Genomic DNA, 144179 nt, shown 5'->3' with positions numbered 1-144179 from the left:
CAGATCTACAGAGACACAGGTGGAGATCTATATACAGATGTACAGAGAGTCAGGAGGAGATCTATATACAGATGAACAGAGAGACAGGAGGAGATCTATATACAGATCTACAGAGAGTCAAGAGGAGATCTATATACAGATCTACAGAGAGTCTAGTGGAGATCTAAATACAGATCTAGAGAGTCAGGAGGAGATCTATATACAGATCTACAGAGAGTGAGGAATAGATCTATATACAGATCTACAGAGAGTCAGGAGGAGATCTATATACAGATCTACAGAGAGTCATGAGATCGATTTACAGATCGACAGAGTCAGGAGGAGATCTATATACAGATCTACAGAGAGTCAGGAGGATATCTATATACAGATCTACAGAGACACAGGAGGAGATCTATATACAGATGTACAGAGAGTCAGGAGGAGATCTATGTACAGATGAACAGAGAGACAGGAGGAGATCTATATACAGATCTACAGAGAGTCAGGAGGAGATCTATATACAGAGAGTCAGGAGGAGATCTATATAAAGATCTACAGAGAGTCAGGAGGAGATCTATATACAGAGAGTCAGGAGGAGATCTATATACAGATCTACAGAGAGTCAGGAGGAGATCTATAGACAGATCTACAGAGAGTCAGGAGGAGATCTATATACAGATCTACAGAGAGTGAGGAATAGATCTATATACAGATCTACAGAGAGTCAGGAGGAGATCTATATACAGATCTACAGAGAGTCATGAGATCGATTTACAGATCGACAGAGTCAGGAGGAGATCTATATACAGATCTACAGAGAGTCAGGAGGATATCTATATACAGATCTACAGAGACACAGGTGGAGATCTATATACAGATGTACAGAGAGTCAGGAGGAGATCTATATACAGATGAACAGAGAGACAGGAGGAGATCTATATACAGATCTACAGAGAGTCAAGAGGAGATCTATATACAGAGAGTCACTAGGAGATCTATATACAGATCTACAGAGAGTCAGGAGGAGATCTATATACACATCTACAGCGAGTCATGAGATCTATTTACAGATCTACAGAGAGTCAGGAGGAGATCTATATACAGATCTACAGAGTCAGGAGGAGATCTATATACAGATCTACAGAGTCAGGAGGAGATCTATATACAGATCTACAGAGAGTGAGGAGGAGATCTATATACAGATCTTCAGAGAGTCAGGAGGAGATCTATATACAGATCAACAGAGAGTCAAGAGGAGATCTATATACAGATCTACAGAGAGTCAGGAGGAGATCTATATACAGATCTACAGAGTCAAGAGGAGATCTATATACAGATCTACAGATAGTGAGGAATAGATCTATATACAGATCTACAGAGAGTCAGGAGGAGATCTATATACAGATCTACAGAGATTCATGAGATCGATTTACAGATCGACAGAGTCAGGAGGAGATCTATATACAGATCTACAGAGAGTCAGGAGGATAACTATATACAGATCTACAGAGACACAGGTGGAGATCTATATACAGATGTACAGAGAGTCAGGAGGAGATCTATATACAGATGAACAGAGAGACAGGAGGAGATCTATATACAGATCTACAGAGAGTCAAGAGGAGATCTATATACAGATCTACAGAGAGTCTAGTGGAGATCTAAATACAGATCTAGAGAGTCAGGAGGAGATCTATATACAGATCTACAGAGAGTGAGGAATAGATCTATATACAGATCTACAGAGAGTCAGGAGGAGATCTATATACAGATCTACAGAGAGTCATGAGATCGATTTACAGATCGACAGAGTCAGGAGGAGATCTATATACAGATCTACAGTGAGTCAGGAGGATATCTATATACAGATCTACAGAGACACAGGAGGAGATCTATATACAGATGTACAGAGAGTCAGGAGGAGATCTATGTACAGATGAACAGAGAGACAGGAGGAGATCTATATACAGATCTACAGAGAGTCAGGAGGAGATCTATATACAGATCTACAGAGAGTCAGGAGGAGATCTATATACACATCTACAGAGAGTCATGAGATCTATTTACAGATCTACAGAGAGTCAGGAGGAGATCTGTATACAGATCTACAGAGAGTCAGGAGGAGATATATATACAGATGTACAGAGAGTCAGGAGGAGATCTATATACAGATCTACAGAGAGTCAGGAGGAGATCTATATACAGATCTACAGAGAGTCAGGAGGAGATCAATATACAGATCAACAGAGAGTCAAGAGGAGATCTATATACAGATCTACAGAGAATCAGGAGATCTATGTACAGATCTACAGAGAGTCAGGAGGAGATATATATACAGATCTACAGAGAGTCAGGAGGAGATCTATATACAGATCTACAGAGAGTCAGGAGGATATCTATATACAGATCAACAGAGAGTCAGGAGGAGATCTATATACAGATCTACAGAGAGTCAAGAGGAGATCTATATACAGATCTACAGATTCAAAAGGAGATCTATATACAGATCTACAGAGAGTCATGAGATCTATTTACAGATCTACAGAGTCAGGAGGAGATCTATATACAGATCAACAGAGAGTCAGGAGGAGATCTATATACAGATCTACTTAGTCAGGAGGAGATCTATATACAGATCTACAGAGAGTGAGGAGGAGATCTATATACAGATCTTCAGAGAGTCAGGAGGAGATCTATATACAGATCAACAGAGAGTCAAGAGGAGATCTATATACAGATCTACAGAGAGTCAGGAGGAGACCTATATACAGATCTACAGAGTCAAGAGGAGATCTATATACAGATCTACAGAGAGTCTAGAGGAGATCTAAATACAGATCTACAGAGAGTCAGGAGGAGATCTATATACAGATCTACAGATAGTGAGGAATAGATCTATATACAGATCTACAGAGAGTCAGGAGGAGATCTATATACAGATCTACAGAGATTCATGAGATCGATTTACAGATCGACAGAGTCAGGAGGAGATCTATATACAGATCTACAGAGAGTCAGGAGGATAACTATATACAGATCTACAGAGACACAGGTGGAGATCTATATACAGATGTACAGAGAGTCAGGAGGAGATCTATATACAGATGAACAGAGAGACAGGAGGAGATCTATATACAGATCTACAGAGAGTCAAGAGGAGATCTATATACAGATCTACAGAGAGTCTAGTGGAGATCTAAATACAGATCTAGAGAGTCAGGAGGAGATCTATATACAGATCTACAGAGAGTGAGGAATAGATCTATATACAGATCTACAGAGAGTCAGGAGGAGATCTATATACAGATCTACAGAGAGTCATGAGATCGATTTACAGATCGACAGAGTCAGGAGGAGATCTATATACAGATCTACAGAGAGTCAGGAGGATATCTATATACAGATCTACAGAGACACAGGAGGAGATCTATATACAGATGTACAGAGAGTCAGGAGGAGATCTATGTACAGATGAACAGAGAGACAGGAGGAGATCTATATACAGATCTACAGAGAGTCAGGAGGAGATCTATATACAGAGAGTCAGGAGGAGATCTATATAAAGATCTACAGAGAGTCAGGAGGAGATCTATATACAGAGAGTCAGGAGGAGATCTATATACAGATCTACAGAGAGTCAGGAGGAGATCTATAGACAGATCTACAGAGAGTCAGGAGGAGATCTATATACAGATCTACAGAGAGTGAGGAATAGATCTATATACAGATCTACAGAGAGTCAGGAGGAGATCTATATACAGATCTACAGAGAGTCATGAGATCGATTTACAGATCGACAGAGTCAGGAGGAGATCTATATACAGATCTACAGAGAGTCAGGAGGATATCTATATACAGATCTACAGAGACACAGGTGGAGATCTATATACAGATGTACAGAGAGTCAGGAGGAGATCTATATACAGATGAACAGAGAGACAGGAGGAGATCTATATACAGATCTACAGAGAGTCAAGAGGAGATCTATATACAGAGAGTCACTAGGAGATCTATATACAGATCTACAGAGAGTCAGGAGGAGATCTATATACACATCTACAGCGAGTCATGAGATCTATTTACAGATCTACAGAGAGTCAGGAGGAGATCTATATACAGATCTACAGAGTCAGGAGGAGATCTATATACAGATCTACAGAGTCAGGAGGAGATCTATATACAGATCTACAGAGAGTGAGGAGGAGATCTATATACAGATCTTCAGAGAGTCAGGAGGAGATCTATATACAGATCAACAGAGAGTCAAGAGGAGATCTATATACAGATCTACAGAGAGTCAGGAGGAGATCTATATACAGATCTACAGAGTCAAGAGGAGATCTATATACAGATCTACAGATAGTGAGGAATAGATCTATATACAGATCTACAGAGAGTCAGGAGGAGATCTATATACAGATCTACAGAGATTCATGAGATCGATTTACAGATCGACAGAGTCAGGAGGAGATCTATATACAGATCTACAGAGAGTCAGGAGGATAACTATATACAGATCTACAGAGACACAGGTGGAGATCTATATACAGATGTACAGAGAGTCAGGAGGAGATCTATATACAGATGAACAGAGAGACAGGAGGAGATCTATATACAGATCTACAGAGAGTCAAGAGGAGATCTATATACAGATCTACAGAGAGTCTAGTGGAGATCTAAATACAGATCTAGAGAGTCAGGAGGAGATCTATATACAGATCTACAGAGAGTGAGGAATAGATCTATATACAGATCTACAGAGAGTCAGGAGGAGATCTATATACAGATCTACAGAGAGTCATGAGATCGATTTACAGATCGACAGAGTCAGGAGGAGATCTATATACAGATCTACAGTGAGTCAGGAGGATATCTATATACAGATCTACAGAGACACAGGAGGAGATCTATATACAGATGTACAGAGAGTCAGGAGGAGATCTATGTACAGATGAACAGAGAGACAGGAGGAGATCTATATACAGATCTACAGAGAGTCAGGAGGAGATCTATATACAGAGAGTCAGGAGGAGATCTATATAAAGATCTACAGAGAGTCAGGAGGAGATCTATATACAGAGAGTCAGGAGGAGATCTATATACAGATCTACAGAGAGTCAGGAGGAGATCTATAGACAGATCTACAGAGAGTCAGGAGGAGATCTATATACAGATCTACAGAGAGTGAGGAATAGATCTATATACAGATCTACAGAGAGTCAGGAGGAGATCTATATACAGATCTACAGAGAGTCATGAGATCGATTTACAGATCGACAGAGTCAGGAGGAGATCTATATACAGATCTACAGAGAGTCAGGAGGATATCTATATACAGATCTACAGAGAGACAGGTGGAGATCTATATACAGATGTACAGAGAGTCAGGAGGAGATCTATATACAGATGAACAGAGAGACAGGAGGAGATCTATATACAGATCTACAGAGAGTCAAGAGGAGATCTATATACAGAGAGTCAGGAGGAGATCTATATACAGATCTACAGAGAGTCAGGAGGAGATCTATATACACATCTACAGCGAGTCATGAGATCTATTTACAGATCTACAGAGAGTCAGGAGGAGATCTATATACAGATCTACAGAGTCAGGAGGAGATCTATATACAGATCTACAGAGAGTCATGAGATCTATTTACAGATCTAGAGAGAGTTAGGAGGAGATCTATATACAGATCTACAGAGAGTCAGGAGGAGATCTATATACAGATCTACAGAGAGTCAGGAGGAGCTCTATATACAGATCTACAGAGAGTCACGAGGAGATCTATATACACATCTACAGAGAGTCATGAGATCTATTTACAGATCTACAGAGAGTCAGGAGGAGATCTATATACAGATCTACAGAGAGTCAGGAGGAGATCTATATACAGATCTACAGAGAGTCAGGAGGAGATCTATATACAGATCGACAGAGAGACAGGAGGAGATCTATATACAGATCTACAGAGAGTCAGGAGGAGATCTATATACAGAGAGTCAGGAGGAGATCTATATACAGATCTACAGAGAGTCAGGAGGAGATCTATATACAGCTCTACAGACAGTCAGGAGGAGATCTATATACAGATCTACAGAGAGTCAAGAGGAGATCTATATACAGATCTACAGAGAGTCAGAAGGAGATCTATATACAGATCTACAGAGTCAAGAGGAGATCTATATACAGACCTACAGAGTCTTGAGGAGATCTAAATACAGATCTACAGAGTCAGGAGGAGATCTATATACAGATCTACAGAGAGTGAGGAATAGATCTATATACAGTTCTACAGAGAGTCAGGAGGAGATCTATATACAGATCTACAGAGAGTCATGAGATCGATTTACAGATCGACAGAGTCAGGAGGAGATCTATATACAGATCTACAGAGAGTCAGGAGGATATCTATATACAGATCTACAGAGAGTCAGGAGGATAACTATATACAGATCTACAGAGACACAGGTGGAGATCTATATACAGATGTACAGAGAGTCAGGAGGAGATCTATATACAGATGAACAGAGAGACAGGAGGAGATCTATATACAGATCTACAGAGAGTCAAGAGGAGATCTATATACAGATCTACAGAGAGTCTAGTGGAGATCTAAATACAGATCTAGAGAGTCAGGAGGAGATCTATATACAGATCTACAGAGAGTGAGGAATAGATCTATATACAGATCTACAGAGAGTCAGGAGGAGATCTATATACAGATCTACAGAGAGTCATGAGATCGATTTACAGATCGACAGAGTCAGGAGGAGATCTATATACAGATCTACAGAGAGTCAGGAGGATATCTATATACAGATCTACAGAGACACAGGAGGAGATCTATATACAGATGTACAGAGAGTCAGGAGGAGATCTATGTACAGATGAACAGAGAGACAGGAGGAGATCTATATACAGATCTACAGAGAGTCAGGAAGAGATCTATATACAGAGAGTCAGGAGGAGATCTATATACAGATCTACAGAGAGTCAGGAGGAGATCTATATACAGATCTACAGAGAGTCAGGAGGAGATCTATATACAGATCTACAGAGAGTCAGGATGAGATCTATATACAGATCTACAGAGAGTCAGGAGGAGATCTATATACAGAGAGTCAGGAGGAGATCTATATACAGATCTACAGAGAGTCATGAGATCTATTTACAGATCTACAGAGTCAGGAGGAGATCTATATACAGATCAACAGAGAGTCAGGAGGAGATCTATATACAGATCTACAGAGTCAGGAGGAGATCTATATACAGATCTACAGAGAGTGAGGAGGAGATCTATATACAGATCTTCAGAGAGTCAGGAGGAGATCTATATACAGATCAACAGAGAGTCAAGAGGAGATCTATATACAGATCTACAGAGAGTCAGGAGGAGATCTATATACAGATCTACAGAGTCAAGAGGAGATCTATATACAGATCTACAGAGTCAAGAGGAGATCTATATACAGATCTACAGAGAGTCTAGAGGAGATCTAAATACAGATCTACAGAGAGTCAGGAGGAGATCTATATACAGATCTACAGAGAGTGAGGAATAGATCTATATACAGATCTACAGAGAGTCAGGAGGAGATCTATATACAGATCTACAGAGATTCATGAGATCGATTTACAGATCGACAGAGTCAGGAGGAGATCTATATACAGATCTACAGAGAGTCAGGAGGAGATCTATATACAGATCTACAGAGACACAGGTGGAGATCTATATACAGATGTACAGAGAGTCAGGAGATCTATATACAGATGAACAGAGAGACAGGAGGAGATCTATATACAGATCTACAGAGAGTCAAGAGGAGATCTATATACAGAGAGTCAGGAGGAGATCTATATACAGATCTACAGAGAGTCAAGAGGAGATCTATATACAGATCTACAGAGAGTCAAGAGGAGATCTATATACAGATCTACAGAGAGTCAAGAGGAGATCTATATACAGATCTACAGAGAATCAGGAGATCTATATACAGATCTACAGAGAGTCAGGAGGAGATCTATATACAGATCTACAGAGAGTCAGGAGGAGATATATATACAGATCTACAGAGAGTCAGGAGGAGATCTATATACAGATCTACAGAGAGTCAGGAGGAGATCTATATACAGATCTACAGAGTCAGGAGGAGATCTATATACAGATCTACAGAGAGTCATGAGATCTATTTACAGATCTAGAGAGAGTTAGGAGGAGATCTATATACAGATCTACAGAGAGTCAGGAGGACATCTATATACAGATCTACAGAGAGTCAGGAGGAGCTCTATATACAGATCTACAGAGAGTCACGAGGAGATCTATATACACATCTACAGAGAGTCATGAGATCTATTTACAGATCTACAGAGAGTCAGGAGGAGATCTATATACAGATCTACAGAGAGTCAGGAGGAGATCTATATACAGATCTACAGAGAGTCAGGAGGAGATCTATATACAGATCTACAGAGAGTCAGGAGGAGATCTATATACACATCTACAGAGAGTCATGAGATCTATTTACAGATCTACAGAGAGTCAGGAGGAGATCTGTATACAGATCTACAGAGAGTCAGGAGGAGATCTATATACAAATCTACAGAGAGTCATGAGATCTATTTACAGATCTACAGAGAGTCAGGAGGAGATCTGTATACAGATCTACAGAGAGTCAGGAGGAGATCTATATACAGATCTACAGAGAGTCAGGAGGAGATCTATATACAGATCTACAGAGAGTCAGGAGGAGATCTATATACAGATCTACAGAGAGTCAGGAGGAGATCAATATACAGATCAACAGAGAGTCAAGAGGAGATCTATATACAGATCTACAGAGAATCAGGAGATCTATGTACAGATCTACAGAGAGTCAGGAGGAGATATATATACAGATCTACAGAGAGTCAGGAGGAGATATGTATACAGATCTACAGAGAGTCAGGAGGATATCTATATACAGATCAACAGAGAGTCAGGAGATCTATATACAGATCTACAGATTCAAAAGGAGATCTATATACAGATCTACAGAGAGTCATGAGATCTATTTACAGATCTACAGAGTCAGGAGGAGATCTATATACAGATCAACAGAGAGTCAGGAGGAGATCTATATACAGATCTACAGAGTCAGGAGGAGATCTATATACAGATCTACAGAGAGTGAGGAGGAGATCTATATACAGATCTACAGAGAGTCAAGAGGAGATCTATATACAGATCTACAGAGAGTCAAGAGGAGATCTATATACAGATCTACAGAGAGTCAAGAGGAGATCTATATACAGATCTACAGAGAATCAGGAGATCTATATACAGATCTACAGAGAGTCAGGAGGAGATCTATATACAGATCTACAGAGAGTCAGGAGGAGATATATATACAGATCTACAGAGAGTCAGGAGGAGATCTATATACACATCTACAGAGATTCATGAGATCTATTTACAGATCTACAGAGAGTCAGGAGGAGATCTATATACAGATCTACAGAGAGTCAGGAGGAGATCTATATACAGATCTACAGAGACACAGGTGGAGATCTATATACAGATGTACAGAGAGTCAGGAGATCTATATACAGATGAACAGAGAGACAGGAGGAGATCTATATACAGATCTACAGAGAGTCAAGAGGAGATCTATATACAGAGAGTCAGGAGGAGATCTATATACAGATCTACAGAGAGTCAGGAGGAGATCTATATACACATCTGCAGCGAGTCATGAGATCTATTTACAGATCTACAGAGAGTCAGGAGGAGATCTATATACAGATCTACAGAGTCAGGAGGAGATCTATATACAGATCTACAGAGAGTCATGAGATCTATTTACAGATCTAGAGAGAGTTAGGAGGAGATCTATATACAGATCTACAGAGAGTCAGGAGGACATCTATATACAGATCTACAGAGAGTCAGGAGGAGCTCTATATACAGATCTACAGAGAGTCACGAGGAGATCTATATACAGATCTACAGAGAGTCAAGAGGAGATCTATATACAGATCTACAGAGAGTCAAAAGGAGATCTATATACAGATCTACAGAGAGTCTGGAGGAGATCTACATACACATCTACAGAGAGTCATAAGCTCTATTTACAGATCTACAGAGTCAGGAGGAGATCTATATACAGATCTACAGAGTCAGGAGATCTATATACAGATCTACAGAGTCATGAGTCATGAGAGTCTTCTTGAGCCACTCCTTTGTTGCTTTGGCCGTGTGTCTTGGGTCATTGTCATGCTGGAATACCCATCCACGACCCATTTTCAATGCCCTGGCTGAGGGAAGGAGGTTCTCAACCAAGATTTGACGGTACATGGCCCCGTCCATCGTCCCTTTTATGCGGTGAAGTTGTCCTGTCCCCTTAGCAGAAAAACACCCCCAAAGCATAATGTTTCCACCTCCATGTTTGACAGTGGGAATGGTGTTCTTGGGGTCATACGCAGCATTCCTCCTCCTCCAAACATGTTGAGTTGAGTTGATGCCAAAGACCTCCATTTTGGTCTCATCTGACCACAACACTTTCACCCAGTTGTCCTCTGAATCATTCAGATGTTCATTGGCAAACTTCAGACGGGCATGTATATGTGCTTTCTTGAGCAGGGGGACCTCGAGTATTGTGTTTTGTCTGCTATAATAGCTATAGTATTGTGTTAAGTCTGTAATAATAGCTAGAGTATTGTTTTCTCTGTAAAATTGGCTATAGCATTGTGTTTGCCTGTAATAATAGCTATAGCATTGTGATATATCTGTAATAATAGCTATAGTATTGTGTTTTGTCTGTAATAACAGCTATAGCATTGTGTTTTGATTGTTATAATATTTATAGTATTGTGTTTTGTTTGTTATGTTACCTATTGTATATTGTTTTGTCTGTAAAAATAGCTATAGTATTGTGTTCTGTCTGTAATAAAAGTTATAGAATTGTGTTTTTTCTGTTATAATAGCTACAGTATTGTGTTTAGTCTTTAGAAATAGCTATGGTAATGTTTTTTGACTGTAATAATAGCTATAGTATTGTGTTTTTTCTGTAATAATAGCTATAGTATTGTGTTTTTTCTGTAATAATATCTATAGTATTGTGTTTTTTTCTATAATAATAGCTATAGTATTGTGTTTTGTCTTTAATAATGGATATATTATTTGGTTTTGTCTGTAATAATAGCTATAGCATTGTGTTTTGTCTGTTTTAACACTTATAGTGTTGTGTTTTGTCTGTAATAACAGCTATACAATTTTGTTTTGTCTGTAACAATAGCTATAGTATTGTGTTTTGCCTTTAATAATAACTAAAGCATTGTGATTTGTCTGTAAAAATAGCGATAGTATTGTGTTGTGTATGTAAAAATATCTATAGTATTGTGTTTTGTCTGTAATAATAGCTTGAGTACTGTGATTTGTCTGTAATAATAGCTAAGTAATGTGTTTTGTCTGTAAAATTTGATATTTTATTGTGTTTTGTCTGTAAAAATAGCTCATTATTGGGTTTGTCAGTGATAATAACAATAGTGTTGTGTTTTGTCTGTAAAAATCGCAATGGTACTGTGTTTTGTCTGTAATAGTAGATATTGTATTGTGTTTTGTCTGTAATAATAGCTATAGTATTGTGTTTTGTCTGTAATAATAGCATTTGTATTGTGATTTGTCTGTATTAATAGCTATAGTATTGTGTTTTGTCTGTAATAATAGCCAAAGCATTGTGTTTTGTCTGTCATAATAGCTGTTGTAATGTGTTTTGTCTGTAGTAATAGCTATAGTATTTTGAATGGTCTGTAATAATAGCTATAGTATTGTGTTTTGTCTGTAATAATAGCTATGGTATTTTGATTGGTTTGTAATAATATAGGTTATTGTGTTTTGTCTGTTATTATTGCTATAGTATTGTGTTTTTGATATAAAAATAGCTTAGTATTGGATTTTGTCTGTAATAATAGCTATAGTACTGTGTTTTGTCTGTTATAATAGCTATAGTTTTGTGTAAAGTCTTTAATAATAGCTATAGTATTGTGTTTTGTCTGTAAAAATAGTCATAGTATTGCGTTTTTTATGTAATAATAGCTAGAGTTTTGTGTTTTGTCTGTAATAATTGCTATAGTATTGTGTTTTGTCTGTAATAATAGCTATAGTATTGTGTTTAGTAGCTATAGTATTATGTTTTGTCTGTAATAATAGCGACAACATTGTGTTTCGTCTGTATTAAAAGCTATAATATTGTGTTTTGTCTGTAATAATAGCGTTAGTATTGTGTTTTGTCTCACAGCTATAGTATTGTGTGCTGTCTGTAGTAGTAGATATGGTATTGTGTTTTGTCTATTAGCTAAAGTATTGTGTTTTGTCTGTAATAATAGCTATAGTTTTGTGTTTTGTCTGTAATAGCTATATTGTTGTGTTTTGTCTAATAGCTGTAGTATTGTGTTTTGTCTGCAAAAAATAGCTATAGTACTGTGTTTTGTCTAGTAGCGATAGTATTGTGATTTTTCTGTAATAATAGCTATAGTTTTCTTTTCGTAATAATAGAAATGTATTATGTTTTTTTCTGTAATAATAACAATAGTATTGTGTTTTGTCTGTAATAATAGCTATAGTATTGTGTTTTGTCTAGTAGCTATAATATTGTGTTTTGTTGGTAATAATAGCTATAGTATTGTGTTTTGTCTATAGGTAAAGCTATAGTAGTGTGTTTTGTCTGTAATAACAGCTATAGTATTGTGTTTTGTCTCATAGCTATGGTATTGTGTTTTGTGTGTAATAATAGATATGGTATTGTGTCTTGTCTGTAGTTAAAGCTATAGTAGTGTGTTTTGTCTGTAATAATAGCTATAGTATTGTGTTTAGTCCAGTAGCTATAGTATTGTGTTTTGTCTGCAATAATAGCTATAGTATTGTGTTTTGTCTGTAATAGTAGCTATCATATTGTATTTAGTCTTTAGTAATAGCTAAAGTATTGTGTTTTGTCTGTAATATTAGCTACAGTATTGTGATTTGTGTGGTAGCTTTAATATTGTGTTTTGTCTGTAATAATAGTTATAGTATTGTGTTTTGTCTCATAGCTACAGGATTGTGTTTTGCCTATAAGCCATAATATTGTGTTTTGTCTGTAATAAGAGCTATAGTATTGTGTTTTGTCTGTAACAATAGCTATAGTATTATGTTTTGTCTGGAATTATAGCTATAGTGTTCTGTTTTGTCTGTAACTGTAACGCGGGTCATATAAAGGAGTGCTCATAATATACTGTAATGGAAACACTAACAAAACAACAAAACGACTGACAACAGTTCCGTCAGGTGACATACACTAAACAGAAAGCAACTACCCACAAAAACCCAGGAAGAAAACCCCCTACTTAAATATGATCTCCAATCTGAGGCAACGGGGATCAGCTGCCTCCAATTGGAGATCAACCCAAACAACCCCAACATAGAAATAGAAAAACTAGAACTAAAACATAGAAATAGAAAACATAGATAAACCCAAAACACCCCCTGTCACGCCCTGAACTACTCTACTATAGAAAATGACATCTTACAAGGGTCAGGACGTGACAGTAACAATAACTATAGTATTGAGTTTTGTCTGTATAAACAGCTAGAGTATTATGTTTTGTCTCATAGCTATAGTATTGTTTTTGTCTGCAATAATACGCTGTATTATTGTGTTTAGTATTGGGGCTAAAGAATTGTGTTTTGTCTGTAAAAACAGCTATAGCATTGTGTGTTGTCTGCAATAATAGCTATATTATTGTGCTTTGACTGTAATAATAGAGACAGTATTGTGTTTTGTCTGTAATAATCGCTATAGTATTGCGTTTTGTTTGTAATAATATTTATAGAATTGTGTTTTGTCTATAAAAATAGCTGTAGTTTAGTGTTTTGTCTGAAATTATATCTATAGTATTGTGTTTTGTCTGTAATAATATTTATAGTAATGTGATTTGTCAGTAATAATTGCTATAGTATTGTTTTTTGTCTGTAATAATAGCTGTACTATTGTGTTTTGTCTGTTGTAATATGTATAGTATTGTGTTTTTGTCTTTAGTAATAGATATAGTATTGTGTTTTGTTTGTAATAATAGCTATTGTATTGTCACGTCCTGACCATAGTAAGTTGTTATTTTCTATGGTAGAGTAGGTCAAGGCGTGACGGGAGTTTTCGAGTTTAGTTTTTCTATGATGTTATGTTCTAGTTTTGTACTTCTATGTTGGGTTGTTCAAGTTTTTGTATTACTATGTTGGGCTTTGTTTGAGATGATCTCCAATTAGAGGCAGCTGGTCATCGTTGTCTCTAATTGGAGGTCATATTTAAGTTGGTGTTTGACCCACCTGGGTTTGTGTGAGATTTATTTTGAGTAGTGTATGTTTCACCTCTGTGTCACGGTTTGTTGTTTCTTGTCATTCAGTTTTGCATAGTTTCACAGTATAAATAAAATGTGGAATGACACACATGCTGCACTTTGGTCCGCTCATTCCTATGACAACCGTAACATGTATTTTGTTTAAAAGCTATTGTATTGTGTTTTGTCTGCAATAATAGCTATATTTTTTAGTTTGGTCTAGTAGCTATATTAATGTGTTTTTATCTGTATTAATAGCTATAGTGTTTTGTCTGTAATAGTAGCAATAGTATTATTATTTTTGTAGTAATAGCTATGGTATTGTGTTCAGTCTTTAAAAAAAGCTATATTATTATGTTTTGTCTGTATTAATAGCTATTGTGATTTGTCTTGTAGCTATAATATTGTGTTTTGTCTGTACTAATAGCTTTGTGTTTTGTCTGTAAAAATAGCTATAGGATTGTGTTTTGCCTATAAGCTGTAATATTGTCTTTTGTATGTAATAATAGCTATAGTGTTGTGTTTTGTCTGTAACAGTAGCTATTGAATTATGTTTTTTCTGTAAAAATAGCTATAGTATTGGGATTTGTCTAGTAGCTATACAATTGTGTTTTGTCTGTAATAAATGCTATACTATTGTGTTTTGTATGAAATAATAGTTATAGTATTGTGTTTTGTCTCATAGCTATATAATTGTGCTTTGTCTGTAATAGTAGCTATCGTATGGTCTTTAGTAATAGCTATAGTATTGTGTTTTGACTGTACTAATAGCTATATTATTGTGTTTTGTTTGTAATAATAGCTATAGTATTGTGAATTGACTAGTAGCTATAGTAGTGTTTTGTCTGGAATAATAGCTATAGTATTGTGTTTTGTCTCATAGATATAGTATTGTGTTTTGTCTAGTAGCTATAGTATTGTGTTTTGTCTGGGATAGTAGCTATTGTATTGTTTTTCTGTAATAATAGCAATAGCATTATATTTAGTCTTTAGTAATAGCTAAGGTATTGTGTTTTGACTGTAAAAACAGCTTTAGTATTGTGCTTTGCCTCTAATAATAGCGACAATATTGTCACGTCCTGGCCAGTATAAGGTTAATTGGTATTGTAGTTTGGTCAGGACGTGGCAGAGGGTATTCGTTTTATGTGGTTCGGGGTGGTGTGTTTGTTGTAGGGGCATTTGATTTAAGTATTCTGGGGTTTTTGGGCACTGTTTGGTTTTCATGTATTTCTATGTGAGTCTAGTGAGTATGGTTCTATGTTGAGTTAATTGGGGTTGGACTTTGGCAGCTGTTTGGTGTTGCCTTTGATTGGAAGTCCTATATTAGTTGGGTGTGTTTGTCTTGTATTTTGTGGGAGATTGTTCTGTGTTGAGCTTTATGCTTTGCAGACTGTCAGTTTATCGTTCGTTTTCTTGTTTGTTGTTTTTGTATTCGTGTTGATTTAATTAAATGTTCAAAATGAACAACCACACACCTGCTGCGTATTGGTCCTCCTTCACCGACGACAACCGTGACAAATATTGTGTTTTGTCTGTAATAATAGCTATAGTTTGTGTTTTGTCTGTAATAAAAGCTACAGTATTGTGTTTTGTCTGTAATAATAGCTATAGTATTGTGTCTTGTCTGCAATAATAGCTATATTATTGTGTTTTTGCCTGTAATAATAGCGACAGTATTGTGTTTTGTTGTCACGGTTGTCGTAGGAATGAGTGGACCAAAGTGCAGCGTGTGTCGTTCCACATTTTATTTATACTGTGAAACTATGCAATACAGAAATTACAAAAAGTACAAAACAAAAATTTTAAAAAATATATAAGAAAAAAAAATGCATGAAATGAAATGAAATTATATGTATGAAATGTATACATTCACTACTGTAAGTCGCTCTGGATAAGAGCGTCTGCTAAATGACTAAAATGTAAATGTAAAATGTAAACTTGAATGACAAAACAACAAACTGTGACGCAGAGGTGAAACAGACACTACTCAAAATGAATCTCCCACAAACCCAGGTTGAAAAAAGCCCTACTTAAGTATGATCTCCATTAGAGACAACGAGGACCAGCTGCCTCTAATTGGAGATCATAACAAACAAAACCAACATAGAAATACAAAACTAAAACATGAACATAGAAATACAAAACATAGAAAAACACCCCCTGTCATGCCCTGACCTACTCTACCATAGAAAATAACATCTATGGTCAGGACGTGACATTTGTCTGTAATAATCACTATAGTTTTTTGTGTTTTGTCTATAATAATAGCTATAGTAATGTCACGCCCTGACCAGTATAAGGGTTATTTGTTATTGTAGTTTGGTCAGGACGTGGCAGAGGATATTTTGTTTATGTGGTTCGGGGTGGTGATTTATGTATTAGGGTGTTTGATTTATTTTTTCTTGTTTTGCCTGTGTGAGCATGACAAGACTGTTTTGCTGTTCGTGCATTGTTCGTTTTTTGTTATTTTGGTGTTCTCTTTATTTTAAATAAATAACAAGATGAGCATCCACATTCCTGCTGCGTTTTGGTCCTCTGTTCCCAACGACAGCCGTTACAGAATCTCCCACCACAATAGGACCAAGCAGCGGAGAAGGGAGCGATGGGAATATGATATGGACTGTCAGGAAAAGGAGACATGGGCAGAGTTGAGGATAGGCATTTCCAGGGCTGTGGAGGATTTAAGGGAACCCGAGAGGCAGCCCCAAGATTTGTTTTGGGGGGGCACACGGGTAGTTTGGCTGGTCGAGGAGTGAGCCCCAGGCCAAATCCCCGTACCTTTTTTGGGCATCCAGTGACTGGACAGGTCCCGTGCTTCGGGGTAATGGGTACTGTGGCGAGGCCAAGTATTTTTAGGCCGGTACGCGCAGTATCAGCGCCCCGCATTTGCCAGGGGGAAGTGGGCATCCAGCCAGTAAGAGCGATGCCAGTTCTGCGCTTGAGACCGCCAGTATGCCGCTACGGTCCAGTGCGTCAGCCCAGTCCGACTCGTCCAGTTCCCGCTCCCCGCACTAGCCCTGAGGTGCATGTTCCCAGGCTGATACCTCCAGTACCAGCACCACGCATCAGGCTTCCAGTGCGTCAACCCAGTCCGACTCGGCCTGTTCCCGCTCCCCGCACTAGCCCTGAGGTGCGTGTTCCCAGGCTGATACCTCCAGTACCAGCACCACGCATCAGGCTTCCAGTGCGTCAACCCAGTCCGACTCGGCCTGTTCCCGCTCCCCGCACTAGCCCTGAGGTGCGTGTTCCCAGGCTGATACCTCCAGTACCAGCACCACGCATCAGGCTTCTAGTGCGCCAACCCAGTCCGACTCGGCCTGTTCCCGCTCCCCGCACTAGCCCTGAGGTGCGTGTCCCCAGACTGGCACATCCAGTACCATTACCACGCATCAGGCTTCCAGTGCGTCAGCCCAGCCTCGAGAATTCGGCAATAGTGTGCAGTCCAGAGTATCCGGCAACAGTGTGCAGTCCAGAGTATCCGGCAACAGTGTGCAGTCCAGAGTATCCGGCACCAGTGTTCAGTCCAGAGTATCCGGCACCAGTGTGCAGTCCAGAGTATCCGGCAACAGTGTCTAGTCCGGAACCGAGGGAGACTGCCTGCGACCCGGAACCGAGGGAGACTGCCTGCGACCCGGAACCGAGGGAGTCTGCCTGCGACCCGGAACCGAGGGAGTCTGCCTGCGACCCGGGACCGAGGGGGTCTGCCTGCGACCCGGGACCGAGGGGGTCTGCCTGCGACCCGGGACCGAGGGGGTCGGCCTGCGACCCGGGACCGAGGGAGTCTATCAGCAACCCGGAACTGAGTAAGTCTGTTGACGATCCGGAACTAAATATGATTAACTGTGTATCAAATGAGTCTGCCTACAGTGTGGAACGGAAGAGGTCTGCCTACGATCCGGAACGATGGGAGTCTGCCTACGGCCCGAAACTGAGCAAGTCTGTCTGCATTCTGGAGGACAGTAGGCCGGAGCCAGAACCACCTCCTGTATAGGTGGGTTGGGGAGGGGGGGTGTAGCACAAGTGCAGTCGGTGACGGCAGCCACCCTCCCTTCGTTCCCTTTAGTTTAGGGGGATTTTTTGTTGCTGTTGTTTTTTTAAATTTATTTTATTTATGAGGTGCATCCGGGGTCTGCACCTTTGGGGGGGGGGGGGGGGGGTACTGTCACGTCCTGACCAGTATAAGGGTTATTTGTTATTGTAGTTTGGTCAGGACGTGGCAGAGGGTATTTTGTTTATGTGGTTCGGGGTGGTGATTTATGTAGTAGGGTGTTTGATTTATTATTTCCGGGTTTTGGTCTATGTTCAATGTTTTGTATTTCTATGTTTTTTCTGGTTTGTTGTATGTATGTTTGTTCTATGTTTAGGTTGATGGGGGTTGGACTCTCAATTGGAGGCAGGTGCTTTCTCGTTGCCTCTGATTGAGAGTCCTATATATGGGTAATTGTTTGGTTTGGTGTTGTGGGAGATTGTTTCTTGTTTTGCCTTTGTGAGCCTGACAAGACTGTTTTGCTGTTCGTGCGTTCTTATTTTTTTTGTTATTTTGGTGTTCACTTTATTTTAAATAAATAACAAGATGAGCATCCACATTCCTGCTGCATTTTGGTCCTCTATTCCCGACGACAGCCGTTACAAGTAATGTGTTTTGTCTGTTCTCTCTCCTCTGCACAGGCCATACAAACGCTCCACACCGCGTGGCCGCTGCCACTCTAACCTGGTGGTCCCAGCGCGCACGACCCACGTGGAGTTCCAGGTCTCCGGCAGCCTCTGGAACTGCCGGTCTGCGGCCAACAAGGCTGAGTTCATCTCAGCCTATGCTACCCTCCAGTCCCTAGACTTCCTGGCGCTGACGGAAACATGGATCACCACAGATAACACTGCTACTCCTACTGCTCTCTCCTCGTCTGACTACGTGTTCTCGCATACCCCTAGAGCATCGAGCCAGCGGGGTGGTGGCACTGGAATCCTCATCTCTCCCAAGTGGACATTCTCTCTTTCTCCCCTGACCCATCTGTCTATCTCCTCATTTGAATTCCATGCTGTCACAGTTACCAGCCCTTTCAAGCTTAACATCCTTATCATTTATCGCCCTCCAGGTTCCCTTGGAGAGTTCATCAATGAGCTTGACGCCTTGATAAGTTCCTTTCCTGAGGATGGCTCACCTCTCACAGTTCTGGGTGACTTTAACCTCCCCTCGTCTACCTTTGACTCATTCCTCTCTGCCTCCTTCTTTCCACTCCTCTCCTCTTTTGACCTCACCCTCTCACCTTCCCCCCCTACTCACAAGGCAGGCAATACGCTTGACCTCATCTTTACTAGATGCTGTTCTTCCACTAATCTCATTGCAACTCCCCTCCAAGTCTCCGACCACTACCTTGTATCCTTTTCCCTCTCGCTCTCATCCAACACTTCTCACTCTCCCCCTACTCGGATGGTATTGCGCCGTCCCAACCTTCGCTCTCTCTCTCCCGCTACCCTCTCCTCTTCCATCCTATCATCTCTTCCCTCTGCTCAAACCTTCTCCAACCTATCTCCTGATTCTGCCTCCTCAACCCTCCTCTCCTCCCTCTCTGCATCCTTTGATCTCCTCTGTCCCCTATCCTCCAGGCCGGCTCGGTCCTCCCCTCCTGCTCCGTGGCTCGACGACTCACTGCGAGCTCACAGAACAGGGCTCCGGGCAGCCGAGCGGAAATGGAGGAAAACTCGCCTCCCTGCGGACCTGGCATCCTTTCACTCCCTCCTCTCTACATTTTCCTCTTCTGTCTCTGCTGCTAAAGCCACTTTCTACCACTCTAAACTCCAAGCATCTGCCTCTAACCCTAGGAAGCTCTTTGCTACCTTCTCCTCCCTCCTGAATCCTCCTCCCCCTCCCCCCCCCCCTCCTCCCTCTCTGCGGATGACTTCGTCAACCATTTTGAAAAGAAGGTTGACGACATCCGATCCTCGTTTGCTAAGTCAAACGACACTGCTGGTCCTGCTCACACTGCCCTACCCTGTGCTTTGACCTCTTTCTCCCCTCTCTCTCCAGATGAAATCTCGCGTCTTGTGACGGCCGGCCGCCCAACAACCTGCCCACTTGACCCTATCCCCTCCTCTCTTCTCCAGACCATTTCCGGAGACCTTCTCCCCTACCTCACCTCGCTCATCAACGCATCCTTGACCGCTGGCTACGTCCCTTCCGTCTTCAAGAGAGCGAGAGTTGCACCCCTTCTGAAAAAACCTACACTCGATCCCTCCGATGTCAACAACTACAGGCCAGTATCCCTTCTTTCCTTTCTCTCCAAAACTCTTGAACGCGCCGTGCTTGGCCAGCTCTCTTGCTATCTCTCTCAGAATGACCTTCTTGATCCTAATCAGTCAGGTTTCAAGACTGGGCATTCAACTGAGACTGCTCTTCTCTGTGTCACGGAGGCTCTCCGCACTGCTAAAGCTAACTCTCTCTCCTCTGCTCTCATCCTTCTAGACCTATCTGCTGCCTTTGATACCGTGAACCATCAGATCCTCCTCTCCACCCTCTCCGAGCTGGGCATCTCTGGCACCGCGCACGCTTGGATTGCGTCCTACCTGACAGGTCGCTCCTACCAGGTGGCGTGGCGAGAATCTGTCTCCGCACCACGTGCTCTCACCACTGGTGTCCCCCAGGGCTCTGTTCTTGGCCCACTCCTATTCTCGCTATACACCAAGTCACTTGGCTCTGTCATATCCTCACATGGTCTCTCATATCATTGCTATGCAGATGACACACAATTAATCTTCTCCTTTCCCCCTTCTGACAACCAGGTGGCGAATCGCATCTCTGCATGTCTGGCAGACATATCAGTGTGGATGACGGATCACCACCTCAAGCTGAACCTCGGCAAGACGGAGCTGCTCTTCCTCCCGGGGAAGGACTGCCCGTTCCATGATCTCGCCATCACGGTTGACAACTCCCTTGTGTCCTCCTCCCAGAGTGCTAAGAACCTTGGCGTGACCCTGGACAACACCCTGTCGTTCTCCACCAACATCAAGGCGGTGACCCGATCCTGTAGGTTCATGCTCTACAACATTCGCAGAGTACGACCCTGCCTCACACAGGAAGCGGCGCAGGTCCTAATCCAGGCACTTGTCATCTCCCGTCTGGATTACTGCAACTCGCTGTTGGCTGGGCTCCCTGCCTGTGCCATTAAACCCCTACAACTCATCCAGAACGCCGCAGCCCGTCTGGTGTTCAACCTTCCCAAGTTCTCTCACGTCACCCCGCTCCTCCGCTCTCTCCACTGGCTTCCAGTCGAAGCTCGCATCCGCTACAAGACCATGGTGCTTGCCTACGGAGCTGTGAGGGGAACGGCACCTCCGTACCTTCAGGCTCTGATCAGGCCCTACACCCAAACAAGGGCACTCCGTTCATCCACCTCTGGCCTGCTCGCCTCCCTACCTCTGAGGAAGCACAGTTCCCGCTCAGCCCAGTCAAAACTGTTCGCTGCTCTGGCACCCCAATGGTGGAACAAGCTCCCTCACGACGCCAGGACAGCGGAGTCAATCACCACCTTCCGGAGACACCTGAAACCCCACCTCTTCAAGGAATACCTGGGATAGGATAAGGTAATCCTTCTAACCCCCCCCCCCTTAAAAGATTTAGATGCACTATTGTAAAGTGGTTGTTCCACTGGATATTATAGGTGAATGCACCAATTTGTAAGTCGCCCTGGATAAGAGCGTCTGCTAAATGACTAAAATGTAAAAATGTAAATGTAAATGTCTGTAATTGTAGCTATAGTATTGTGTTTTGTCTGTAATAATAGCTATTGTACTGTGTTTTGTTTGTAATAATATTTATAGAATTGTGTTTTTGTCTATAACATTAGCTGGAGTTTAGTGTTTTGTCTGAAATTATATCTGTTTTTAGACTGTACTAATAGCTATAATATTGTGTTTTGTGTGTAATATTAGCTATAGTATTGTGATTTGCCTGAGAAAATAGCTATAGTATTGTGTTTTGTCTGTAATAATAGTTATAGTATTGTGTTGTCTTATTGCTACAGTATTGTGTTTTGTTTGCAATAATAGCTATAGTTTTGTGGTTAGTCTATAACAATTATTACAGACACAACACAATACTATAGCTATTTTTACAGAAAAAACATCATACGATTTCAACTATTACAGACAAAACACAATACTATAGCTATTATTACAGACAAAACACAATACTATAGCTACTAGACTAAACACAATGCTTTAGCTATTTTTGCAGGCAATACACAATACTATAGCTATTAGACAAAACACAATACTACAGCGATGATTACACAATACTATAGCTATTACTACAGACAAAATACCATGCATATTAATACAGACAACACACAATAGTACAGCTATTATTAGATAATATACATTACTATAGCTGTAATTACAGACAGAACACAATACTATAGCAATTATTACAGACAAAACACATTGCAAATGATATAATTTCAGACAAAACGCTCAATAACAGCTATTATTACAGGCTAAACACAATACTATAGCTATTATTACAGCCAAAATACTTTATTATAGCTACAAGACAAAACACAATACTATAGCTATTATGGCAGACAAAACACAATACTAAAGCTATTTTTGAAGACAAAACACATCAGTACAGACAAAACACTATTGAACAGCTATTATTACGGACAAGATACTTTATTATAGCTACAAGACAAAACACATTACTCAAGCTATTATTACAGACAAAACACAATACTATAGCTATTACAGTAAAAAACATAATATGACTGCTACTATTACAGACAAAGCACAATACTATAGCTATTATTACTGACTAAACACAATACTGTAGTTTCTAGAGACTAAACACAATACTTTAGCTATTACTGCAGAAAAAAAACACAATACTATAGCTATTACTAGAGACAAAACACAGTAGTACAGCTGTTATTACAGACAAGATACATTACTATAGACATTATTACAGACAAAACACAATAAAGCAGCTATTATTACAGACTAATCCCATTACTATTAATATTAATACAGACAAAACACAATACTATAGATATAATTTCAGACAAAACACTAAACTACAGCCATTTTTATAGATGAAACAGAATTCTATGAATATTATTACAGACAAAACACAATATTATTACTGACAAAACACAATACTTTAGCTATTATTAAGTAAAAAACATATTAGGATAGCTACTACTACACACAAATCACATTACTATGAATATTTTTTCAGACAAAACACAATACTAATACAATTATTACAATACTATAGCTACTCGACTAAACACAATACAATAGCTATTATTACAGACAAAACACAATACCATAGCTATAGTTTCAGAAAAAACACAATACTATAGCTATGATTACAGACAAAACACAATACAGTAGCTATTATTTCAGACAAAACACAAAACTATAGCTATTATAGACAAAACACAATTATACCAATAGTATTACAGACAAAACACAATACTATAGCTATTATTACAGATAAAACACAATAGCTATTATTAAAGACTAAACACAATACCATAGCTATTATTACAGAAAAAAACATAATACGATTGCAACTACTACAGACAAAACACAATACTATAGCTATTATTGCAGACAAAACACAATACTATAGCTATTATTACAGACAAAACATAATACCATAGCTATTACTTCAGTTAAAACACAATACTATACATATTACTACAGACAAAACACAATAGCACAGCTATTATAGTAGACTATATACACATTACTATAGCTACTTTTAAAGACAAAACACAAAACTTTTGCCTTTACTACAGACAAAACACAATAATATACATTTTACCGTAGACAAAACACAATAGTAAAGCTATTATTACAGACAAGGTACATAACTAAAACTAATATTACAGACAAAACAATATCCTATAGATATAATTTCAGAAAATACAATAAACTACAGCTATTTGTATAGAGGAAACACAAGTCAATAAATATTATTACTTACAAAACACAATACTATAGCTATTATTACAGACAAAAAATATTACATAAAATATTTTTACAGACAAAACACAACACCTTAGCTATTATTTCAGACAAAACTCAAAACTATAGCTATTATTACCGACAAAACACAATACTGTAGTCATTTTACAGGCAAAACACAGTGCTATAGCTATTATTACACACTAAACACAATGCTACAGCTATTACTACACACAAATCACAATAGTATAGCTGCTAGACTAAAAACTATACTATAGATTTGAGATAAAAAACACAATACTATAGCTATTTTCACAGACGAAACACAATAAAATAGCTAATATTAAATACAAAACACAATACTATAGCTATTATTACAGAGGAAACACAATACTAAAGCTATTATTGCAGACAAAACACAATACTATTCCTATTAGATAAACACAAAACAATAGCTATTATTACAGACAAAACACTATTCTATAAATATTACTATAGACAAAACACAATACTGTGGTTATCATTACAGACAAAACACAACACTATAGCTATTTTTACATACAAAAACAATATTATATTTATTTTTACAGACAAAACACAATTCTGTAGCTATTACTAAAGACAAACACACAATACTATTGTCATTTTACAGACAAACACAATACAATAGCTACTATTAAAGACTAAACAAAATGCTATAGCTACTATTACAGACAAAACACAATACTATAGCTATTATTACAGACGAAACACAAAACTATAGCTATTATTACAGACAAAACACAATAATATAGCTATTATTAGAGATGAAACACAATACTAAAGCTATTGTTATTGACAAAACACAAAACTGTAGCTTTGTCACGTCCTGACCCTTGTAAGATGTCATTTTTTATAGTAGAGTAGGTCAGGGCATGACAAGGGATGTTTTGTGTTTTTCTATGTTTTCTATTTCTATGTTTGTGTTCTAGGTTTTCTATTTCTGTGTTGTTTTTTGCATTGATCTCCAATTGGAGGCAGCTGGTCCTCGTTGCCTCTGATTGGAGATCATATTTAAGTAGGGGTTTTTCTTCCTAGGTTTTTGTGGTTAGTTGTTTTCTGTTTCGTTAATGTAACCTTACAGAACTGTTGGCTGTCGTTTTGTTGTTTTTGGTTAAGTGTTTCATTAAAGAAAAAAGTATGAGCACTCTACAAGCTGCGCCTTCGTCCCCTTTATACGACCCGCGTTACAGAACTACCCACCATGATTGGATCAAGCGGCGTGCCCAGGCAGAAATGGACACCTGGTCACATAAGGAGTGGACGGAGAGGAGAAAGTGGACTTGGGGCCAGGTAATCGAGCGATATCAGAGCCTACCTGGGAAGAACGAGAGGCAGCCCCCCCAAAAAATTGGTGGGGGGGCACACGGGTAGTTTGGCTGGGCCAGGGGTGAGGCCTGACTCAACTCCCCGTGCTTTTTGTGGTGAGCATGTGCCTGCCTCTCGCACTCTCTCTCCAGTGCGCCTCCATAGCCCAGTATGTCCTGTGCCTGCTCCTCGCGCTCTCCCTCCAATGCGCCTCCATAATCCAGTACTGCCTGTGCCTGTTCTTCGCACTCTCCCTCCAGTTCGCATCCATAGCCCAGTACGGCCGGTGCCTGGTTTGAGCACTCGGTCCTCAGTGCGTCTCCCCAGTCCGGTAAGACCAGTTCCAGCTCCACGTACAAAGCCTCCAGTGATAATCGATGGTCCGACGCCTGTAGAGATGATCCATGGCACTAAGCCTCTAGTGATGATCCATGGCCGGGAGCCTGTAGGGATATTCCATGGCACGAAGCCTGCAGAGATAATCCTGGGCAAAAAGCCTGGAAGGATTATAAATGGTCCAGAGCCTGTAGGGATAAACCAGGGCACGAAGCCTGTAGGAATAATCCATGGCCCGGCACCTGTAGAGATCATCCATGGTAAGAAGCCTCCAGTGATGATCCATGGCGCGGAACCTGTAGAGATGATCCATGGCATGGAGCCAGGAGCAACGGTCACTAGTCCGGAACCTATTATGACGCCTCCCAGTCCGGAGCCTCCCAGTCCGGAGCCTCCTGCGACGCTTCTCAGTCCGGAACCTCCAACGACGCTCCCCAGTCCGGAGCCTCTAGCGACGCTCCCAGGTCCGGAGCCTCCAGCGGCGGCCTGCAGCCCGGAGTCGTCAGCGGCGGCCTGCAACCCAGATCCTCCAGCGGCGGCCTGCAGCCCAGAACCTCCAGCAATGATCTACAGTCCGGTTCCTTTGACGACGATCCACGGTCAGGTGGTAATAAAGCAGAAGGATCAGCGGGTGGAGCGGGGAGTACGCTCCGAAACGGAGCCACCTCCTATGCTGGAGGTTATGTGGACTGCATTTGAGCCGCCATAGACAATTATCACCCTCCCTACCCTCCCTTTTCTTTTGTGTTTTTTTTGGTTTGTTGCATTTGGAGTCTGCACCTTTGGGGGGGGGGGGGGGGGGGGTACTGTCATGTCCTGACCCTAGTAAGATGTCATTTTCTATAGTAGAGTAGGTCAGGGCGTGACGGGGTGTTTTGTGTTTTTCTGTTTTCAATTTCTATGTTTAGTTCTAGTTTTTCTATTTCTATGTTGGGGTTGTTTGGGGTTGATCTCCGATTGGAGGCAGCTGGTCCTCATTGCCTCTGATTGGAGATCATATTTAAGTAGGGGTTTTTCTTCCTGGGTTTTTGTGGGTAGTTGTTTTCCGTTTTGTATGTGTTACCTTGACGGAACTGTTGGTGGTCGTTTTTTTGTTTAAGTGTTTCCATTAAAGTATATTATGAGCACTCTACACGCCGAGCCTTGGTCCCCTTTAGACGACCCAAGTTACAGATGGCTAGGTGATAAGGGAACTATATGAATGGTCTGATGAGGTGGTAAGGGAACTATATGAATGGTCTGAAGAGGTGGTAAGGGAACTATATGAATGGTCTGATGGCTAGGTGATAAGGGAACTATATGAGGGATTTTATAACTTCAGGCATTTTTGTTTCTCGGGTAGATTTGTGTGATTTAAAAAAAAAAGATTAATATATTACATACATTATTTTAGTGTCTACTTAATATAACTTTGTTTTCAGCTTTCACATGTTTTATATATATATATATATATATATATATAACCACCTTTATATAGGAGTTGTCTCGAGATGGCTATGCATATTCATGGTATATGAGGCTAGTACCATAGCATCTCTCTCCATTTACAGTTTTTCTCCATTGGTTTGGCTCATTTCTTGAAACAGAAATTACATTCTCAAAACTCTTAAGATCATTTGGCAAAACAGTCTTACAGTTCAGCACAACACTATAGTTCACTTGCAAAAGCTCATATCTCTCCTAAAACTGTTCACTCATGCTTCAAAACTAAATTCCTTTCCCATATAAAGAGTCAGTGCCACGAAAATGGCAAAGATCCTTCTCAATTGCTTTGGCTCATTTCTTGAAACAGACCGGACATTCTCAACACTCTTGGTGCTTTAACCAAAACTAAATTTCCTTCTCATTTAAACAGTCAGTGCCCCCAAAATGCTTCGTCCCTTTGGCATTGTGTAAGCACTGCAAGTCAAAATGTTTAGATGTTTTGTCACTATGGCAGAGGACCATTCAGTCTTAGCCCAGTCCTTCATTGACAATGGTTACTGTACTGTTTTTTGTCCAGCTAACAGAATACAATTGTGTATAAAACTGAAAAAAAGAAATAGGATTTTAGGGTAAGAGTAGCCTCCAAGGTTTGACATCACACATTGCACTCATACTGCCAAGGAAATTGTAACCATTATCATTCACACACATAAAGTAACTTCCATACATCAGAGTAAAAAGAAAATGTATACAGCATAATATACTGTAATATAAACACACAAATAAAAAACAATGAAAATTATATGCAGCCTACAGTGCTGTAAATGAAGCTGGAGTTTCACAACTAACAGTTCTTCACTGGTCGCTGTCCTCACCCTCCCTCTCCTGGCCACCATCCTCACCCTCCTGGCCATCCACACACTGCTGTCTGTCTGGCCACAGATTCTCGTTCACATCACAGCGTATATTCTCCCTTGCGATGCAACGAGGGAAGAAACGGCGTGCATGTCGCCACCATCCCCTACACTGATCTCCTGTAATATCCTCACACGCAGCGTCCATTGCATGGAGCAGGGACCTCTGATCTTGAGCCCGATGCTCATACACTCTCCACCTCCAAGCGAAGAAATACTCCTCAATAGGATTGAGGAAAGGAGAGTAAGGTGGTAGGAACACCATGACCATCCTTGGATGAGTAGTGAACCAGGCCCTGATGAGCGGGCCATGGTGGAAATTCACATTGTCCCATACAATGACATATTGTGGTAGGTGAGGCCCTACAAGACCGCTCTCATTTTCAGGTATCAAATCAAAATGAAGGCGGTCCAAGAAGATGAGGAGCTTCTGTGTATTGTATGGGCCAAGACTGGAGATGTGAGTGGCCACACCATTCTCAGATATGGCAGCACACATAGTTATATTGCCCCCTCGCTGGCCTGGGACATCCGCCGTGGCCCGGTGGCCAATAATATTATGGCCACGTCTTCGGCCCTTGGCCAGGTTGAAGCCAGCTTCATCCACAAACACGAGGATGTGATGGGTCTCGTTTCCTTCCAATGCCATTATTCTCTACAATAGCGTAAAAAAAGAAAACATAAAATCAGTCATACAGAAGAGTCATACACTACAGTTACAGACAATTACATAGCAATGTTCTATGTTCTCCACAAGTTCAATATACTACTGGCCACTACTCCAGTGGTTCCAAACCTGGGGTACATGTACCCCTATGCAATGGTACTACAGGGGGTATTTCACAGAAAGGGGAGGGGGGAAATCATCAATGACTAGACTTACTGAAATGTTACAGTAAAACCCACAGTATTAGATAGATTTACATGGGAGGCACTAATTGCAGCTCTTTGACCCCTTTTCTTATTGTATGTTATATTCTTCAAAATAAGGATTATAATGATAATTGCATCATACAGTAAGCTGCAGTTTTTAGGCGAAATGTTGAAGTCAGATAAATCAAATACTTCCATACCTGGATTACCTGGATACACAAATCAGGTAAAGTGGGTACTGAAGCTGGGTACTGAAGCTGTCATACCGCTCAGGAAGGAGACTTGTTCTGTCTCCTAGAGATGAATGTACTTTTTTTCTCCGATGTTTTTCTTGTCATATTTATTATCATAACATCCCATTGAGGTAAGATATTACTGTAGGCCTATCACACACACACACACACACACACACACACACACACACACACATATACACACACACAAAATGAATAGGTAAATGTGTAAATAAATATATTTCTTGCTCTATGCACAGTGTCCTGTCCTATACAACAAATAATTCCATCATTGACTGACTACATACCTGTTTTCCCTTCGAAAGGTTTGGATGATGGTGGAGACTGTTGGGCGAGGCACATTAGGCTGCACTCAGCGACCTGCCTCCGCCATTGTGAGGCCATGGTTGATGACATGGTCTATAATTGTGGCCCGAATTTCATCCGGGACAGCATGGTGTCTTCGTGCTCCTCGGCCTCTTCCCCCTATTCCACCACCACGCACCCTTACTCCTCCTCCTCCTCCTCCTCTTCTTCCTCGAGCAGGCAGTTGCCCTTGTTCATTTACTTGGCCAGGTGCCTCCATGTTCAGAAATTGTACTGGTCCTGCATGGTCAAGCTCTTTACATACATGTTTGGCAGCATTCACAGTCATGGACAGCACCTGTCAGGTAACTAAACATACTGTTTGATTGGTCATCTGAGATGTGTGAAACTCCTCCTTCGTTAGTCAAGTTCTAGTTTCACCTGACTGTCAATTGCTGTAATACATTTATCAAATGTTACAAGGGATTAATATATGGTATTCATGGTATTATGTTCTTGACTAATTTTGACAATTGAACAGACTATTGTGCATGTGATGACTTATACAATGAAATGACGCTGACACGTTTTGGAGTGAACAACCATTAGACTGAGAATCAACAATCAGTTTAGATCGATAAGATCTATTCACTTGGAAATTGTGCTAAATTTAGGCTACATGTACTTAATCATTTGTAAAGATGTACTGAGACATTGAGACATGTACTTAGACATTTGCAATTTGATGAAATGAATGAGAAATTCAATTCTGTTGTGAACAATTGCAAAGTGGTTTGGAGGTTTGTCCATGTAGTTTTGAGAATGTAATTTCTGTTTCAAGAAATGAGCCAAACCAATGGAGAAAAACTGTAATACAGGTGGTTGTCGGAAACAACCCTCATCAAATACTAAAATAAGGATTACAATAAGGAGTTGTATAGTGGCCCCGTCCCAATCAGAAAGAAATGGGAGTGGGGTGTCTCGCTTTCTTTACAGTCTCTACCCCTATCACGCCATTGGCTCTTGAGGCGGAAAATCGACCAATCGGAATGTTCCAGAGAATCCTTCCATCCGTGTTCAGTCGGTTGACGAAAAGCGCCTCTGGGAAACATTATTAAAATGTATCTAAAAGTTTTCTATTCGTTGTTGTTGATGTTGAGTTTCTATGGAATCCCTTCAACCGGACAGAAGAAAAAGGAGGTATTTTATTCACGGTGTCATAATCATTACACTATCTAGTAGGCTAACGTTAGCTCATGGGTCTAGGAGAGGTAGGTTTAGCTAGCTAGCCATGAGCTTTTAGGAAGGAACCGGTTACCTAGCTAGTTTGCATCGTCAAAATGCTTCATATATAAGTGTCTAGCTAATTGTAATAATTAACAAGTCACATTTTGCCGTGGCTATGCTCTACTTGGTCTAGAACTTTAAACTTTCCTGCAGCTATAATCCGCATCATGCCTAAACGTTGTTAGCACTTCCGGGTGAGGAAGGTGCCCTCTTTCGGTGCTAGCTAGGTAGATACACTAGAGACTTGTTCTCTGAGAGGGTGGGCCAGTTGATGGACTGGGCTGGTATAAGACCCTGATCTCTAACCCCTCTTCTCTCCCTCCAGACCCTGCTGTCTGAGTAGGTGGGCCAGCTGATGGACTGGGTTGCTATATGACTCTGACCTCTAACCCCTCTCCCCTTTTCTCACTCCCTCCAGACCCTGCTCTCTGAGAAGGTGGGTCAGCTTATGGACTGGACAGGGAAGAGAGCTGTGATCCGTATGAACGGGGAGAAGTTTCGTCGCTTTGTGAAGGCTCCTCCCAGGAACTACTCTGTGGTCATCATGTTCACTGCCCTGCAGCCACAGAGACAGTGTGGCGTCTGCAAGTAACTTATCTACAAATTGTTACACCAGATAATGTGATTTAAACAAATGTGTTTGGTATACATTACTGGGAGTTACAGGGTGGGTACAGTGTGGTGTAGTGGAGGGAATTTTCTACCAACCTTGGCAATACTGTATTTGTCCTCGATTTGTGCAAACATGAGTCTCATAAAATGTCTGTGTCCAGTGCAGGGGTTTCATTTGAATTGGGAAAATAAATACATCCAACAATGTGTAAGCTGCCATCTTGTCTATTTCAAGTCTTCTCTCATTGATCGAGACAGGTGGGCGTCACATGTCATGATACTCACCTGTCTCGATCAATGAGAGAAGACTTGAAATAGACAAGATGGCAGCTTACACATTGTTGGATTACTTTATGGAGCCCAAAAAGTATTTATTCAAACCGTCTGCCAGTCATTAACAGAGACTGTGTGTAGTCTGCCAGTCAGTAACAGAGACTGTGTGTAGTCTGCCAGTCAGTAACAGAGACTGTGTGTAGTCTGCCAGTCAGTAACAGAGACTGTGTGTAGTCTGCCAGTCCGTAACAGAGACTGTGTGTAGTCTGCCAGTCCCTAACAGAGACTGTGTGTAGTCTGCCAGTCTCTAACAGAGACTGTGTGTAGTCTGCCAGTCTCTATCAGAGACTGTGTGTAGTCTGCCAGTCCGTATCAGAGACTGTGTGGTCTGCCAGTCCGTATCAGAGACTGTGTGTGGTCTGCCAGTCCGTATCAGAGACTGTGTGTGGTCTGCCAGTCCGTATCAGAGACTGTGTGTGGTCTGCCAGTCCGTATCAGAGACTGTGTGTGGTCTGCCAGTCCGTATCAGAGACTGTGTGTGGTCTGCCAGTCAGTATCAGAGACTGTGTGTGGTCTGCCAGTCAGTATCAGAAACTGTGTATGGTCTGCCAGTCAGTAACAGAGACTGTGTGTAGTCTGCCAGTAAGGGGTCACATGTTATTTTACACATGGATGGGGCAAATACATGTCATAATATGCCTTTGTGGTTCGCCAGATTCACTTTTGTGACTATTCCATTAGTTCCATTGTTCTGGACACACTAAATCAAGTGTATCTCAAATATTGACATACTGTGTGTGTCCACCCCCTCTACAGACAGGCTGACGAGGAGTACCAGATCCTAGCTAATTCCTGGCGTTACTCCAGTGCCTTCACCAACAAGGTCTTCTTCGCTACCGTCGACTTTGATGAAGGATCTGATGTGTTTCAGATGGTATATCTCTTCTGTTTTATTTCACCCTTCACGTGTTATTTAGAGGCGGGCTTTCAGCTGTCCATTAGAGCCTGACAGTTGGCATCGTTAAACCAGCCTGATCTCTACAGCTCACATTCTTTAAGCTCTGTCTGGTGACTCTACCTGACTGGATCATTACAACATGAACCTTCTGGAACACTGCTTTAACTGGTGCATATCAACTCAGTGGTGTATATGAATGTAGTAGTAGTTAAATATGTAGTATATATGAATGTAGTTTTAGTTAAATATGTAGTATATATGAATGTAGTTTTAGTTAAATATGTAGTGTATGTGAATATAGTTTTAGTTAAATATGTAGTGTATGTGAATATAGTAGTAGTTATATATGTAGTATATATGAATGTAGTAGTAGTTATATATGTAGTATATATGAATATAGTAGGAGTTATATTTGTAGTTATATATGTAGTATATATGAATATAGTAGTAGTTATATATGTAGTATATATGAATGTAGTAGTAGTTATATATGTAGTATATATGAATGTAGTAGTTATATATGTCGTGTATATGAATATAGTAGTAGTTATATATGTCGTGTATATGAATATAGTAGCAGTAGTTATATATGTAGTATATATGAATGTAGTAGTAGTTATATGTAGTATATATGAATATAGTAGTAGTAGTAGTAGTGTGTGTGTGTTATTTATATATATATATGTGTGTGTGTGTGTGTGTGTGTGTGTGTGTGTGTGTGTGTGTGTGTGTGTGTGTGTGTGTGTGTGTGTGTGTGTGTGTGTGTGTGTGTGTGTGTGTGTGTGTGTGTGTGTGTGTGTGTGTATATGCGTGTGTGTATGTATATATATATATATATATATGTGTGTGTGTGTATATGTGTACATATATATGTATATATATATATGAATATAGTAGTAGTGTATATATGAATATAATAGTAGTTAGATATGTAGTGTATATGACTATAGTAGTAGTTGAAGTCGGAAGTTTACATACACTTAGGTTGGAGTCATTAAAACTCATTTTTCAACCACTCCACAATTTTCTTGTTAACAAACTGTAGTTTTGGCAAGTCGGTTTAGGTATCTACTTTATCCATGACACAAGTAATTTTTGACCCACAGTTCCACTGGGTCAGAAGTTTATATACACTAAGTTGACTGTGCCTTTAAACAGCTTGGAAAATCCCAGAAAATTATGGCTTTAGAAGCTTCTGATAGACTAATTGACATAATTTGAGTCAATTGGAGGTGTACCTGTGGATGTATTTCAAGGCCTACCTTCAAACTCAGTGCCTCTTTGCGTGACATCATGAAAATCTAAAGAAATCAGCCAAGACCTCAGACAAAAAATTGTAGACCTCCACAAGTCTGGTTCATCCTTGGGAACAATTTCCAAACGCCTGAAGGTACCACGTTCATCTGTACAAACAATAGTACGCAAGTATTAACACCATGGGACCACGCAGCTGTCATACCGCTCAGGAAGGAGACTTGTTCTGTCTCCTAGAGATGAATGTACTTTGGTGCAAATAGTGCAAATCAATCCCAGAACAACAGCAAAGGACCTTATGAAGATGCTGGAGGAAACAGGTACAAACGTATCTATTTCCACAGTAAAACGAGTCCTATATCAACATAACCTGAAAGGCTGCTCAGCAAGGAAGAATCCACTGCTCCAAAACCGCCATAAAAAAGCCAGACTACTGTTTGCAACTGCACATGAGGACAAGATCGTATTTTTGAAGAAATGTCCTCTGGTCTGATGAAACAAAAATAGAACTGTTTGGCAATAATGACCATCGTTATGTTTGGAGGAAAATGGGGGAGGCTTGCAAGGCGAAGAACACCATCCCAACCATGAAAACACGGGGGTGGCAGCATCATGTTGTGGGGGTACTTTGCTGCAGGAGGGACTGGTGCACTTCACAAAATAGATGGCATCATGAGGACTGAAAATTATGTGGATATATTGAAGCAACATCTCAAGACATCAGTCAGGAAGTTAAAGCTTGGTCACAAATGGGTCTTCCAAATGGACAATGACCCCAAGCATACTTCCAAAGTTGTGGCAAAATGGCTTAAGGACAACAAAGTCAAGGTATTGGAGTGGCCATCACAAAGCCCTGACCTCAATCCTATAGAATATTTGTGGGCAGAACTGAAAAAGCATGTGTGAGCAAGGAGGCCTACAAACCTGACTCAGTTACACCAGCTCTGTCAGGAGGAATGGGCCAAAATTCACCCAACTTATTGTGGGAAGCTTGTGGAGGCCTACCTGAAACGTTTGACCCAAGTTCAACAATTTAAAGGCAATGCTACCAAATACTAATTGAGTGTATGTAAACTTCTGACCCACTGGGAATGTGATGAAAGAAATAAAAGCTGAAATAAATCTTTCTCTCTACTATTATTCTGACATTTCACATTCTTAAAGTAAAGTGGTGATCCTAACTGACCTAAGACAGGGAATATTTACTAGGATTTAATGTCAGGAATTGTGAAAAACTGAGTTTAAATGTATTTGGCTAAAGTGTATTTAAACTTTCGACTTCAACTGTATATATCTATGTTATTTGTGTATATAGTAGTAGTTATGTTATTTGTGTATATAGTACTAGTTATATGTTATTTGTGTATATAGTAGTAGTTTAATGTTATTTGTGTGTATATAGTAGTAGTTATATATCTGTTATTTGTGTATATAGTAGTAGTTATATCTATGCTATTTGTGTATATTGTAGTAGTTGTATCTGTTATTTGTGTATATAGTAGTAGTTATATATCTATGTTATTTGTGTATATTGTAGTAGTTATATATCTATGTTATTTGTGTATATAGTAGTAGTTTAATGTTATTTGTGTGTATATAGTAGTAGTTATATATGTTATTTGTGTATATAGTAGTAGTTATATCTATGCTATTTGTGTATATTGTAGTAGTTGTATCTGTTATTTGTGTATATAGTAGTAGTTATATATCTATGTTATTTGTGTATATTGTAGTAGTTATATATCTATGTTATTTGTGTATATTGTAGTAGTTGTATATCTATGTTATTTGTGTATATTGTAGTAGTTATATATCTATGTTATTTGTGTATATTGTAGTAGTTGTATATCTATGTTATTTGTGTATATTGTAGTAGTTGTATCTGTTATTTGTGTATATAGTAGTATTTATTTATCTATGTTATTTGTGTATATAGTAGTTATATATGTCATTTGTGTATAGTAGTAGTTATATATGTTATTTGTGTGTATAGTAGTAGTTATATATGTTATTTGTGTATATAGTAGTAGTTATATATGTTATTTGTGTATATAGTAGTAGTTATATATCTATGTTATTTGTGTATATAGTAGTAGTTATATATCTATGTTATTTGTGTATATTGTAGTAGTTGTATCTGTTATTTGTGTATATAGTAGTATTGATATATCTGTTATTTGTCTCCCCAGTTGAATATGAACTCGGCTCCCTCCTTCATCCATTTCCCAGCTAAAGGGAAGCCTAAGAAGTCCGACTCCTATGAGCTGCAGGTCAGAGGCTTCGCTGCAGAACAACTGGCCCGCTGGGTCGGGGACCGCACTGACGTACAGGTAACACCTCCTGACCTCTCTCTCACCTCTTCACCTTTCAACTCTCACACTAGGTATCTGCGTAATGTATTATTGTAATTTCCAGACTATTGAGCGCACCTGAATATAAGCCACACCCACTGAATTAAAAATGTTTTTTTATTTTGAACATAAATAAGCCGCACATGTCTATAAGCCGCAGGTGCCTACCGGTACATTGAAACAAATTAACTTTACACAGGCTTTAACGAAACACGGCTTGTAACAAAAATAAATACCCTTTAACGAAACACGGCTTGTAACAAAAATAAATAGGCTTTAACGAAACACGGCTTGTAACAAAAATAAATAGGCTTTAACGAAACACGGCTTGTAACAAAAAATAAAAAATTAGCAGTAAACAGTAGCCTACCAAGAAAGTCATTGCTCCAGACCAAGCTCCCGTGCAGCAGCTCTATTTCCTTTTCCAACAGCCAGATCAATCGCCTTCAACTTGAAAGCTGCATCATATGCATTTCTCTGTGTCTTTGCCATGATGAGGGTGACAAAATGACTACCGTAATCAGAATGATGGGAAGTTTGAGCGCGCTCGATTTAATCTAAACAGTAAACAAAAAAGTTGTTTGACCTTAACCCGTTCGGCAATTTCATTGGTCTAATGAAAGCTTCATGCCGCCAAAAAACTGAGCACGTCACAGAATGTTTTTTTTTTATTTTTATTTTTTATTTGAAAGCTGGAAAAATCCATATATTAGCCGCGTCATTGTTTAAGCCGCGAGGTTCAAAGCGTGGGAAAAAAGTAGCGGCTTATACTCCGGAAATTACGGTAGTCTGTGTTTATCTGAATAGATGTGGGTGATCAGGCTGACTGTGTGTATTTTTAAATTTTATTTCACCTTTATTTAACCAGGTAGGCCAGTTGAGAACAAGTTCTCATTTACAACTGCGACCAAGATAAAGCAAAGCAGTGCGACACAAACAACACAGAGTTACACATGGAATAAACAAATGTACAGTTGATAACACAATAGAAAAATCTATATACAGTGTGTGCAAATGTAGTAAGATTAGGGAGGTAAGGCAGTAAAATATGTATGTATGTGTGTGCATGTGTCAATCTATATGTGTGTGTGTCTCTATGTAGATCCGTGTGATCCGTCCTCCTAACTATGCGGGGCCGTTGATGCTGGGATTCCTGCTGGCAGTGATAGGAGGACTGGCTTACCTCCGCAGAAACAACCTGGAGTTCCTCTACAACAAGAACGTCTGGGCCTTCTCTGCTCTGGTAGGAACACACTGGTTCATTATGTAGCTGAGTATCACAGTTATGGATGAATAAGTGTTGAGTCATTGTCAACGGTGTGCGTTCTCTCTAGTGTTTCTGCCTGATCATGACTTCAGGTCAGATGTGGAACCACATTAGAGGACCTCCCTACGCCCACAAGAACCCCACCACTGGACAAGTGGTACGTCCCTCTCTCTCTATAGATATCTCTTAACATAACCCCACTGCTGGACAAGTGGTATGTCCCTCTCTCTTTCTCTCTCAATTCAATTTCAGTTCAATTTAAGGACTTTATTGGGAACTTTGCCAAAGCAAATGAAATAAAAAATTGAAAATGAAGTCTCCATCAAATCAAATCAAACTTTATTTGTCACATGCACAGGTGTAGACCTTGCCGGGAAATGCCCTTAACCAAGCCCTTATTTGTCAAATAGACTAAAGTAAAAATAAGAATATAAAGTAACACAATAAGAATAACAATACGGCTATATACAGGGGGTACCGGTACAGAGTCAATGTGGAGGATATATACAGGGGGTACCAGTACAGAGTCAGTGTGGAGGCTATATACAGGGTGTTATGGTACAGAGTCAATGTGAAGGCTATATACAGGGGGTACCGGTACAGAGTCAATGTGGAGGCTATATACAGGGAGTACCGGTACAGAGTCAATGTGGAGGCTATATACAGGGGGTACCGGTACAGAGTCAATGTGGAGGCTATATACAGGGGGTACCGGTACAGAGTCAATGTGGAGGCTATATACAGGGGGTACCGGTACAGAGTCAATGTGGAGGCTATATACAGGGGGTACCGGTACAGAGTCAATGTGGAGGCTATATACAGGGGGTACAGAGTCAATGTGGAGGCTATATACAGGGGGTACCGGTACAGAGTCAATGTGGAGGCTATATACAGGGGGTACTAGTGCAGAGTCAGGGTGCGGGGATACAGGTTAGTTGAGGTAATTTGTACATGTAGGTGGGGGTGAAGTGACTATGCATAGATAATAAACAGAGAGTAGCAGCAGTGTACAAAACAAATATGTGGGGAGGGGGGGTCAATGTAAATAGTCCAGTGGCCATTTGATTAACTGTTCAGCAGTTTTATGGCTTGGGGGTAGAAGCTGTTAAGAAGCATTTTGGTGCTAGACTTGGTGCTCCGGTACTGCCTTTTTTATTTAAATTTTTTATTTTACCTTTATTTAACTAGGCAAGTCAGTTAAGAACAAATTCTTATTTATAATGACGGCCTAGGAACAGTGTAACTGCCTTGTTCAGGGGCAGAATGACAGATTTGTACCTTGTCAGCTCGGGGATTCGATCTTGCAACCTTCCAGTTACTAGTTTAATGCTCTAACCACTAGGCTACCTGCCGCACCGGAATCAGAGAAAACAGTCTATGACTTGGATGACTGACAATTTGACAATTTTATGGGCTTTCCTCTGACACCGCCTATTATATAGGTCCTGGATGGCAGGAAGCTTGGCCCCAGTGATGTACTGGGCCGTTCGCACTACCCTCTGTAGCGTCTTGCTGAGCAGTTGCCATACCAGGCAGGGATGCAACCGGTCAGGATGCTCTCGATGGTGCAGCTGTAGAACGTTTTGAGGATCTGGGCACGCATGCCAAATCTTTTCAGTCTCCTGAGAGGGGAAAAGTCGTTGCCGTGCCCTCTTCACAACTGTCTTAGTGTGTTTGTACCATGATATTTTGTTGCTGATGTGGACACCAAAGAACTTGAAACTCTCGACCCACTCCACTACAGTCCCGTCGATGTTAATGGGGGCCTGTTTGGCCCGCATTTTCCTGTAGTCCACGATCAGCTCCTTTGTCTTGATCATGTTGAGAGAGAGGTTGTTGTCCTGGCACCATACTGCCAGGTCTCTGACCTCCTCCCTATAGGCTGTCTCATCGTTGTCGGTGATCAGACACTGTTGTGTCGACACCAAACTTAATGATGGTGTTGGAGTTGGGTTTGGCCACGCAGTCGTGGGTGAACAGGGAGTACAGGAGGAGACTAAGTACACACCCCTGAGGGGCCCCAGTGTTGAGGATCAGCGTGTCAGATGTGTTGTTCCCTACCCTCACCACCTGGGGGCAGCCCTTCAGGAAGTCCAGGATGCAGAGGGAGGTGTTTAGTCCCAGGGTCCTTAGCTTATTGATGAGCTTTGAGGGCACTATGGTGTTGAATACTGAGCTGTAGTCAATGAACAGCATTCTCACATAGGTGTTCCTTTTGTCCAGGTGGGAAAGGGAAGTGTGGAGTGCGATTTGAGATTGCATCATCTGTGGATCTGTTGGGGCGGTATGCGAATTGGAGTGGGTCTCGGGTATCTGGGAGGATACTGTTGATGTGAGCCATGACCAGCTACCGACTTAGCCGTGACTAGAACCATTCATGGTCTGACCAATTGGAATCCACGCTTCAAGATTGTTTTGATCATACTCAGACTGGGAAATGTTCCGGGCAGTCTCAGAGAATAACATCGATTTATACGCTGACTCTGTGTTTATAAGGAAGTGCATAGGAGATGTTGTACCTACTGTGACTATTAAATCCTACCCAGAAACCGTGGATAGATGGCGGCATTCGTGCAAAACTGAAAAGCGTGAACCACCGCATTTAACCACGGTAAGGTTACTGGGAATATGGTTGAATACAAACAGTGTAGTTACTCCCTTCATAAGGCAATCAAACAGGCAAAATGTCAGTACAGAGACAAAGTGGAGTCGCAATTCAAAGGCTCAGACACGAGACGTATGTGGCAAGGTCTACAGACAATTACGGACAACAAAAAGAAAACCAGCAACGTCACGGACACCGATGTCTTGCTTCCAGACAAACTAAACACCTTCTTTGCCTGCTTTGAGGATAACACAGTGCCACGACGCGGACCGCTACCAAGGACTGCGGGCCATCCTCCGTGGCTGATGTGAGTAAGACATTTAAACGTGATAACACTCGCAAGGCTGCTGACCCAGACGGCACCCCTAGCCACGTCCTCAGCGCATGCGCAGATCAGCTGGCTGGTGTGTTTACGGACATATTCAGTCGCTCCTTATCTCAGTCTGCTGTCCTCACATGCTTCAAGATGGCCACCATTGTTCCTGTATCCAGGAAGGAAAAGGTAACTGAACTAAATTACCATCTCCCCGTAGCACTCACTCCTATCGTCATGAAGTGCTTTGGGAGACTAGTCAAGGATCATATCACCTCCACCTTACCTGCCACCCTAGACCCAATTCAATTTGCATATCGCCCCAATAGGTCCACAGACGATGCAATCGCCCTCAAACAGCACACTGCACTATCCCATCTGGACAAGAGGAATACCTATGTAAGAATGCTGTTCATTGACTACAGCTCAGCATTCAACGCAATAGTACCCTCCAAGCTCATCATTAACCTCTCTGGGGTCCCTGCGGGACACACTATTCAACAGCCAGTGAAATCGCAGGGCGCCAAATTCAAAACAACAAGAATCTCATCATTCAAATTTCTCAAACATACAACTATTTTACACCATTTTAAAGATAAAATTCTCGTTAATCCAACCACATTGTCCGATTTCAAAAAGGCTTTATGGCGAAAGCATAGCATTAGATTATGTTAGGACAGCACCTAGACAAGAAAAACCACACAGCCATTTTCCAAGCAAGAAGAGGTGTCACAAAAACCGTAAATACAGCTAAAATGAATCACTAACCTTCGATGATCTTCATCAGATGGCACTCATAGGACCTCATGTTACACAATACATGTATGTTTTGCTCGATAAAGTTCATATTTATATATTTTTTTTAAACATTTTACATTGGCGTGTAATGTTCAGAAATGTTTTGCCTCCCAAAACTTCCGGTGAATAAGCACATCAATTTACAGAAATATTAATAATACAAATAATACATTAACGTTGGTAAAATATTAAACTGTTATTCAAAGAATTATAGATACACTTCTCCTTAATGCAACCGCTGTGTCAGATTTCAAAAAAACTTTACAGCGAAAGCACACTTTGCAATAATCTGAGTACAACGCTCAGACACGAAACCAAACCCGGCATTTTGTGGAGTCAACAAAACTCAGAAATAATATTATAAATATTCACTTACCTTTGATGATTTTCATCGGAATGCACTCCCAGGAATCCCAGTTCCCCAATAAATGTTCATTTGTTTCGATAAAGTCCATATATATGTCCAAATACCTCCTTTTTGTTCGCGCGTTTGGTCGAGTACTCCAAATGCGCTGTGCTCGCGCATTAAGTTCAGACGAAAAGTCAAAAAAGTTATATTACAGTTCGTAGAAACATGTCAAACGATGTATAGAATCAATCTTTAGGATGTTTTTATCATAAATCTTCCGTAACATTCCAACCGGACAATTCCTTTTTCTTCAAAAAAGAAAAGGAACACAGCTAACTCTCATGTGAGTGCGCGCCACTGAGCTCATGTCATTTTCTCAGTCATCTACTTCCAGGAGCTCTTATTCTCCCCCCATTCACAGTAGAAGCATGAAACAACGTTCTAAAGACTGTTGACATCTAGTGGAAGCCTTAGGAAGTGCAAAATGACCCCTAAGACACTGTATACTGTATAGGCAATCACTTGAAAAACTACAAACCTCAGATTTCCACACTTCCTGGTTGGATTCTTCTCAGGTTTTTGCCTGCCATATGAGTTCTGTTATACTCACAGACATCATTCAAACAGTTTTAGAAACTTCAGAGTGTTTTCTATACAAATCTACTAATAATATGCATATCCTACCTTCTGAGCCTGAGTAGCAGGCAGTTTACTACGGGCACGACTTTCATCCGGACGTCAAAATACTGCCCCCGGGGGCCCCAAAGAAGTTAAGCTTTAGGCCATGGGTCTCAACCCCACCCTGTGCAGTTTAGGGCCAAACAGCATTATAGTTTGCACAGTTTTTTTGTTAAGTCTTTCCAATGTGTCAAGTAATTATCTTTTGGTTTTGGTTGTGTCTAATTGTGTTGCTGTCCTGGGGCTTTGTGGGGTCTGTTTTGTGTTTGTGAACAGAGCCCCAGGACCAGCTTGCTTAGGGGGCTCTTCTCCAGGTTCATCTCTCTGTAGGTGATGGCTTTGTTATGGAAGGTTTGGGAATCGCTTCCTTTTTGGTGGTTATAGAATTATTTTCTGGATTTTGATAATTAGCGGGTATCTCTCTATCTCTCTCCCCCTCTCTCTTTCTCCCCCCTCTCTCTCGCTTTGTCTCTGTCTGTCTCTGTCTCTCTGTCTCTCTCTCTCTCCATCTCTGTTTTTCTATCTCTCTCTCCCTCGGTCTCTCTCTCCCTCGGTCTCTCTCTCCCTCGGTCTCTCTCTCCCTCGGTCTCTCTCTCCCTCGGTCTCTCTCTCCCTCGGTCTCTCTCTCCCTCGGTCTCTCTCTCCCTCGGTCTATCCTAATTTACACCTTCCGTCAGCTCCTACTGAATGACTTGATGCGGACATCTGCTCCTATCCGCACCAACTCTGAAATCACTGCGTCCCCTTTGTGGACTGGAGCGGACGTAGACATTAGGCATAACCCTAACTACCAGCCGTGTGTGTGTGTGTGTGTGTGTGTGTGTGTGTGTGTGTGTGTGTGTGTGTGTGTGTGTGTGTGTGTGTGTGTGTGTGTGTGTGTGTGTGTGTGTGTGTGTGTGTGTGTGTGTGTGTGTGTGTGTGTGTGTGTGTGTGTGTGTGTGTGTGTGTGTGTGTGTGTGTGTGTGTGTGTGTGTGTGTGTGTGTGTGTGTGTGTGTGTGTGTGTGTGTGTGTGTGTGTGTGTGTGTGTGTGTGTGTGTGTGTGTGTGTGTGTGTGTGTGTGTGTGTGTGTGTGTGTGTGTGTGTGTGTGTGTGTGTGTTAATAACTGTTAATAACCGGCAACATCCGGTGAAATTGCAGAGCGTGAAATTACTGAAATATAAATATTTAACATTCATGAAAATACAAGTATTATACATCAAAATAAAGCTTAACTTCTTGTTAAGCATTTATTAAATCGCTATTTCTGACTCATGTCGCACCTGCCTGGTTGAAAAATGTTTTTCATGCTTTTGTATGCGGGGCGCTGTCCTCGGATAATCGCATGGTTTGCTTTCGCCGTAAAGCCTTTTTGAAATCTGACACAGCGGCTCGATTAACAACAAGTTAAGCTTTATTTTGATGTATTGCTCTTGTGATTTCATGAAAGTTAAATATTTATAGTAATTTAATTTGAATTTCGCGCTCTGCAATTTCACCGGATGTTGGCCAGATGGGATGCTAGCGTCCCAATGATCCGCAATAAGTTTTAAGTGTGTGTGTGTGTTTTAACTCTGTGTTAACTGTGTGTGTGTTCATCAGTGTGTTAATAACTGTGTGTGTGTTGTTTCAGAGTTACATCCACGGCAGCAGTCAGGCCCAGTTTGTAGCAGAAACTCACATCGTGCTGCTCTTCAGTATCCTTTACACACCTCAGTCTGACCCCTGACCTCTCACCCTGTATGAGAGCCTCTCATTGGCTACAGCTTCTCTCTGTGACCCTTAACCTCCTGCCCCAGACTCTGCTGTTACCATGGGGATGGTGCTGTTGCACGAGGCTGCCACGTCAGATATGGACATTGGCAAGAGGAAAAGTATGTATCTAGTTATCTCTCTCCTCTCTTTCTCTCTCTCCTCTCTTTCTCTCTCCCTCTCTCTCTCTCTGTCTCTCTCCTCTCTGTCTCTCTCTCCTCTGTCTCTCTGTCTCTCTCTCCTCTCTCTCTCTCTCTCTCTGCCTCTCCTTTCTCTCTGCCTCTCTCTCTCTCCTCTCTGTCTGCCTCTCTCCTCTTTCTCTCGCTCTCTGTCTATATTTCTCTCTGTCTCTATCCATCTTTCTGTCTCTCTCTTTCAATTGAATTCAAAGTGCTTAATTGGCATGGGAAACACACTACATCACCAAAAGTATGTGTACATCCTTTCAAATGAGTGGATTCAACTATTTCAGCCACACCCTTTGCTGACAGGTGTATAAAATCGAGCACACAGCCATGCAATCTCCATAGACAAACATTGGCAGTAGAATGGCCTTACTGAAGAGCTCAGTGACTTTCAATGTGGCACCGTCATAGGATGCCACCTTTCCAACAAGTCAGTTCGTCAAATTTCTGCTCTGCTAGAGCTGCAATGGTCAACTGTAAGTGCTGTTATTGTGAAGTGGAAACGTCTAGGCCAGTGGTTCCCAAACGTTTTATAGCCCCGTACCCCTTCAGTCATTCAACCTCCAGCTGCGTACCCCCTCTAGCACCAGGGTCAGCACACTCTCAAATGTTGTTTTTTGCCATCATTGTAAGCCTGCCACACACACACTATACGATACATTTATTAAACATAAGAATGAGTGTGAGTTTGTCACAACCCGGCTCGTGGGAAGTGACAAAGAGCTCTTATAGACCAGGGCACAAATAATAATATCATAATAATCAATAATTTGGCTCTTTATTTAGCCATCTTACATATAAAACCTTATTTGTTCATCAACAATTGTGAATAACTCACCACAGGTTAATGAGAAGGGTGTGCTGGAAAGGATACACATAACTCTGCAATGTTGGGTTGTATTGGAGTCTCAGTCTTAAATCATTTTCCACACACAGTCTGTGCCTGTATTTAGTTTTCATGCTAGTAAGGGCCGAGAATCCACTCTCACATAGGTACGTGGTTGCAAAGGGCATCAGTGTCTTAACAGCGCGATCTGCCAAGGCAGGATACTCTGCGCGCAGCCCAATCCAGAAATCTGGCAGTGGCTTCTGATTAATTTCAGTTTTCACAGAACCTCTCGTTACAATTTCGATGAGGCTCTCTTGTTCAGATATCGGTAAGTGGACTGGAGGCAGGGCATGAAAGGGATAACGAATCCAGTTGTTTGTGTCATCCGTTTCAGGAAAGTACCTGCGTAATTGAGCACCCAACTCACTCAGGTTCTTCGCTATATCACATTTGACATTGTCTGTAAGCTTGAGTTCATTTGCACACAAAAAAAACTTACAATGATGGAAAGACCTGTGTGTTGTCCTTGTTAATGCAGACAGAGAAGAGCTCCAACTTCTTAATCATAACCTCAATTTTGTCCCGCACATTGAATATAGTTGCGGAGAGTCCCTGTAATCCTAGATTCAGATCATTCAGGTGAGATAAAACATCACCCAGATAGGCCAGTCTTGTGAGAAACTCGTCATCATGCAAGCGGTCAGACAAGTGAAAATGATGGTCAGTGAAGAAAACTTTAAGCTTGTCTCTCAATTTCAAAAAAACGTGTCAATACTTCGCCCCTTGATAACCAGCACACTTCTGTATGTTGTAAAAGTGTTACATGGTCGCTGCCCATATCATTGCATAGTACAGAAAATACCCGAGAGTTCAGGGGCCTTGCTTTAACAAAGTTAACCATTTTCACTGTAGTGTCCAAAACGTCTTTCGAGCTGTCAGGCATTCCCTTGTCAGCAAGAGCCTCTCGGTGGATGCTGCAGTGTACCCAAGTGGCATCGGGAGCAACTGCTTGCAGGCGCGTTACCTCTCCACTATGTCTCCCTGTCATGGTTCAGTACAGACACCAACATGAGCAGCAGTTACCGTTACTGGAATTTCCATGAGAGAGTAATTGTTAATGTGGATGTTCATTTTTTGACTAGGCTACCTATATTTGACATTGTGTTCTTATTTCGATGAACACTGGATGGTTTCATTGTATTTTTGGCAGTGAAATGAGGTTACTCAGGCGAGGGGAAAAAAACCTCACCCAAATGTACAGCCCTGTTGGACAATATAAATGGACTGTTTGAAGATGTGAAAAAAAAAAAATTGCGTTTAAATTTTATTTTAAATGTTTTATGTGAATCACATTTCATTTTGGCGTAACCACCCCAGTTTGGGAACACCCGGTCTAGGAGAAACAACAGCTAAGCCACAAAGTGTTAGGCCACACATGCTCTCATAACGGAACTGCTGAACCGCGTAAAACTCGTCTGTCCTCGGTTGCAACACCCATAACCAAGTTCCAAACTGCCTCTGCAAGCAACGTCAACACAATAACTGTTCGTTGGGAGCTTTGTGAAATGGGTTTCCATGGCTGAACAGCCGCACACAAGCCTAAGTTCACCATGCGCAATGCCAAGCATCGGCTGGAGTGGTGTAAAGCTTGCCGCCATTGGACTCTGGCGTTCTCTGGAGTGAAGAATCACGCTTCACCCTCTGGCAGTCCAACGGACAAATCTGGGTTTGGGAGATACCAGGAGAACACTTGCCCCAATGCATTGTGCCAACTGTAAAGTTTGGTGGAGGAGGAATAATGGTCTGAGGCTGTTTTCCATGGTACGGGCTAGGCCTTTAGTTCCAGTGAAGGGAAATCTTAACGCTACAGCATACAATGACATTCTAGACAATTCTGTGCTTCCAAATTTGTGGCAACAGTTTGGGGAAGGACCTTTCCTGTTTCAGCATAATAATGCCCCCGTGCACAAAGCAAGGTCCATACAAACATGGTTTGTCGAGATCAGTGTGAAAGAACTTGACTGGGCTGCACAGAGCCCTGACCTCAACCCCATCGAACACCTTTGGGATTAATTGGAACACCGACTGCGAGCCAGGCCTAATCGCCCCCAAGATCACTGTCCGACCTCACTAATGCTCTTGTAGCTGATGGAAGCAAGTCCCCGCAGCAATGTTCCAGCATCTAATGGAAAGCCTTCCCAGAAGAGTGGAGGCTGTTATAGCAGCAAAGGGGGGACCAACTCCATATTAATGGCCTTGATTTTGTAAGGAGATGTTTGGCGAGTAGTTGTCCACGTACTGAGATGTTTGGCGAGTAGTTGTCCACGTACTGAGATGTTTGGCGAGTAGTTGTCCACGTACTGAGATGTTTGGCGAGTAGTTGTTCACATACTTCTGGTCATGTAGTGTATTAGTGTTTTTTTCTCCATTAATAAAATCATATTGTCAGAATTATTCTTCCACTTTGACAGAATATGTTGTGTAGATCTTTGACAAAAAATGACATCCATTTTAATCACACCTTTTGTATTACAACAAAATGTGGAAAAAGTCATGGGTTCTGAATACTTTCTGAAGGCACTGTATATTTCTACATCTCTCTATCTCTTTTGAAGTAACTGGTCCAACTAGTCAAGGGCTTGATGGGTATGTGACACAGGTGTGCTAGAACTAACTCTCTCTCCTCTGTCTCTATTTCTGTCTCTCTCGCTGTCTCTCTCTCTAGTCATGTGTGTAGCAGGGATCGGTCTGGTGATGCTCTTCTTCAGTTGGCTGCTGTCCATCTTTAGAGCTAAATACCATGGATACCCTTACAGGTAATAAACACACACAAACACTTATTTTTCACTCCCTGTTGTCTGACTATAACTGGTTGTGTTTCCCAGTTTCCTGTTGAGTTAGAGCTGGGAGAAAGAAGCCTGGAAGTTCCATAGTGCCTCGGACGCCTCACACACCAGAACAACACACTGTTCATCGGGGGTTATCTCCTCTGTTACTGGAAACTACCAGGAAGACATTGTTTACATTGACGTTCACAATGTCTTTTTATTAATAAATACTGTACATGAATATATACATAATCCATTAAATGTAGATATGAAGGTGACCATTGACACCAGCACCAGACGGATCATAACAGTTAGTCAGTGTTCAACATGGTGGTGAGATGGAAGGAGGGGAGGGGGGATAAGGTTGTTCTGTCTACATAGGGGAGGGGGGATAAGGATGTTCTGTCTACATAGAGAAAGGAGGATAAGGATGTTCTGTCTACATAGAGGAGGGGGGATAAGGATGTTCCGTCTAGATAGAGGGGAGGGGGGATAAGTTTGTTCTGTCTACATAGAGGAGGGGGAATAAGGATGTTATGTCTACATAGAGGAGGGGGAATAAGGATGTTCTGTCTACATAGAGGAGGGGGATAAGGATGTTCTATCTACATAGAGTAGGGGGGATAAGGATGTTCTATCTACATAGAGGAGTGGGGATAAGGATGTTCTATCTACATAGAGGAGGGGAGGGGGGATAAGGATGTTCTGTCTACATAGAGAAGGGGGGATAAGGATGTTCTGTCTACATAGAGAAGGGGGGATAAGGATGTTCTGTCTACATAGAGGAGGGGGGATAAGGATGTTCTGTCTACATAGGGGAGGGGGATAAGGATGTTCTGACTACATAGGGGAGGGGGGATAAGGATGTTCTGTCTAGATAGAGGAGGGGGGATAAGGATGTTCTATCTAGATAGAGGAGGGGGGATAAGGTTGTTCTATCTAGATAGAACATCCTTATCCCCCTTCTCTATGTAGATAGAAGAGGGGGGATAAGGTTATATCTACATAGAGTAGGGGGATAAGGATGTTCTATCTACATAGAGGAGTGGGGAAAAGGATGTTCTATCTATATAGAGGAGGGGGTTAAGGATGTTCTGTCTACATAGGGGATGGGGGGGATAAGGATGTTCTGTCTAGATAGAGGAGGGGGATAAGGATGTTCTGTCTACATAGGGGAGGGGGATAAGGATGTTCTATCTACATAGAGGAGGGGATAAGGATGTTCTATCTACATAGAGGAGGGGGGATAAAGATGTTCTATCTACATAGGGGATGGGGGATAAGGATGTTCTATCTACATAGATGAGGGGGGATAAGGATGTTCTATCTACATAGTGGAGGGGGGATAAGGATGTTCTATCTACATAGGGGATGGGGATAAGGATGTTATATCTACATAGAGGAGGGGGGATAAGGATTTTCTATCTACATAGGGGAAGGGGGATAAGGATGTTATATCTACATAGGAGGGGGGATAAGGATGTTCTATCTACATAGGGGAAGGGATATAAGGATGTTCTATCTACATAGAGGAGGGGAGGGGGGATAAGGATGTTCTATCTACATAGAGGTGGGATAAGGATGTTCTATCTACATTGAGGAGGGGGGATAAGGATGTTCTATCTACATAGGGGAAGGGGGATAAGGGTGTTCTGTCTACATAGGGGAGAGGGGATAAGGATGTTCTGTCTACATAGAGGAGGGGGGATGAAGATGTTCTATCTACGTAGGGGAGGGGGATAAGGATGTTCTATCTACGTAGGGGAGGGGGATAAGGGTGTTCTGTCTACATAGGGGAGAGGGGATAAGGATGTTCTGTCTACATAGAGGAGGGGGGATGAAGATGTTCTATCTACGTAGGGGAGGGGGATAAGGATGTTCTGTCTACATAGGGGAAGGGGGATAAGGGTGTTCTATCTACATAGAGGGGGGATAAAGATGTTCTATCTACGTAGGGGAGGGGGGATCCTCTATGTAGATAGAACATCCTTATCCCCCCTCTATGTAGATAGAACATCCTTATCCCCCATCTATGTGGATAGAACATCCTTATCCCCCTTCCCCTATGTAGATAGAACATGCTTATCCCCCTTCCCCTATGTAGATAGAACATCCTTATCCCCATCCCCTATGTAGATAGAACATCCTTATCCCCCCTCCTCTACGTAGATACAACATCCTTATCCCCCCTCCTCTACGTAGATACAACATCCTTATCTCCCCTACGTAGATAGAACATCTTTATCCCCCCTCCTCAATATAGATAGAACATCCTTATCCCCTCCTCCATGTAGATAGAACATCATTATACCCCCTCCCCTATCTACGTAGAGGGGGGATAAGGATGTTCTGTCTACATAGAGGAGGGGGGATAAGGATGTTCTATCTACATAGAGGAGGGGAGGGGGGATAAGGATGTTCTATCTACATAGAGGAGGTGAGATAAGGATGTTCCGTCTACATTGGGGAGGGGGGATAAGGATGTTCTATCTACATAGAGGAGGTGGGATAAGGATGTTCTATCTACATAGAGGAGGGGAGGGGGATAAGGATGTTCTGTCTACATAGAGGAAATGGGGAGGGGATATTGGTCTGCAGTGTTTGTACTGGTATATGCATCTAAAGCTCTGTTTTGGTCTATGGTTCTACAGACAGACTGGGTTAGAGAGAGGAGAGGGTCTGTAACTGAGTGTTGGGGTTATAGAGAGGAGAAGGTCTGTAACTGAGTGTTGGGCTTAGAGAAGGGAGAGGGTCTGTAACTGAGTGTTGGGGTTAGAGAGAGGAGAGGGTCTGTAACTGGTTGTTGGGGTTAGAGAGAGGAGAGGGTCTGTAACTGAGTGTTTGGGTTAGAGAGAGGAGAGGGTCTGTAACTGAGTGTTGGGTTATGTGATATTTGAGTGACTTACCTGCTGTATATCTCTGTCTCAGGTGGAAATGATACTTGTTGCCATTAAAGTGCCTTAGTGACTAAACCGCCTCCTGTGGATGTTTCCAGTGTTCTGTTTCCTCACTACAGTCCTGATGAATTAGCATTGGACCAGAATGACAGCCCAAACAGTACAACCCGTCATTCTGTTACCTAGCTTTGCATCTCCACTGTTCTTCAAGTAAATATGTTTTTGTGAACTGTTCATTGGAAAGTGTTCAAAGTAGTCCTTGTGCATACAGTTGTATGGTTTGTTCAACTTTGAAATAATTTATTTCAAGTGAAAAATTTGATTGTCTGTGTCATTCTGCTACTGTGGAATATACAATTAACATCTGTGCTACAGCCTGGCTGTCATCTGGCCCTGCAGCGTTTAGCCACCTTTAACCCCTGGAACTGGCTGTTGTCTGGCCCTGCAGCGTTTAGCCACCTTTAACCCCTGGGACTGGCTGTCATCTGGCCCTGCAGCGTTTAGCCACCTTTAACCCCTGGAACTGGCTGTCGTCTGGCCCTGCAGCGTTTAGCCACCTTTAACCCCTGGAACTGGCTGTCGCCTGGCCCTGCAGCGTTTAGCCACATTTAACCCCTGGGACTGGCTGTCATCTGGCCCTGCAGCGTTTAGCCACCTTTAAACCCTGGAACTGGCTGTCGTCTGGCCCTGCAGCGTTTAGCCACCTTTAACCCCTGGAACTGGCTGTCGTCTGGCCCTGCAGCGTTTAGCCACCTTTAACCCCTGGAACTGGCTGTCATCTGGAGATCTATACAGATCTGGCGACTGGTGTGACCTGAAGAAACAGAAAGCGACTGGTGTAACTGTAGATCTGTATATAGATCTCCGTCCTGACTCTCTGTAGATCTGGATATAGATCTCCTGACTCTATAGATCTGTATATAGATCTCCTCCTGACTCTCTGTAGATCTGTATATAGATCTCCTCCTGACTCTCGTAGATCTGTATATAGATCTCCTGACTCTGTAGATCTGTATATAGCCCGCCGGCGGATCTCCTCCTGACTCTCTGTACATCTGTATATAGATCTCCTGACTCTCTGTACATCTGTATATAGAGCTCCTCCTGACTCTCTGTACATCTGTATATAGAGCTCCTCCTGACTCTGTAGATCTGTATATAGATCTCCTCCTGACTCTCTGTACATCTGTATATAGATCTCCTGACTCTCTGTACATCTGTATATAGATCTCCTCCTGTCTCTGTAGATATGTATATAGATCTCCTCCTAACTCTCTGTAGATCTGTATATAGATCTCCTCCTGACTCTGTAGATCTGTATATAGATCTCCTCCTGACTCTCTGTAGATCTGTATATAGATCTCCTCCTAACTCTCTGTAGATCTGTAAATAGATCTCATGACTCGCTGTAGATGTGTATATGACAGTGATTTCGAAGTATCAGACGACGAAGATCTTGACACTGACCTCTGTGATTGCCAACAAGGGTTTTGCCACCAAGTACTAAGTCATGTTTTGCAGAGGGGTCAAATACTTATTTCCCTCATTAAAATGCAAATAATTTCATAACAATATTGACATGCGTTGTTCTGGATTTTTTTGTTGTTATTCTGTCTCTCACTGTTCAAATAAACCTACCATTAAAATTATAGACTGATAATTTCTTTCTCAGTGGGCAAATGTACAAAATCAGCAGGGTATCAAATATTTTTTTCCCTCACTGTATATATATATATATATATATAGTATATTTGTGTTGTTATTGTCATGTAATGTATATATGTATATAGTATCTATGTGTTGTTGTATATATATATACATATTGTATCTATGTGTTATTATTGGATATATAAATATACATATAGTATCTATGTGTTATTATTGTATATATAAATATATATATAGTATCTAAGTGTCACGTCCTGACCAGTAATAGTTTTTTTTGTTATTATAGTGTCGTGTCTTTGGGTACCATTAACTTGAATACATGTTTATCAATTAACTCCCTGTAATTATTATTACGCGATTAAACTGATTAATCGTTTAACTGTAATTAACTAGGAGATCGGGGCACCAAGGAAAATATTCAGATTACAAAGTTATAATTTTCCTAATATAACTTTCCTATATTATAACATTATATATTCTATTCTATTATAGTATAGGCCGATTATCTTCTGGTTTAAATGGTGTATTTTACCTCGTTCCAGTCTCATTCCAAACGTCATAAATTGTTGTATCTGCACGAACCCAGCCTTTACTAAGAGTCATCCATACATCAATTGTCTTAAAATCATTTATTTACTAAACTAAGTAATTCACAGAAAGTATACAAACAGTAATTATCATCACAAATAATTGGTAGGGTAATGTGCCCTAGTGGGCTAAAACAGGCATGGCTGGTGTCTTGTTAACAATGGGTCATAAACGGTCAGCTGAGGAGGTACACAGAGTTCATTAATATTAACAATTGACATGCTATTCCTTTGCACATGAACGCTCACTCATTCGGGAACAATTGCAATCAATATATATTTACGCTCAGTGTGTCGTCGGGATCCTTGTTGGAGCGTCGTTCTGTTGGAGAGTTTTGTCCGCATTCTCTCTCTCTCTCTCTCTCGGTTAGAATGGATCTTTCAAAGCGACATTCATTAATGTCGTTATAGAATGGATGTTTCGTTGGTCTTCGCGTTCAATGACATAATTTCTAGCTGCAGACTATTAATTATTATCAAAGACTTGTTCTTATTCTGTCGGTATCAATAGTCTAAAAGTTAACCACGTGGTATAGTTCACTTTCAGTAGAGTACTTGGATGGTCAAACCTATTGGCCAACTCGCAATGGAGTGGAGGCCTGGTCTGAAGAAAGTAAATCAGGGTATAGTTTTATAGTGAACATAGAACAGGCTTGTCACATGACGCCTGGTCCTGTCTGTGTCCCTGGGGGCGTGCCGATGACTGAGTTAAGCTTGGTACAGAAATACAATTCTATCACATTAACATCAGTACATAGCATCTCAATGTATTACAAATAGCTTTATCCTTATTAATACATTTTATACAACCATGTGGATGCAAGTCTCAAGGCTGAGGCTATTATATAAACCGTTTTATGGTAATATGGCTATATTGTCTCTTCTGAGTATCACAAAATTGTACCAAGCGGACCAGTTCGTAGCTGGATTCTTCACCAATCTTCCATACCTTCTCCAGAACACAAATGTCAATCGGTTCCCCAATTCTGTGAGTTGGAAGAATTTCCTGTGTCTCTCTATGGGCCATGTGGCAAGAGATTCTCCTGGAATTTTACCACTCCTTCACACAGGGACTGGGTGGGGGAAGGTAGGTTGGGGGATGGTGCAAGGGGGAGGGGGTCAACTGTCCTCCCTGTACTCAAAGAGGCCAACGTCATGACAATAGTATCTATGTGTTGTTATTGTCAGGTAACATTCCCATATTATTGTTGTTGTGAGAACAGTGCTTCTGATACAGTGAGGTAAATGAGAAGGACTAAACAGATTAAGGCTATAATTAGCATAATGAATATTTTTATTTATTGAAAATTCAAGTATAGAATCAGAATAATATACGTTTGATAGAATACAAGACAGTTGAACAAAATAGAAAATAAACTTCATAATAAATTCATATGTACATACACGTCCATCCTTCAAATGAATTGTTGTTATTGTCAACATCCACTCAGGACTGTAGAGATACGTTGTCAAGGAAACACAGGGACCCTATTGGGGTCATATAAATGATACAGTACTTAATAATTTAGCTTTGATTCTTTAAATAATTGTATTGTCTCTTCCCTCACATTGGAAGTAGATTCTTCATTGTATCTCGGCTCACAGTGTAAAGTGTTAACATGATATAAAATGCAGAAACATCAGCTGGTCAGGACTTCTGTGATATGGTGTGTGTGATCACTGTAGCTGCTCCAGCAGAGGAGAGCAGTCCTCCAGTCTGTCTAGTCCCTCTACAGCCTCTATCACACCCTCCACCTTCTCTCTGGGAAGGACCGCCCCAGCGTTGCTACGGAACTTCTTCCTCAGGCTCTCATTGGTCAACGGGTTACGCCAGTGACCATAGAAAGTATCACAGCGTCCCTTCAGGACGTCCCCGTCTACCAGCGTCACCTGCACCTCGCCGTGCATGCGGTCAAAGTTAGCGGGGTTGTCATGGGGATGCTCGACGTGGACACGCCCCAGCAGGGAGTAGAGGTCGGGGCGCTCCTGAGAGAATGAGTCCATGGTGACCTCTCCGTCCAGCAGGGCAGAGCAGGCGTTGAACTGGCAGGAGTGTCTGGCCTCATGCTCCGACTCCGGGAACGGACGATCAATGTACTTGGAGCGGGGAACCCTGAGCAGGATGTCCTGGACCTGACCTACGACTCCTGACCCATGCTCCCCCAGCAGCAGTTTGTGTACAGCGGCAGCAGCGTCGGCCACCCAGTGCATCCCCAGGTGGGCCGGGAACCTCTTGAACCCTATATCCTGGTCCTCTAGGAGGAACTGCAACCCCTCTTCCTCTGGGGATGCCAAAGGTCGTGGGGCGTAGTCCTCGTAGAAGGCGCTGAACCCTGCGACCCCGGCGGTGTCATCCAGGACCCTCGGTGAGGCTTTCAGACCTCTAGAGGCCAGTAGAGCCGCCTCAAGCCCCAGCCGCGCCGCGTTGCCGATGTGGAGGGGTTTGGACTGGGTGGCGGCGTTAGCCATGGGGGCTCCTGATAGGCTGGCAGCGATTGCCAGGGCGTGGCTACACTGGGAGCGTTCCAGAGAGAGGAGGCGGGCGCAGGCTGCTGCACTACCCAGAGTACCCACAACAGTCGGGGGGTGGAACCTGGAGGGAGAGGGGGGTGGTGGGAGAGAGAGGTCAGATGTTAACCTCTCTAGGCTAGGCGGGACGAATTCGTCCCACCTACGTAACAGCCACTGCTATCCGGTGGCGCGATTTTCAAAACCTTAAAAATCCTATTACTTCAATTTCTCAAACATATGACTACTTTACAGCCATTTAAAGACAAGACTCTCGTTAATCTAACCACACTGTCCGATTTCAAAAAGTCTTTACAACGAAAGCAAAACATTAGATTATGTCAGCAGAGTACCAAGCCAGAAATAATCAGACACCCATTTTTCAAGCCAGCATATAATGTCACCAAAACCCAGTAGACAGCTAAATGCAGCACTAACCTTTGATGATCTTCATCAGATGACAACCCTAGGACATTATGTTATACAATACATGCATGTTTTGTTCAATCAAGTTCATATTTATATCAAAAACCAGCTTTTTACATTAGCATGTGACGTTCAGAACTAGCATACCCCCCGCAAACTTCCGGGGAATTCGCTAACATTTTACTAAATTACTCACGATAAACGTTCACAAAAAGCATAACAATTATTTTAAGAATTATAGATACAGACCTCCTCTATGCACTCGATATGTCCGATTTTAAAATAGCTTTTTGGTGAAAGCACATTTTGCAATATTCTAAGTACATAGCCCAGGCATCACGGGCTCGCTATTTAGACACCCGGCAAGTTTAGCACTCACCATAATCATATTTACTATTATAAAAGTTTCATTACCTTTTGTTGTCTTCGTCAGAATACACACCCAGGACTGCTACTTCAATAACAAATGTTGGTTTGGTCCAAAATAATCCATCGTTATATCCGAATAGCAGCGTTTTGTTCGTGCGTTCCAGACACTATCCGAAATAGTAAAGAAGTGTCACGCGCATGGCGCAATTCGTGACAATAAAATTCTAAGTATTCCATTACCGTACTTCGAAGCATGTCAACCGCTGTTTAAAATCAATTTTTACGACATTTTTCTCGTAGAAAAGCGATAATATTCCGACAGGGAATCTCCTTTTCGGCAAACAGAGGAAAAAATCCCAAAGGCGGGGGCGGTCGGGGTCACGCGCATAAGCCAGTGTCTCTTGATCGGCCACTTGAGAAAGGCGATAATGTGTTTCAGCCTGGGGCTGGAATGACGACATTCTGTTTTTTCCCGGGCTCTGAGCGCCTATGGACGACGTGGGAAGTGTCACGTTAGAGCAGAGATCCTTTGTAATGGATAGAGATGGCAAAGAAGGCCAAGAAATGGTCAGACAGGGTACTTCCTGTACAGAATCTCTCAGGTTTTGACCTGCCATTTGAGTTCTGTTATACTCACAGACACCATTCAAACAGTTTTAGAAAATTTAGGGTGTTTTCTATCCATATGTAATAAGTATATGCATATTCTAGTTACTGGGTAGGAGTGGTAACCAGATTAAATCGGGTATGTTTTTTATCCAGCCGTGTCAATGCTGCCCCCTAGCCCTAACAGGCTAGAGGAGGTTTTCATCAAGGATCTCTCTGTACTTTGCTACCTTCATCATTGCCTCGATCCTGACTAGTCTCCCAGTCCCTGCCGCTGAAAAACATCCCCACAGCATGATGCTGCCACCACCATGCTTCACCGTTAAGATGGTGCCAGGTTTCCTCCAGACGTGACACTTGACATTCAGGCCAAAGAGTTCAATCTTGGTAAGCAGGCAACATCATATTTTTGATGTGCACAGATAGTCACTCGGTTAACATTCAATGTTCCCGTTAAGTCATACATCATCAGATGGCAGTAGGCTAGATGTGTTCGTTCCAACCTAAGGATTCATTTGATACCCCCCATGTAGTGGCACTCCTTCTCAAAAAACGTACGCTCGATCCCTCCGATGTCAACAACTACAAACCAGTATCCCTTCTTTCTTTTCTCTCCAAAACTCTTGAGTGTGCCGTCCTTGGCCAGCTCTCTTGCTATCTCTCTCAGAATGACCTTCTTGATCCAAATCAGTCAGGTTTCAAGACTGGTCATTCAACTGAGACTGCTCTTCTCTGTGTCACGGAGGCTCTCCAACCTACTAAAGCTAACTCTCTCTCCTCTGCTCTCATCCTTCTAGACCTATCTGCTGCCTTTGATACTATGAACCATCAGATCCTCCTCTCCACCCTCTCCAATTTGGGCATCTCCAACGCGGCTCACTCTTGGTCGCTCCTACCAGGTGGCGTGGCGAGAATCCATCTCCGCACCACATGCTCTCACCACTGGTGTACCCCAGGGCTCAGTTCTAGGCCCTCTCCTATTCTCGCTATACACCAAGTCACTTGGCTCTGTCATATCCTCACATGGTCTCTCCTATCATTGCTACACAGACGACACACAATTAATCTTCTCCTTTCCCCCTTCTGATAACCAGGTGGCGAATCGCATCTCTGCATGTCTGGCAGACATATCAGTGTGGATGACGGATCACCACCTCAAGCTGAACCTCGACAAGACGGAGCTGCTCTTCCTCCCGGGGAAGGACTGCCCGTTCCATAATCTTGCCATCACGGTTGACATTGTGTCCTCCTCCCAGAGTGCTAAGAGCCTTGGCGTGACCCTGGACAACACCCTGTCATTCTCCGCTAACATCAAGGCGGTGACCCGATCCTGTAGGTTCATGCTCTACAACATTCGCAGAGTACGACCCTGCCTCACACAGGAAGCGGCGCAACCCCTACAACTCATCCAGAACACCGCAGCCCGTCTGGTGTTCAACCTTCCCAAGTTCTCTCATGTCACCCCGCTCCTCCGCACACTCCACTGGCTTCCAGTTGAAGCTCGCATCTGCTACAAGACCATGGTGCTTGCCTACGGAGCTGTGAGGGGAACGGCACCTCCGTACCTTCAGGCTCTGATCAGTCCCTACACCCAAAGAAGGGCACTGCGTTCATCCACCTCTGGCCTGCTCGCCTCCCTACCTCTGCGGAAGCACAGTTCCCGCTCAGCCCAGTCAAAACTGTTCGCTGCTCTGGAACAAGCTCCCTCACGACGCCAGGACAGCGGAGTCAATCACCACCTTCCAGAGACACCTGAAACCCCACCTCTTTAACCTCTATGGGACCGGCGGGACGAATTTGTCCCACCTACGTAACATCCACTGCCAGCCTGTGGCGCGATTTTCAAAATCTTCAAAATCCTATTACTTCAATTTCTCAAACATATGACTATTTTACAGCCATTTAAAGATAAGACTCTCGTTAATCTAACCACACTGTCCGATTTCAAAAAGGCTTTACAACGAAAGCAAAACATTAGATTATGTCAGCAGAGTACCAAGCCAGAAATAATCAGACACCCATTTTTCAAGCCAGCATATAATGTCACCAAAACCCAGAAGACAGCTAAATGCAGCACTCACCTTTGATGATCTTCATCAGATGACAACCCTAGGACATTATGTTATACAATACATGCATGTTTTGTTCAATCAAGTTCATATTTATATCAAAAACCAGTTTTTTACATTAGCATGTGACGTTCAGAACTAGCATACCCCCCGCAAACTTACGGGGAATTCGCTAACATTTTACTAAATTACTCACGATAAACGTTCACAAAAAGCATAACAATTATTTTAAGAATTATAGATACAGACCTCCTCTATGCACTCGATATGTCCGATTTTAAAATAGCTTTTTGGTGAAAGCACATTTTGCAATATTCTAAGTACATAGCCCAGGCATCACGGGCTCGCTATTTAGACACCCGGCAAGTTTAGCACTCACCATAATCATATTTACTATTATAAAAATGTCATTACCTTTTGTTGTCTTCGTCAGAATGCACACCCAGGACGTCTACTTCAATAACAAATGTTGGTTTGGTCCAAAATAATCCATCGTTATATCCGAATAGCAGCGTTTTGTTCGTGCGTTCCAGACACTATCCGAAATAGTAAAGAAGTGTCGCGCGCTTGGCGCAATTCCTGACAATAAAATTCAAAGTATTCCATTGCCGTACGTCGAAGCATGTCAACCGCTGTTTAAAATCAATTTTTACGTCATTTTTCTCGTAGAAAAGCGATAAAATTCCGACAGGGAATCTCCTTTTCGGCAAACAGAGGAAAAAATCCCAAAGGCGGGGGCGGTCGGGGTCACGCGCATAAGCTAGTGTCTCTTGATGGGCCACTTGAGAAAGGCGATAATGTGTTTCAGCCTGGGGCTGGAATGACGACATTCTCTTTTTTCCCGGGCTATGAGAGCCTATGGACGACGTGGGAAGTGTCACGTTAGAGCAGAGATCCTTAGTAAATGATAGAGATGGCAAAGAAGTTCCAGAAATGGTCAGACAGGCCACTTCCTGTAAAGGAATCTCTCAGGTTTTGACCTGCCATTTGAGTTCTGTTATACTCACAGACACCATTCAAACAGTTTTAGAAAATTTAGGGTGTTTTCTATCCATATGTAATAAGTATATGCATATTCTAGTTACTGAGTAGGAGTGGTAACCAGATTAAATCGGGTATGTTTTTTATCCAGCCGTGTCAATGCTGCCCCCTAGCCCTAACAGGTTAAGGAATACCTGGGATAGGATTAAGTAATCCTTCTAACTCTCCCCCCCTACCCCCCCCCCAAAAAAAATATAGATGTACTATTGTAAAGTGGTTGTTCCACTGGATATCATAAGGTGAATGCACCAATTTGTAAGTCGCTCTGGATAAGAGCGTCTGCTAAATGACGTAAATGTAAATGTAAATGTAAATGTAGCTACAGCTCAATCACAGAACAAATGGAAGCTTACCTTGGAAGATGTTTGCTGTTTGGTGAAAACTTGTAAAATAAACATTTTCACTCTCGGGGCTGGTGATCAATAACGGAAGGTCACAGGCAAACAAATAAGATATCCTCATGATCTGTGGAGTCCCGGCTTTCGGTGTGAATCAACGTATTATGTGTTTATTTCGTTTATGCTTCACAGCGCCAACTGAAATGTAGGTAGCAGCCATCTTGAAATGAGGTCATCGGCTCGTTCTGTTCTTATAAATTCGTATGGCCATATATGATAGTAAGTCATACCAAATATTTGACGGCACTGATCAATAGCCAAGATACTCAGCTTTCTGCAGACACCCTGCGTTTGCAGAGAGTGGCTACCGTTCTCATACCAGACTGAATTTAATTTAAAAAAATCAAATACAGTCTCCAAATTTGGGGACTTTACATTTAAGAGGTTTTAAGTGACAAGTGGATTTTGCACCCCTCAAACACAGGAAATAGATGGCTGAAAATGGCAGATCCTCCGGTGGGCGAGGCATGCTAGTATATCTACTCAACATGTGTCTGGGCAGATCTAGTGTAAATATATCTACTCAACATGTGTCTGTGCAGATCTAGTGTAAATATCTCTACTCAACATGTGTCTGTGCAGATCTAGTGTAAATATCTCTACTCAACGTGTGTCTGTGCAAATCTAGTGTAAATATATCTACTCACGGCCACTCCGTTGACCAAGGCAGCCAGGGTTGGGGAGAGTCTGGTTCCTCTGCGTCCGTACACACTGCTGATGACATCAGGACCGTACATGTGCTGCAAAGACAGAGAATAAACAGTAGGGGGCGTTAGAGAGACAGACAGACAGGCAGGCAGACAGACAGACAGAGGATAAACAGTAGGGGGGCATTAGAGAGGCAGGCAGACAGACAGACAGACAGACAGACAGACAGACAGACAGACAGACAGACAGACAGACAGACAGACAGACAGACAGACAGACAGACAGACAGACAGACAGACAGACAGACAGTAGGGGGGCGTTAGAGAGACAGACAGAGAGGCAGGCATGCAGACAGACAGACAGACAGACTGACAGACAGACAGGCAGGCAGACATGTAGGTAGAATGAGGACAGACAGACAGAGAGGTAGGTAGACAGAGGATAGACAGAGAGACAGACAGACAGAGAGACAGGCAGACAGACAGACAGACAGACAGGAGGACAGGAGGAATGGAGGAATGGAGGAATGGAGGACGCTCTGTAAAGATTGGTCACATCACTCACAGTCCCCATGGTCACTGAATTCCTATGTAGCTGTATTTATTTAAATGCACTGTGATAATATGGACACAGTGTTGTTTGACAGAGGAGTGTGTGTGTGAATTCTAACCAATGGACAATAAAGTTGTCTTCTGTTCTCTCACCTGACAGTGTTGCAGGGCCAGCTGGAAGACATGTGTGGTGCTGCCCAGTAGTCCCACTCCGATGGAGTCTAGGACCATCCTCTTACTGCGGTGGAGCAGGGTGGGGGTCAGCTGGTGGGGCTGGACACCTTGGATGAACCTGCCAAAACTGTCCGTCACACTGTCCTCTGGGGCTGGATGCTCTACCACTGGAGGGGTGAAGGAGAGGAGGAGAGGAGGAGGAGGAGGAGGAGGAGAGGAGGAGGGGGAGGGGGAGGAGGAGGAGGAGGAGAGGAGGAGGAGGAGAGGGAGAGAGGAAGTGAGGAGGAGTTGAGGAGAGGAGGAGGAGGTGGAGGACAGGAGAGGAGGAGATGAGGAGAGGAGTTGAGGAGAGGTGGAGAGGAGCAGTGGAGGGGTTGAGTGAGAGAGAGAGAGAGAGAGAGAGAGAGAGAGAGAGAGAGAGGAGGGATCAAGCTGAGCTGTTACTGACCATCCAGGGCTGACTTGTGGAGTCGTCTCAGTGTAACAGACACAGGTCTGAAGGATCTCTGAGAAACACAGTAAGAGACATATATGCATAGTCACTTTAACCATATCGACATGTACATACTACCTCAATCAGCCCGACTTACCGGTGTCTGTATATAGCCACGCTTCTCTTATTTTCAAATGTCTTTTTACTGTTGTTTTATTTCTTACCTACACACACACACACACACACATACTTTTTTTTTGGCACTATTGATTAGAGCCTGTAAGTAAGCATTTCACTGTAAGGTGAAATATAAATACACCTGTTGTATTCGACGCACGTGACAAATAAACTTTGATTTGATTTGAAGTTCAACATGGTAGGAGCACAACATGGTAGTAGAGCAACATGGTAGGAGAACAACATGGTAGAAACACAACATGGTAGAAGAGCAACATGGTAGCAGAGCAACATGGTAGCAGCACAACATGGTAGAAATGCAACATGGTAGAAGAGCAACATGGAAGCAGGGCAACATGGTAGTACAGCAACATGGTAGCAACACAACATGGTATAAGAGCAAACATGGTAGCAGAGCAACATGGTAGAAACATAACATGGTAGCAGTGCAACATGGTAGAAACACAACATGGTAGCAGAGCAACATGGTAGAAGAGCAACATGGTAGAACACAACATGGTAGAAACACAACATGGTAGCAGAGCAACATGGTAGAATAGCAACATGGTAGCAGAGCAAAGAGTGGTTAAACATTTGACCTAAGGCTGGAATAAAAGCCTACTGAATAACTTCTATTTTTATCATTCAGCCGTCTCTCTCTCTCTCTCTCTCTCTCTCTCTCTCTCTCTCTTTCTTTATTTTATAGTTGTCTCTCTCATGTTTAGATGATATTATGCTCTTCTCTGATGTTTTACAGCTGTAGCTAAACCACTGACGCCATGGCAACCTTGGATGGTTTTCCCGCCAGTTTCTATGGGGAGCCGGGGGTGTTGGGAATGGTGGCCAATGGGATCAGTGCATTCCTGGTTCTACTGCAGAACTTCAACACAGCTAGAACCGGAGTATCTGCCGAGGGGGTGGAGAACATTCTGGCAGGTACGCTAATCAATCAATCAATCAATCAATCAATCCATCCACCCATCATGATCACTTTCACAATGACTAACCCTACTCTATTCCCTGTTCTTGCTGTGTTGTGTTTCAGGTGGTTGTTCAACATCACTAACTGTGTTGTGTTTTCAGGTGTTCATCTCATCCTGATAGGTGGAGTGTGTCAGCTGATTGCCGGCCTCCTGTCGTTCCGTAAATATGACCACCTGAGTGGCACCGCCTTCATTGGCTATGCAGCTCTCTGGGGCAGCTATGGTGCCACACGCATCTTCCTGGGTGCGTCCCAACCAATCACAACTAATCTGACACTGTCACATGACCTGATGAGTAACATGACCCCGCCTACTGCCCTCACAACCAACCTATCCCTGTCGGCTGAACTCTGGAACAGCACCTTGCAGAGTGGCTGTCTCTCCTGCCCATCCCCCAGTCCGCCATCGCGGGATTGGTCCCCTACATCCTTCTATCCTTCCTATTGGCCTTCTGCTCTGCCACGGTAAATGTCATCATGCCCTTCGTGTTCGGCGCCATCACGCTGACCCTGCTGTTTGAGGCTGTGGTGGTGGGCGTGTCCTCGGCCTGGCCACTGGTCGTCTCTGGCATTCTAGAACTCCTCATCCTCCTTTTCGCCGTGTACAGCAGCGCCGCCCTGTTGATGAAAGGTCTGGCGCAGCGCTATGTCCTCAAGGGGTTCGGCACGCCCCTGTTCAACGTGCTCCTGCTGGAGACCAACAGCCCTGCGGCCAGTGCCCAGAACCTGGGACAGGAGAAGAAGAAGAACACCAAGTATGCTGAACCCCAGGCGCTCTTCTTCTTCTGTGACACGGTATCTCCCTTCATCATGTTGTTCTACAGCTTTGGATACGTCACGTCCTTCTCCCTGGGTGCTGTGTGGGTCTCCATCATCTCTGCTGCTCAACTCCTCTCTAGCTACTACGCACACCTGCGGCAAGATGGCTACCTGGTCACCAAGGCCGGCCTGCATGCCACCTACTGGCTTACCAAGGCGTGGGAGGAGTTTGTGTTGTCGGCTGTGATCATGTCGGAGCCGGAGGGAGAGGTGGCTACTGGGAGACAGGCGATGGTTGGTGATTGCTTCTTTGTGGCGGTGGCGCTCCTCCTCCTAGTGGTCAGTCTGAGTAATGACGCCCTGGAGGTTACCCATAATGCTCTGTTCCTGCTGCTGTCTGTCTGCACGGTCCCCCAGATCCCCCTCCAGGGGTACTATGTGTTCTTTGGGGTGTCCTGTTCCCTGTTCGCCACCGCTTCGATCTACGGGACATTTTGCCGCCTCATCAACACCATCGCTGAGAAGAGTCTGATCCCGGTGGGTCCTCAGCCCATCTCCTCCGATCGTCTTCGCTCCATCCTGTCCTGTTGTTGCTCCCCGGGGAAACTCCAGGGGGCGCTGCCTTCATCATCATCATCATCAGCATCATCCCCGACCAATCAGATCCCTGACGCTCTGTTCTACCTGACTAACGGCGTGGCCGCTCTCTCGGCGCTCCACACGGCCTCATCCATTCAGAGCGTGACCTTCCTGCGGCTGAGTGTTCCCTGGGTTCTGGTATCTGGAGCGGTGGTACAGGGGTTCGTCAGCAGGCTGCAGGTCAGAGGAGGACAGGTCAGAGAATGTTCTCTCTGCTAGCGCACGGCAAGCGGTACCGATGCACCAAGTCTGGAACCAACAGGACCCTGAACAGCTTCTACCTCTTCTTCCCTGTGTATATAGCCATGTTATTACCTGGTATCCTGTATATATAGCCATGTTATTACCTGGTACCCTGTATATATAGCCATGTTATTACCTGGTACCCTGTATATATAGCCATGTTATTACCTGGTACCCTGTATACATAGCCATGTTATTATCTGGTACCCTGTTGTTGATGTTGATGTTGTTGTTGTTGTTGATGTTGTTGATGTTGTTGTTGTTGTTGTTGTTGTTGTTGATGTTGATGTTGTTGATGTTGTTGTTGTCTGTGTTGTTGTTGATGTTGTTACTGTTTATGTTGATGTTGTTGTTGTTGATGTTTTTGTTGTTGATGATGTTGCTGTTGATGTTGTTGTTAATGTTGTTGCTGTTGCTGTTGATGTTGTTGTTGATGTTGTTGCTGTTGTTGTTGATGTTGTTGTTGTTGATGTTGATGCTGTTGTTGATGTTGTCGATGTTGTTGATGTTGTTGTTGTTGCTGATGTTGTTGCTGTTGTTGTTGTTGTTGATGTGGTTGTTATTAATGTTGTTGTTCATGTTGTTGTTGCTGTCTCCATGCTCTGTTGCCTGTTTCAGTAAAACATCTCTGTGTTCTTTCTCAGGCCCCTTGCTGCCGATCTCTCCAGTAGGATCCTATGGGTTTACAGCTGGAGCATTCCCTTTCCTGGTCATCAACGCTTTCCTCATGCTCATTGGTCAGTCTTTACATGACATCACCTCTATCTACCTCATCTCCTGCTGCAACACAGAGGGAGAGAAGAACTGACGGTAGTGGTTGTTTCCCTAATGGCATCCTATTCCCTATACAGCCCCATGGGCCCTAGTCAAAAGTAGTGCACTATATAGAGAATGGGGCCCTGGTCAAAAGTAGTGCACTATATAGAGAATAGGGCCCTGGTCAAAAGTAGTGCACTATATAGGGAATAGGGTGTAATTTGGGATGCATGCAGTATCTCATCCTGTGTTCCCTCTCCATGGTAACCTGGTCCTAACCCTCTCCATGGTAACCTGGTCCTAACCCTCTCCATGGTAACCTGGTCCTAACCCTCTCCATGGTAACCTGGTCCTAACCCTCTCCATGTCCCCTCCAGCTGCGTATGGTAACCTGGTCCTCTTGTCTCTGACCGTGGTCATGGAGGCTGTCCTGGTGTGTTTCCTCCTGTCCACCCTGCAACAGCTCCCCTACCAGCTGGAGAGTAAGTAACCTGCTTTTCACCTCCCTACATTGACAGGACTCATATTCTACATAAACGGCTCAGGAGGCTACTGAGGGGAGAACGGCTCATAATAATGTCCGGAACGGAGCAAATGGAATGGCATCAAACACCTGGAAACTATGTGTTTGATGTATTTGCTTCCATTCCACTGATTCCACTCCAGTCAATAGAACAAGCCCTTTCTCCCCAATGAAGGTTCCAGCAACCTCTTGTGATATACAGTAAGGCTGAATCCCAAAACCAACACTTGGCCATCTGCCCTTTATCGAGTGATCAAAGTGGTTGAAGTGTTGGGTTTGTGATTCAGCCAGTGTTATGTGGTATCCATCGTGACCGTATATCAATACGTTTGCTGCTCAAACAATACTTGTATAATGTACACATTATTTTGCTATCTAGATGTCAGCTGTGTTACTGTTCTAACACATTTCTGCTGTTGTTCTTGTAGTTGCCATGCTAGCTGTGTTCTCTGTCATCTGTCTATATGGAACCCTGGCATCACTGGTCAACTGTACCTTCCGTCAGAGTGTGATGCTCATGGGGCCTCCGCTGGTTAAGGTGAGAACAAGGCACTATTCCATTCTGTTGCATTCCACTGGATGAGCTGACAAGTAGAATGGAGTGGGTTCATGTGTTTCATTCCATTTCATTCTACTTTTCTCCAATCCAGGTAATTCCTTTCTATTGTGTTCCATATCGTGTCTCTCACCCTGTGTTGTTGTGTCTCAGGATGTGAATCAGCAGCAGAAGTCCGCCCCTGCCCTTCCCTGTCCCGTGGCAGACTCCAGACTGACCAGCGGTCTCCTGAAGATCTCCAGACTGCTGGACAACAGGGGGTCTGTGGAATCCCCACCGATACGGTCTACGCCCTGGCCGCATCCTGCAAGAACCCTCAGGCCATCGAGAACATCTACAACATCAAGGATCGCCCAGCAGAGAAGCCCATCTGTATCTGTATCTCCAGTGTGGAGCAGCTGGTGGCAGCCAAGCCCCCATTCAGCTCTCTACTCTGGGAGTTCATGAGGAACGTCTACCCTGGAGGGATCAGCTGCATCGTCAGCAAGGGAGACTGGCTACTCTGACTGGGTAAGGGGTGAGGAGGAGGGGAGGAGAGGGGAGGAGGGGGTTAGGGTTAGTCTGGAGAGATCAGCTGCATCATCAGCAAGGGAGACTGGCTCCTCAGACTGGGGGGGGGGGGACCAATGACAGCATCATGATCCGAGTCCCTGACCACACCGTTACCGGACACCTGTCTGACATCACCGGACCGCTTGCCATCACCTCAGCCAATCCCAGTGGAGAACCCGACAGCACGCACCACGACATGGTCATCAGGTAACGGCCTATCATAACACTCACCTGTACCCACCTGTACCCACCGGTCCCGTGTGGCTCAGTTGGTAGAGCATGGTGTTTGCAACGCCAGGGCTGTGGGTTCGATTCCCACGGGGGACCAGTACGGAGAAAAAAAATTATGAAATGTATGCATTGTAAGTCACTCTGGATAAGAGTGTCTGCTAAATGACACACATGTAAAATGTACTCACCAGTACTCACTTCTGCCCTACTGTACTCACCTCTGCCCTACTGAACTCACATGTACTTGCCTGTAGTCACCTGTACTTAAGCCTGTTGGTGTGCTATGCTGCCTTCATCAGATAGTTTGAACAGCTAGGCTGCCTTCACCAGATAGTTTGAACAGCTAGGCTGCCTTCATGCTGATCGTGATGTCAGTATTGAAGTATTTTTCTTTCGTGGATTGCTGGTTGTATTGTAAACTGGTCTGATCTTTCCTGTCAGACTGGTTTTATATCAGTCAGCCTGCTGTGTAAATATCCAGTTCTACTAACGTATCTGTGTTAATCAGTCCTCTTCCTTGTGTCCTGCTGGCTGTAGGGTTATGATGATTAGATTCCAGTGGTGGTAGGTGCCGTTTAACATTAGTGAGGACGATTATTCTTCTAAGAGCTTGGCCTTAATTCTATTACAGCATATTGAATGACTGGAATTCATTATTCCATTCACCCAGTTCAATGTAACAGTGATAGGTTTAGGCTACTACATGATAGTCTAATTTTCCATCTACCCATCATGAGGTTGCTACAACCTAGCCTACGAATGAACCTTTACAACGTAGGTGCACAGGTCGTGTAATCAAGGTGACAGACAGTGACACATTCAATACCGCCATTCACACTCCTGCCAGCATCTAGCTGATCGAGGGTGGAATCACTCGTCCGAACAAAATCAAATCAAATCAAATGTTATTTCTCAAATGCGCCAACAGGTGTGGACCTTACAGTGAAATGCTTACTTACAAGCCCTTAACCAACAATGCAGTTTTAAGAACAAGGAGAAAAAAAAATAAGTAAAAAAACAAAAATAGAAGTAACAAATAATCCAAGAGTAGCAGTAAAATAACAATAGCGAGGCTATATACAGGGGGTACCGGTACAGAGTCAATGTGGAGGCTATATACAGGGGGTACCGGTACAGAGTCAATGTGGAGGCTATGTACAGGGGGTACCGGTACAGAGTCAATGTGGAGGCTATATACAGGGGGTACCAGTACAGAGTCAATGTGGAGGCTATATACAGGGGGTACCGGTACAGAGTCAATGTGGAGGCTATATCCAGGGTGTTACGGTACAATGTGGAGGCTATATACAGGGGGTGCCGGTACAGAGTCAGAGTGGAGTCTATATTCAGAGGGGTACCGGTACAGAGTCAGTGTGGAGTCTATATACAGGGGGTACCGGTACAGAGTCAGTGTGAAGGCTATATACAGGGGGTACCGGTACAGAGTCAATGTGGAGGCTATATACAGGGGGTACCGGTACAGAGTCAATGTGGAGGCTATATACAGGGGGTACCGGTACAGAGTCAATGTGGAGGCTATATACAGGGGGTACCGGTACAGAGTCAATGTGGAGGCTATATACAGGGTGTACAGGTACAGAGTCAATGTGGAGGCTATATACAGGGGGTACCGGTTCAGAGTCAATGTAGAGGCTATATACAGGGGGTACCGGTACAGAGTCAATGTGGAGGCTATATACAGGGGGTACCAGTACAGAGTCAATGTGGAGGCTATATTCCCGGGGATACCGGTACCAGTACAGAATGTGCGGGGGCACCGGTTTGTTGAGGTAATTGAGGTAATACGTACATGTTGGTAGAGTTAAAGTGAATATGCATAGATAAAAAACAGAGCGTACCAGCAGTCTAAAAGGGAGGGCAATGCAAATAGTCTGGGTAGCCATTTGATTAGCTGTTCAGGAGTCTCATGGTTTGGGGGTAGAAGCTGTAAAGAGGTCTTTTGGACATAGACTTGGTGCTCCGCTACCGCTTGCCGTGCGATAGCAGAGAGAACAGTCTATGACTAGGGTGGCTGGAGTCTTTTAAACTCTCGTTGCAAACATTCGTTTCTGTTGGAAAATTCATGTATGTTTATCCCCGTTTTGTTCTGTTTACTTCCTTTTATTAAGAAACGTTTTTACAGAATCAGCGGAATTAATACAGCCCTGATCAACACCACAGTTCACTTTCATAGCAGTCACGTTCAAACAGCAGGATCTCTTTGCTCGTTGTACAATTCCTTCTCGTATCTACTCGCTATTCTGTGACCAGGTGAGAAAACCTCTCCAAGTCAAACCTTCATACCATAACCGCTAACCGCTACACGCAGCCTAAATCGTTATCACCATATTAGCTAACGTCATAGTCAATCAACATAGCTACTAGAACTAACGCGTTAGAAAACCTACTACCATCTGTCACGTCCTGACCAGCAGATGGAGCTGGTGTAGTAGTTTGGGGGTCAGGACGTGGCAGTCTGGTGTGTGTCTTGTGACTCCTGATCAGGAACAGCTGGGAATCGTTGTTCCTGATTGGGAGTCACATATGTAGGAGTTGTTTGTCACTGGGGTTTGTGGGTAATTGTTTCTTGTTTAGTGTGTTTGCACCTGACAGGACTGTTGGCTGTCAGTTTCCTTGTTTTGTTTGTTATAGTGTTCTTTCTAATTAAATTGAAAGATGAATACTAACTCCGCTGCATTTTGGTCCATTCCTGAAGACAGCCCTTACAGAATCACCCACCAACTAAGGACCAAGCAGCAGAGGAACGAGGAGGAAGGATGGACATGGGCCGAATTAAGGAGGACTGTTTTCAGGGCGATGGAAGAGTTTAGAAAATTCGAGAGGCAGCCCCAATCATTTTTTGGGGGGGGACACAAGGGGAGTTTTGCGGGGCAAGAATGGAGCCCCAGGCCAGCTCCCCGCACTAGCATGGAGGTGCGTGTTCGCAATCTGGTACGCCCAGTACCAGCACCACGCACCAGGAGTCTAGTGTGTCAACCCAGCCTCGCCAGTCAACAGTCGTCATCAGAGCTGCCCGCCAGTCAACAGTCGTCGTCAGAGCTGCCCGCCAGTCAACAGTCGTCAGAGCTGCCCGCCAGTCAACAGTCGTCAGAGCTGCCCGCCAGTCAACAGTCGTCAGAGCTGCCCGCCAGTCAACAGTCGTCAGAGCTGCCCGCCAGTCAACAGTCGCCAGAGAGGTCAGACTGCGCTGAACTGCCGGAGTGGCCAGACTGCGTTGAACTGCCGGAGTGGCCAGACTGCGCTGAACTGCCGGAGTGGCCAGACTGCCCCGAGCTGCCGGAGTGGCCAGACTGCCCCGAGCTGCCGGAGTGGCCAGACTGCCCCGAGCTGCTGGAGTGGCCAGACTGCCCCGGCTGCCGGACTGCCCAGACTGCCCCGAGCTGCCGGACTGCCCAGACTGCCCCGAGCTGCCGGACTGCCCAGACTGCCCCGAGCTGCCGGACTGCCCAGACTGCCCCGAGCTGCCGGACTGCCCAGACTGCCCCGAGCTGCCGGACTGCCCAGACTGCCCCGAGCTGCCGGACTGCCCAGACTGCCCCGAGCTGCCAGACTGCCCAGACTGTCCCGAGCTGCCAGACTGCCCAGACTGTCCCGAGCTGCCAGACTGCCCAGACTGTCCCGAGCTGCCAGACTGCCCAGACTGCCCAGACTGCCCCGACGGTACCGAGCTGCAGACTGTCCCGACTGCCTGGAACGGCCAGAGCCTGAGCCGCCTCCAGGATAGGTGGGTTGGGGAGGGAGGGTGTAGCACAGTGCCGTCGTTGACGGCAGCCACCCTCCCTTCCCTCCCTTATTGTTTAGGGTTACTGTTTTAGGGTTTTGTTGGGGATTTTGTTTGTTGTTGGTTTTTTGTTGTTGTGGTTAGGTGCATTCCGGGGTCTGCACCTTGAGGGGGGGGGGGTACTGTCATGTCCTGACCAGCAGATGGAGCTGGTGTAGTAGTTTGGGGGTCAGGACGTGGCAGTCTGGTGTGTGTCTTGTGACTCCTGATCAGGAACAGCTGGGAATCGTTGTTCCTGATTGGGAGTCACATATGTAGGAGTTGTTTGTCACTGGGGTTTGTGGGTAATTGTTTCTTGTTTAGTGTGTTTGCACCTGACAGGACTGTTGGCTGTCAGTTTCCTTGTTTTGTTTGTTATAGTGTTCTTTCTAATTAAATTGAAAGATGAATACTAACTCCGCTGCATTTTGGTCCATTCCTGAAGACAGCCCTTACACCATCATGCAGTACACTGTACAGCAAGCAGTTTAGCAGTTACACCGGCGGGTCCCGATGGCAATACATTTATAAAACCAAAAGGTTACCTTCATTTGGAAGAGTTTCAGTGTCGGATAGACAGATAGGTTGGAGGACATCCTATGGAAATTGTCATAATTACCGTGTAAGTCTATGGAAGGGGGTGAGAACCATGAGCCTCCTAGGTTTTGTATTAAAGTCAATGTACCAAGAGGAGGACAGAAACTAGCTGTCCTCCGGCTACACCATGGTACTACCCTACAGAGTGCTGTTGAGGCTACTGTAGACCTTCACTGCAAAACAGAGTGTTTCAATCAATGATTTGGAGAACTGAATATATTTATATTAGTTTTATCTAGAAAGGATCACTTTTAAATGTTTCACTATTTTTATTTTTGTGAAATTCACTGAGGATTCCTCAACTATTAGATTATTATTATTATTATTATCAGTTTTTGAACCTTAACCTACCCTGAACATGACACTTTCCTTTCCTGTCAGACTGGTTTCCTTCCTGTAACCCATAAGACCAGTATCTGAACAGATCTATCCTGTTGTGTAAACATCCATTTATACTGATGTATCTGTGTTGATCTGTATCTGTCTGTGTTCTAGTCAGTTGGGACAGTCTAAACCTAACCTAAACCAAACCTGAACTTGAACCTACTCTGACACTGTCTGTCTCTATGTGTATCCTAGTTGGCTGGGCCAGTCTAAACCTAACCTGAACCTGAACCTACTCTGACACTGTCTGTCTCTATGTGTATCCTAGTCGGCTGGGCCATAAGATCCAGGGGGTTCTGTGTGACGGGGATTCCAACGAGGTTGTAGCCTCAACTGTGGTGAACTGCCTCAAGATAGATGAAGGTATGATGTTACAGAACAGAAGCACACTACAATAACTAATTACTAACAACTTAGGTTGTGTTGTCCTGTCTAGGGATGGAACACTCTGGAAACTTTCCCCAAATTCCCAGGCTTTCCAGAAATCCAGGTTGAAAGATTCCTGGATTTCAAAGAATCCTCTGACCAGGATTTCTGGAAAACCTGGGAAAGATACCGGGACATTACAACCCTAGTCCCACCCTATGATTCACTGTGTATCAATGATCACTCAGTCAATATTGTGTTTCCTCCTCCTCCTCCAGGTACGATTAGTATTGTGAGGGAAGGCTGCGTCCCGGCGGTGAAGGTCTGACAGATCTTTGAGAGGGTGAAGACCAGTATGTTGTGAGGAGGACCCCTCCCTCCATCCCTCCTCTATCCTCTCTTCCATCCAGCTCCCCTCTCCCCATTCTCTCCCTCCATCCTCTGTTGACCAATGATGACACTCAGATCAGATACTGGACCCACCCACCTCAGGCCACCATCCAATATGTCTCTCAAACATGTTGAGGAACAGTTGTTACATATTTATTCTGTATGTATGTTGTAGATGTAATCATATGTAAATATGTGCATTTTAGATTTGATTTTAGGAACATAAGTATGTTTTGTTTTGTTCTGTATGATTTGATTATGTAAAATGAAGTGGTAACAGAAATTATACTCTATGATGTAGTACTCTAAATTAGGGATTTATGAAGGATGATATAGTACTCTAAATGAGGGATTTATGAAGGATGATGTAGTACTCTAAATGAGGGATTTATGAAGGATGATGTAGTACTCTAAATGAGGGATTTATGAAGGATGATGTAGTACTCTAAATGAGGGATTTATGAAGGATGATGTAGTACTCCAAATTAGGGATTTATGAAGGATGATGTAGTACTCCAAATGAGGGATTTATGAAGGATGATGTAGTACTCTAAATGAGGGATTTATGAAGGAAGATGTAGTACTCTAAACGAGGGATTTATGAAGGATGATGTAGTACTCTAAATGTGGGATTTATGAAGGATGATGTAGTACTCTAAATGAGGGATTTATGAAGGATAATGTAGTACTCTAAATGAGGGATTTATGAAGGAGGATGTCATGATGTTGGCCTGTGGGTAAGGTTTATGACCCCCCCATAAATACCTTTATCCCTTCCCCTCTCTTTCTGACCCTACTGAAGGACTGCGGTCCTGAATGACTGCTTTCCTGTTAAATATAGAGAGTCTGGGAACATCAAACAAATGGTGAAAGGAACCATATTTTGGTAATAAAACCAGTTGGAAATATGCTTTGGAACTTAATGAGTATGGATGTCAGTTCGGTTGTCATCTGAGACATTATAACTGATGACAGGACGACATAAACTGTACCTGGGAAAGTATACACCCTCTAGTTATCAGAGTCACATGGAATTGTTATGCAATTGAAATGTTTGATATTGAAATTGTTTGTTAGGAGATTAAATGTCATTTTAGCTTCCAAATGAGAGAATTGGGTTTTCATAAGGAAAGTGCCCTGCTTGATCAGTGGCCCACCCCTGTGAAGAGACAGGGGTTATAAACGATGAAACACATCCTTCCCCCTCTCCACTATATAAGCCTTTGACGAAAAGATAAACACATGTTCCAGTACGTGAGGTCTGCAGCCTCTACGTTAGAAGGACACACGTCAAGTACAGAACTAAGCCAACCTCGGCGTGAGCTTTGGTGGCGAATGGTATGAACTTTGAGCTTATTCACTACAGAAGTGATACTTCCTAGCCGTTGAGTTAGCAGCGGCCGCTGTAGACGTGGGCTAGGAAAGGACGGACGACGGATCCAGTCTAACAACGAACAGACGAAGATACCACCATGTATCAAATGTACCACCAGAGACATTCTTCCGAGGACAGGAAGATCTGTTGGCCAACCCGGCCAGCATCTACGACCAATCTACCGAAGCGCAGCTCAGAGTAAATATTTATTGCATTTTCCTTTTCCAAATGGGCGGTAATTTAGAATGCATAAGATACTGTATTTACGATAGCATAGCTGCTGTTTCTTTGTTCCTAAGTCTTCCCGCTCTTTCATTCAAGCCCAACCCCCTTTCCTTTGTGTAACCAGCTTTCATACAGGTTCCGTCCACCAGGAACGTTTTCTGTATGACATCATTTGTATTCTGTGTATTTGTAATTCTGTGTGATTAGTTAGGTATTTAGTAAATAAATAATTAAACCCAATTTTGTATTGCTGATTCAACTTGTTAGCCAGGGTTCGTGAAGATAACCAATAATTTACAACTTTCATTATGAGACTGAAAATAAGATAAGGGTTAATATTGACTGCTATCGATGTAAAATATTACTAAGTATTTTAAGAGTTTATTCGGAAGATAACGGCTCTATAAACGTTCTTCCGTGGTGCCCCGACTTTCTAGTTAATTACATTTACATGATTAGCTTAATCAGGTAATATTAATTACAGAGAAAGAATTTTATAGGTTAGCATGAAATATCACTTAATCTGGCATAGCCAAAGACACGACAATGATGTAGTACTCTAAATTAGGGATTTATGAAGGATGATGTAGTACTCTAAATGAGGGATTTATGAAGATGATGTAGTACTCTAAATGAGGGATTTATGAAGGATGATGTATGTGAATGTACGATGCTGCTGGGTATAAATTAATAATAAATTATTGTGAAGTACTGTATAACTGGGAATTTATATATTGTTTAATATGGGAGCTTGACAAAGGCCAATTGCATACATGCAAAATTGAAAAGTATTTTTTGCTTTGGCAATTTACTGTAATAGATCCATGTATATAGTGAAGTTATACTTTCAGAATAAATCTCAAATTAAATATACTTATTTCTCCACTTTTGTTCTGCTCTGAAACCAATATTTCAGATCATCAAATCAAATGTTATTTTCCACATGTGCCAAATACAACAGGTGTAGACTTTACCGTGAAATGCTTATTTACGAGCCCTTAACCAACAGTGCAGTTACAAAGTAAGACAAATATTTGCTAAATTAAAAAGGAAATAGTAAGACAATGTAAACAATAATGAGGCTACAAAGAGTACCAGTACCTAGTCAGTATGCAGGGGTACCAGGTAGTAACATGGCTATATACAAGGAGTACCAGAACCCAGTCAATATGCAGGGGTACCAGGTAGTAACATGGCTATATACAAGGAGTACCAGTACCTAGTCAATCTGCAGGAGTACCAGGTAGTAACATATAATGTAGGTAGTTGAGGTAATATAATGTAGGTAGGGGTACCAGGTAGTTGTAGGTAATATAATGTAGGTAGGGGTACCAGGTAGTGGAGGTAATATAATGTAGGTAGGGGTACCAGGTAGTGTAGGTAATGTAATGTAGGTAGGGGTACCAGGTAGTGTAGGTAATGTAATGTAGGTAGGGGTACCAGGTAGTTGAGAAAATATAATGTAGATAGGCATACCAGGTAGTTGTAGGTAATATAATGTAGGTAGGGGTACCAGGTAGTGTAGGTAATGTAATGTAGGTAGGGGTACCAGGTAGTTGAAGTAATATAATGTAGGTAGGGGTACCAGGTAGTTGTAGGTAATATAACGTAGGTAGGGGTACCAGGTAGTTGTAGGTAATATAATGTAGGCAGGGGTACCAGGTAGTTGAGGTAATGTAATGTAGGTGGGGTTACCAGGTAGCTGAGGTAATATAATGTAGGTAGGGGTAACAGATAGTTGAGGTAATATAATGTAGGTAGGGGTACCAGGTACTTGTATGTAATATAATGTAGGTAGGGGTACCAGGTAGTGGAGGTAATATAATGTAGGTGGGGTACCAGGTAGTTAAAACCTGTTAGGGATAGGGGGGAGTATTTTCACGGCCGGATAAAAAACGTACTCGATTTAATCTGGTTACTACTCCTGCCCAGAAACTAGAATATGCATATGATTAGTAGATTTGGATAGAAACCACTCTAAAGTTTCTAAAACTGTTTCAATGGTGTCTGTGAGTATAACAGAACTCATATGGCTGGCCAAAACCTGAGAAGATTCCTTACAGGAAGTGCCCTGTCTGACCATTTCTTGGCCTTCTGTAGCCTCTCTATAAAAAATACAGCATCTCTGCTGTAACGTGACAATTTCTAAGGCTTCCATTGGCTCTAGGAAGGCGCCAGAAAGTGGAATGATAGCTCTCCAGTCTCTGGGCGAAAAACAGCAGGAGTTTTTGTGAGTGGTCCTTCTGAGGACAATGACACTGGCGCACTAGTCCATTTTTTTCTTTCACTGTTTGAATGGGTAGAACGTCTCCCGGTTGGAATATTATCGCTATTTTATGAGAAAAATCGCATAAAAATGTATTTTAAACAGCGTTTGACATGCTTCGAAGTACGGTAATGGAATATTTTGTAATTTTTTGTCACGAAATGCGCCGGTGCGTCACCCTTCGGATAGTTACCTGAACGCACGAACAAAATGGAGCTATTTGAATATAACTATGGATTATTTCGAACCAAAACAACATTTGTTGTTGAAGTAGAAGTCCTGGGAGTGCATTCTGATGAAGAACAGCAAAGGTAATCCAATTTTTCTTATAGTAAATCTGAGTTTGGTGAGTGCCAAACTTGGTGGGTGTCAAAATAGCTAGCCGTGATGGCCGGGCTATGTACTCAGAATATTGCAAAATGTGCTTTCACCGAAAAGCTATTTTAAAATCGGACACCGCGATTGCATAAAGGAGTTCTGTATCTATAATTCTTAAAATAATTGTTATGTTTTTTGTCAACGTTTATCGTGAGTAATTTAGTAAATTCACCGGAAGTTTTTGGTGGGTATGCTAGTTCTGAGCACCATATGCTAATGTAAAAAGCTGGTTTTTGATATAAATATGAACTTGATTGAACAAAACATGCATGTATTGTATAACATAATGTCCTAGGAGTGTCATCTGATGAAGATCATCAAAGGTTAGTGCTGCATTTAGCTGTGGTTTTGGTTTTTGTGACATATATGCTTGCTTGGAAAATGGCTGTGTGATTATTTTTGGGAGGGTACTCTCCTGACATAATCTAATGTTTTGTTTTCGCTGTAAAGCCTTTTTGAAATCGTATATTCTCTTCTCCTCTCCAGCCCTCTCTCCTTCTCTCCTCTCGTCCTATATTCTCTTCTCCTCTCCAGTCATCTCTTCTCCTTTCCTCTGCTCTCCTCTCCTATCCTCTCATCTCCTCTCCAGGCAATGACATGTGTTTTGACTTGCCATTCTTCAAGCAAAGGATCCAAAGGCCTTTTTGCGCTTATGGTTGACACCGATAAAAGACTGGCATATTCCTTCAAGGTCCAGTCTGTCCAGTTTCTCCTAGTGCACGTGCCACATGTCCACTTATTTCATCCTTGTTTGACTCATGGATGATGCAAGCTTAGACTTTTGTGTTGCAAAGTACAATAGAAACAGAGGACCCCCTTTAAGGAGGGGCTGTAATGGAGCCAAGTATAATATTTAAACCATTAATCCTGAAAGTAGGGTATCCTAGTAGAGTGTCCTATTTGATAGGGATTGATTAGGTATGACATTCACATTTGGCTGATTTGGGCGAGGTCCAAGCTCCCCCTTCCCTCTCCTGCACCTTCATCTTCGCCTGCCTGTCTTCTCTCTCTCTGTCTGTCATTGTCTCCAACTCTCTCTCCCTGCTTGATTGTATTATCTGAAATACACATGAAAAGCCATACTTAGAGGACTATCTCATCTTAACCTGTTAGGGCTAGGGGGCAGTATTGACACGGCTGGATAAAAAACATACCCGATTTAATCTGGTTACCACTCCTACCCAGTAACTAGAATATGCATATACTTATTACATATGGATAGAAAACACCCTAAAGTTTCTAAAACTGTTTGAATGGTGTCTGTGAGTATAACAGAACTCAAATGGCAGGTCAAAACCTGAGAGATTCCTTTACAGGAAGTGGCCTGTCTGACCATTTCTTGAACTTCTTTTCCATCTCTATCTTTTACTAAGGATCTCTGCTCTAACGTGACACTTCCTACGTCGTCCATAGGCGCTCAGAGCCCGGGAAAAACCTGAATGTCGTCATCCCAGCCCCAGGCTGAAACACATTATCGCCTTTCTCAAGTGGCCGATCAAGGGACTCTGGGCTTAGGCGCGTGACCCGACCGCCCCCGCCTTTGTGATTTTTTCCTCTGTTTGCCGAAAAGGAGATTCCCTGTCGGAATATTATCGCTTTTCTACGAGAAAAATGGCGTAAAAATTGATTTTAAACAGCGGTTGACATGCTTCGAAGTACGGTAATGGAATATTTAGAATTTTTTTGTCACGAATTGCGCCATGCGCACGACCCTTCTTTACCATTTCGGATAGTGTCTGGAACGCACGAACAAAACGCCGCTATTCGGATATAACGATGGATTATTTTGGACCAAACCAACATTTGTTATTGAAGTAGCAGTCCTGGGAGTGCATTCTGACGAAGACAACAAAAGGTAATCAAACTTTTATAATAGTAAATCTGATTATGGTGAGTGCTAAACTTGCCGGGTGTCTAAATAGCTAGCCCGTGATGCCTGGGCTATGTACTTAGAATATTGCAAAATGTGCTTTCACCAAAAAGCTATTTTAAAATCGGACATATCGAGTGCATAGAGGAGGTCTGTATCTATAATTCTTAAAATAATTGTTATGCTTTTTGTGAACGTTTATCGTGAGTAATTTAGTAAAATGTTAGCGAATGCCCCGGAAGTTTGCGGGGGGTATGCTAGTTCTGAACGTCACATGCTAATGTAAAAAGCTGGTTTTTGATATAAATATGAACTTGATTGAACAAAACATGCATGTATTGTATAACATAATGTCCTAGGGTTGTCATCTGATGAAGATCATCAAAGGTGAGTGCTGCATTTAGCTGTCTTCTGGGTTTTTGTGACATTATATGCTAGCTTGAAAAATGGGTGTCTGATTATTTCTGGCTTGGTACTCTGCTGACATAATCTAATGTTTTGCTTTCGTTGTAAAGCCTTTTTGAAATCGGACAGTGTGGTTAGATTAACGAGAGTCTTGTCTTTAAATAGCTGTAAAATAGTCATATGTTTGAGAAATTGAAGTAATAGGATTTTTAAGGTTTTGAAAATCGCGCCACAGGCTTCAAGTGGCTGTTACGTAGGTGGGACGAATTAGTCAATCAAATTTATATGAAATGTATTTATAATGCCCTTTTTACATCAGCCGTTGTCACAAAGTGCTAGACAGAAATCCAGCCTAAAACCCCAAACAGCAAGCAATGCAGGTATAGAAGCACGGTGGCTAGGAAAACTCCCTAGAATGGCAGGAACCTAGGAAGAAACCTAGAGAGGACCCAGGCTCTGAGGGGTGGCCTTCTGGCTGTGCCGGGTGGAGATTATAACAGTACATGGCCAAGATGTTCAAACGTTCATAGATGACCAGCAGGGTCAAATAATAATAATCACAGTGGTTGTAGAGGGTGCAACAGGTCAGCACCTCAGGAGTAAATGTCAGTTGGCTTTTAATAGCCGATCATTCAGAGTTAGAGACAGCAGGTGCGGTAGAGAGAGAGAGTCAAAAACAAACGGGTGAACAGGTTAGGGTTCCTTAGCCACAGGCAGAACAGTTGAAACTGGAGCAGCAGCACGACCAGGTGGACTGGGGACAGCAAGGAGTCATCAGGCCAGGTTGTCCTGAGGCATGGCCCTACGGCTCAGGTCCTCTGAGAGAAGAGAAAGAGACAAACAGAGAAAGAGACAGATCGAGAAAGAGCAAGAGAAAGAGAAAGAGAAGGAGAAAGAGAGAAAGAGAAGGAGAAAGAGAGAGAGAGAATTTGAGGGAGCTTACTTAAATTCACACAGGACACCGGATAAGACTGGAGAAATACTCCAGATATAACAGACTGACCCTAGCCCCCCGACACATAAACTATTGCAGAATAATTACTTGAGGCTGAGACAGGAGGGGTCGGGAGACACTGTGGACCCGTCCGACTATACTCCCGGACAGGGCCAACCAGGCAGGATATAACCCCACCCACTTTGCCAAAGCACAGCCCCTAACCATTAGAGGGATATCTTCAACCACCAACTTACTACCCTGAGACAAGGCCGAGTATAGGCCAGGAAGATCTCTAGTAAGCCAGTGACTCAGCCCCCGTAATAGGGTTAGAGGCAGAGAATCCCACTGGGGAGAGGGGAACCGGCCAGGCAGAGACAGCAAGGGTGGTTCATCGCTTCAGTGCCTTTCCATTCACCTTCACACCCCTGGGCCAGACTACACTCAATCATAGGACCCACTGAAGAGATTAGTCTTCAATAAAGACTTAAAGGTCAAAATCGAGTCTGCGTCTCTCACATGGATAGGCAGACCATTCCATAAAAATGGACCTCAATAGGAGAAAGCCCTGCCTCCAGCTGTTTGCTTAGAAAATCCAGGGACAGTAAGGAGGCCTGCGTCTTGTGACCGTAGCGTACATGTAGGTATGTACGGCAGGACCAAATTGGAAAGATAGGTAGGAGCAAGCCCATGTAATGCTTTGTAGGTTAGCAGTAAAACCTTGAAATCAGTCCTACCCTTAACAGGAAGCCAGTGTAGAGAGGCTAGCACTGGAGTAATATGAACAGTGTTTTTGTTCTAGTAAGGATTCTAGCAGCGGTTTTTAGCATCTTGACTAGAACCCCAAACAATAAGACTGTTGTTGTCACAGGCGTCGTATTGAACAGACCAAGGCGCAGCGTGTTGAGTGCTCATCTTTTATTGTTTTTTATGAAAAAGCACTTCACAAAGAAAACGAAAGCCAAACAGTTCTGTCAGGTATCCTAAACAGAAAACAACCACCCACAAAACCCAAAAGGAAACAGGCTGCCTAAGTATGGCTTCCAATCAGAGACAACGAAAAACACCTGCCTCTGATTGGAAACCATACCCGGCCACACATGGAAAATGAAACATAGAAACAGAAAACTAGAACAAATTCCCCTAGAAACAAACCAACCCCAAAACACACAAAACAACCCCCCTGCCATGCTCTGACCATTCTACTATGGCAAAATGACCCTTTCACTCGTCAGGACGTGACAGTACTCCCCCCAAAGGTGCAGACCCCGACTGCACCCTAAACAAAAAAACCACAAAATCAACCCCAAACCTAAAGGGAGGGAAGGGAGGGTGGCCACCATCTACGATGGTTCCTGTGCTACACCCCAAGCCCTTCCGCCAATCCTCCAGCTATGGAGGTGGCTCTGGCTCCGGGCATAGCTCCCGTTCTGCGCTGCCGACCACCGCTGGCGGCTCCGGGCTGCAGACCGTCGCTGAAGACTCTGGGCTGCAGACCGTCGCTGAAGACTCTGGGCTGCAGACCGTCGCTAGGTGTGCCGGGCTGAGAGGCGTAGCTGGAGGCACCGGGCTGAGGGGCGTCGCTGGAGGCCCCGGGCTGAGAGCCGTCGCTGGAGGCCCCGGGCTGAGAGGCGTATTGCTGGAGGCCCCGGGCTGAAGGGTGTCGCTGGAGGCCCCGGGCTGAGGAGTGTCGCTGGAGGCCCCGGGCTGAGGAGTGTTGCTGGAGGCCCCGGGCTGAGGGGCGTCGCTGGAGGCTCCGGACTGAGGGGCGTCGCTGGAGGCACCGGGCTGAGAGGCATCGCTGGAGGCCCCGGGTTGAGGGGCATCGCTAGAGGCTCCGGGCTGAGGGGCGTCGCTGGAGGCTCTGTGCTGAGGGGTGTCCCTGGAGGCTCCGGGCTGAGGGGCATCGCTGGAGGCTCCGGGCTGAGGGGCATCGCTGGAGGCTCCGGGCTGAGGGGCGTCACTGGAGGCTCCGGGCTGAGGAGCGTCACTGGAGGCCTCCTGCGTGGAGGTGGGACCGGTCTCCCCGGACTGGGGAGACTTACAGGAGACTGGGTGCGCATAGCAGGCATGGGGCACACTGGGCCGTGGAGGCGCACCGGAGGTCTGGGGCTCAGGGCTGGCACACCCTGTCCTGGCTGGATGGTCACTGTAGCCCGGCACGGGCGGAGCACTGGCACAGGGCGTACTGGGCTGTGCTGGGGAATGAAGGCTGCCGTGCGTAGAGCAGGCGCAGGATAAACTGGGCCAAGGAGACGCACTGGAGGCCAGATGCGTTGAGCCGGCGCACTTCTTCCTGGCTGCCGGCCAACTCTCGCATGGCAACGCAGCGGAGCCCGTACCGACCGCACCGGACTGTGTGTGCGGATGGGCGAGATAGTGCGCATCACCCCGTAATGCATTTCTTGCCCCTCTGCACACCCGCTCCTCAGTGCTCTTTCTGCCAGTACCATTTCCCGGAATCTCGTGTCGAACTCAACGCTTGACTCCTTTATTGGCTCCGGCTCCGGCTAGCTATTTTGACACCCACCAAGTGTGGTACTCACCAAACTCCGATTTACTATTAGAAAAGTTTGATTACCTTTGCTGTTCTTCGTCAGAATGCACTCCCAGGACTTCTACTTCAATAACAAATGTTGGTTTGGTTCCAAATAATCCATAGTTATATCCAAATAGCGGCGTTTTGTTCGTGCGTTCAAGACACTATCCGAAGGGTAAAGAAGGGTGACGCGCCCGACGCGTTTCGTTACAAAAAAATTCTAAATATTCCATTACCGTGCTTCGAAGCATGTCAACCGCTGTTTAAAATCAATTTTTATGCTATTTTTCTCGTAAAAAAGCGATAATATTCCGACCGTGAGTCGTTGTTTTCGTTCAAAGAGAGAGAAAGTAAACATGGTGTCGGCTCGTGCACGCGCCTCCAGTCTCATTGTCCTCAGATCAACCACTATCCAAATGCGCTAATGTTTTTCAGCCATGGCCTGCAAAGCCACCATTCATCGTTCTGGCGCCTTCTGAGAGACTATGGGAGCGTTAGAAAATGTCACGTTATGCCAGAGATCCCCTGTTTTGGTATAATTGTTTGATTTGGATAGAAAACACCCTAAAGTTTCTAAAACTGTTTGAATGGTGTTTTCTAACCAAATCAAACAATTATATGCATATTCTAGTTACTGGGCAGGAGTAGTAACCAGATTAAATCGGGTACGTTTTTTATCCAGCCGTGCAAATACTGCCCCCTATCCCCAACAGGTTAAAATGGTGTAAAATAGTCATATGTTTGAGAAATTGAAGTTATAGCATTTTTGAGGTATTTGTATTTCGCGCCACGCCATTCCACTGGCTGTTGACTAGGGTGGGACGCTCACCCATAGAAGTTAAGATTAGACTGTTGTGATGTCATTATTCATAACCAACTAACTACTGGTCAGTTGCAATGATGGTCCTGGAGCAACATTAATTATGATGTCGTAGGAACAACACCAACAAGGCGATATCAGCGCAAATATTGATGATCAAGACGCTTAAACTTTCAGCATATTATAGAGAAGGACACTCAACAAGCACTGCACTCACACAAATGCCTGATGATTGGCTGAGAGAAATTGATGATCAAATGATTGTGGGGGCTGTCTTGTTAGACTTCAGTGCAGCTTTTGACAGTATGGATCATAGTCTGCTGCTGGAAAAAAAAACATATGTGTTATGGCTTTACACCCCCTGCTATGTTGTGGATAAAGAGTTACCTGTCTAACAGAACACAGACGGTGTTCTTTAATGGAAGCCTCTCAAACATAATCCAGGTAGAATCAGGAATTCCCCAGGGTAGCTGTTTAGGCCCCTTGCTTTTCTCAATCTTTACTAACGACATGCTACTGGATTTGAGTAAAGCCAGTGTGTCTATGTATGAGGATGACTCAACACTATACACGTCAGCTACTACAGCCACTGAAATGACTGCAACACTTAATAAAGAGCTGCAGTTTGTTTCGGAATGGGTAATATGGAAAAGTTAGTCCTAAATATTTCCAAAACTAAAAGCATTGTATTTGGGATAAATCATTCACTAAACCCTAAACCTCAACTACATCTCGTAATGAATAATGTTTAAATTGAGCAAGTTGAGGTGACTAAACTGCTTGGAGTAACCCTGGATTGTAAACTGTCATGGTCAAAACATATTGATGCAACAGTAGCTAAGATGGGGAGAAGTCTGTCCATAATAAAGTGCAGCTCTGCCTTCTTAACAACACTATCAACAAGGCAGGTCCTACAGGCCCTGTTTTTGTCGCACCTGGAATACTGTTCAGTAGTTTGGCCAGGTGCCACAAAGAGGGACTTGGGAAAATTGCAGTTGTCTCAGAACAGGACAGCACGGCTGGCCCTTGAAAGTACACGGAGAGCTAACAATAATGATATGCGTGTCAATCTCTCATGGCTCAAAGCGGAGGAGGCACGCACACATGCATTTTGCATTGTAGATATGTGGTCGTGGAGTATAGGCCTGAGGGCACACCCCCAGTGTGCTGTGAAGTCTGTTGTGAATGTATTGTAATGTTTTTAAAATTGTATAACTGCCTTAATTATGCCTGACCCCAGGAAGAGTAATACAGAACTCATTGTGGCTTAATTCAGGAAATTCTAGTGTGAAACTACGTGGTGTGAGTCAAGACTGAGGCATCTCCAGATGAGATCCACCTGAAGGAAGACAGAGATCTGTCAAAAAGCATCGAGGTGACACACCAGAATAAACTAACCCCAGAAGAAAGAACCTGTTAATTAAACACTAACTAAACAATGTCTCTGGTGAGAGAGAACAGGTGTTGGGTGAACAACAGCTCCATTGTCTCATCTGTAGATTACTTCCTACCAGTGAAACATACTGTACTGTGCAGTCATCACTCTTTGCAGGTACCAAAATTCCTCACATCCAAATTAGCCTACTTATCAACATGTTTTAGGTTAATGAGAAAGATATAAACAAGATAAGATAAAAGCAGTAAGGAAACGGTTGTGAAGGTACCCAGGAGAGGGTTAGAGGTTGATCTGGGAAATGTCCAACCAGGGCTAACAGAAGACACCTTTATAGTGTTTTAGTCTATCTTTGAGAGGGGTCAAACAAGTTGTTCTACATGTCATTCCGTGAGGGCAGCTATGCATGGCGTAATGCACTTTGACATCAACGTTGTGATTTAGGACATTGTGATGTAATGCTGTGTGTTTCTCTTGGAGAGGGGTCAAGGAAGTTAGCCTACCTCTCATAACTTCATGACAGAACTCAATGTGGGGTGATTCAGGACATTCTGCTGTGAAGCTACCTGGTGTGAGTCAAAACTGAGGCATCTAATATTGACAGGTGACATTTAGTTTATTTTTGCTTCCTTCAGGTGAACCTCATCAGGAGGAGCCTGAGAACAACGTAGAGGAGGACATTGTTGTGTTGTCTGAATATTCACATTAGTGTTTTCTCTTCTCTTCTCTTCCTCATTCCTCTTTATCATCTGATTGTTTTTACTCAGAAGTTGCTCAAACACATTCTCATACACACCTCACTAGTGTTCACAATGGTGACATTGTCAACCATTTCACAATGACACTGTGAATCTTCCTAGAAGGACAAGCTCTACTTCCTCTGTCTGGAGCATCAAGAATGATGAAGAGTGACAGAGAGTGACAGAGAGTGACAGAGAGTGACACAGAGTGGTGCCGGTAAATGTGGCGCTCTCATTCCTCTATCTGGAGCATCAAGAATGCTCATAAAAAAAGGGTTATGTAGGTTTTACATGACAATACCATCCAATGAGCCTCTATCACCCCTCTCTCCCCCCTCTCTCACCCCTCTCTCACCCCTCTCTCGGCCCTCTCTCACCCCTCTCTCGCTCCTCTCTCGCCCCTCTCACTCCTCTCTCACCCCTCTCACCCCTGTCTCACCCCTCTCTCACCTCTCTCTCACTCCCCTCCCACTCCTCTCTCACCCCTCTTTCAGTCCTCTCTCAGTCCTCTCATTCCTCTCTCACCCCTCTCTTACCCCTCTATCACTCCTCTCACGCCTCTTTCAGTCCTCTCTCAGTCCTTTCACCCCTCTGTCACCCCTCTTTCACCCCTCTCTCAGTCCTCTCTCCCTCCTCTCAATCCTCTCTCACCCCTCTCTCACTCCTTTCACCCCTCTTTCACCCCTCTGTCACTCCCCTCTCACCCCTCTCTCACTCCTCTCGCTCGGAGGTAGTGAAGGAACATAAGGGCTGAGTAGAACAGTAAGTTGATTTAGCTGGAGAGACGATGGGCCAGACCCAAATCCCCATCATTGGCGTGAGGAAAAGACGGAAATACATGAGGTCGGGGGTCGGGGTGCCTTGTTAGAATTCTTCGTCAAGTTGTTAACCTGTTATGGCTAGGGGGCAGTATTTTCACTGCCGGATAAAAAACGTACCCGATTTAATCTGGTTACTACTCCTGCCCAGAAACTAGAATATGCATATTATTAGTAGATTTGGATAGAAAACACTCTAAAGTTTCTAAAACTGTTTGAATGGTGTCTGTGAGTATAACAGAACTCATATGGCAGGCCAAAACCTGAGAAGATTCCATACAGGAAGTGCCCTGTCTGACAATTTGTTGTCCTTCCGTTGCATCTCTATCGAAAATACAGCATCTGTGCTGTAACGTGACATTTTCTAAGGCTTCCATTGGCTCTCTAAAGCCGCCAGAAAGTGGAATGGGGTGTCTGCTGTCTCTGGGCAAAGAACAGCAGCAGAATTTGTAAGTGGTCAGCCTGGGGACAGTGAGACTGGAGATGTGCGGTCACGAGACTACTCCATTTTTTTCTTTCAGCCTTTGAATGAATACAACAGTTGGAATATTATCGCTATTTTACGAGAAAAATAGCATAAACATTTATTTTAAACAGCGTTTGACATGATTCTAAGTACGGTAATGGAATATTTTGATTTTTTTTGTCACGAAATGTGCTCGCGCGTCACCCTTCAGATAGTGACCTGAACGCACGAACAAAACGGAGCTATTTGAATATAACTAGGGATTATTTGGAACCAAAACAACATTTGTTGTTGAAGTAGTGTCACGTCCTGACCAGTATTAGGGATTATTTGTAATTGTAGTTTGGTCAGGACGTGGCAGAGGGTATTTGTTCTATGTGGTCCGGGGGTTATGTGTAGGTTAAAGGGGTGTTATATTTATGTGTTCCGGGGTTTGGGTGTATGTTCTGGTTTTTGGTTGTCTAGGGGTTTTCTGGTTTGTGTATTTCTTTGTCTGTGTGGCTCTCGATCAGGAACAGCTGTACTTCGTTGTTCCTGATTGAGAGTCATATATTAGGAGCTTGTTTTCACCTGGGGTTTTGTGGGTAGTTGATTTTTGCACTGCTAGTTGTCATAGCCTGCAAAACTGTCTCCTGTCGTGTTTTCTGCATTTCTTGTTTTTTTCGTGTTCAACGTATTTAATAAATATGATGTTGAGCACGCAACCCGCTGCGTATTTGTTCGACAGTGATTTCTCATTATCAGACGACGAAGAGTGTGACAAGTAGAAGTCCTGGGAGTGCATTCTGACGAAGAACAGCAAAGGTAATCCAATTTTTCTAATAGTAATTCTGAGTTTAGTGAGCCCCAAACATGGTGGGTGACAAAATAGCTAGCCGTGATGGCCGAGCTATGTAATCAGAATATTTCAAAATGCTTTCGCAGAAAAGCTATTTTAAAATCTGACACCGCGATTGCATAAAGGAGTTCTGTATCTATAATTCATAAAATAATTGTTATGTATTTTGTCAACGTTTATCATGAGTAATTTAGTAAATTCACCGGAAGTTTTCGATGGGTATGCTAGTTCTGAACATCACATGCTAATGTAAAAAGCTGGTTTTTGATATAAATATGATCGTTATTGAACAAAACATGCATGTATTGTATAACATAATGTCCTAGGAGTGTCATCTGATGAAGATCATCAAAGGTTAGTGCTGCATTTAGCTGTGGTTTGGGTTTATGTGACATATATGCTTGCTTTGAAAATGGCTGTATGATTATTTGTGTCTATGTACTCTCCTAACATAATCTAATGTTTTGCTTTCGCTGTAAAGCCTTTTTGAAATCGGACAATGTGGTTAGATTAACGAGAGTCTTATCTTTAAAATGGTGTAAAATAGTTCATTGTTTGAGAAAATTGAATTGTGGTATTTTAGTTGGTTTTGTATTTCTCGCCGTGCGATGCCATTGGCTGTTGGCTAGGGGTTCCGCAGACGGAACGGGGTTCCGCTAGCGGAACGTCTGTCCTCAACAGGTTAATTGACCAGTTGGTAGTCTACCAGAATAGGGTTATTATGAGTAATTAAAAGCAGGTAGAATACCAGAGTAGGGTTATTATGGGTAATAAACAGTAGGTAGTCTACCAGAGTAGGGTTATTATGGGTAATATACAGTAGGTAGTCTACCAGAGTAGGGTTATTATGGGTAATAAACAGTAGGTAGCCTACCAGAGTAGGGTTATTATGAGTAATAAACAGTAGGTAGGCTACTAGAGTAGGGTTATTATGAGTAATAAACAGCAGGTAGGCTACCAGAGTAGGGTTATTATGGGTAATAAACAGTAGGTAGGCTACCAGACTACGGTTATTATATTATCTGCCTATCCAGTCTACATTAAGGTTAGGGCTGGGGCTAAGGTAGGGTTAGTCTACGTTAGGGTTAGGGCTGGGGATAAGGTAGGGTAGTCCACATTAGGGTTAGGGCTGGAGCTAAGGTAGGGTTAGTCTACATTAGGGTTAGGGCTGGGGATAAGGTAGGGTTAGTCTACATTAGGGTTAGGGCTGGGGATAAGGTAGGGTTAGTCTACATTAGGGTTAGGGCTGGGGATAAGAGAAGATAATAGTCTCTCCCTCCTCCCCTCCCACCTCCTCCCCCTCCTCCCCACTCCTCTCACTTCCTCTCCTCCCCCCTCCTCCCCCTCCTCTCCCCTCTCCTCTCTTCTCCTCCCCTTCCTTTCCGCTTCCCTCTCCCAGGTCCAGATGTTTGCCCCCAACGTGGACCAAATGCATGTAGTGAACCACTGTGAGGGGAAACCCATTGCTGAGAAACGCAACGTCCTGGAGGAGAGTGCTCGTATCGCCCGCGGCGATGTGTCTGACCTTGCCAAGCTAGAGGTCACCGCCTTCGACGCCCTCGTTATCCCAGGTGAGCATTACTCCTTCATCTAGAACCAGCACATTGATTATATGATGCTGGAACTGACTAACACACTCCTGTCTTTATCTGTTATCAATATGACATTATATCACCACTCCTTTATTCTCTATCTCTGTTACTATGTCACCACTACTTTATACTCTATCTCTGTTACTATATCACCACTCCTTTATTCTCTATCTCTGTTACTACATCAACACTCCTTTATTCTCTATCTCTCTAATATATCACCACTCCTTTATTCTATATCTGTTACTATATGTCACGCCCTGACCATAGAGAGCCTGTTTTTTCTCTATGTTGGTTAGGTCGGGTTGTGACTAGGGTGGGTATCTAGGTTGTTCTGTTTCTATGTGGACCTGGTATGGTTCCCAATCAGAGGCAGCTGTTAATCGTTGTCTCTGATTGGGGATCATATTTAGGCAGCCATTTCCCCACTGTGTTTTGTGGGATCTTGTTTCTGTGTAGTTGCCTGTGAGCACTGCTTGAGCGTCACATATTGTTTATTCTTTATTGTTTTGTGCGTTTCACTTAATTAAATGAAATATGTGGAACCCAGATCATGCTGCACGTTGGTCCGAGTATGCATCCAGTTCGTACGACGAGCGTGACAGAAGATCCCACCACACCAGGACCAAGCAGCGTGCCCAGGAGGAGATGGCATCCTGGGCTAGGGAGGAGATCGAGGAGAAAATATCCTGGACTTGGGAGGAAATCTTGTCAGGACATGAAAGCCTTCTGTGGAAGCAGACGCAGGGAGAGAAGGGAGGACAGCGATGACGCCGGGGTTTGCGGCCACAAGGAAAGCCCAAAAGACAGCCCAGAATTGTTTTTTTTCAGGAAGTCGAAGGAGGAACTCGATGAAAGATTCCGGCGAGAGGTGGTGGCAATGAGAGTGCTGCAGCGTAGGCGTACTGAGGAGCGTGACACCAGTCCAGTGTCATCTGCACCGGTTTCATGCATCTGGCCTCCAGTGCGCCTCCCCAGTCCAGTACGTCCTGTGTCTCCTCCACGCACTCGCCCTGAGGTGTGTGTCACCGTTCCGGTACAATTTGTGCCAGTTCTACACACCAGGTCTCCAGTGCGCCTCCACAGCCCAGTACATTCTGTGCCAGCTCACCGCACTGGCCGTGCGGAGTGTGTCATCTGTCCGGGACAATTTATGCCGGCTCTACGCACAAGACCTCCAGTACACCTCCACAGTCCGGAACGTCCTGTGCCTGCTCCTCGCACTCGCCCTGAAGAGCGTGTCACCAGTCTGGTGCAACCTTTACCGGCCCCACGCATCAGGCCTCCAGTGTGCCTCCCCAGTCCGGTACGTCCTGTGCCTGCTCCTCGCACTCGCCCTGAAGTGCGTGTCACCAGTTCGGTGCAACCTGTGCCGGCCCCACGCATCAGGCCTCCAGTGCGCCTCCCCAGTTCGGCGACGGTCCCCAGTCCAGAGCCTCCGGCGACGGTCCCCAGTCCAGAGCTTCCGGCGACAGTTCGGTCCGCAGTCCAGAGCTTCCGGCGACGGTTCACAGTCCAGAGCTTCCGGCGACGGTTCACAGTCCGGAACCTCCTACGACGGCTCACAGTCCGGAACCTCCTACGACGGCCCACAGTCCGGAACCTCCTATGACGGTCCACAGGCCAGAGCCCTCCTCTGCGCCGGTGCCCAGTCCAGGCACGGCGTCTAGTCCAGCTCCAAGGCCAGAGCCTTTCTCTGCGCCGGTGCCTAGTCCAGGCACGGCGTCTAGTCCAGCTCCAAGGCCAGAGCCTTTCTCTGCGCCGGTGCCTAGTCCAGGCACGGCGTCCATTCCCGCTCCAAGGCCGGAGCCTTCCTCTGCGCCGATGCCCAGTCCAGGCATGGCGGCCAACTCAGCTCCATGGCCGGAGCCTTTCTCGGTTCCGGTGCCCAGTCCGGGTGCGGCGTACATTCCAGTCCGGAACCTCTGTTCCTATGTTGACCTGGTATGGTTCCCAGTCAGAGGCAGCTGTTTATCGTTGTCTCTGATTGGGGATCATATTTAGGCAGCCATTTCCCCACAGTGTTTTGTGGGATCTTGTTTCTGTGTACTTGCCTGTGAGCACTGCTTGAGCTTCACGTATCAATTATTCTTTATTGTTTTGTGCGTTTCACTTAAATGAAATATGTGGAACCCAGATCATGCTGCACGTTGGTCCGAGTATGCTTCCAGTTCGTATGACGAGCGTGACACTATATCACCACTCCTTTATTCTCTATCTCTGTTACAATGTCACCACTCCTTTAAACAGTTCAACCCCAAGTAGAGAAGCTGATTAAGTGGTTCCACGCTGCAGGTAATGTGCTGCATCTCCCCTGTCCTAGCTGCTAAGGCCCTGCCGGGGTGTGAGATCACCGTGGGACAGGACAAGGAGTGTGAGAGGTGGGTTACAATGTCACAGGTGTGTGTGAACAGGGCAACGTATTTGTGTGTGTGTGAGAGAGAGAGAGAGAGAGAGAGAGAGAGAGAGAGAGAGAGAGAGAGAGAGTGTGCTGATATGTCTCTGTTTTAACCTCTTGGCGTTCCCCTAGGATAGGGGGCGCTAAAGCGATTTTAGAAAAAAATTCGTGCCCATTTTAAACGGCCTCCTACTCAAACTCAGAAGCTAGGATATGCATATAATTAATACTAGTGGATAGAAAACACCCTAAAGTTTCTAAAACTGTTTGAACGGTGTCTGTGAGTATAACAGAACTCATATGGCAGTCAAAACCCCGAGACAGATGGAAACAGGAAGTGGAATTCTGAATTGCGAACTCAACTTCATCACGTTGCCTATTAATCACACCGTGAGCTGTGGTTCATTGAGCACTTCCTATTGCTTCCACTAGATGTCCCTAGTCTTCACAAATTGGTTTGAGCCTTCTACTGTTAAAATTGAATGAATGAGACGCTGTGGAACGTGGTCACACGGAGAGGGCAATCACCATTATGACGCCGGCGCCCCTGGTTACCCTCCCCTTTCGAAACGTTTTGAAACACAATGCAATCGTCCCCCTCGAATCTTATTGGCTCTCTTGTTGAAAAACGCCCTGAAGATTTATGTTATACAACGTTTGACATGTTTGAACGAACCTAAATGGGGAAAAAAATGCATTTTCTCGAAATGGCTGTCCCGTGGCCGACGAAGCATTTGGATCAGCCTTCAGACGCGCTAACAAGAACAAGCTCTTGGAACATAAAGGAGTCATTTTTTCGAACGAAAATACATTTGTTGTGGACCTGGAATCCCTGGAAGTGCTTTCTGATGAAGACAACCAAAGGTAAGGGATTATTGACAATAGTATACAAGAGTAGATGTGATATGCGATTGTTCCAAGATGGCTAGCCTATTGCTATTACTAGCCTATTGTTCTGAGTATCGCATCCCCTTTTATCGCAAAGTGTGATTACCCAGTAAAGTTATTTTTAAATCTGGCATTACAGGTGCTTTCAAGAGATATTCATCTATAAATCTTAGAATGACAATATTACATTTTAACCTCTCTGGGCTAGGCGGGACGAAATCGTCCCACCTACGCAACAGCCAGTGTAATCCCGTGGCGCGATTTTCAAATACCTTAGAAATGCTATTACTTCAATTTCTCAAACATATGACTATTTTACACCATTTTAAAGACAAGACTCTCGTTAATCTAACCACACTGTCCGATTTCAAAAAGGCTTTACAACGAAAGCAAAACATTAGATTATGTCAGCAGAGTACCCAGCCAGAAATAATCAGACACCCATTTTTCAAGCTAGCATATAATGTCACAAAAACCCAGAAGACAGCTAAATGCAGCGCTAACCTTTGATCTTCATCAGATGACACACCTAGGACATTATGTTATACAATACATGCATGTTTTGTTCAATCAAGTTCATATTTATATCAAAAACCAGCTTTTTACATTAGCATGTGACGTTCAGAACTAGCATACCCATCGAAAACCTCCGGTGAATTTACTAAATTACTCACGATAAACGTTCACAAAAAACATAACAATTATTTTAAAATTATAGATACAGAACTCCTTTGTGCAATCGAGGTGTCCGATTTTAAAATAGCTTTTCGGTGAAAGCACATTTTGCAATATTCTGAGTACATAGCCCAGCCATCACGGCTAGCTATTTAGACACCCACCAAGTTTAGCCCTGACCAAACTCCGATTTACTATTACAAAAGTTTGATTACCTTTGATGTTCTTCGTCAGAATGCACTCCCAGGACTGCTACTTCAATAACAAATGTTGGTTTGGTCCAAAATAATCCATCGTTATATCCAAATAGCGGCGTTTTGTTCGTGCGTTCAAGACACTATCCGAAGTGTAAATAAGGGTCACGAGCATGGCACAATTCGTGACAAAAAAATTCTAAATATTCCATTACCGTACTTCGAAGCATGTCAACCGCTGTTTAAAATCCATTTTTATGCCATTTTTCTCGTAAAAAAGTTATAATATTCTGACCGTCAATCTGCGTTTAGGTAAACAGAGGAAAGAAAACAAAGCATTCGGTCGACGCGGGCACGAGCCTGAGTCTCACAGTACTGTAACCAGCCACTACCCAAACGCGCTCCTTTTTTTCAGCCAGAGCCTGCAAAGCCACGATTCAGCTTTTTGCCGCCTTCTGAGAGCCCATGGGAGCCGTAGGAAGTGTCACGTAACAGCAGAGATCCTCTGTAATGGATAGAGATAATCAAGAAGGGCAAGAAATTGTCAGACAGGCCACTTCCTGCGTGGAATCTTCTCAGGTTTTGGCCTGCCATATGAGTTCTGTTATACTCACAGACACCATTCAATCAGTTTTAGAAACTTTAGGGTGTTTTCTATCCAAAGCCAATAATTATATGCATATTCTAGTTACTGGGCAGGAGTAGTAACCAGATTAAATCGGGTACGTTTTTTATCCAGCCGTGTCAATACTGCCCCCTAGCCCTAACAGGTTAAAAATGTTTTCGAATAGTAAATTGTAGCTCTGTTTCATCGGATGCATTTGAGGGAAAATAGTTAGTCAACGTTACGCACCGATGTAAAATGCTGTTTTTATATATAAATATGAACTTTATCGAACAAAAGAATGCATGTATTGTGTAACATGATGTCCTAGGTGTGTCATCTGATGAAGATTGTCAAAGGTTAGTGCTGCATTTAGCTGTTTTTTGGTTATTTGTGATGCATGTGGTTGGTCGGAAAATGGCTATGTGGCTACTTTTACGATATACTCCTCTAACATAATCTAATGTTTTGTTTTGCTGTAAAGCCTTTTTGAAATCGGACAACGTGGTTCGATTCAGGAGAGGTGTATCTATAAAACGATATAATTTGAATTATTATTATAATTTTTTTAATTATTAAATTGTGTTATGCTAATGGCGATATGATTTTTCGCAGGGGTTAACAGAACAAAGCAGTATGTTTTTAACCCAGCTGCTTTTCTTCTCCCTCCTGTCACTAGATGGCCCTATGCCAAGACGGCAACTTCCATGAAGGAGCTGGGCTGTAAACACGTGAATAAGAAAGTGGGGGAGGTCCACATCGATGTGAAGAACAAGCTGGTCACATCTGCCTTCATGTGTAACGCTCCAATACATGAGGTGTTTGACCGGGTGGGCGTCATGGTTACAGAACTGCTCAAACTGGCCTAGGTCACGTCTGAGATTCAGAATGCTGATTAGCTGTGCTTCCCAAAAGGCACACTTTTCCCTTTATAGTGCTGATGTGACCTTGTCAAAAGATGGGAATAGGGAGCCATTTGGGAAGCGACCTTACAATCATGTTTGTTGTTTCGGTTTTTGTTGTTTGTTTACCTGGACACCGTCCTGATCGGAATGAAATGGACACACAGAACAACAGAAGAAACAGAAGAAGATAGTGTTTCTGTTGCATCATCCATTTGTCTGACTGTGGGATGACTTGTGTTTTTAAAAGTAAAACGAAATTCTGGAATGAACGACTTTTCATTTGATTAGTTTTTAAGCTGACCACTAGGTTTTGATATGGTATATTATGGTCATATGGGGCTATGAACAGCTCGTTCTTTCTCCGTGCATTTAGCATACAGGTTAGATTGACAGAATACATCCTGTAGGCACATAGCAGGGAATTCCCACCCGAGTTAAGCGGGTAAATAGAATGGAATTCACTTTTATGCAGTTTTCTCTCTCCACAGCAAATTGTCGTGTTGATTTTTCAGTGTAACATTTATAGTGTTGATTCAGGAATTAAATTCACTTTGTAAAATAACCCCCTGGGTTGCTTGTCTTTTCAGTTCACTGCAGCAAGTTTGCTGCACACTCAAACTGGACAGTTTTACCTCAAGTCTCTTCTTTCAAAGACTCAATCGTAGACACTCTTAATAGGGATAGGGGGCAGTATTCGGAATATTGGATGACTGAGGTGCCCAAAGTAAACTGCCTGTTGCTCAGGCCCAGAAGCTAGGATATGCATATAATTGGTAGAAAACACTCTAAAGTTTCTAAAACTGTTAAAATTATGTCTGTGAGTATAACAGAACTGATTTGGCAGGCGAAAACCCTAGGACCAATTTTTTTCTGTTGACCTGCCAGCCAATTCCAAGCTTAACCTATTGAATACAAAGACTTCCGCCTCCCAAATTGCACTTCCTATGGCTTCCACTCGATGTCAACATTCTTTATACATGGTTTCAGGCTTTTATTCTGAAAAACCAACGAGGAATAGTTGTTTATCCTGAGGAAGTCCCATGGCAAAACTAGTCTCATTGAGGAGTGACCGAGGGAGCGCTGCGTTCTTTTCCTTTCCTATTGAAAATTGTTCGCTCCGTATATTATCGTTTATTTAAACATTAGAGTACCTAATAATGAGTTAGAAACGTTGTTTGATTTGTTTGGATAAACATTACTGGTAAGTTTTGGAACTCCTATGTCTGCATTCTGAACGGGTGGATTACTGAACACAATGACGCCTACTAAATGGACTATTTGGCATATAAAGATGGAACTTTATTGAACAAAACGTCCATTCATTGTGTTCCCGGGACTCTTGTGATTGCGATCAAAGGAAGATCTTCAAAGGTAAGTGACTTATTTTGTCACTATTTGGCATTTTGTGATGCCCGTGCTTGTTTGGATAATATGTTGTTGTGGGGCGCTGACCTCAGATAATCAAATGCTTTCGCCGTAAAGCCTTTTTGAAATCTGACAATATAGTTAGATTGCCAAGGTTCTAAGATAAAGAATCATGTATGACACTTGTATTATCATGAAGGTTAAATATGACATTTTCTGTATTTTGAATTTGGCGCTCTGCAATTTCACCGGATGTTGTCGAGGTGGGTCCCTAGCAGGACCCCTGCGCCAGAAAGGTTAATGACAGTTGTGGCTGCTTTGCGTGATGTATTGTTGTCTCTATCTTCTTGCCCTTTGTGCTGTTGTCTGTGCCCAATAATGTTTGTACCATGTTTTGTGCTGTTGCCATGTTGTGTTGCTATCATGCTGTGTTGTCATGTGTTGCTGCCTTGCTATGTTGTTGTCTTAGGTCTCTCTTTATGTAGTGTTGTGGTGTCTTTCTTGTCGTGATGTGTGTTGTCCAATATATATATATATATTTTTATCCTAACCCCCATCCCTGCAGGAGGCCTTTTGCCTTTTGGTAGGCAGTCAATGTAAATAAGAATTTGTTGGTTAAATAAATAGAAAAATAAATAAAAACTACACTTGGAGAGTAAACAGTCCAATCAAAACAATACCCTACATTAGCATATTTCCCAGCATGCTCTACAGCAGGATGATTTTTTTATTAGGATTGTTTTTAATACTTGTGTTTTTACATGCATTAATTGATTGATACATGTTATGCTACACAAAGATAAATAACATATATTTTTCTAAACTAATCTAATCAGGCAGTTAGATTTATTGCACCCGTTACTGAAATGATTGTTCCAGTTTAAATAGTTTAGTTTGTAATTTCCTTTTCTTCAAATAAAGTATCCAAATCATGATAGTCATCTGAATGCAGCTGAATACAACTCTGAACTGTTGGATATCCTTGCTCTGGGTGGTTGTCCTAAATCTGAGTAGTTGTTCCCTGGGTGAATATTCTAACTCTGGGTGGTTGTTCTCTGGGTGGATATTCTAACTCTGGGTGAATGTCCTAACTCTGGGTGGTTGTCCTCTGGGTGAATATTCTGACTCTGGGTGGATATCCTAACTCTGGGTGGTTGTCCTAACTCTGGGTAGGTTTACTGACTCTGGGTGGATTCTGATAGGAATTACACATTGTTTTGTAAACCAGCATAATGTGACTTGCTGGCCTGATGTGGCTTGTATACCAGGAGTTTCCTAACACCACTGTGTTAGGGTAAAACTAGGCCATCAAAGTAAGGCCTTATGATATGTGTATTGTATTGTGATGGAGATTCATTTAAATGATAGTAACTCTACAATTCACTCAGAAAGACAATGCACCCTGGGAAATATGCAAATGATGCTTTACACCACACAGCAGGGTTTCGCAAACTTTTTTGGCCCATAACCCCATTTTGATATCTGAAAATGTTCATGACTACAACCACATGAATAAAAGGTTGTAGTTAACAGCCAATGTTTACTTTTTTATTTGGGACTACAGCAGTCAATTGTAAAACATCCTAACAGTATTTATGATTGTATTCTCAACTCACCATCACATACTTTTAATGTGGGGCTATGACAGTCAATTACAAACTAGTCTGACATAATGCCTCTTATCTCACCACCACTAATGAGATGGGTGTGGCTTAATTAAGCTTGATGCCCTCAATCTCACACAAATTATCAATGAACCTACCAGGTACCACCCCAAAGCCGTAAACACGGGCACCCTCATAGATATCATCCTAACCAACTTGCCCTCTAAATACACCTCTGCTGTTTTCAACCAAGATCTCAGTGATCACTCATTGTCTGCATCCGTAATGGGTCTGCGGTCAAACGACCTCCACTCATCACTGACAAACGCTCCCTGAAACATTTCAGTGAGCAAGCCTTTCTAATCAACCTGGCCCAGGTATCCTGGAAGGATATTGACCTCATCCCATCAGTAGAGGATGCCTGGTTATTTTTTTTAAATGCCTTCCTCACCATCTTAAATAAGCATGCGCCATTCAAGAAATTTAGAACCAGGAACAGATATAGCCCTTGGTTCTCTCCAGACCTGACTGCCCTTAACCAACACAAAAACATCCTGTGGCGTTCTGCATTAGCATCGAACAGCCCCCGTGATATGCAACTTTTCAGGGAAGTTAGAAACCAATATACACAGGCAGTTAGAAAAGCCAAGGCTAGATTATAAAGCAGAAATTAGCTTCCTGCATCACAAATTCAAAAAAGTTCTGGGACACTATAAAGTCCATGGAGAATAAGAACACCTCCTCCCAGCTGCCTACTGCACTGAGGATAGGAAACTCTGTCACCTCTGATAAATCCACTATAATTGAGAATTTCAATAAGCATTTTTCTACGGCTGGCCATGCTTTCCACCTGGCTACCTCTACCGCAGTCAACAGCACTGCACCCCTCCACAGCTACTTGCCCAAGCCTTCCCCATTTGACCCAAACTGCTACAGACCTATATCTATCCTACCCTGCCTTTCTATGGTCTTCGAAAGCCAAGTCAACAAACAGATTACCGACCGTTTCAAACCACCTTCTCCGCTATGCAATCTGGTTTCAGAGCTGGTCATGGGTGCACCTCAGCCACGCTCAAGGTCCTAAACGATATCGTAACTGCCATCGATAAGAAACAATACTGTGCTGCCGTATTCATTGGCCTGGCCAAGGCTTTCGACTCTGTCAATCACCACATCCTCATCGGCAAACTCAATAGCCTTGGTTTCTCAAATGATTGCCTCGCCTGGTTCACCAACTACTTCTCTGATAGAGTCCTCTGGTAGTCTCTATGGGGGTGCAACAGGGTTCAATTATTGGGCCAACTCTTTTCTCTGTATACATCAATGATGTCGCTCTTGCTGCTGGTGAGTTTCTGATCCACCTTTACGCAGACGACACCATTCTGTATACTTCTGGCCCTTCTTTGGACACTGTGTTAACTACCCTCCAGACGAGCTTCAATGCCATACAACCCTCCTTCCGTGGCCTCCAACTGCACTTAAATACAAGTAAAACTAAATGCATGCTCTTCAACTGATCGCTGCCCGCACCTGCCCGCCCGTCCAGCATCACTACTCTGGACGGTTCTGACTTAGAACATGTGGACAACTACAAATACCTAGGTGTCTGGTTAGACTGTAAGCTCTCCTTTCAGACTCACATCAAACATCTCCAATCCAAAGTTAAATCTAGAATTGGCTTCCTATTTTGCAACAAAAGCATCCTTCACTCATGCTGCCAAACATACCCTCGTAAAACTGACCATAGTACCGATCCTCGACTTCGGCGATGTCATTTACAAAATAGCCTCCAATACCCTACTCAATAAACTGGATGCAGTCTATCACAGTGCCATCCGTTTTGTCACCAAAGCCCCATATACTACCCACCAGTGCGACCTGTACGCTCTCGTTGGCTGTCCCTCGCTTCATACTTGTCACCAAACCGACTGGCTCCAGGTCATCTACAAGACCCTGCTAGGTAAAGTCCCCCCTTATCTCCGCTCACTGGTCACCATAGCAGCACCCACCTGTAGCACGTGCTCCAGCAGGTATATCTCTCTGGTCACCCCCAAAGCCAATTCCTCCTTTGGCCGTCTCTCCTTCCAGTTCTCTGCTGCCAATGACTGGAACAAACTACAAAAATCTCTGAAACTGGAAACAATTATCTCCCTCACTAGCTTTAAGCACCAGCTGTCAGAGCAGCTCACAGATCACTGCACCTGTACATAGCCCATCTATAATTTAGCCCAAACAACTTCCTCTTCCTCTACTGTATTTATTTATTTATTTAGCTCCTTTGCACCCCATTATTTCTATTTCTACTTTGCACTTTCTTCCACTGCAAATCTACCATTCCAGTGTTTTACTTGCTATATTGTATTTACTTTGCCACCATGGCCTTTCTTGCCTTTACCTCCCTTATCTCACCTCATTTGCTCACATTGTATATAGACTTATTTTTCTACTGTATTATTGACTGTATGTTTGTTTTACTCCATGTGTAACTCTGTGTTGTTGTATGTGTGGAACTGCTTTGCTTTATCTTGGCCAGGTCGCAATTGTAAATGACAACTTGTTCTCAACTGGCCTACCTGGTTAAATAAAGGTGAAATAAAATAAAATAAAAATGAATGCATGTCGCGTCGGAGATTCTCAAAGTCAGGGGGTCGACAGTGAGCACCTCATCTCTTCTGTCACATCCAACCTGGATGGAAATGTGGTTTTAATGCATTTACATTACATTTACATTTACATTAATGCAGATGAGAGCACTGAATACGTGTCACATATCAGTTTGCAAACAATGTAAATAAATATAAATATAAATCAGTGAATAAAGCTGCATACATACATGGTCTCTTTCTTGTTTTCTTGAGTAAGGCAGCTCCAAAATGTAGGTGTTTCAACCTAGCTCAGTGCTTTCTGTGGTGGTGGGGCAAGCCAGCAGAAAATAGGAGCATTGCGCCGTGATTGGCTCAGTGTTCTGTCACTCGTGGACAAGTTTAAGTTTAAGTCCTTAGTAACGATGGACATCCAACATTTCAGCCCTTTGGGTCCTGCCATAGAGTTAAATTACAGGGGCCCTTCCAAGAAGGTCATTGGCCACAGATAAAATTACGTCAAATCACGTTAAATGTACATTAGCTTTGATTGGACTGATCATGTCAACATCATACTTTCAAAGTCTTAGCTAGCAGTCATCATCATGAATCAAGTCGACATTCAACTGGCAAATCCTTTTAAATCCTTGTCATATGAAGAGAAATAATGAAGAGAAATTATAGATAAAACGTATCGGTGCTCATCGGCCATTGGACATAAACACAACAAGTTGGAAATCGCAAATTCAACAATGAGTCATTTTGAAGGAATCATTGGCTAACTGCAAGTGTTGCAAAGCAACCACTAACGTTAGCGTGCTATTCAATGGAGTGGCTGTGTGTTTTTTTTCCCGAGTTCCCACCATAAATCCAGAGAATGACAGACTTTAATGACAAGGTTTCATGACAAAATGTGGCCACAAGGGACCGCCGTACCACCTTCACAAGGTGAGTCCAAAATGTATTTTATGATGTAATATGCCAGGGAGATATGTATACCGTAGCTAAGAAAGTAATACTAAGTGTATGTTGTTTTAGTAAGCTGTTAGTAGCCCGTGTGCCTCACCCTAATAATTTGGTCTATTTTAACCAACACGGTATTGTAAACACATCGTTCGTGGCCGGTGTGTGCTTGTTTGCCAACTTTCTTTGTACAGCTTTGACAGTGCTACTGATAGTAGTGGTGGCGCTTGGCACGTGCAAATTCAGCACACACAACATTCTATAATAGAATTGTTGTCACGTCCTGACCATAGAAAGATGTTATTTTCTATGGTAGAGTAGGTCAGGGCGTGACAGTTTTTTTTCTGTGTTTTCTATTTCTATGTTGTCAGGTTCTAGTTTTGTATTTCTTTGTTGGGGTTTTGTTTGGGGTGATCTCCAATTAGAGGCAGCTGGTCCTCGTTGTCTCTAATTGGAGATCAAACTTAAGTAGGGTTTTTTTCCACCTGGGTTTGTGGGAGATTGTTTTTGAGTCAGTGTATGTTTTACCGCTGCGTCACAGTTTGTTGTTTTGTTATTCAGTTTATTTATATGTACTGCATAGTTTCACAGTGAAAATAAAATGTGGAAGACAAACATGCTGCACTTTGGTCCGCTCCTCCTTTCGACAACCGTGACAACTGTGTTATTTGACATGTCAAATTAAACAGCATTCAATGTGCCTCACCTTAATAATTTAGTCTATTTTCACCTCTTAATTTCGCATTCTGTTCTAACTTGGTAGTGCACATGTAGCCTATAACCTGTTTTAGAGAAATGTAATCATTGAATATTGTAAGAGCATTCATTTTCTGTTTATATGCCCCCTTTATTTATTCTACGGTTCTGACTTGTTGGGCCATTCTTACACTGTAAGAATGGCCCATGTTCTGAATTATGTCGCTGTACATTTCAAAAGTGCTGAACAAATAGTTATATTGACTACGTCCGTCGTCGCTCGCTCATTAATGTCTTAATCGAAATTTCGGATTGCCTCTTATCCGCTTGTCGTCCCCTTATGCCATAGTGTGTACATCTCAATTGTCAGTAGAAACCACATTTGTTTAAGCAAGTCAGACATATCAGCTATGTTTTTTAAAAGGCAGTAAATAAGGCTGAATTAAGTGTTTGGCTGCCAGACAAGGCTCCGCTGAAAGCCACATGTAGCAGTGGTAAGGTGTTGGGACTCTGCTGTTGGGACTTTATGTAGGCCCTAACAGTTTGTGGGCACTGTTTGTCACCGTTATAGTGCAATTCTTGTATTGTTTAGTGTTGTGTGGTGTAGAGGCTTTGCTGGCATGCATCCCAATTTGTTTGGCGGGGGGTGCACCAAGATATACATGCTAAAATTGCCACTGCTCTGATCTCATATCTCCACATAGTTTTGCCAACAGGCGTGAGCACACTGGATATGGTTTGATGTAGTTTACAATCAAAGTTACCTGCTGCAGTAAATCTCAGAGTTCTGTGCTCAGCTCTTTTGCTGCCAGTTGCTCTCGGTTTATCATACAATGCATCCAGTCTGGGGTCAGTCTGGGGTCAGGTTTATCATACAATGGATCCAGTCTGGGGTCAATCTGGGGTCAGGTTTATCATACAATGGATCCAGTCTGGGGTCAGTCTGGGATCAGGTCTATCATACAATGCATCCATATGGCAGAGGGAGACAAATTGATAATTAGAGTGCAGAACAACACCACTAAATTATTTACTATAACACTACAGGTGTTCATTTCATCTTTTTGGGGCGACAGGTAGCCTAGTGATTAGAGTGTTGGGCCAGTAACCAGCAGGTAGCCTAGTGGTTAGAGCGTTGGGCCATTAACCAGCAGGTAGCCTAGTGGTTAGAGTGTTGGGCCAGTAACCAGCAGGTAGCCTAGTGGTTAGAGTGTTGGGCCAGTAACAAGCAGGTAGCCTAGTGGTTAGAGTGTTGGGCCAGTAACCAGCAGGTAGCCTAGTGGTTAGAGCATTGGACTAGTAACCAGCAGGTAGCCTAGTGGTTAGAGCGTTGGACGAGTAACCATCAGGTAGCCTAGTGGTTAGAGTGTTGGGCCAGTAGCCTAGTGGTTAGAGCGTTGGACTAGTAACCAGCAGGTAGCCTAGTGGTTAGAGTGTTGGGCCAGTAACCAGCAGGTAGCCTAGTGGTTAGAGCATTGGGCCAGTAACCGAAAGGTTGCTGCATCGAATACCCCGCCCCGTCAGAAAGTCCAGGACCCAGTTTCACAGGGCTCGGTCGAGACCCAGACTGATCAGGTGAATCCAGGTGAAATGTAGGATCCCTTATTGATGCCACTTGTTAAATACACTTCAATCAGTGTAGATGAAAGAGAGGAGACAGGTTAAAGAAGGATTTTTAAGTCTTGAGACATTTTATTTTTAATTTAACCTTTATTTAACTAGGCAAGTCAGTTAAGAACAAATTCTTATTTACAATGACGGCCTACACCGGCCAAACCCAGACGATGCTGGGCCAATTGTGCGCCGCCCTATAGGACTCCCAATCACAACTGGTTGTGATACAGCAGTGCCTTAGACCAATGCGTCACTCGGGAGCCCGTTGATTTAAAACTGAAGAGTTTGTTGTGCGCTAATATTGCACTGTCACTAAGTTTGATCATATTTATTTTAGTTCTAAGAAATGTGAAAACTTTAGTACGTCGTTTACCATTTGATTGTTACTATATTTAGAAATAATTTCCAACATTTCATGCCTTATTGTCCCAGTTTTGTTGAATCTGAAAAAAATCTATGATTTTCATAATATTTGTACATTTACATTTTAGTCATTTAGCAGACGCTCTTATCCAGAGCGACTTACAGTAGTGAATGCATACATTTCATAATTGTTTTTTTCTTTTCGTACTGGTCCCCCGTGGGAATCGAACCCACAACCCTGGCGTTGCAAACACCATGCTCTACCAACTGAGCCTCACGGGACAATGTACAATGTAAATCAGCAATTTTCTTACTATTTTTACCAGAAAGGGGACTTCCAGACCTTTCTAAAGCTATGCAGCATTACCCGTTATTGTTTGTAGCCTCCTCATGAAAAATAATGATGTTTGGGTATGTTTATTTAGGCAGAAATCTACATTTTGCCCTTTCATTCAACTGGTTAAAATCCCAATCCCAGAACTTTTTACAAATGGAAAAATAGATTGTTGTGACTTACAAAGTAAGGCCCACCATGTTCCACAGATATAGATGCCAATGTATAGTGAGAAGGTTTATTCAACACGTAAATCACAATAAGACACATTAAGATCTGATAAAGCATGACGTCCCAGATACATTAGGTTACATGTTGATACAGCATTTCATTTGTCCTCCATTCACATTTTATACATGTTATTATTATCATTATCAATGCACTAAAATAACAGGTCAGCTCAGGTCAGGTTCAGAGTGGCTTGCCTTTTTGTTCACTCTACAGAAACAGGAGATGGACTCCTGCCCTATGGGCCGTTCTGGTTCACTCTACAGAAACAGGAGATGGACTCCTGCCCTATGGGCCGTTCTGGTTCACTCTACAGAAACAGGAGATGGACTCCTGCCCTATGGGCCATTCTGGTTCACTCTACAGAAACAGGAGATGGACTCCTGCCCTAAGGGCCGTTCTGGTTGATCCTACAGAAACAGGAGATGGACTCCAGTCCAACCCAGTCCAACCCAGACTGACCCAGATACAGTGAGCTCCACCAGTATTGGGACAGTGACACATGCTGTGTTGTTCTGGCTCTGTACTCCAGCATTTTGAATGTATGGTTCATCACACTTCTACATGGATGTTACCATGACTACATATAGTCCTGAATGAATAGGGAATCATGATGAGGGAGAAAGTTAGATGCACAAATCATACAGCGAAAACATGCTAACCTCTCACCATTACAATAACAGGGGAGGTTAGCATTTGATATCATACCCCAAGACATGCTAACCTCTCACCATTACAATAATAGGGGAGGTTAGCATTGTATATCATACCCCCAAGACATGCTAACCTCTCACCATTACAATAACAGGGGAGGTTAGCATTTTAAATCATACCCCCAAGACATGCTAACCTCTCACCATTACAATAACAGGGGAGGTTAGCATTTTGTATCAAAGTCATCAAGGTGAATACAGCAGTAATTCATCAAGGTGAATACAGCAGTAAGTCATCAAGGTGAATATAGCAGTAAGTCATACAGGTGAACACAGCAGTAAGTCATACAGGTGAACACAGCAGTAAGTCATACAGGTGAACACAGCAGTAAGTCATACAGGTGAACACAGCAGTAAGTCGTCAAGGTGAATACAGCAGTAAGTCATCAAGGTGAACACAGCAGTAAGTCATACAGGTGAACACAGCAGTAAGTCATACAGGTGAACACAGCAGTAAGTCATCAAAGTGAATACAGCAGTAAGTCATCAAGGTGAATACAGCAGTAAGTCATCAAGGTGAATACAGCAGTAAGTCATCAAGGTGAACACAGCAGTAAGTCATCAAGGTGAATACAGCATCATTAGGTTCCTCTAGGTAGCAGACAGTAATACAGTAATGCGATCAGTATGGATATGGTTGTAGTTGTGGTGTAAGGCTCATCACAGCAAGGTGGAGAAGTGATTGAACTGGTCTGATCCACTGGCCATCACAGTAGCATGGAAATGCCTGGGACGGTCTGGGTCCTGCAGAGAGAGAGAGAGAGAGAGAGAAACACAGTGGTCAGGTATGATTTGATCCTGGTCTCTGCAAAAGCACTGGAAATGAGTTTCCATCTATTTCCAAAGGCATAATAAGGCAACAGGCCTCCAATTCGACAGATAACCTTCAGAAAAAGAGAGGTCACTACAGTAGACACAGGTAGAGACATATCTACAGTAGTTCTCACATGTATAGGGTAGATACTGGTAGAGACATATCTACAATAGTTCTCACCTGTATAGGGTAGACACAGGTAGAGACATATCTACAGTAGTTCTCACCTGTATAGGGTAGATACAGGTAAAGACATATCTACAGTAGTTCTCACCTGTATAGGGTAGATACAGGTAGAGACATATCTACAGTAGTTCTCACCTGTATAGGGTAGACACAGGTAGAGACATATCTACAGTAGTTCTCACCTGTATAGAGTACACACAGGTAGAGCCATATCTACAGTAGTTCTCACCTGTACAGGGTAGGCACAGGTAGGGATGTATCGGATCACGAAGCCACAGCGTCTCTTCTGGGATGTGTTGGGGTCGCTGGCGTGGACCAGGAACCCATCATGGATCTGATTTGGTTAACATCAACATCAAGTCACAATCCCAAATGGAACCTTAATTCTTATTCTTTGTACAGCACTATTAGTGAGAAACATAATATAGTTGTAGAAGAATAGAGAAAGCCCAGTGTATTTCCCAGTAATTCAGAATGTCCAGTAGGACTTGGGGTGGGGAGCTCCCAGTAATACAGAATGTCCAGTAGGACTTGGGATGGGGAGCTTCCTGTAATACAGAATGTACAGTAGGACTTGGGTTTGGAGCTCCCTGTAATACAGAATGTCCAGCAGGACTTGGGATGGGGAGCTCCCTGTAATACGGAATGTCCAGTTGGACTTGGGATGGGGAGCTCCCTGTAATACAGAATGTCCAGTAGGACTTGGGATGAGGAGCTCCCAGTAATACAGAACGTCCAGAAGGACTAAGTAAGTGTGACTTACAGACATCTGCCCAGCCAGCAGGGGGCAGAGTAGAGCGCTGTCCGTTTGCACCAGCTCCTCAGGGATCTCCTGGTTGACTGACAGCATGTTGCCGGGGCGGGAGGCGAGTTGGTGGGGCAGCAGGCCAGAGCAGTGGCTTCCTGGAGGAGGAGGGAGGGAGAGGGGAGGGGAGAGGAGGAGAGAGGCGAGGCGAGGTGAGGAGAGGAGAGGAGTGGTGAAGAGAGAGGAAGGAGAGAGGAGAGGAGAGGAGAGGAGAGGAGAGGAGAGGAGAGGAGAGGAGAGGAGAGGAGAGGAGAGGAGAGGAGAGGAGAGGAGAGGAGAGGAGAGGAGAGGAGAGGAGAGGAGAGGAGAGGAGAGGAGAGGAGAGGAGAGGAGAGGGAACACTTTACTAACCACACAGACTCTAGTCTTCTTTATGTCTATGAAAGGACACCTTATTACAGCCACTTACTGCAGTCATGTAATGCTAGAATGACAGAAAGAGGTTTTCAGAACATTAACTGAACCTGGCTAAATGCAGCTAAGTATTTTGAGGAGACATTTAAGTACTTATTTATCTAGCTGTGGCACCAATTAGAACTGAACTGTCCGTTTCTGTAAACTAAATGATTTGGTGAATTTTAGGTGGTCAGGGGAGCTACAGTACCTGGGATGACCTTCAGGGCTCCGCTTTCTGCCAGTGAGTCGTCTAGAGCCAGCCACACAGACAGGACTGGACCCCCAGCTATTCCCCAGTACCTGGATGAATCAGACAGCTGGTGAGTAAATACTTGTTATTACTCAAAACGCTTACTGCATAACTGACTGTAGAAGTAGTAGTTGTAGTCATAGTAGGAGGAGCACTGTAGTACTGTAGTAGTTGGAGTGGTATTGTGATAGTAGTAGTAGGAGCAGTAGTAGTAGTGGTAGTAGTAGTAGTACTGTAGTAGTATGAGTGGTATTGTGATAGTAGCAGTAGTAGTAGTAGTAGTAGCTGTAGCATTGTAGTAGTAGGAGTAGTAGGAGTAGGAGTAGTAGGAGTAGTAGGAGTAGGAGTAGTAGGAGTAGTAGTGGTAGTAGTAGTAGCAGTAGTAGTAGTAGCAGTAGTAGTAGTAGTAGGAGTAGTAAGAGTATTAGGAGTAGTAGTAGTAGTAAGAGTAGGAGTTGTAGTAGTAGTAGCAGGAGTAGTAGTAGTAGTAGTAGTAGGAGTAGTAGTATTAGGAGTAGTAGGAGAAGCAGTAGGAGTAGTAGTGGTAGGAGTAGTAGTAGTAGTAGTAGCAGGAGTAGTAGGAGTAGTAGTAGCAGGAGTGGTAGTAGTAGTTGTATTAGTAGAAGTAGTGGTAGTAGGAGTAGTAGTAGTAGGAGTAGGAGTAGTTGGAGTAGGAGTTGGAGTAGGAATAGTAGTTGTAGCAGTAGTAGTAGTAGGAGTGGTAGTAGTAGTGGTTATAGTAGCAGGAGTAGTAGTAGTAGTAGGAGTAGGAGTAGTAGTAGTAGTAGTAGGAGGAGTCGTCGTAGTAGTAGTAGTAGTAGTAGTGTGAGGAGTCGTAGTAGTAGTAGTAGTAGTAGTAGTAGTAGTAGTAGTAGTAGGAATAGTAGTAGTAGGATTAGTAGGAGTAGTAGTAGCAGTAGTAGTAGTAGTAGTAGTAGTAGTAGTAGGAGTAGTAAGAGTAGTAGGAGTAGTAGTAGTAGTAGCTGTAGTATTGTAGTAGTAGTAGTCGGAATAGTAGTAGGAGTAGTAGGAGGAGTAGGAGTAGGAGTAGTAGGAGTAGGAGTAGTAGGAGTAGTAGAAGTAGGAGTAGTAATAGTAGTAGTACTAGTAGAAGGAGTAGTAGTAGTAGTAATAGTAGGAGTTGTAGTAGTAGTAGCAGGAGTAGTAGTATTAGGAGTAGTAGGAGAAGCAGTAGGAGTAGTAGTAGTAGGAGTAGTAGGAGTAGTAGTAGCAGGATTAGTAGGAGTAGTAGTAGCAGTAGTAGTAGTAGTAGTAGTAGGAGTAGTAGGAGCAGTAGTAGTAGTAATAGAAGGTGTAGTAGTAGTAGCAGGAGTAGTAGTAGTAGTAGCAGTTCGAGAAGTAGTAAGAGTAGTAGTAGTAGTAGTAGTAGTAGGAGGAGGAGGAGGAGTAGTACTAGTAGTAGTAGTAGTAGTGGTAGGAGTAGTAGTAGGAGTAGTAGTAGTAGGAGTAGTAGGAGTAGTAGTAGTAGTAGTAGTAGGAGTGGTATTGTGATAGTAGGAGTAGTAGTAGTAGGAGTGGTAGAAGGAGTAGTAGTAGTAGTAGTAGTAGGAGTGGTATTGTGATAGTAGTAGTAGTAGGAATTGTAGTATTAGTGGTAGGAGTAGGAATAGGAGTAGTAGTAGTAGTAGTAGTAGGAGTAGTAGTAGTAGTAGTCATAGGAGTAGTAGTAGTAGTAGGAGTGATATTGTGATTGTAGTAGTGGTAGTATTAGGAGTAGTAGTAGTAGGAGTAGTAGTAGTAGGAGTAGTAGAAGGAGTAGTAGTAGTAGTTATAGTTGGAGTGGTATTGTGATAGTAGTAGTAGTAGTAATACTATGAGTAGTATTATTAGGAGTAGTAGGAGAAGCAGTAGTAGGAGTAGTAGGAGTAGTAGTAGCAGGAGTAGTAGTCGGAGTAGTAGAAGTAGTGGTTATAGTAGCAGGAGTAGTAGTAGGAGTAGGTGTAGTAGTAGTAATAGTTGTAGTAGTAGTAGTAGTAGTAGTAGGTATAGTAGTAGTAGGATTAGTTGGTGTAGTAGTAGCAGGAGTAGTAGTAGTAGTAGTAGGAATAGTAGGAGTAGTAGTAGTAGTAGGAGTAGTAGTAGTAGGAGTAGTAGGAGTAGGAGTAGTAGTAGTAGGAGTAGTAGTAGTAGGAGTAGCAGTAGTAGTAGAAGGAGTAGTAGTAGTAGTGGTTATAGTAGCAGGAGTAGTAGTAGTAGTAGTAGTAGTAGTAGTAGTAGGAGTCGTAGTCATAGTAGGAGTAGGAGTAGTAGTAGTAGTAGTAGTAGTAGTAGTAGGAATAGTAGTAGTAGGATTAGTAGGTGTAGTAGTAGCAGTAGTAGTAGTAATAGTAGTAGTAGGAGTAGTAGGAGCAGTAGTAGTAGTAGTAGTCGTAGGAGTAGTAGTAGTAGTAGGAGTGTTATTGTGATAGTAGTAGTAGTAGGAGTAGTAGTATTAGGAGTAGTAGGAGTAGTAGTAGTAGTAGTAGTAGTAGTAGTAGTAGTAGTAGTGGTAGTAGTAGTAGTAGCATTGTAGTACTACTGTAGTAGTTGTAGTGACAGTACTACAAGCGGTATTGTTAGGATGAAACAGAGGTCACCAAGCGCAACATAGCTTCAGCGTGTAAATCAGCTAGAATGATGTGTCGGCATCGATGAATTGTCTCTGGCCCCCTCCCAGTTAGGGGGAGTGATGAGCTCCACAGCAGTCTCACAACTCAATCGCTGGTTGAAAACTGTTTTCTGCCCCTCCAAAAAGATAGAATTTGTAGATAATTTGCCCTCTTTCTGGGACTCACCCACAAACAGGACCAAGCCTGGCCTGTTGAGGAGTGACGGACTCCATCCTAGCTGGAGGGGTGCTCTCATCTTATCTACGAACATAGACAGGGCTCTAACTCCTCTAGCTCCACAATGAAATAGGGTGCAGGCCAGGCACCAGGCTGTTAGCCAGCCTGCCAGCTTAGTGGTGTCTGCCACTAGCACAGTCAGCGTAGTCAGCTCAGCTTTCCCCATTGAGCCTGTGTCTGTGCCTCGATCTAGGTTGGGCAAAATTAAAGATGGCGGTGTTCGCTTTAGCAATCTAACTAGTATAAAGACCTCCTCCATCCCTGCCATTATTGAAAGAGATTGTGATACCTCACATCTCAAAATAGGATTACTCACTTCAAAGGAAGTTATAGTCAATTAACTAATCACTGATCATAATCTTGATGTGATTGGCCTGACTGAAACATGGCTTAAGCCTGATGAATTTACTGTGTTAAATGAGGCCTCACCCCCTGGTTACACTAGTGACCATATCCCCCGCGCATCCCGCAAAGGCGGAGGTGTTGCTAACATTTATGATAGCAAATTTAAATTTACCAACAAAAAAAACAACAACAACGTTTTCGTCTTTTGAGCTTCTAGTCATGAAAATAATGCAGCCTACTCAATCACTTTTTATAGCTACTGTTTACAGGCCTCCTGGGCCATATGCAGCGTTCCTCACTGAGTTAACCTGAATTTCTATCGGACCTTGTAATCATCGCAGATAATATTCACATTTTTGGTGACTTTAATATTCAAATGGAAAAGGCCACAGACCCACTCCAAAAGGCTTTCGGAGCCATCATCGACTCAGTGGGTTTTGTCCAACATGTCTCTGGACCTACTCACCGCCACAGTCATACTCTGGACCTAGTTTTGTCCCATGGAATAAATGTTGTGGATCTTAATGTTTTTCCTCATAATCTTGGACTATCAGACCACCATTTTATTACGTTCGCAATCGCAACAAATAATCTGCTCAGACCCCAACCAAGAAGCATTAAAAGTCGTGCTATAAATTCTCAGACAACCCAAAGATTCCTTGATGCCCTTCCAGACTCCCTCTGCCTACCCAAGGACGTCAGAGGACAATAATCAGTTAACCACCTAACCAAGGAACTCAATTTAACCTTGCGCAATACCCTAGATGCAGTTGCACCCTTAAAAACTAAAAACATTTGTCAGAAGAAACTAGCTCCCTGGTATACAGAAAATACATGAGCTCTGAAGCAAGCTTCCAGAAAATTGGAATGGAAATGGCGCCACACAAAACTGGAAGTGTCCGACTAGCTTGGAAAGACAGTACCGTGCAGTATCGAAGAGCCCTCACTGCTGCTCGATCATCCTATTTTTCCAACTTAATTGAGGAAAATAAGAACAATCCGAAATTTCTTTTTGATACTGTCGCAAAGTTAACTAAAAAGCAGCATTCCCCAAGAGAGGATGGCTCTCACTTCAGCAGTGATGAATTCATGAACTTCTTTGAGGAAAAGATCATGATCATTACAAAGCAAATTACGGACTCCTCTTTAAATCTGCGTATTCCTCCAAAGCTCCGTTGTCCTGAGTCTGCACAACCCTGCCAGGACCTAGGATCAAGGGAGACACTAAAGTGTTTTAGTACTATATCTCTTGACACAATGATGAAAATAATCATGGCCTCTAAACCTTCAAGCTGCATACTGGACCCTATTCAAACTAAACTACTGAAAGAGCTGCTTTCTGTGCTTGGCCCTCCTATGTTGAACATAATAAACGGCTCTCTATCCACCGTATGTGTACCAAACTCACTAAAAGTGGCAGTATTAAAGCCTCTCTTGAAAAAGCCAAATCTTGACCCAGAAATTATAAAAAACTATCGGCCTATATCGAATCTTCCATTCCTCTCCAAAAAATTTGAAAAAGCTGTTGCGCAGCAACTCACTGCCTTCCTGAAGACAAACAATGTACACGAAACGCTTCAGTCTGGTTTTAGACCCCATCATAGCACTGAGACTGCACTTGTGAAGGTGGTAAATGACCTTTTAATGACATCAGACCGAGGTTCTGCGTCTGTCCTCATGCTCCTAGATCTTAGTGCTGCTTTTCATACCATCGATCACCACATTCTTTTGGAGAGATTGGAAACCCAATTTGGTCAACATGGACAAGTTCTGGCCTGGTTTAGGTCTTATCTGTCGGAAAGATATCAGTTTGTCTCTGTGAATGGTTTGTCCTCTGACAATCAACTGTAAATTTCGGTGTTCCTCAAGGTTCCGTTTTAGGACCACTATTGTTTTCACTATATATTTTATCTCTTGGGGATGTCATTCGAAAACATAATATTAAATTTCACTGCTATGCGGATGACACACAGCTGTACATTTCAATGAAACATGGTGAAGCCCCAAAATTGCCCTCGCTAGAAGCCTGTGTTTCAGACATAAGGAAGTGGATGGCTGCAAACTTTCTACTCTTAAACTCGGACAAAACAGAGATGCTTGTTCTAGGTCCCAAGAAACAAAGAGATCTTCTGTTGAATCTGACAATTAATCTGGATGGTTGTACAGTCGTCTCAAATAAAACTGTGAAGGACCTCGGCGTTACTCTGGACCCTGATCTCTCTTTTGAAGAACATATCAAGACTGTTTCAAGGACAGCTTTTTTCCATCTACGTAACATTGCAAAAATCAGAAACTTTCTGCCCAAAAATGACGCAGAAAAATTAATCCATGCCTTTGTTACTTCTAGGTTGGACTACTGCAATGCTCTACTTTCCGGCTACCCGGATAAAGCACTAAATAAACTTCAGTTAGTGCTAAATACGGCTGCTAGAATCCTGACTGGAACCAAAACATTTGATCATATTACTCCAGTGCTAGCCTCCCTACACTGGCTTCCTGTTAAGGCAAGGGCTGATTTCAAGGTTTTACTGCTAACCTACAAAGCATTACATGGGCTTGCTCCTACCTATCTTTCCGATTTGGTCCTGCCATACATACCTACACGTACGCTACGGTCACAAGACGCGGGCCTCCTAATTGTTCCTAGAATTTCTAAGCAAACAGCTGGAGGCAGGGCTTTCTCCTATAGAGCTAAATTTTTATGGAATAGTCTGCCTACCCATGTGAGAGACGCAGACTCAGTCTCAACCTTTAAGTCTTTACTGAAGACACATCTCTTCAGTAGGTCCTATGATTAAGTGTAGTCTGGCCCAGGGGTGTGAAGGTGAATGGAAAGGCTGGAGCAACGAACCGCCCTTGCTGTCTCTGCCTGGCCGGTTCCCCTCTTTCCACTGGGATTCTCTGCCTTTAGCCCTATTACGGGGGCTGAGTTACTGGCTTACTGGTGTTCTTCCATGCCGTCCCTGGGAGGGGTGCGTCACTTGAGTGGGTTGAGTCACTGACGTGGTCTTCCTGTCTGGGTTGGCGCCCCCCCTTGGGCTGTGTCGTGGTGGAGATCTTTGTGGGCTATACTCGGCCTTTACCCGGGATGGTATGTTGGTGGTTGGAGATATCCCTCCAGTGGTGTGGAGGCTGTGCTTTGGCAAAGTGGGTGGGGTTATATCCTACCTGTTTGGCCCTGTCTGGGGGTTTCATCGGATGGGGCCACAGTGTCTCCTGACCCCTCCTGTCTCAGCCTCCAGTATTTATGCTGCAGTAGTTTATGTGTCGGGGGGCTAGGGTCAGTCTGTCACATCTGGATTATTTCTCTTGTCTTTTCCGGTGTCCTGTGTGAATTTAAATATGCTCTCTCTAATTCTCTCTTTCTCTTTCTTTCTTTCTCTCTCTCGGAGGACCTGAGCCCTAGGACCATGCCTCAGGACTACCTGGCTTGATGACTCCTTGCTGTCCCCAGTGCACCTGGCCGTGCTGCTGCTCCAGTTCCAACTGTTCTGCCTGCAGCTATGGAACCCTGACCTGTTCACCGGACGTGCTACCTGTCCCAGACCTGTTGTCCCAGACCTGCTGGAACCCTGACCTATTCACCGGACGTGCTACCTGTCCCAGACCAGCTGTTTTCAACTCTATAGAGACAGCAGGAGCGGTAGAGATACTCTCATAGATCAGTTATGAAAAAGCCAACTGACACTTACTCTTGTGTTACTGACTTGTTGCACCCTCGACAACTACTATGATTATCATTATTTGACAATGCTGGTCATTTATGAACATTTGAACATCTAGGCCATGTGCTGTTATAATCTCCACCCGGCACAGCCAGAAGAGGACTGGCCACCCCTCATAGCCTGGTTCCTCTCTAGGTTTCTTCCTAGGTTTTCTAGGGAGTTTTTCCTAGCCACCGTGCTTCTACACCTGCATTGCTTGCTGTTTGGGGTTTTAGGCTGGGTTTCTGTACAGCACTTTGAGATATCAGCTGATGTAAGAAGGGCTATATAAATAAATTTGATTGGATTTGAAATTTAATTAGTAGGAGTAGTAGGAGTAGGATTAGTAGTAATAGCAGTAGTAAGAGTAGTAGTAGTAGTAGTAGTAGTAGTAGTAGTAGGAGTAGTAGTAGCAGGAGTAGGAGTAGTAGTAGGAGTAGTGGTAGTAGTAGGAGTAGTAGTAGGAGTAGTAGGAGCAGTAGTAACAGGAGTAGTAGTAATAGTAGTCGTAGTAGTAGTAGTAGTAGTAGTAGGAGTAGTAGTAGTAGGAGTAGTAGTAGTAGGAGTAGTAGGAGTAGTAGCAGGAGTAGGAGTAGTAGTAGTAGTAGGAGGAGTATTAGGAGTCATAGTAGTAGTAGTAGGAGTAGTAGGAGTAGTAGTAGCAGGAGTAGTAGTAGTAGTAGTAGTAGGAGTAGTAGTAGTAGTAGTAGTAGTAGTAGGAGTAGTAGTAGTAGTAGTAGTAGTAGGAGGAGTAGTAGCAGTCATAGTTGTAGGAGTGGTATTGTGATAGTAGGAGTAGTAGTAGGAGGAGTAGTAGTAGCAGGAGTAGTCTTAGGAGTAGTAGTAGTAGGAGTGGTATTGTGATAGTAGTAGTAGGAGTAGTAGTAGTAGTAGGAGTAGTAGTAGTAGGAGTGGTAGTAGGAGAAGTAGTAGTAGTAGTAGTAGGAGTAGTAGTAGTAAAAGTAGTAGTAGTAGTAGTAGTAGGAGTAGTAGTAGCAGCAGTAGTAGTAGTAGAAGTAGGAGTAGTAGTAGTAGGAGTAGTAGTAGTAGTAGGAGTAGTAGTAGCAGGAGTAGGAGTCGTATTGTGATAGTAGTAGCAGTAGGAGTAGTAGTAGGAGTAGTAGGAGTAGTAGTGGTAGTAGTAGTAGTAGCATTGTAGTACTACTGTAGTAGTTGTAGTGACAGTACTACAAGCGGTATTGTTAGCGGTAGCAGTACTGTAGTAGTATTTTACTATTTTTGAGGTGCTTTGTAACTGACAGTAGTATTAGTATTGTAATACTATTGTAGCTGTAGAAGTATTAGTAATATACTCACCTCATATCCTGGTGCCAGGCCACGAAGGGCAGCCCAGTCTCATTCTGTTGGTCCGTCTCTAATGACCTCACTTCCTCCTCACTGGTCAGAGTGATGGCATCATTTCCTGCCTGTGTGGCTGTGGGGTGGGGTGTGGGGGATGTTGGGTACTTGCAGATGAAGCGTGAGTCTAGCAAGATGACATCAGAGCCCAGGATGGACTGTACCACCTGTAGGATGTGGGGGTGTTTGGCCAGGCCCATCACCCAGGGGTACTGCAGGTGCACGTTGTGGAGACTGTACTGGGTGTACTCCTCACCTGAAGTCAGGTAGACACAGGTAGATATCATTCAATACAGGTAGATATCATTCAATACTGGTATATACAGGTAGATATCATTCAATACAGGTAGATATCATTCAATACAGGTAGATATCATTCAATACAGGTAGATACAGGTAGGTATCATTCAATACAGGTAGATATCATTCAATACAGGTAGATAGAGGTAGATATCATTCAATACAGGTAGATACAGGTAGTATATCATTCAATACAGGTAGATTTCATTCAATACAGGTAGATATCATTCTAATGAGGTATATACAGATAGATATCATTCAATACAGGTAGATACAGATATATATCATTCAATACAGGTAGACACATGTAGATATCATTCAATACAAGTAGATATCATTCAATACAGGTAGACAGAGTTAGATATCATTCAATACAGGTAGATATCATTCAATTCAGGTAGACAGATGAAGATTACATTCAATAGATTCCATATTAAGTACATTTTTAACCTTATAAAGGTTATCTGCCCCTGAACAAGGCAGTTAAGCCTCTGTTTCTAGGCCGTCGTTGTAAATTTTGAATTTGTTCTTAACTGACTTGCCTAGTTAAATAAAGGTAAAATAAAATAAAGATATTATCATGGTGATATTACAGACGTTTTGACCTCTAACCTAACCCCCCCTCACCCTCCCTCCCTCCCTCCCTCCCTCCCTCCCTCCCTCCCTCCCTCCCTCCCTCCCTCCCTCCCTCCCTCCCCCTCCACTCACCGAACTCTCTCTCCAGGTGGTTGAAGGCCTGTCTGGCCTCCCTCAGCTCTGTGTCGTCTAGGACCGGTACAGCAGAGAGGAATCCCTGCTGGTTGTAACGTTCCTTCATCTGACACGTTGACACACTCATCTCTGGGTTGGCTGCTGTACACACCAGTCCTTACTGTGTCAACTCCACTGGATGAAGGCTGTTTTATAACCTGGAAAGAAAGAGAGAGTGGGTGAGAGAGAGAATAGAGAGACAAAGCGAGTGTGTCTTTGAGTTGTGCCCAGGCCTTAAACAGTCGTCCTAACATAGGTATTTCTGTTTATCCTCTTAAACCTCAGCTTCTCTCTCTCCATTGCTCTCTCTCTCTCTCTCTCTCTCTCTCTCTCTCTCTCTCTCTCTCTCTCCATTGCTCTCTCTCTCTCTCTCTCTCTCTCTCTCTCTCTCTCCTCCTTCTGGTATTCCCGTCACATGTATTTTGGGTTGTTTATGGAGTCCGGCCGTACCTCTGTCAGAAGAGGTGCTGCTTGATCAGCTTTTTCAGCTTAATGGGAAAACCACATTCTGGTGGCTGAGTTAGTCATTACATGAGACAGGGGGTCTCATGTTAACCAGAGAATAGGATGAGCATTTATCTGATGGCTCTGTTAGTCCCTGTCTTAAACACACACACACACACACACACACACACACACACACACACACACACACACACACACACACACACACCACACACACACACACACACACACACACACACACACACACACACACACACACACACACACACACACACACACACACACCTCCTCTGCCCTGTGCTGCCCTCAGTGTGAGTGAACTGTAATTGTCTTGTTTGTGTGTCCAGGTTCCAGTGTTTGTCAAGGAAGGTACATGTTATTACTGCAGTCATCATGGAATTACCATCTCACCACAGATAGACAAGTTAAACAACCTGGTTAAATATGTTTTAACATGTTCATATTTATGAGAAAATGAGAGAGAGAGAGAGGTTAAAGCCCATAAAAGCATACCAAAGTCTTAAATAATGATTTGCTCTCCTCCATACCTCTGTCTGCTTCTGCCGGAGTCTCAGAGGTCTCCGTCTGTCTGGACGGTGGTCTGATGTGTGGATGGTGGTCACAGCAGAGGCTCTGTAGGTCAGTATGAAACTGTGGTAGTAGAAGTCTTGGTGATGTGGAGTCCTCAACCTGTGTGATGTCTTATATATGGTCCTGCCAGGAGGGCTGAGCCACAAGTGGAAACTACAGATGTTTATCATCCAGAATGACAGTACAGGTGAAAGGCTGAGCCATGGTGACATTCCCTAGGTCATATTCATCATCATTCAGACCCAGTTCATTAGCAGGAAGTACAAACTCTTTGAATTTCCACCTCTGATCAGTTGACAGTAATCTGACATTCTTAAGACACAGTCGTGTGTGAAACGTACACAAAGACACTTTGTCCAAAACATACAGCGTACTTTACTGTAGATGGTACACAGAGCTGGATACTGGCTTCTCCTGCTATAGCCCATCTACTGGTCAGTGGATTTCAGAGACAGACACTCATCTAAACACATCTCATCACTTCATTATCACACGGTGATGCTCTGGGAGTCTGTGTGAAGTGAACTCACTGTTGTCAGGGCAACTTTCACATTTATAAGGAAGGGTTGTTGATAAATACCAACTCAGTGTAGTATTTCCCATCATCACAATCTTATTGTTTATTCTGCTTCCTCCTGAACTTGGTTCTTAAAAAAGGAACATTGTTAATTAAGAAGGTGACACATCCATGAATGAATGACATTTCCCTTTTACCTGGAAAATAAACAAAACGCTGTGAATTTCCGCTCCCATCAGGTGAGTGATGTGACAATACAATAAGGAGAGATTTTAAAGGAGGAGGTGTTGAGACAAACACTTCATAATATCAAGGAAGACTGTACAGGTGTAGAGTTCATCATGTGGCTCCTCTCATCAGGTGACAGTCATGTGACATTCTTAACCTCTTTGGGCTAGGGGGCAGTATTTTCACGTCCAGATGAAAAGCATGCCCAAAGTAAACTGCCTGTTACTCAGGCCCATAAGCTAGGAAATGCATATAATTGGTAGATTTGGATAGAAAACACGCTAAAGTTTCTGAAACTGTTAAAATGATGTCTGTGAGTATAACAGAACTGATATGGCAGGCGAAACCCCGAGGACAAACCATCCCAAAACTAAAAAGATTTCAGCTTACCTCTATTTTCAATGTCTAGTACTATAATTATAAGCCCCTGTCCTCCCAAATTGCAGTTCCTAGGGCTTCCACTAGATGTCAAGAGTCTTTAGAAAGAGTTTCATGTTGGTTTTTGGAAAAATGTCCCAGAAATTGTAGTTTTTCTAGGTGGCTCCCATTTTGGCTTGTAGTGTTTCCTTGTATGTATCTTGACGGAGGGAAAGTGAGTGGATTTTTGACTGAAGCGTGCCAGCTAAACTGAGTTTTTATGGATGTAAAGATGGACATTATCGAACAAAAGGACCATTTGTGATGTAACTGGGACCTTTTGGAGTGCCAACAGAAGAAGATCATCAAAGGTAAGGCATTTTTTATATCGCTATTTCTGACTTTCGTGTCGCACCTCCCTGGTTGAAAATGATTTGTTATGCATTTGTATGATGGGGCGCTGTCCTCAGATAATTGCATGGTTTGCTTTTGCCGTAAAGTCTTTTTGAAATCTTACACGGCGACTGGATTAACAACAAGTTAAGCTTTAATTTGATGTATTGAACTTGTGATTTCATGAACGTTTTATATTTATGGTAATTTAATTTGAATTTGGCGCTCTGCTATTTCACCGGATGTTGTCGAGGGGTAGCGGAACGTCTAGCCGTAACAGGTTTTAAGATGCAGTAAGGTTTGGAACGTACACAGACACTTGGAAACCAATGTGCCAAACTTATCCTTTCTGCCCAAAGCTGACCCCTATGGATACTAAATTAAGCAAACCACCCAGACCTAACCCTGCTAGATATGGCAGTCTGGTGTTGTGCACACGGTGCGCTGTCTAGGGACTTAACCCTGTCCCAGCCATTAGCAACCTGTGGGTTACACTGGGAGCAGTGACATCCAAGTGATAAAACCATCACATAAGTTTCTGACAGCTGTATAAAACTTGAGCACACAGGCGTGCAGTCTCCGATACAGGATGACACCTTTCCAACAAATCAATTTGTAAAATTTCTGCCCTGTTTGAGCTGCCCCGGTCAACTGTCAGTGCTGTTATTGTGAATTGGAAACATCTAGGAGCAACAACGGCTCAGCGGCGAAGTGGTAGGCCACACAAGCTCACAGAACGGGAGTTCCAAGTGCTGAAGTGCATAGTGCATAAAAATAGTCTGTCCTCGGTAACACTCACTACGGAGTTCCAACCTGCCACTGGAAGCAACGTCAGCACAAGAACTGTTCGTTTCCATGGCCGAGCAGCCGCATACAAACTTAAGATCACCCTGCGCAATGCCAAGTGTCGGCTGGAGTGGTGTAAAGCTCGCCGTCATTGGAATCTTTAGCAGTGGAAACACGTTCTCTGGAGTGATGAATCACCCTTCACCATATGGCAGACGAATGTGGGTTTAGCAGATGCCAAGAGAATGCTACCTGCCCCAATGCATAGTGCCAACTGTAAAGTTTGATGGAGGAGGAAAGATGGTATGTGGCTGTTTTTCATGGTTCAGGCTAGGCCTTTAGCTCCAGTGAAGGGAAATCTTAACGCTACAGATTCTGTGCTTCCAACTTTGAGGCCACAGTTTGGGGAAGGCCCTTTCCTGTTTCAGCATGACAATGCCCCTTCCCACAAAGTGAGGTTCGTTACAGAAATGGTTTATCAAGATCCATGTGAAAGAACTTGACTGGCCTGCATAGAGCCCTGACCTCAACCCCATTGAACACCTTTGGGATTAATTGGAACGCTGTCTGTGAGCCAGGCCTAATTGATTGGAAGCAAGTTCCTGCAGCAATGTTCCAACATCTTGTGGAAAGCCTTCCCAGAAGAGTGGAGGCTGTTATAGCAGCAAAGTGGGGACCAACTCCATACTAATGCCCATGCTTTTGGAAAGAGATGTTCGACGAGCAGGTGTCCACATACTTTCATTGTAGCTCCTATAGTAAACCCTTTAAACAATGGCCAAGATGCCGCAAGACAGTGTGGCTTGGCAGGGTCGTGTTTCGAAGGAAGCATGGTTCTGGACGTTCGCCTCTCCCGAGTCCTCACGGGAGTTGCAGTGATGGGACAAGACTGTAACTACCAATTGGATATCACAAAATTGGGGAGAAAAAAGGTAAAAATAACAACAACCAAAAAATGTAATAAATAAGATGCTGCTAGACCCCTGGTGGAGGGGGTTATACGCTAGTGGGATAGCTCCCACAATAAAGCCCTGCTGCTAGCTGGATTTCCTGGATCCATTCAATGTACGTGCGCAAAGCTCTCACCGGACACAGGGCATGTAACCTGTGTTGTTCGTCGGAAGGAAACGGAGGAGATGACAAGGGAAATAGCTGAAATCTAAGGATCTGTAGGACATAGCAATGACTTTTGGGGCGAAGGCCGCACTTGGACTCAACGTCACCTTAGAGTGAACTGAGTAAAGGAAGGCTGTACGGATAACGCTTGGAGGCCACCAACATGTTTAGCCGAGGCCAAAGCCATGAGGAGGGAGGTTTTGTAGGAGAGGATCTTCTGATCCACAGACGCCTTAGGTTCAAAGAGGGCCACACAAAGTGACCTCAAAACCAGTGCCAAGTCCCATGTGGGCGCAATAGGTTTAGAGACCGGTCTGAGACGGTGTACACCTTTCAGGATCTGTGAGCCCCCGGTGAGTTTCCGTCAATTCCCATATGACACACTGAGACAGAGGCCATCCATCCACATGACATGCTGAGACAGACACCATCCACCCACATGTCACGCTGAGACAGAGACCATCCATCCACATGACACGCTGAGACAGAGACCATCCATCCACATGACATGTTGACACATTTAAAAGTGGAGAATGCTTGAAAAGCTCCTGTAGGAAACATAAGGATGTCCCTCACAGCGCCCTGAATGGAACCAGTCCTTTATGTTGGCACCAGAGCTCAAACACTTGCCACTTATACTCATACAACCCTCTCGAGGAGGGCGCCCTTACAGATTGAATAGTAGCAATATCATTTGGAGGTAAACTAGCCATCTGATGGGCACTTGCAGTGGCCAGGTCCATAGGAACCAAATCTCTGGCCTTCACGTTCCAAACTTACCCCTGAGCCTGGTACAACAGGTCTCTGCGCAACGGGAGTTTCAAATGATCTCCGCGATCCAAGGCTGCCTGGGCCAACAGGGAGCCACAAGAATCAGTGGTAAGCCCTCCCAGTGCACCCTCTCCAACATGGATCTGAACCAACTGGTGGAAAACTAGGATCCATATGGATATTCAGCATAACTCACAAATAAAACATAGTGCTCCAAAACTGTATGCGGCATTCTGCCTTCTCCGTACAGTTTGCAATCCATTAGCATCGACCACGACTACCTCATGTGAACTACAATCCAGGCGCAGTGTTTTAATGTTTACAGGCTGACTACATCGCTCACGTCCCGTGCGCTAGCGTTGCAAAATACATTTAGAAATCTATATTATTCAACTATTGCACCCACACTGCTCGCGTGCGCCAACGGGCGTCTGCGTTGCCAAGGGCTAAAATAGAAGTCCTTTCTATTTCTGACGCAGATCCCGCTGCAAGTCCTGCCTCTCCCATCTCCTCTTTGTTTTATAGAAGCAGGTACCCACGTGTCATCTCCTCATTGGTTATACCCACGTGGGTGATTGAATGATGAAATGTGTTGCTGGTTGTCGTGGTAATACTATGAAAGTTTAGATGCCAATCACCATATAAGTTCAAAGATGAAAAAGCCTGAAAGGAGGAGAGATGACTAGAAACGATTCGGATTGGCCGTTTTATGTGTGGATTAATTGTCGGAGTAGAGGACCTTGTGCATTTCAGGTAAAATAACAACCTAATGTTTATATCCCAGGACGAATTAGCTAGCAACAGCAAGCTAGCTAAATAGGACAAATTAGCTAGCAAGTGTTAAGCTAACTAGCTAAATTGCCATAACGGTTTAATGCTTTTTGACCTGTCACCAAATGAATGTCATTGGTTCAGAGTTTGTTTTGATATTTTAACCTGCGTGTCGTGATCGTGTTTGGTGTGGGGGGACAAAATAAATGTATGCATGATGGCGCACGATGGCGTGAGTGCGAGGAAACTCAATAATCATCGCTCATGATAGGGCTTTAGAAACATATGGCCCTTATCTTTCATCAGCGAGAAAGAATCCTTCAAATATAAAAGATAAACTTACAGTAGCAGTTTTGCACAGATCCATACAGCTATGGGTGCCTCCATTCAAAGAATTATGCTTACACTTCCCGAGTTACGCTTACACAGATGTTTGGAGCACGCTCGATAGCTATTTAGCACAGGTGGTCAAATCAAATGTATTTATAAAGCCCTTCTTACATCAGCTGATATCTCAAAAGTGCTGTACAGTAACCCAGCCTAAAGAGGTGGTCACCTCTTGTCGTCCGTCTGTTGTCTTAAACAAGCGCTGTAACATGGAACACTAACAGGCTGACCACACCGCTCGCAACGCGTGCGCTAGTGTTGCAAAATAAATGTAGAAATCTATGTTATTCAATTATTGCACCCAATCTGCTCGCGCACGCCAACGAGCATCAGCGTTGCCAAGGGCTAAAATAGAAATCAGTTCTATTTCTGACGCAGTTCACGTTTGGTGTGGGGGGACAAAATAAATTAATGCACGATGCCGCACAATGGCGCATGCGCTCAGCCGGTTTGGGTTCCGTGTATCCTTATCAAGGTGTGTTTCATCTAATAGAACTGAGAGTCATGATCAAGGGCTAAATTAAAACTATGATCTGTGAATATGTAAAACTAATCTACAAATATTCACCATAAATCCAAGATAATTCCATGATCTGTACATTTATTCAATATAGCTCACACGCCAAACAAAAATGTGAACAAATGTAGAATGATTTGTGAGCAGATGTTGAGCAATCTCTAACATTTCCAACTGTGGAATGTGCATCTGTGCCTGTTGATCTGTATTATGTGCTTACTGAATTTTGAGACAAATCTTTCACCTGTCGTTGTATTACAATCCACAAAGACATGGCTTCAGATGAGAGGCAGCTTTCTCCATTCATTGGGATAATCGTTGTGTAACTAGCTGAGAGATGACATCAAGGCATTCTTATCACAGTAATGTGTCATTTATGAAGCTCAGTTTTAATAATATCCTGAAATGGTGATCTGGCTAGCCAGCTAATGACAAATGTTGCAAATCATTGTTTTCAATATGGGATTTGTTTTCAGGACAAAGCACTATTTCCTGACTGGTGTGGAGGTAAGAAAATGTAACGTTACCTGATTAAAAAAGTTCAATGTCGGCGTGTAGCTGTGCATTGTCTCTCGAGTGTTCTGACTTCTGAGAAATGGTTCATCATGTTATTATCACGAGAACTCATTACTGTCAACGTGTGTTAGCAGCTAGTTAGCTGACCATCAACAAGTGGAACGCCACACTCAGCCTTCAAGTGCCTTTAGCAGTACTGCAGTCAAGTTATAAAAAAGCAAGTAAAACAAACTCACAAATTGCTAACTGATGTCTAAAATAGCTGGACAAGAAGGCATTGAAACATCATACTTCTTAGACGACTATTAAAGACAAAACACAATACTATATCTATTAGTACAGACTAAACACAATACTATATATATATATTAGTATAGACTAAACACAATACTAGATCTAAAAAATGAATGTTATCCTTGTTGTACTCCATAGTTAGTTTGATGTTAGAGTTAATGCTGTTAAGGTATTGGTGGAAGGAAATAAGTTAATCTTCTGAGCCGGACCAAAACAGGCAAATATCATCAATATAGCGTCCCCCCCATATAATCCGGTCAAAGAAATGGTTATTATAAGGATCCAAAAGGAAGTCATTTTCCCATTTACCCAAGTACAAACCAGCGTAGGAAGGGCTGTAGCAAGCTCCCATGGCACATCCTTTGACCTGTTTAAAAATACGGTCCTGAAAGATAAAGATGTTATTATTACAGTTTTTCTCAGTCGCTTTGGTGCATTTCTTAGATCAAAAGTGCCATTCTTGATACTACTTGTACAAATTCCAAATCATCTAGTCACTTGTGCACATCATTAAAGCAATTTCTTATTCCTTTGAACAAATTGCAATTGTACATATTGCAATTGATAATGTACAAGTGTCAGCTTTTTTCCACATTTTTAATTGCTCATGTCATGTTGATCAAAATATAGTAGATGGTTCTCTGTTGAATAGTCTTACCCCTCAAAACATCTAGGCATTAGTTCCTTGCATAAGCCATTACATGCAAAATTGTTGAACTATTTGTCATAAACTGTCAAGCATAGTTTTACACATTTCTATTAGACCTTTTGTACAAAAACGTGAATTGATGAATGGTGCAGGTGAAATTGACCCTCACTCATGAAGGAATGTAAAGTGTTAGTTCAACCAACAATCAACCAGTTGTCTAAATTGCTCAAAGGTGCATCTCATGAAGAATCAATTGGCAAGCATATATAGACAGACCACAACACAGAGTTGAAATTTTCCAAAAATGGATGGACCAGGAAACAAACAGGGTCAACAGCCAAGAGGAGGAAGAAGAGGAGCAAGGATGCGTGGTGGAAGGCAAAACAGAGGAAGAGGCAGAAGAGGACATAGGCGCATATCTGATGACATGAGGGCCACTATTGTAGACCATGTTGTCAATCATGGCCTTACAATGGCTGAGGCGGGTCGAAGGGTGCAGCCGAATATTGGGAGATCAACCGTGTCCTCAATAGTTCAAACGTTTCGAAGAGAGAACAGGTACAGTGCCTTGCGAAAGTATTCGGCCCCCTTGAACTTTTTTCAACCTTTTGCCACATTTCAGGCTTCAAACATAAAGATATAAAACTGTAATTTTTTGTGAAGAATCAACAACAAGTGGGACACAATTATGAAGTGGAACGAAATTTATTGGATATTTCAAACTTTTTTAACAAATAAAAAACTGAAAAATTGGGCGGGCAAAATTATTCAGCCCCTTTACTTTCAGTGCAGCAAACTCTCTCCAGAAGTTCAGTGAGGATCTCTGAATGATCCAATGTTGACCTAAATGACTAATGATGATAAATAGAATCCACCTGTGTGTAATCAAGTCTCCGTATAAATGCACCTGCTCTGTGATAGTCTCAGATGTCCGTTTAAAGCGCTGAGAGCATCATGAAGAACAAGGAACACACCAGGCAGGTCCGAGATACTGTTGTGGAGAAGTTTAAAGCCGGATTTGGATACAACAAGATTTCCCAAGCTTTAAACATCCCAAGGAGCACTGTGCAAGTGATAATATTGAAATGGACGGAGTATCAGACCACTGCAAATCTACGAAGACCCGGCCGTCCCTCTAAACTTTCAGCTCATACAAGGAGAAGACTGATCAGAGATGCATCCAAGAGGCCATGATCACTCTGGATGAACTGCATAGACCTACAGCTGAGGTGGGAGCCTCTGTCCATAGGACAACAATCAGTCGTATACTGCACAAATCTGGCCTTTATGGAAGAGTGGCAAGAAGAAAGCCATTTCTTAAAGATATCCATAAAAAGTGTTGTTTCAAGTTTGCCACTAGCCACCTGGGAGACACACCAAACATGTGGAAGAAGGTGCTCTGGTCAGATGAAACCAAAATCAAACTTTTTGCCAACAATGCAAAATGTTATGTTTGGCATAAAAGCAACACAGCGCATCACCCTGAACACACCATCCCCACTGTCAAACATGGTGGTGGCAGCATCATGGTTTGGGCCTGCTTTTCTTCAGCAGGGGCAGGGAAGATGGTTAAAATTGATGGGAAGATGGATGGAGCCAAATACAGGACCATTCTGGAAGAAAACCTGATGGAGTCTGCAAAAGACCTGAGACTGGGACGGAGATTTGTCTTCCAACAAGACAATGATCCAAAACATAAAGCAAAATCTACAATGGAATGGTTCACAAATAAACATATCCAGGTGTTAGAATGGCCAAGTCAAAGTCCAGACCTGAATCCAATCGAGAATCTGTGGAAAGAACTGAAAACTGCTGTTCACAAATGCTCTCCATCCAACCTCACTGAGCTCGAGCTGTTTTGCAAGGAGGAATGGGCAAAAATGTCAGTCTCTCGATGTGCAAAACTGATAGAGACATACCCCAAGCGACTTACAGCTGTAATCACAGCAAAAGGTGGCGCTACAAAGTATTAACTTAAGGGGGCTGAATAATTTTGCACGGCCAATTTTTCAGTTTTTTATTTGTTAAAAAAGTTTGAAATATCCAATAAATTTCGTTCCACTTCATAATTGTGTCCCACTTGTTGTTGATTCTTCACCAAAAAATTACAGTTTTATATCTTTATGTGAAGCCTGAAATGTGGCAAAAGGTCGAAAAGTTCAAGGGGGGCGAATACTTTCGCAAGGCACTGTATGTCCACCAATGTACAGTGCACAGTTACTGTATATAAGCAGTATACTGTATACTTTGTACAATGCTTCATATTACAGTAGTCCACTTGTATTTCACAGCATACAGAAATATACTCTATACAGATACATACTGCACTTTACATGCACCCACCTGTATGTTTTACAGTAAAATGTGTGTTCGCATAGTTTTTGTCTATGTGAAAGTGTGCGATGCATCACTGCATTTTTCCGCACATAGGACTGCAAGATTACCTCAAACCGGTGGCAGAGGATGCCTTTTCACACCTCAACAGGGGGAGGCTATTTGCACCATGGTCCGAGCAAACAATGCCATGAGACTCAGGGAAATACAAAGGACCGTTATAGAAGACAACGATGTCTTTGAAAACATCCATACGGTTAGCATCTCAACCATCGACAGGGTGCTGCATAGAAACCAGATGAGTATGAAACAGCTGTACCGTGTACCATTCCAACGGAATGAGGACAGAGTTAAGGAGCTATGGTACCAGTATGTACAGGTAAAACTTATATCTATGTAACTACTTTACAGCAACATTTTATAGTGATACATAGTACAGTAAGCATAAACTACACACGTTTCCATTGCTGTGGAAGGAACATGCAATATATGTACATTTTACTTTGTATACGTGGATGAGGCTGGCTTCAACCTGACCAAATGCAGAAGGCGGGGTCGGAATATCATCGGTCACAGAGCTACTGTGGATTTGCCAGGCCAACGGGGAGGAAATATCACCATGTGTGCTGCTATTTCGGAGCATGGTGTCCTAACCCATATCCCCCTTATAGGGCCATACAACACCCAGCATCTACACAACTTTTTAGAGACTCTCTACAGGGCTCTCATCACTGATGATGAGAGGGGTCTGTTTAGAGAGGATTTGCCAAAGTATGTGGTCATTTGTGATAATGTGAGTTTCCATCGATCAAACATCATAAGGCAATGGTTTGTGACCCACCCGAGGATGCTCATAGAATTCCTCCCACCTTATTCACCATTCCTTAACCCAATTGAGGAGTTCTTTTCAGCATGGAGGTGGAAGGTGTACGATCGTCAGCCACACACACAGAAGACCCTGCTGGCTGCAATGGATGCAGCATGTGAGGACATCACAGTAGACGCCTGCAGAGGATGGATAAGGCATTCCAAAAGATTCTTTCCACGTTGCATTGGAAGGGAAAATATCTGGTGTGATGTGGATGAGAATATTTGGGCCGACAGACAGGAACGTCTGGATGTGTAGAGACAGCACTAGAACAGTGCTGCGGGCAAAGTTTTGCCTTAGGGGTGGTTTCCTGTGTTTCTTTCTAATTTCGTTTTTTTTCCCTTTGTGCCCCTTGGGTTGTCCAGTCTCTTTCAATCAATAACCCACATACAGTAATATGTAAATAGTTCTGTTGAAATTGATATATGCCATAGAAGTGCAGCCTTGTGCATTTTCAATACTGTAACTGTCATCCAAACTGTAGCCTAAGTTTACATCAGGTAATACTGTCAAAGTACACAGTTCCATTGACAACATGCCTAAACATTTTGACGACCTTGTTCGTGAACAATGACTCAATGACTTATCATTCTGATGACACTGACATGATCATTGGCATGAATATTTACTTTTGAGAGATGTACTAAGGATTTTTAGTGACTGACTAGCTTTAGAAACACATCTATTGTATATTGCAGTTTGTACAAATTTTTCTGAGAAATGCAGTTATTATTTTGCACATGTTAGGGATGATGTGAAAAATGCACCAAAGCGACTGAGAAAAACTGTAAGAGTCCATTCAGTCAGTGAGACAATGAATTCAGCAGGAGGCATCTCAGTCTCAGGCCGGGTACTCATGAAATGGTGCATAGCTGCCAAACCTTGTTCATGTTCAATGCTGGTGTATAGAGACTCCACATCCATGGTGACTAAAAAGGAAGCTGTACCTATATTATTCAAGTCCTTAATTTTGTTCAACACATCTGTGGTATCTTGAAGATAGGCTGGGAGTGACATCAGAAAAGGCTTAATAAATTAATCAACGTACTTAGAGATGGGTTCTGTCAGACTTTCATTACCACTAATGACTGGCCTGCCTGGGGGGTTTTCAAGATTTTTGTGGACTTTTGGAAAAAGCCATACGCGGACTGCCATTGAAATGAAATTTGAACTCATTGTCTGAAATGTAGCCATTCTCCTTAGCTTCTGTGAAGATCCCTTTCAATTCAGTTTTTAGGTCCTCTGTAGGGTTGAAGGTAAGAGATTGGTAGAATTCATCATTGTCTAATTGACGGTAGGCTTCTGTCACATATTTGTCTTTATTCCACACTTCCGTAGCGCCTCCTTTGTCTGCTTTTTTAACCACAATCCGTTCATTTTTGGACAACGATTCAACTGCATCCCTCTCTGTCTAAGAAAGATTATGTTGTGTTTGGTTGGAGTCAATTTTACCCTTAAACAGATTCTCCACATCAAAATTCACCTTCTTGGCAAATGTATTTAGTGTGGCATTCTGGACGATGGGACAAAAGGTGGACTTGGGCTTAAAAGGTGTCTGAGGGAACAGAAGCTGCCTGACCTGAGACACTGGCGTCTGTAGTTGGAGAGATGTTTTGCTTGTACCAGGCCTTCAGATGTAGATTCCTGTAGAAACTAAATAGGTCAATCTTTGTATTAAATTCATTAGTTGAGTACGTGTGGGAAAAGGACAGTCATTCAGACAATACCCTTACGCAATCAGAAAGGTGTTCTATAGATATGTTGATCACAGCTTTGTTCTAGTCCTGCTCCGTGTGATACTAGATCTATTAGTACAGACAAAACACAATACTATATCTATTAGTACAGACAAAACACAATACTATAGCTACTATTACAGACAAAACACAATACTATAGCTACTATTACAGACAAAACACAATACAATAACTGGTATTACAGACAAAACACAATGCTATAGCTATTATTACAGACAAAGCACAATACTATTGTATTGATATTATGAAAGACTAAACACACTACAATTGCTACAACCACAGACAAAACACAATACAATAGCTGTGAGACAAAACAAAATACACTAGCTATTGTTACAGATTAAACACAATATTTTAGCTATTAACAAAGACAAAAAACAATACCATAGCTTTTCTTACAGAAAAAACATAATACGATAGCTACTATTACAGACAAAACACAATACTATAGCTATAATGATAGACAAGACACAATGCTATAGCTATTACTACTGACATCACACAATAGTAAAGCTATTATTACAGAAACATCACAATATTAGAGCTATTATTACAGACAAAACACAATACCATAGCTATTATTACATACACAACACAATACTATAGCTATTAGACAAAACACAATGCTATAGCTATTAATACAGACACAGCACAATACTATAGCTATTATTACAGACACAGCACAATACTATAGCTATTATTACAGACAAAACACACTACTCTAGCTATTGTTAAAGACTAAACACAATACCATTGCTACAACTACAGACAAAACACAAAAGTACAGCTATGAGACAAACCACAGTACTATAGCTACTAGACTAAACAATACTATAGCTGTTCTTATTGAAAAAACAAAATACTATAACTATTTTTACAGACAAACACAGTACTATAGCTATTATTACAGACAACACACAATAGTATAGCGATTATTACATGCAAAACACAATACTATAGTGGTTATTACATACAAAACACAATACCATAGCTATTATTACATACACAACACAATACTATAACTACTATTACAAACAAAAAAAATACTATAGCTATGATTAGAAAAATGAATTCAGTAACTATTACTACAGACAAAACACAATAATATAGCTGGGAGAAAAAAAAGAATACACTAGCTGTTGTTACAGATTAAACACAATACTTTAGCTATTACTAAAGACAAAAAACAATACAATAGCTTTTCTTACAGAAAAAACATAATACGATATAGCTATAATGACAGACAAGACACAATGCTAGAGATATTATTACTGACAACACACAATACTATAGTTATTATTACCGACAACACACAATACTATAGCTATTATTACAGACAAAACACACTACTATAGCTGTATTTATAGTCAAAACAAAATACTATAGCTACCAGACTAAACACAATACTATAGCTGTTCTTATTGAAAAAACATAATACTATAACTATTTTTAAAAACAAAACACAATAGTACAGTTATTAATACAGTCAAAACACAATGCTATAGCTATTATTACAGACAAAACACAATAGTATAGAGATTATTACATACAGAACACAATACTATAACTATTATTACAGATACAACACAATACTATAGCTGTGAGAAGAAACAGAATACACTAGCTATTGTTTCAGATTAAACACAGTACTTTAGCTATTACTAAAGACAAAAAACAATACAATAGCTTTTCTTACAGAAAAAACATAATACGATATAGCTATAATGACAGACAAGACACAATGCTATAGATATTATTACTGACAACACACAATACTATAGCTATTATTACATACAAAAAACAATACTATAGCAATTATTACATACACAACAGAATACTATACCTACAATTACAAACAAAACAAACTATTATAGCTATTATTACATACAAAACACTATACCTAATATTACAGAGAAAATACACTACTATAGCTATTATTAAAGACTAAACACAATACCAGTGCTATATCTACAGACAAAACACAATAGTTATTAATAAAGACTAAACACAATTCTATAGCTGTTCTTACAAAAAAAACATAATACGATACTTACTATTACAGACAAATCACAACACTATAGCGATTATTACATACAAAACACAATACCATAGCTATTATTACATACAAAACACAATACCATAGCTATTATTACATACAAAACACAATACCATAGCTATTATTACATACACAACACTATAACTACTATTACAAACAAAACACAATACTATAGCTATTAGACAAAAGACAATACTATAGCTGTGATTACAGACAAAAATGAATTATGTAACTATTACTACAGACAAAACACAATGCTATAGCTATTATTACAGACACAAAATGAATTCTGTAACTATTACTACAGACAAAACACAATGCTATAGCTATTATTACAGACAAAAATGAATTCTGTAATTATTACTACAGACAAAACACAATGCTATAGCTATTATTACAGACAAAACACAATACTATAGCAATTATTAAAGACTAAACACAGTACCATTGCTATAACTACAGACAAAACACAATAATATAGCTGTCAGAAAAAACAGAATACACTAGCTGTTGTTACAGATTAAACACAATACTAGAGCTATTATTACATACAAAACACAATACTATAGCTATTATTTCATACACAACACTATACCTACAATTACAAACATAACACACTACTATAGCTATTATTACATACAAAACACACTACTATAGCTAATGTTAAAGACTAAACACAATACCATTGCTATAACTACAGACAAAACACAATACTACAGCTATGAGACAAACCACAGGACTATAGCTGTATTTATAGACAAAACACTAAAGCTACTAGACTAAACACAATACTATAGCTGTTCTTATTGAAAAAAATATAATACTATAACTATTAATACAGTCAAAACACAATACTATAGCTATTATTACAGACAAAACACAATAGTATAGCAATTATTACATAAAACACAATACTATAGCTTTTATTACATACACAACACTATAACTATTATTACAGACAAAACACAATGCTATAGCTATTATTACATACAAAACACAATACTATAGCTATTATTAAAGACTAAACACAATTCCATTGCTATAACTACAGACAAAACACAATACTACAGCTACGAGACAACCCACATTACTATAGCTGTATTTATAGTCAAAACAAAATACTATAGCTACCAGACTAAACACAATACTATAGCTGTTCTTATTGAAAAAACATAATACTATAACTATTTTTAAAAACAAAACACAGTAGTACAGCTATTAATACAGTCAAAACACAATACTATAGTGATTATTACATACAGAACACAATACTATAACTATTATTACAGACAAAACACAATACTAGAGCATTTATTAAAGACTAAACACAGTACCATTGCAATAACTACAGATAAAACATAATACTATAGCTGTGAGAAAAAAACAGAATACACTAGCTATTGTTACAGATTAAACACAATACTTTAGCTATTACTAAAGACAAAAAACAATACAATAGCTTTTCTTACAGAAAAAACATAATACGATATAGCTATAATGACAGACAAGACACAATGCTATAGATGTTATTACTGACAACACACAATACTATAGCTATTATTACATACAAAAACCAATACTATAGCTATTATTTCATACACAACAGAATACTATACCTACAATTACAAACAAAACACAATACTATAGCTATTGTCGTGTCTTTGGGTTACCATTAAACTGAAGATATGTTTATCAATTAGCTCCCTGTAATTATTATCACGCGATTAAACTGATTAATCGTTTAATTGTAATTAACTAGGAGATCGGGGCACCAAGGAGAAAATTCTGATTACAAAGCTATAATTTCCCTAATATAACTTTCCTGTACTATAATATTATATTCTATTATAGTATAGGCCGATTATCTTCTAGTTTCAATGGTGTATTTTACCTCTAGTCCAGTGTCATTCCAAACGTCGTAAATTGTTGTATCTGCACGAACCCAGTCTTTACTAAAATCATCCATACATCAATTGTCTTAAAATCATTTATTTACTACACTAAGTAATTAACAGAAAAACATACAAACAGTAATATACCAAAGGATTGGTATATTAATGTGCCCTACTGGCTAACAAGCATGGCTGGTCTGTTAGACAATGGGTCATAAATGGTCAGCTGAGAAGTTTACACAGAGTTCATCAATATTAACAATTGGCAATTGAAGGCTCACTCATTCGGGAACAATTGCAATCAATATATATATTTACGCTCAGTGTGTCGTCGTTCTTTGTTGGAGAGTTCGGTTCTGTTGCAGAGTCTCTCACTCGGTTAGAATGGATCTTTCAGAGCGACATTCATTAATGTCGTCATAGAATGGTGGTTTCGTTGGTCTTCGCGTTCGATGATATAATTTACTTAGGTGCAGACTAATAATTAATATCAAAGACTTGTTCTTATTCTGTCGGTATCAATAGTCTAAAAGTTAACCACGTGGTATGGTTCACTTTCAGTAGAATACTTGGATGGTCAACCTATTGGCCCACTTCTCGCAATGGAGTGGGGGCCTGGTCTGAGGAAATGTAAATCAGGGAGTGTTTTATAGTGCCCATCGAACAGGCTGGTCAAATGACGCCTGGTCCTGTATATGTCCCTGGGGCGTGCCTATGACTGAGTTAGATTTGGTTACAGAAATACAATTCTATCACATTACATCAGTACATAGCATCTCAATGTCTTACAAAAGCTTTATCCTTATCAATACATTCCATACACCCATATGAGGCAAGTCTTAAACTGAGTCTATTATATAAACAGTTTTATGGTAATATGGCTATATTGTCTCTTCTGAGTATCACAAAATGGTACCAGCGGATCAGTTCGTAGCAGGATTCTTCAATTCTATGAGTTGGAAGAATTTCCTTTGTCTCTCTATGGGCCATGTGGCCGGAGACTTTCCTGGAATTTTAGTTTTTCTACCCTTTACACACAGGGTGGATTGTGTGCAAAAGGGAGAGGCCAACGTCATGACACTATTAATACATACAAAACACTATAACTATTATTACAGACAAAACACACGACTATAGCTATTGTTAAAGGCTAAACACAGTACCATTTCTATAACTACAGACAAAACACAATAATATAGCTATAGAAAAAAACAGAATACACTAGCTGTTACAGATTAAACACAATACTTTTAGCTATTACTAAAGACAAAAAACAATACTATAGCTTTTCTTACAGAAAAAAACAATACTAGAGCTATTATTACATACACAACAGAATACTATACCTACAATTACAAACATAACACAATACTATAGCTATTATCACAGACAAAACACAATAGCATAGCAATTACTACAGACAAAACACAACGCTATAGATATTATTACATACAAAACACAATACTATAGCTATAATTAAAGACTAAACACAATACCATTGCTATAACTACAGACAAAACACAATACTATAGCTATGAGAAAACAGAATACTCCAGTTATTGTTACAGACAAAACACAATACTTTAGCTATTACTAAAGACAAAAAACAATAGTATAGCTTTTCTTACAGAAATAACAAAATACTATAGCTACTTTTACAGACAAAACACAATACCATTTCTAATTGACAAAACATAATACTACAGCTTTTATTACAGACAAAACACAATACTATAACTACTATTACATACAAAACACAATACTATAGATATTAGACAAAACACAATACTCTAGTTAATATTACAGACAAACTCAATACTGTAATTATTACTACAGACAAAACACAATGCCATAGCTATTATTACAGACAAAACACAATAATATAGCAATTATAAAAGTCTAAACACAGTACCATTGCTATAACTACAGACAAAACACAATACTATAGCTATGAGACAAAACAGAATAAGTATAGCTATTGTTACAGACAAAACACAATACTTTAGCTATTACTAAAGACTAAACACAATACTCTAGCTTTTCTTACAGAAAAAACATAATACAATAGCTACAATTACAGACAAAACACAATACTATAGTTTTTATTACAGACTAATGTAAGGTGTGCATACTGGCGACAGAGAAGTCAGACGCATGAGAGCAAAAACTGTTTCCAACGGTGCAGTTTAATAACAAAAACCACCGGAAAACAGAACAATCAATAAATGGGTACAAAAACCGACGGACACCAGACATAACGTGCACAAAAACACTTACAAAAACAATACCGGACAAGGACATGGGCGGAACAGAGGGTTAAATGCATAACATTTAATTGATGGAATTGAAACCAGGTGTGTGGGAAGACAAAACAAATGGAAAATGAAAGGTGGATCGGCGATGGCTAGAAGACCGGTGACGTCGACCGCCGAACGTCGCCCGAACAAGGAGAGGGGCCAACTTCGGAGAAAGTCGTGACAACTGAACACAAAACTATAGCTATGGACCAAAACATAATACTATAGCTATTGTTACTGACAAAACACAATATGTTTGCTATTATTACTGACGAAACACAATACATTAGCTATTATTACAGACACAACATAATATATATATATATATACACTGCTCAAAAAAATAAAGGGAACACTTAAACAACACAATGTAACTCCAAGTCAATCACACTTCTGTGAAATCAAACTGTCCACTTAGGAAGCAACACTAATTGACAATAACTTTCACATGCTGTTGTGCAAATGGAATAGACAACAGGTGTAAATTATAGGCAATTAGCAAGACACCCCCAATAAAGGAGTGGTTCTGCAGGTGGGGACCACAGACCACTTCTCAGTTCCTATGCTTCCTGGCTGATGTTTTGGTCACTTTTGAATGCTGGCGGTGCTTTCACTCTAGTGGTCGCATGAGACGGAGTCTACAACCCACACAAGTGGCTCAGGTAGTGCAGCTCATCCAGGAGGGCACATCAATGCGAGCTGTGGCAAGAAGGTTTGCTGTGTCTGTCAGCGTAGTGTCCAGAGCATGGAGGCGCTACCAGAAGACAGGCCAGTACATCAGGAGACGTGGAGGAGGCCGTAGGAGGTCAACAACCCAGCATCAGGACCGCTACCTCCGCCTTTGTGCAAGGAGGAGCAGGAGGAGCACTGCCAGAGCCCTGCAAAATGACCTCCAGCAGGCCACAAATGTGCATGTGTCTGCTCAAACGGTCAGAAACAGACTCCATGAGGGTGGTATGAGGGCCCGACGTCCACAGATGGGGGTTGTGCTTACAGCCCAACACCGTGCAGGACGTTTGGCATTTGCCAGAGAACACCAAGATTGGCAAATTCGCCACTGGCGCCCTGTGCTCTTCACAGATGAAAGCAGGTTCACACTGAGCACATGTGACAGACGTGACAGAGTCTGGAGACGCCGTGGAGAACGTTCTGCTGCCTGCAACATCCTCCAGCATGACTGGTTTGGCGGTGGGTCAGTCATGGTGTGGGGTGGCATTTCTTTGGGGGGCCGCACAGCCCTCCATGTGCTCACCAGAGGTAGCCTGACTGCCATTAGGTACCGAGATGAGATCCTCAGACCCCTTGTGAGACCATATGCTGGTGCGGTTGCCCCTGGGTTCCTCCTAATGCAAGACAATGCTAGACCTCAGTTCCTGCAAGAGGAAGGCATTGATGCTATGGACTGGCCCGCCCGTTCCCCAGACCTGAATCCAATTGAGCACATCTGGGACATCATGTCACGCTCCATCCACCAACGCCACGTTGCACCACAGACTGTCCAGGAGTTGGCGGATGCTTTAGTCTAGGTCTGGGAGGAGATCCCTCAGGAGACCATCCACCACCTCATCAGGAGCATGCCCAGGCGTTGTAGGGAGGTGATACAGGCACGTGGAGGCCACACACACTACTGAGCCTCATTTTGACTTGTTTTAAGGACATTAGATCAAAGTTGGATCAGACTGTAGTGTGGTTTTCCACTTTAATTTTGAGTGTGACTCCAAATCCAGACCTCCATGGGTTGATAAATTGGATTTCCATTGATTATTTTTGTGTGATTTTGTTGTCAGCACATTCAACTATGTAAAGAAAAAAGTATTTAATAAGATTATTTCTTTCATTCAGATCTAGGATGTGTTGTTTAAGTGTTCCCTTTATTTTTTGGAGCAGTATATATTATTGGAGAGAAAACACAATACTATAGCTATTAAACAAAACACTATGGCTATTATTTCAGACAAAACACAAAACTAAAGCTATTGTTTTAGACAAAACACAATTCAATAAATATTATTACTGACAAAAAACAGTACTATAGCTATTTTTACAGACAAAACACAATACTAGAGACAGTATTGCAGACAACACAATACTATAGCTATTGTTAAAGACAAAACACAATTTCTTAGCTATTACTAAAGACTAAATGCAATACTATTGCTATTATTACAGAAAAAAACATTTTACGATAGATACTATTACAGACAAACGCAATACTATAGCTACTAGACATAGCACAATAGTATAGCTATGAGACAAAACACAATAGCTATTAATACAGACAAAACACAATACTTGTCACGGTTGTCGTAGGGTAAAGACCAAGACGCAGCGGGAATATGTACACTCATCTTCTTTATTACGGACAAAGACGGAAAACCCCAAAACAAACACGTATACAAAACACAATGACGAATAACAGGCCGGTAAGGCACAAAGCTATACACAGCACAATCTCCCACAAACTAACAGGTGAAAACAGGCGACCTAAGTACGACTCTCAATCAGCAACAACGATGTACAGCTGTTCCTGATTGAGAGCCACACCAGGCCAACACAGAAATGCAACACTAGACCAGCCCCCTAGAAATACAATACAAGAACATACCCAACAACCCGGAACACCTAAATCAAACACCCCATCTTACATAAATACATATCTAATAAACCCCGAACCACTTAAATCAAATAACCTTTCTACATAGATACACCACTAAACCCAGAAACACTCTACACAAAAATAACCCTCCATATAAACACATAACCAAAAACATGTACAACAAATATCCTCTGCCACGTCCTGACCAAACTACAATAACAAATAGGCCCTTTACTGGTCAGGACGTGACAATACTATAGCATTTGAAAAAAACACAATACTATAGCTTTATTTCAGACAAAACACAAAACTATAGCTATTATTACAGACAAAACACAATAATGTAGTTATTATTACAGACAAAACACAATACCATAGCTATTATTACATATATAACACAATACATTACAATACATTACAATCAAAATACAATACTACAGATATTATTACAGACAAATCACAATACTGAGGTTATTATTAAATACAAAACACAATACTGTATCTAATATTAAAGACAAAACACAATACTATAGATATGAGACAAAACACAATACTTTAGGTATTGTTACAGACAAAACACAACACTATTTCTATTATTGCAGACAAAATTCAAAACTATAGACATTATTATGGACAAAATACTATGGTGTAGCTATTATTACAGACAAAACACAATACTATATATATGAGACAAACTACTATACAAAAGCAATTATTACAGACAAAACACAATACTATAGCGATTATTACAGACAAAATACAATACTATAGCTATTATTACAGACAAAACGCAATATCATAGCTACTAGACAAAACACAATACTAAAGCTATTATTACAGACAAAACACAATACTATAGTTATTATTACAGACAAAATAAAAAACTATACATATTACTACAGACAATACACAATTGTACAGCTATTATTACAGACAAAACACTCAACTACAGATATTTTTATAGACAAAACATAGCTAAAGTATTGTGTTTTGTCTGTAATAATAGCTATAGTATTGTGTTTTGTCTAATAGCTATAGTATTGTGTTTTGTCTGCAATAATAGCTATAGTTTTGTGTTTTGTCTAGTGGCTATAGTATTGTGTTTTGTCTGTAATTATAGCTATAGCTTTGTGTTCTGTCTCATAGCTATATTATTGTGTTTAGTTTAGTATCTATAGTATTGTGTTTTGTCTGTAATACCAGTTATTGTATTTTGTTTTGTATGTAATAATAGCTATAGTATTGTGTTTTGACTGCAATAATAGTTTTAGTATTGTGTTTTGTCTGTAAAAATAGACATAGTATTTTATTTTGTCTGTAATAATAGTTATAGCATCGCATTTTTTCTCTAATAATATAATTTATTGTGTTTTGTCTGTGAAAATATAAATGGTATTGTGTTTTTTCTGTACTAATAGCTAAAGTATTGTGATTTTTATTTTTTGTCTGTAATAATAGCTATAGTATTGCGTTTTGTCTGTAATAATAGCTATAGTGCTTTCTTTTGTCTGAAACAAGAGCTATAATATTGTCTTTTTTCTGTAAAAATAGCTATGGTATTGTGTTTTTTCTGTAATAATAGCTACAGTATTGTGTTTTGTCTGTAATAATAGCTTTATTATTGTCATGCCCTGACCTGAGAGAGACGTTTTTCTCTGTTTGGTTAGGTCAGGGTGTGACATGGGGTGGGCATTCTATGTGTTGTATGTCTATGTTTTTTTTCTCTTTGATTGGCCAAGTATGGTTTCCAATCAGAGGCAGCTGTCTATCGTTGTCTCTGATTGGGAATCATACTTAGGCAGCCTTTTCCCCACCTGTAGTTGTGGTCAATTATATACTTTGTGAGGGTTTTGTGTGCGCCTCAGTTGTGTCACGATCGTTTCTGTTTTACCTGTTTCTTGTTTTGTTCGGTTTCACTAATAAAGTATGTGGAATTACCGGCACGCTGCGCCTTGGCTGATCTATGACAGGGAGTTTGAGGACAGTGAACGTGACAATTATTGTCTTTTGTCTAATAGCTATAGTATTGTGTTTGTCTGAAATACTAGTTTTAGTATTGTGTTTTGTCTGTAATAATAGCCATATTATTTTATTTTGTCTGTAATAATAGACATAGTATTTTATTTTGTCTGTAATAATAGCTAAAGTATTGTGATTTTTATGTAATAATTGCTATAGTATTTTGTTTTGTCTTTAATAATACCTATAGTAATGTATCTTGTCTGTAAAAATAGCTGTACCATTGTGTTTTGTCTGTAGAAATATGTATAGTATTGTGTTTTGTCTGTAATAATAGCTATAGTATTGTGAATTGTCTGTAAAAATAGCTATAGTATTGTGTTTTGTCTAGTAGCTATATCATTGTGTTTTGTCTGCAATAATAGTTATAGTATTGTGTTTAGTCTGTAATAATAGCGACAGTATTGTGTTTTGTCTGTAATAATATCTATAGTATTGTGTTGTGTCTGTATTGTTTTTTATAGTAATGTGTTTTGAAAGTAATAATAGCTGTCGTAATGTATCTTGTCTGTAATAATAGCTGTACTATTGTGTTTTGTCTGTAGTAATATGCATATTATTGTGTTTTGTCTGTATCAATAGCTATATTATTGTTTTGTCTGTAATAATAGCTATAGCTTTGTGTTCTGTCTCATAGCTATATTATTGTGTTTAGTCTAGTATCTACGGTATTGTTTTGTCTGCAATAAGAGTTTTAGTATTGTGTTTTGTCTGTAATAATAGTTTAAGTATTGTGTTTTGTCTGTAGTAATATATATAGTATTGTGTATTGTCTGCAATAATAGCTATAGTATTGTGTATTGTCTAATAGCTATAGTATTTGTGTTTTGTCTGCAATAATAGTTTTAGTATTGTGTTTTGTCTGTAAAAATAGACATAGTATTTTATTTTGTTTGCAATAATAGTTATAGCATCATGTATTGTCTCTAATAATATAATTGATTGTGTTTTGTCTGTTATAATAGCTATTGTATTGTGTTTAGTCTTTAATATTAGCTATAGTATTTTTTTTTTTGTATTAATATCCATAGTATTGTGTTTTTCTGTAATAATAGCTATGGTATTGTGTTGTCTGTTCTAAAAGATATAGTATTGTGTTTTGTCTGTACTAATAGATATACTACTGTGTTTTCTATGTACTATCAGATATTGTGTTAGTCTGTACTAATAGATGTAGTATTGTGTTTTGACTGTAATTATCGCTGTACTATTGTGTTTTGCCTGTAATAATAGTTATAGTATCGTGATTTGTCTGTAATTGCTGTAGTATTGTGTTTTGTCTGAAATAATAGCTATAGTATTGTGATTAGTCTGTACTAATAATGTAGTATTGTTTTTTGTCTGTACTAATAGATCTAGTATTGTGTTCATTCTGTACTAATAGATATAGTATTGTGTTTTGACTGTACTAATATATATAGTATTTTGTTTTGTCTGTACTAATATGTATAGTATTGTGTTTGTCTATACTAATAGATCTAGTATTGTGTTTAGTCTATACTAATATATATATATATAGTATTTTGTTTAGTCTGTACTAATAGATATAGTATTGTGTTTTGTCTTTAATAGTCGTCTAAGAAGTATGATGTTTCAATGCCTTCTTGTCCAGCTATTTTAGACATCAGTTAGCAATTTGTGAGTTTGTTTTACTTGCTTTTTTATAACTTGACTGCAGTACTGCTAAAGGCACTTGAAGGCTGAGTGTGGCGTTCCACTTGTTGATGGTCAGCTAACTAGCTGCTAACACACGTTGACAGTAATGAGTTCTCGTGATAATAACATGATGAACCATTTCTCAGAAGTCAGAACACTCGAGAGACAATGCACAGCTACACGCCGACATTGAACTTTTTTAATCAGGTAACGTTACATTTTCTTACCTCCACACCAGTCAGGAAATAGTGCTTTGTCCTGAAAACAAATCCCATATTGAAAACAATGATTTGCAACATTTGTCATTAGCTGGCTAGCCAGATCACCATTTCAGGATATTATTAAAACTGAGCTTCATAAATGACACATTACTGTGATAAGAATGCCTTGATGTCATCTCTCAGCTAGTTACACAACGATTATCCCAATGAATGGAGAAAGCT

At 42.1% G+C, this 144179-nt stretch overlaps 3 protein-coding genes and 1 pseudogene across 3 annotated transcripts; 2 read left to right on the top strand and 2 right to left on the bottom strand.

Annotated features, from left to right (window-relative positions):
* The first annotated feature begins 30770 nt into the window (after positions 1 to 30770).
* LOC106612332 (dolichyl-diphosphooligosaccharide--protein glycosyltransferase subunit MAGT1) lies at positions 30771 to 51024 on the top strand. Its single transcript, XM_045724302.2, has 10 exons — positions 30771 to 30935; positions 31441 to 31610; positions 32724 to 32841; positions 36309 to 36449; positions 37573 to 37713; positions 37805 to 37894; positions 44092 to 44155; positions 44258 to 44332; positions 47950 to 48040; positions 48110 to 51024. The coding sequence occupies exons 1-10, from the start codon at positions 30855 to 30857 to the stop codon at positions 48123 to 48125; spliced, it is 987 nt and encodes a 328-aa protein (XP_045580258.2). The 5' UTR covers positions 30771 to 30854; the 3' UTR covers positions 48126 to 51024.
* Positions 51025 to 54576: 3552 nt separating this feature from the next.
* Positions 54577 to 62506, bottom strand: LOC106612330 (cis-aconitate decarboxylase-like; the record flags this gene model as incomplete). Its single annotated transcript, XM_082955529.1, has 4 exons — positions 54577 to 55874; positions 61269 to 61361; positions 61974 to 62161; positions 62443 to 62506. Coding segments are annotated over 4 exons (1338 nt in total), but the record flags the coding sequence as incomplete, so codon positions are not given.
* Positions 62507 to 67699: 5193 nt separating this feature from the next.
* LOC106612331 (glutamine amidotransferase-like class 1 domain-containing protein 3, mitochondrial) lies at positions 67700 to 95665 on the top strand (annotated as a pseudogene).
* A 9776-nt stretch (positions 95666 to 105441) lies between these two features.
* On the bottom strand, positions 105442 to 119039 carry LOC106612333 (L-proline trans-4-hydroxylase). The gene is made up of 7 exons (XM_014213382.3): positions 118917 to 119039; positions 117862 to 118061; positions 116812 to 117109; positions 108558 to 108649; positions 107912 to 108051; positions 107378 to 107482; positions 105442 to 106892 (listed from the first exon to the last, which is right to left on the bottom strand). Exons 2-7 carry the CDS (start codon positions 117989 to 117991, stop codon positions 106809 to 106811), a joined length of 849 nt encoding a protein of 282 aa, XP_014068857.1. The 5' UTR covers positions 117992 to 118061; positions 118917 to 119039; the 3' UTR covers positions 105442 to 106808.
* Positions 119040 to 144179: the final 25140 nt, after the last annotated feature.

This window comes from Salmo salar, chromosome 09 (genome assembly GCF_965601325.2).
Source record: "Salmo salar chromosome 09, fSalSal1, whole genome shotgun sequence".
NCBI classification, from domain to species: Eukaryota; Metazoa; Chordata; class Actinopteri; order Salmoniformes; family Salmonidae; genus Salmo; species Salmo salar.
The sequence above is the reverse complement of the archived record's forward strand: the minus strand, read 5'-3'. Positions and strand labels throughout refer to the sequence as shown.

Coding starts and splice junctions, on each gene's coding strand:
- LOC106612333 (XM_014213382.3), bottom strand. CDS start 117,991: ATGAGTGTGTCAACGTGTCAGATGAAGGAACGTTACAACCAGCAGGGA. Junction 117,110..117,861: donor CCACCTGGAGAGAGAGTTCG/GTGAGTGGAGGG, acceptor ACCTGACTTCAG/GTGAGGAGTACACCCAGTAC. Junction 107,483..107,911: donor TGCTGGCTGGGCAGATGTCT/GTAAGTCACACT, acceptor TAACCAAATCAG/ATCCATGATGGGTTCCTGGT.
- LOC106612332 (XM_045724302.2), top strand. CDS start 30,855: ATGTATCTAAAAGTTTTCTATTCGTTGTTGTTGATGTTGAGTTTCTAT. Junction 36,450..37,572: donor GGGACCGCACTGACGTACAG/GTAACACCTCCT, acceptor GTCTCTATGTAG/ATCCGTGTGATCCGTCCTCC. Junction 44,333..47,949: donor GGACATTGGCAAGAGGAAAA/GTATGTATCTAG, acceptor CTCTCTCTCTAG/TCATGTGTGTAGCAGGGATC.